The 123050-nt window shown below is 40.9% G+C and overlaps 2 protein-coding genes across 2 annotated transcripts; both read left to right on the top strand.

Annotated features, from left to right (window-relative positions):
* Nucleotides 1-2667: 2667 nt before the first annotated feature.
* On the top strand, nucleotides 2668-32791 carry PAH (phenylalanine hydroxylase). The gene is made up of 13 exons (XM_079303472.1): nucleotides 2668-2927; nucleotides 6476-6583; nucleotides 15206-15389; nucleotides 20394-20482; nucleotides 22623-22690; nucleotides 24922-25118; nucleotides 25513-25648; nucleotides 26499-26568; nucleotides 28109-28165; nucleotides 29172-29267; nucleotides 29579-29712; nucleotides 31952-32067; nucleotides 32542-32791. Exons 1-13 carry the CDS (start codon nucleotides 2886-2888, stop codon nucleotides 32580-32582), a joined length of 1338 nt encoding a protein of 445 aa, XP_079159598.1. The 5' UTR covers nucleotides 2668-2885; the 3' UTR covers nucleotides 32583-32791.
* Nucleotides 32792-36447: 3656 nt separating this feature from the next.
* LOC306801790 (tyrosine 3-monooxygenase-like) lies at nucleotides 36448-65359 on the top strand. Its single transcript, XM_079305166.1, has 12 exons — nucleotides 36448-36651; nucleotides 37522-37696; nucleotides 38627-38715; nucleotides 40676-40743; nucleotides 41893-41943; nucleotides 45447-45592; nucleotides 49999-50134; nucleotides 50764-50833; nucleotides 52489-52545; nucleotides 55455-55550; nucleotides 60858-60991; nucleotides 62555-65359. The coding sequence occupies exons 1-12, from the start codon at nucleotides 36454-36456 to the stop codon at nucleotides 62712-62714; spliced, it is 1380 nt and encodes a 459-aa protein (XP_079161292.1). The 5' UTR covers nucleotides 36448-36453; the 3' UTR covers nucleotides 62715-65359.
* Nucleotides 65360-123050: the final 57691 nt, after the last annotated feature.

The raw sequence follows: 123050 nt of genomic DNA, 5'->3' as shown, positions 1-123050 counted from the left end.
GGCACGGGAAAGAACATCCTCGCCCAGACACCAAGACTCACAAGAAAGACTCCAAGGAAGCCACCACTCTGCAAATGGGCGGAAAGAGCAGTCTGAAAAGCAGCCAGAGCCCGTGGCACCTTGAACTCGCATCGTGCCGGCCAGGGGAGCCTGCCAAATCCAGTGCAAAGAGCCCCGGGAGCTGCAGCAGAGAGCACAGCCAGAAAGGACTACATGTGGTGTGTGCACCAAAGAAAGTGTGTTTTGGAGGGAGAACAAAACCAATGTGCTTTTAGGCAAAGCCAAGGTGGGACATCAGTGCATATCTGCATATAGTTGAAAGAAGAGGGGATGCACAGTGCTGCAGTAAAAGCCCAGAGTGGGACTAACAGACTTAAAGCCCAGGTTCTCACACTGGCTGGGGAATCAGGCACATGAGGAAACTTGAAACCCACATGGGAAAACCTGGTTGGCAGTGTAATTGCAGAGGAATGAACCCGTGCTTGGTATGCTGAAGTAGGACTTCAAAGAGGACAGGGAAGCTCCAGCAGTTTGGACTCTGAAAGGGCCCAAGGTAACAGATGCTGATGACACTGCATATTCCTAGAGTACTGTCACTGGGCACACAAGTACTCACACACCCCCACACACTACTTTGCACCAAAACAAGAGAATTTGGGAATTCCTCCTGGCGAGACAGAGCTTTGTTTCCACTGGCCACTGCCTTTGCTACCAGGCAACCTCTGACAGTGCAGACTGGTTGAACAGTGGAATGGTGGCAATATACTGGTGGTATTACTATGATTGTGTAACAACAAGGGTAAGAGATAATTTTGCAAAATAAATACAAAAAGCAGGGGGTAGGAGGCAAAATAGATAATTGTAAAGATTTGGCATGAGCAACATTGTGGGTATTTGATATTTCACTTGGTCTTGCCATTATCATTGGGTAGAGTGAACATATGAAAGAAAAGAGAGGGAGAAAGGGAAGGAACAAAGACCAGAAGCATGTAAAAGCCACAAAGAAATAAAAGAGAGATAAAGATTAATGAAAAGAGAAGGAATAAGGAAAGAAGGAAGAAAGCACAAACAGAGGAAAGAATAGTTTATCTCACTGAAAAATACACCAGTTGGCAAGGCATGGTGTGTGGGGAAAGTAAACAAGACTTGTTGCTGGAGTCTGTCTTGTCCTGAACAGGGGCTATAATCAGACTTGTCACCATCCTCATTTCACTGTTATTTTGTTCCAAGGTGGCCTTCAGTCTCCCTATCATGGATAGGGCCGTATCTTGTGCTGCACAAACATAGGACACAGAATACTGGCTACTGTAATGAATTTACTGGCTGAGTAGTTAAAAGAACAGTAGGTTTTTAATTCTGGCAATTACTGGGGATACTTTCTCCTACTGCTCTGCGTTTCCTTGCCCCATCCTACTGCCATGTGAGCAGTGTCCAGTGTGTTTAGTGTGCATCACATTTGGCTATCTTGACCTGCCAGCCCTTACCACCAGCTTGCTGATCAATTCAGTAACAATTTTCTATCCCTACAGGCAGTTTCAGCTCAAAGAAGCAGCTCTTCTAAAAGTGGTATGTATTTGCACCCAAAGCACTGAGTTACTTCAGAGGCACATTATATAATTGATCATTTCAGTGGGATGGATTCTGACTCCACAGTCTTGGGGTCCAACATGGATTTGAAGTGAGAACTGTGAAAATGGTTCCACTCAGTTTCCCCACTGTAAGGCTGCTGGGTTTTATACATATGAACAATTTACAGTAAGTCTTTGCTAGTGTTCACCAATCTGAGGTTGCACAGGTGTGTGTACTAGAGCTTCCCTCAAGGACAAAATAATCTTAAAGAGAAAATGAAAATATAGCAAGACTATCTGCCTTGGCACAATTTGTCTCTCTAAGACTTCATCTTCCCAAATAGCAAGATAGATGTCTAGTTGCTTCATTTTTTCACCTGTCCTCTGATATTGGGCTACAGCTTTCCAATTTCCTTTACCCCCTTTGGTGAGTTATTAAGCCAAATCTGGGCTCTTTCATATAATACTTTACTAACCTTTCCTGAAATCATTTATGTGTCCCACCCTGTTCCCCTTGTGCTTTCCATGGCTGACACCCTACACAAGCACCCGTGCATCATCTGCAATTCTTCTTCCTGCCTGGAGCTCTGATCTACTCTTTCCTTCTCTTTCTCTTCCTTTACTTTCTTCCCTTTCCCCATGCTCAGGCCCATTTCCCAGTGTGAGGTTCATGCAGCTAACTCCTAACTCATGCTTCCCTCGTGTTGTGTCTCTCTCCAGTGTCTGCTGAGTGGTGTCTTCTGCCCTCTGACCTCTTTGGAAGCAGCCCCAGAGTCCCTACTAAAGGACAAACGTCTCAGCTGCTATGCCTTGCCAGAGCCTGACGTTTGAAATCCAAAGAACACATCCTGGAGAATGTCTGATGTGTGTCCAAGGGGAGCGATCCCGATGAGAAACCCACCTGAGGCTGGACACGCAGCTGCCGTAGGAAGGAACGGGACGAGGCTGAGCTGAAAACCATGTGTTGACGTGGAAAAATGAAAACAGCTGATGTTGATCAGGAGGAGGAAGGCTGTTAATTCAGAGCATGCTGCTCCTCCACGTTGGGTGCAGCCAGGAGCAGTCTGCTGGATTGCTGCTGCGGGCAGGGGATGGCCAGCGTGGAGCAGCCGCTGGTGTGCCAGGGGTGGGTGGGGGGGGCGTGCAGGAGAACGCCCCCTTGGCATGCTGTCCAGGGGAGGGAGCAGGGGAAGGGATGGCTCTGCCTTGCTTGCTCCACTTTAAATACCTTTGCACACATCTCTGGCCGCTGCAGTCAGGTCAGAAGGTTTCACCTGCTGTAGTGAAGGGGCCTCCCTGTGTGGGCATTGCTGCGACATGGACTCACAGCACTACAAAATGAATGGTGACGCTTTCCAGGTAAGCGATGGGGGCTGTGCCTGCTTTTTGCAGGAGTGGAGGGGTGTCCTGCCTCGCTCCTGCACTCCTATGCTTGTCCTCCACTCCCTGAGAGGCAGTGTGACCCAAGAGGGGAAGAATCAAGGTGGCCTGGTGTGGTGCTTTGCAGCACTTGAACAATTTAGGCAGCCTCCATACTTGTCTGCTGTTAATTGTGCTCACAAAAACGCAGTGAGAATGCAAACATTGCAACAGTATCCTTGCATACATGGCAAAAAGACAAAGAATCAGAAAGGACCAGAAGCTTATGAGAGGTCTTAAACGTGTGTGATGAAAAAAAGCTGTCTTCTTTTGCTAAAGGAAAACAGATGAAGTTATGTGCTCTTCTGGTGGAGACTTTGATAATTTGTGGGGTTCTCTTGTCCTCTTTTTTTTTAACGTTTACTGACTGACTTTGAACTCTTTGTGAAATACAGGAAAGACCTGAAGTTCATGCCTTTTGAATACAAGCACTGATATTACTGCAGGGGCAAGTGATGTAACCTGAGGCCAGCATGGTTAATTATTATGACAAAATTCTGCACTTATGTGTCCTATGCAATGCTGATGAAGCCAGGGGCAAGCTGCACCAGATGTGAAAACAAAAGGGCTTCTATTTTTAATAGAGCAGAGATGCCAAGGAAGCCTCTATTCCTACTGCTTTGTGTGCTGAGGCTGAACTCCCACAAAATTTCTCTAGGGTCTCACCTTGCTGCTTCTCCAAATTGTGTAATTGCTTGGTTCCAATGCTTTAAGAAGTCTGACTTGGAAACTAATTCCATTTTCACAAGTAACTTAGAAATCTTTTAATTTGAAATTTTTTCCCTTCCCCCATCCCCTATTTTGTGTATCTAGTAAAATTGTATTTTACAACAGAGAGGTAAAAATCTTATGAACCTGAAATTGCAAGAAAAACTTTCTGAGGCTTTAACAGTGCTGGAATTCACTCTGAAGGGCTTTAGCTAAATGCCTCAGCAATGGATTAGAAGGATAAGAGGACTGTGTTATTGACCCTAATACTGCCACTTTCCAGGCATCACCACCCGTGTCAGAATGGCAATACCAATCTATGTGCAAAGTGCTAACTAAAAATGCAGATCTGTGCTCAGGTAAACCTATCCTTGCATTTGCATAACACTTTCTTTGAGATTAGGTCCAGGGATGGTTGCTCATGCTCATCAACTTGCTTTTATTTGTTAAAAGACCTTCCAGGGAACTGAGTGCACATGCAGATGTGAGAGAAGTTCAACAAGTATGTTTACAGCATTAATGCCTGCTCCCTACTGCCATGTGTCTTTCTGTTAAGCACCAATATAAATCAATTTGCAAGAGTGGGGAGATGGCTGAGGGCAGATTGGTCACTAGCCTTGATTTGTTGAGATATCTGCTTTCAATGAGTTTGGGAAGGTTTTTTTAAGGCTTTTTTTTGTGTAATCTCATTGTACAGAGATATCAATTATTTTCATCAGAATTACCTTGCAGGATTTCAACTTTGCATTATATCCACTGCAAGTATCCAAACCACATATTCTTCATTTGTCACACACATTCAATCAATCTGTCTTATAAGTTGGTCCTCACAGCATGACTTAGCAAGAATATTTTAAATATATGACTGCAGGTCTTTTAGAGCAGTTTCATTGCAGACAGTGAAAACCAAAATCTTGATCCATTAGACAATGATGGAGTCAGTTCTGTCCTTAAGATCAGTTTTGGCTGTGGTGGGTGAAAACAGAAGGAAAAAGCAATGCATGCATTTGAGATGAGTTTTGGTCACACTGCCATAAAATTTTAGTGCTACAGACATTTGTTTTGACTTTTGCCAGATTCCTGTCATTGTTTTCCCTTGTGGTTGCTTGAGGTGTAAATAGGTTTCATTAGCCAGCTGATACATCACTTCCAGCTGCTTTTCCTCTTGGTCCTCCCCATGTAGGAGCTGGGCTGATGTCCTGGCTGGATGAGGATTCAGGAGGCACAGGAGGTGTCACAACTGAACCAGGTGACAGTCTTCCTTCTGGTGCATGAAGCCAGCACTTCTACTACAGCACCTACCAGAGGTCCCTCATAAAGCTGGAAGACATTTGGAAAACCTTTGTAGCCTGTGGAAACAAAGCCAGATAGAAAAACGTGTTGTCAGTCTGTTAGCAGCAGTTTTGGAAATGGCTTGAAGAATCAGCAATTATTTACTTTACAAAAGAAGGCAGCTCTTCATAGCTCTGCCTCAGGAAATATAGGCCCACCAAGAACTTCATGGCTTCAGGGCAGCTGGATTTGATTGTTAGTTTTCTACAAAGGATATCTTTACTGAGGACAATATTTGGGAACTGGGACACTTTTTACTCTGATTTATATGTTCAATTGAGCAATAGCCATAATGAGGGCAAGCTCTGCCTGAAAATACAGATCTTTATAAGGAATATTTGAATGGGTACCTTGACTCATGCTTTAGCCCAGGACTTGTTACACCAGGACTCATCTGTGTTGCAGATGTCTGGCGTGATCTCTGAAATACCAACCACAGGCAATTTGTCCAAGGCCAGTAGATGGTAAAAAAAAAAAAAAAAGGTAAATAAGTCATTAATGTGGCCCCCAAAAGGTTGTGCATCAAATTTACTTGGATATAAAAAAAATTTAGTGATTGAAATCTCAGCAGGCATTTACCTGCCATGCCAGCTTTTAAGATCTGCCTCCACTCCAGAGCTCAGTTTCCTCTTTCTGAACTGGTGAAAGAGCTATTCCCTGCTTAACAGAACTTTTGTGAAAAGAAACACACATAGAGACACACAAGGACATCCTAATGATGAGAACCATGAAAATAATGAAAATAAACCTTTGAGGGTACTGGAAATTGCCTTTTGAATATTGCAGAGTAGAAAATAAATAAGAGAAAGGGGCAAACATAAATGAAAACACATCTTGTCCTAACTCAGTCTTTACTTATTATGGGATTTAGGGAAGATCTAAATGTTTGCTCCAACATTTTTTTTCCCTTTGATTTTCTTTGCTTGATTTGTTATTTTATTTTAAAATCACCTTCCACATCCTTCCTGTGAGTACCACCTCTCTCCTGGGGATACCTGGAAGGTACAAGCCAAACTGAAGGGAAACACAGACCATGGTCTGCATCTCTGCACAGAGCTCATCTTCATTGCTCTGCTTAACCCTGAGTGTTGATGAAAAGGAAGCCTGAGGAAAAGATTTTGGCTGTATCTGGAACCAAAGTGCAGTAATATTTCCAGTCATCCCTGAGGGGTGAAGTCAGGCAAGGATGGTATTAGGCTTATTCCACATCCTTTTTGACTACCTTGCTCTCATGAGGGCTCTAGTTTGAGAGAAGGGATTTGGGTCTCTACCATCATAAATCAGAGCTCTGCTTCTTGCAGCAACAGTTGCCTTTATTCCCACTTAGAGTTATTTTATATCCTGTTTATTCTGCTGGTGCTGTGCAAAAACGAAATGGAGAAAGGTAAAACTGGCTCCTAGAGTGAATGGTAGTAATTTTTTTTGGTGTATTTTTAATTTCCTTTCAGGAATCCAGGTACATTGAAGACTCCCCCAATAAAAATGGTGTGATTTCTTTGATTTTCTCTCTGAAAGAAGAAGTTGGGGCATTGGCTAAAGTCCTGCGCACTTTTGAGGTAAATATTTTTTTTTTAGGTCTTTACAATTTTATATTGCAGCCAGATTTTCTCAGGGTCTTGGAATTCATGATTCTATTTCATTGCTATTACAGGGGAAAGCAGCCTACATCTCTTTTCTGAGCTTAAAATCCCTTAAAGTCTTGGAGCAGAAGAGCTTTTTTTAAACTAAAACTTCTAGCTTTTACTGATATGGGGGGGAAAAATTTTTTTCTGCTTAAGAGGGAAATATTTTATCATAACTGCTGTAGTGAGAGGTAGAAGTGAGTTGGGTTGTGACCTAAGATTGGCTTGTAACCAAATAATTTGCCTTGTAAGGCAAATATAACCTGCATGTGAGACATGTGACTCACAATGCACATTGCATGAGGTGTTTCTGCTCTGCAGCTCTTAGCTCTTCCCCACCTCAATAAATCTGATATAAAAAATTTGCCACCTCTCACCTGCAGTACAGAGTGGGTAGAGGGTGCCTACAGAACAGCATAAAAATAACAACACTTTTTTTTTTTTGGTTTTTTTTTTTGTTTTTTTTTTTTGTTTTTTTTAACACCAAAGGGACTCAGTAACTTATGCTGATTGATTTGGAAAGCTTTTGGGGAAACAAGAAGACATTCACCTTTCAGGACATTGTGTGCCTATTTATTCTTGCAGAAATATTTCCCAGATGTCATTAATTTTGTTTGAAAAGCACAAAATCCTTGCAATTCAGGATGGTTGTGTTGCAACACACAGAGCTGTGTACTCTGTGCTCCCAAGCAAATATACTTTTATATCTGTTCTGTGGCTTTTTTTTTTCTTTCTTTTTTTTTTTTTTATGTAAGAGTTGTGCCTGAAAACAACAATTTCTTTAAAACATTCTAAGAAGTTGTGGCCTGCATATTTTCCATTCCAAATTGAATTTACTAGGAAATGAAAGATTGTGTGTTATGGGTACAAGGGAAAAATAATTATGAGTTATAGGACATATTTGATTCATTAAGAAACATGGAAATTCACACCAACAACAGAAGAGCAAGTCTAAGTCTGTGAATTGACCAGTAAAGTCCTGAAAAATGTCCGTATGTCAGTGATGTGCATGTCTGTAAGTGAATTAAGGGGACTGATATTGATATTCTCTTATTAAATGCATTGCTGTCCACTAACTAAATTGCTGTCAGCTCTACAGAAAAATTTGTAGAGAAGATGGTATAGGAAAGAGAGAAGAAAGCATTTTTTGGATATTAATTTTCCTGCCCCAAAGCAGATATCTGAACCAGTCCAACAGAATCATGGTTTTTCCCAGTGCCCCTGATGGCAGCTGAGATGTTGGGACTCAGCTGGTTTTCCATCCCAACAAAGCCTGTTCTTTTTGTGCTTACTTGCAGCCTCCTCCAGCACCAAGGCTTGACAAGAGACCAGGCATAGGTGCTCTTATATCAGCTTTAAATTTGCCATTGCAGTGGGGGATGGATGGATGGATGGATGGATGGATGGATTGGATTTAATGGTACAAGAACAGCTCCCCAGGGCTGTTGTCAATGAATTCCTGGTGTAAACCAGAGCTGCCTTTGGGCTGTTGTAACTCTGTCCCAAGAACTGCACAGAGGTGTAAGTCTTACCTACGTGCACAGCTGAGAAAACTTTCCCCCTTTGCCATCTGGGCCATAGCTATGGTGCTCCAGAGAAACTGACTCTGTGCTCAGTGACATCCACAGCACAGACAGGGAAAGTGGTGATAGGCAGGTGAAGAGTGGAAACAAACAGGAAGAACCTGGGGAAATTTTTTTGTCTTGTATTCCTTCACTGTCTAGTAACAAGAGCTGTGTGATGCTACAGGAGTTAGCTCAGGCTCTCTAATCTTGAAAAGATCTTGAGGTGCCAACAGCACACAGGATGTCTTTCTGTAGAGGAGGTTTCTGTATGGACCTGAGAAGGTTCATCTTCTCCTTGGTTTAAGAACTAAAAAAAAAATAAATAAAATTATTACCCTGGTGGTATTGTTCAGCCACTCTTGGGTCCCTTCCTGGGATGCACTCCCAGGTTCACATCCTGCCCATGTCCCGCTCCTATGCTGGGGTGGAATTGTCCAGATTTTGGGCCACAGCTTGTTCTCCATGGGAAGTAAGAGCCCAAAGGAATGCTCTAGCCTGGGTCTGCCCCTGCATATCATGAGGTCCAAGATTTCTGGCTCATCAAGCATCATGACAGGTAAAATCTCTACTCACCCACAAAGCAAACCACCCAGGAAAGGCATTAGTGTCCAAACACAGCCCAGATGAAGGGACAAGCTCCCATTATGGGAGCCAAGGGGCAGGCTCAAGGCTGAGGGTTACAGAGTTTTCATGGCACAGATAACTGAGACACCAAGTCTCAGAGTTTAAGAGAATTTCAATGTGTTTTGTGGAAAAAGTAATATTTGCCCTACTCAAACATCCCTCAGGGTTGCTCATGCAGTTGGCAGAGTACTGCATGCTCTCACATTTGTTTTTTTGCTCAAAGACCCAAACTCTAGTTTTCTGTTCAGGTCCCAGATGCACACAAGTATATGGCTGCAGTGACAACTCTTGTTTTTCCTATGTAGCTTGAAGGGTTTTTTCCTGAGGAACCTCCTCAATGAACTCAGCTCTTTTTGTCCAAAACATACTTGATTATTTCCACTTTTTTCCTATGTTTACTCAGAAAGACTCATCTGAACAGGCAGGCTTCTAAGCTCTCCTGATCCCTGGTTCTTGTCTCTTCTCCCTGGTTTGCAAATCCTTGCCTGACTGCATGGATCTGTTCCTCCTGGCTGCTCTGTGCCACTGCTGGCAGTACAGCCCCTGCAGCCCCTTCTTCACCTGTCCTACGGAGAGATGTGTCTGCAGGGCCAGATTCACACTCTGGTGTGCTGTAAAGTGCTAGCAGCTCAACCATGCTCAGCAATAAGCAGATTGTTAAAACTGACTCTACTTTACTTCCACTAGCTGCTCTGTATATTAGAATGTGGCAGACATCCACTTTTTGCTTATCGAACTGAATTGTTTTGCACTTGAAAAGCCCCTTTGTCACCTCTGTCCTCATTGCAGGCTTGAGGGTGGCACAAAACCACCAGCAGGGTCTTTACACCGACTTCATTTTATTGGGATCTGCTGTACACTGAGGTACAACTTGATGCAGTCCTGTGCTGTTTATTTGGGTTGTAGAAGGTGACATCTAGGCAGTCAAATCTTGAATAGATACCTTTGGCTGAAACAGAGCAGCACACGAGTAAAATATCATGCTTAAAGTCAGGAATACACAACACTCATTGTGAAATTGTGTTTCTTTTTTGATTCACTGGACACATCAAAAATGTTCTGAGTATAAGTTGAGGCAAAAAAAAAAAAAAAGAGAAATCTTCCAAGTTTCTTACCAAAATTGAAAAAGCAAAACTGAGCACTTTGAGTCATCCAAGTGTTGCACTTGATAGATATGTTTAATTCTCTGTAGTGATGAAAGCCTATTGAAATGGAGATAGCTTGTTTAAGCAACAAAGGTCATTCTGATAGGGGAAAAAAAAAGTGAAGAAAACCCCACATTATTCCCCTTCAAAGATTGCCTTTTCTGTAGTTAAATTCATCATTAAAAATATCACAAATAAGAATTTCCATATACAAAAAGGATTGTGTTCAGTTTCAATTGCAGATTTTCCACACGCTTTTGTGAGTGCACTAATCTTCTCTGAAGTTCTTTTTCTGATGGATTTACAAGTTGTAGATCATCAGCTGTTTTAAGTGGCAAACATTGGAATACATTACCCGTTTGCTTAACCCATTGTCAGAGAGGAGCCCTCTGTCTTTTCCTCACTGGTGGGACCTTCTCAGAGCAGGACTTCAGTGCAAGGTGCAGCCATCAGTGGTAAGGCTCTAGCTCAAAAGCAAGAAAGAAATAAAAAGGTGATTTGCATCAAGTATTCCTGCTCCCAGAATAAGTTACTGTCCTGTGAGGGTAGGTTAGTGCTCCATGAAAGGATGAGAGGAGAGTAACAGGCTCTACTAAATGAGGCATGGCACTTTCAGAGTCAGCAGAGGCAACTGTGGTCTGTTTCTGTTTAGGAACTTTATTCCACAGAAGGTCCCACGTGACTGTTATCTCTTTGTCCCCTGGGAAGGTATTGGCTCTGTGGTGGTTGGGGTTGATTCCAAATCAGGGTAAGAAAACAGTCACTGTGGCCAGGGGGTGTGTTGGAAGTGTGCACAGCCATAGGTGAATGGGCCACGCTTGTTTTTTTCATGATACTGTGCATATGCACAGCAATGATCTTTTCATGACGCTGCTCCAAATCCACATCCTTGGTCCTATCCCTCCTCTTCCTATGGCCACAAGAGCAGGACTTCTTATCTAATGAACCAGCATAGGTTTAAAGAGAGGGGTGCTCTCTTCACAGCTGCTTGTGCAATGCCTCACACTGTCATGTTTTTGATTTGTCCTGCTCCACGTGTTTTATAGCCAGATTCTGCTGCAAGCCAGATTTTAGGGTTGGAGCAGAAGTGCTGAGTGATGGACACCAGGGGCTGCTCCAGGGCCAGCTGCCCTCTGCTGCTCTTTGCTGGCAGGTTCCTGCTCTGGGACAGTTTTCCTCCATGAGCTTGGAAGGAAACCTTAGCAGCTGCAAAGGAGATGATGGGTAAGCACAGTCTCCAGCTGAGAAGCAGGCCCTTGGACAGTAAAACTGAATCAGATGGCTGCCTTTGCCTTTGCTTTGGGAATTCATGGCTGAAGGCATCACTGTAATTTCCTAAATCCTCTGATCTATAAAAATTAGGCACTGAGCATACACTTGTGCTTCTGAAAGCGTCTACCTTCAGGAAACCCTGAACTATACCATGGCAAGGGTTAAAAGAACATCTCATCTGGTTTTTTTTTTTGGCACCAAAAAGTGCAAGTAAAATAATCCTTTTGGGAGATTTTATCCGAATTCTCACTTAGTGTTGATTAGTGGCACCATGGTGTTGTTGAGAGTTCTTCATCTGGTAACAGTGTGGGGTCTGCTGATGAAACCAAACCTAATTAATGACAACAGTCACGAAAACAAGCTGCAGCTGGATTTCACAGCTGCACTTGGTTTTAGAACCATATATAGGAGCATTTAGTAATTAATGAACAGAAGGATGTGTGAATGTTATGGGAAGTAGTAACTCATAACTTTCAGACAGTATCCATCCTTACTGAAAGCTTCCCTGTGTAGCTATGCACACACAACTTTCCTTTTCCAGTGACCATTGGACAGAGGGTGGGACTAAATTTTCTTGGCAGTGACCTTGGCAGCAAGGCTGCTGGTGTAGTGCTGCACCAATGTGGTTTTCTCCTGCAGCTGCAGTGTAGGTGTGCTCAGTTAGGATGTAATAACTGGGCAAAGGGCTGGAGCTGATTTTAAAAAATTAAGAGGAAGCCAAGGCTGAGATCCAGCACAGTGAGGTAAGGCAGGGAGGGACCTGGGCAATCTCCTCCCTGCTTCCATCATTGTCTCTGTTTTAAATTGATATTTGTATCACTACTCACTTCTAACTCAAAACTAATTCTAGCTTGATTTTTGTGCTCCAAGAACATATCTTGACACTTCCTTCTCTAATGGGCAGTGATAGAGGTACAGTTGACTTGGATATTAAAATAACAAAAGCTGAGTTTCCCCTCTGCAGGAGTGGAGGTTTTAAGAAAAAAAAAACTACAGCAGACACATGGTTCTATGACAGGATGTGTCCATAGGGAAGAGAATCAACCTCTCTCCTGGTCACAAACCTGAAGAGAGAAGCACCAACCTGCTGTCCAAGTTCCTTGCAGTTGCAATGGGTGGTGGGGTGAATTCAGCAAAGACACATCTAATCTCACTCCATGGGCTCATCTGATTCTTACCAGCTCTAAAATAGGAAGAGCAGAAAAGGGCAATGTTAATAATTCAGGTGGGATTCCAGCCATAAACATGTGACAGTTGACGTCTCCCAAAGGTGTTAGACTAGCAGTTAGGTTCCATAAACAAAAAATAGCTTATACAACTGGAATAATTTTTATTAGTCGACTTTTCAAGTTCAACATTGTAAAGATGTCAATCTCTACCAAAAATCAGAGTTTGAAAACTACTTAAAATGTACAAGACCAAAAAAGTGCCCTCATTCTCCTTTCTCAGGTAACTATTTGTCTCCAGAAGTTGGAGCTTTAAAGAAAACATCAGCTATTGGGAGAAACTCGATGCAATAGCAAGATTTGGCAACATCAAGGATACAAAAAATTTCTGAACAGTGTGAAACTATGAAGATTAAACACTAGGTGGAGTAGTTGGACTGGAATGAAATTGAGATTTGTAAAATAACTCTAGTAACAGAGCCACTGTAAATATTTTGAAATCAAGGGCTTAGTTGCAAGGCACAGCACACAAGAACACATTTCTCCAGGAGTGCCAGTTCAGAGAGTTGGACATATGCTGCTGATTCTTGCTCTGAAAACAGACACCAGAAGGGTTCTCCCTTCAGCTTCTCTGTTGTGAGGTCCTGAAGTCTCAGCACAAAGAGGTAACAGGCTGGATCTGCACGTTGCTGAGTGGCAAAACAGCAAGCAGCTTGACACTGTGGGAAGGTGTTCTGCTTCTCTCAAGTGTAAGAAAGGAGTTAACTCTTTCTATGGGCTCCTTCCTCCATCTTCTTTTTGCCCCCTTTTTTTCTCACTGTCTTAGCTTGTAATAGTTTGAGAGGTATTGATACTCCTGCTGCCTTAAGCACATCTCGTGCCCCCGCCCGCAGCTTATCTCTTCATTCCCAGCCCCGGCATCATTCCTTTCATTTTGGGGACATTGCTGTCTGCACAGCTGCTCACTGAGCCCTGCTGGAGAGTTGGTACAGTAGAAGAGTCACCTGATCAAAAACCAAAGGGATGCAGTTTAAGGAGCCTTAAGCTGCAGAGAAGAGAAGGTGCTGGGGTGATTGTATTGTGGCCCTCCAATACTCAGAGGGGTCCTATAAGAGAAAAGGATGGGAACAGAGTTTTTAACAAGGCCTTTTGTGATGGGGTAATGGTTTTAAACTCAAAGAGTGTAGATGCAGAGTAGTCATAAGGAGGAAAGCTTTTAGGATGAGGATGGTGAGACAGAGTGAAGGCGCAGCAGCTCCCTGCGCCCGCTCTCTGCCGGCAGCTCCCCGTGCCTCACCACGGACAGGACAATGTGCAGTCTGTTTGGGAAACTGGGCTGTGGGGCCCAAAGCAAACTGTCCCCGGGGCCAAGGACAGTGCTGGCCATTCTCTCCTGCAGACAGCCCTATGAGGATGGCATCTCTTGAGAACAGCAGTTGGTGAATGTGCTTTTGACCTTTTCAACTTATTGTATTGGTATCTAGCCAAACAATTTGAGTTCATCTGTAGTGTGCAGTGCTCAGGAAACAGAATAATGACATATATGTTTCCTACCAGGGAATAAACTGCCTTTTGTGGAGGAGTAATCAGGCCTTTGCTGCTGATGGCCAGATGCCCTCCTGTGCTGTGCAAGCACTGAGAGGAGCAAAGAAAACCCTAAAGAGGCTCAGAAAGAGGGATGTACCATTAACAAACCTTCCAATCTTCTTCCTTGTAGGTCAAAAGTAGATGTTCCTGACCTTTTCTTTTGGACTTTCTGTTTTGTTTCAATTCCTCTTTTTCCTGGACTTTCTGTTGGCTTTTTGTTGGAAAAAATAGGATTTTTAGCTACTTGTTGCTTACATGGCAGCATGTCTGCAGTCGAGCTCCCACTGACTGGGTCATCAATGCTACGTTTGCCAATGATCTCTTTCTTCAGAGCTAGGAGACACTGCTGATGGCCAGCAAAGATATTTGGTGAAACAGAACTTGAATTTCTGAGCTAAAGAAAAGAATCCTTCTCTGTGAAGGTGATTAGGCTCATGGACAGCTGCCCAGAGAGACTGAGAAGTCTCAAAACTTGACTGGACATAGCCCTGGGCAATCTGTTCAGGCAACCTGAGCAGATTACTGTACTTACTGATCTCCAGAGGTCCATTCAACCTCATCAACTCCGTGGTTCTGTGATTTAAAACACCCATCTTTTTATTTGCACAAACCTGGGCTGCCTTTTTTGATGCAGATCTATGTTTCCCTCTGGATCTTTGCCCAACAGCTGCTCACAGCCCTGGAAACTGCAGGAGGCTTTGCAGGTGAGTGTGCAGAGGTTTGGCAGAAACTCATCTCACAGGGTGCCCAGCTGCCTGCTCGTCCAATCTTGTCTCAGGATGCTCATCAAGGCAGCATTCAGTTTTCCATGAGAGGATACTCTACAGGTGGAATGCCTTCTTCCTGTGTTGATTCTGGGGAAATGCCTCTGTCAACACAGACAAGCTCTCATTATGTGCTTGAGGTATTGGAGCTGCCATTTACAACACAAAACCTGTTTACAACTTGTATCCTGCTTCCACCTTTCTCTAAGCCTCTAGTAGTGCCAGGTCTTCCTGAGGGTGCTCTGTACAAGGGTGAATCCCACATATTTCTCATTCTTCCTTTCTGTTTCTCTCTCTATTGTGGAAGTCCAGTGGCCAATTTTGAGTTATTTGGATGATACGATATAGTTTGTTGACTGACATGTCAGTCCAGTCTTTATGTCATGTTCCTTCCCCAAAAAACTGTGGCACCAAAAATTTCTCTTTCTCATAGGAAAAAGGTATAAACTTGACCCACATTGAGTCCCGACCTTCCCGTCTCAACAAAGATGAGTATGAATTCTTCATTAACTTGGAAGGCAAGAATGTCCCAGCACTGGACAAGATCATCAAGTCCTTGAGAAGTGATATTGGAGCAACAGTCCATGAGCTTTCACGAACAAAGAAGAAGGACACTGGTAAGGATATGCTGACAAGGCTAACATTGACACAGACTATTTATGTCACACACTGAAATTACTTATTTTTCCCATAGTAAAGGAAATCCTCTTGAATTTTTATGCCTACTCTATTTTTCCTATACTGTCAACTTTTTCATTTGGAGGATTTCTGTCAATGTAAATTTTTTTGCTGTGATTCTGACTAGGTCTCCTGAGAAACTAGAGAGGCTCTGCCACCCACTTGGGTGGGAAAAGGACTAACTGTCCATGACTTTAAGAAATCCCAGAGAGGTCAGTTGCAGTTCTGCCTTCAGGGGGAAATAACATTTTGTGAGTTGTTCATGCTCTTAATTCTCAGAGATTTGCTGGAGTTGAGGCTGCTTGGTGCAGCAGTGGCTGCCCAGCAGATAGTCTGAGACAGACTTATATGCCTCTTCAGATAACAGATGTGATTTTAATAGGATTTCAGACTTTAAATACTTTAGGTCTGGATCTTCCTCTTCCTTCCTAGGAACAACATGAAAGGACATTAATACCTTCTTGACATCAGTGCTGGTAATCCTTTTACCATTTCCTTTGTGTTCTACCCATGACATTACATTTGAAGATGAAAAAGAAGAAGGCAGATTCTCTTTGGAGTCAGTTTTCTCCATTCATAGACAAAGGGACAAAAGGTTGATTAGGTGATTTATGATTGTGTCAGATCGAAGAGGTTCACTTTTGGGGGCTTTTTTATTTCCAGAAGAAAGTTACAGGACCTACCAAGGCTTAACATTAATTTTTCTAGTTACTATGAAAAAATTAATCATAAACTTTACTAAATAATAAAGTTGCCTATAAACATATGCCAGAGTCAGTCAGAGATACAGCTCTAAATATCATCCAGAAAAGTCTTGCATGTGAAATTCTGACCTCACAGAAGGCAAAACTTCTGTGGTCAGCTGTAGGATTAGGATTTCACTGCATGTTACTGTGTTGATCAAAGGAGTTTTTGAGCTAGATTATCCTGTCAGTACTTCAAAAAGGGACTTGATCCTCTTCTGTCTGAGAGAATAACTTGTGTTTGTTTGTTAGTTTCAGCAATTCAGAAATCATATACAATGGGAACAATTTATTGCCGAGGAGAGAGAGGAAGACTGATATTTCTTTTTGCCCTTTCTCTTTTTTTTTTTTTCCCCAATTTCAACTCCTCTCATGAGTAATAAGGGTCCAGTCAAACTGAAATCCCCAAAGGGCCATATTTTGAAAGGTCAAACAAGCCCTGCTTAGGGGATGAACTGTGGGTGGCAAATCCTGGGCAGAGGCAGCTCCAAGGGCAGAGTGAGATGCGAACAGCCCAAGCTGCAGCAAGTGTGGTGAGATGCTGTCCTTTATCAGTGATGGCATTAACAAATAACAGGCCTTGTGGTGCATTTTGGGCCAGCTTGTCTTTCAAATGTATCCTCCTGGCAAATTTGGTCCTAGTCCACTGATATGCTTGTATGAAATCTTATTCCCAAAACACAGAACAAGGGCACCATTCCTCCAGGGAGCATCTCAGACAGATGGTTTATGGGGATGTTGCCACACTTGTCTCAGTGGGCAGGTAAAGGCTGGGAAGGTTTTCTTCCAGGGGCAATCTGGGATCTTGTGGCACTGATTCTTTTACTACAGGCTAAGATGCTCTAATTTTCTCCATGCAAAGGATTCATTTTGCTCCTGCTCATGATGTGAAAAAGAAAAACCTTTTTTTTTTTCCTGTTTCCTGTGGGAAGCACACAGTCCCATTCTTGGGGCACTGCTTTGTGGGTACTCAGAGGACATTTTTGTATTCTGTCCCTTCTGCATAGCTCAGTGTTAAACATGGTATGTGATTTACTGGGCAAGGGATAAATTAATGGCTTTTTCTGTTTTATTTATGTATTTATCTTTTTTAATCACTTTAACTGCTTTTAGTATCTTTTCTTCACTAAATGCAAAATTTAATTGACACATTCAATAGGTACAAAGATCAGATTTGGATCAACAGTGTGATTTTAGGTGAGAGCAGGTCAGCAAAGTGCTCTAAATCCAAGTGTAACTTTGGAGCTCCAGATGAGAAGGGCTGGCAGTTGCTGAGTCAAAAGCTCATTGTGTACATGGAAAGATTTGTTGTAAAAACACAGTGCATCTCTTAGTGGCTCTTTTTGGAAACAAGATTGGTATCTGCACTCCACTTGGAGCCCATGAATAAAAATAATTAAATATTATTCTGTTGCAGCATTAGGGAAATGCAGACAATTTATTGCATTTTTGAAACAAGCTGGGAGCTCAGGATCTGTAGGGGCCTTGTTTGCCAGACCCTGAGGCTGGCCAGAGCATTTAAGAATGTTTTAAAAAGGGCTAAACCTGGGCCTTGAACTGCTATAAATTGCATAGACCTGTCTTTGACCCTCCTCACAATGGTCCAAGTGGAGGATTCTGCAGAAGTCCTTGCTGGCCCTGCTTTGCTGCCTCTCGTGAATGGCTTATTAGCATTCTGCTCAGCATTTGACCCCACGGTAATTTGGTCACCACTTGGGTGTCCAGCACCATCCCATAAATGCTGCTGTTTCACTTAGAGACAAATCAATATTTATTACTGATCAGCCCACGTTTGCTCCTCAGACCTTCACAGAGGCCCAGTGTTGCAAGAGCTCGCCCTGGCAATTCATTAATGGCTGTGCAGACAGACAGCCAGTCTGGCGAGCGCGCCCGACGAGGATGTTGCAAACAGAATATGGGATAGATTCAGCCGGGGGTAATTTGATTTGATCTTTTGAATAGTTTCTGGGAGGGCTGGAGACAGCATCCTGGCACATCACATCTAGGCAGAAGACCCACCAGTAGCCTTTTTTCACCCTGGCCCTCGATGTGAGGGCTGTATGGACTCAATGCAGTGTTTGCCCAGAACTGTGCTCAGAGTCGTGATTCCTGTTTCCACAGGAGCCAAGAAGGCTCAGCACTTTCCAGGACCCAACTTACACTGGTGCAAGCAGCACTAAGACTCCTTGGGATTTCCCTTTCACAGCCTGCCACTTTCACCCAACTCTGCAAGCTCAGAGCTGCTCTCGTTTAGCTCCTGCTGGTGTTTGGGTAGGCAGGATCAGGATTTCATGCCAGGAGGATGAATTGCTGCTCCTGTGTAGGGGTCAAGCAAGTCACCCATCTCCACACCCCAGACTGACACTACATCAGCCTGGAGTCAGCTTTCCTGCACCAAGTATGAAAGCAATCTTGAAAATAAATTATTTAATGAAAGTAAGTCAGTATTCAAAGTAAGTCAGAAATGGTTCAAACCCTGCTCAGTGAGACCTTTCTTATTCAGGCCAGCAAACCCCCACAGACATCACTGAAAAAATCCAGTGCTGACTTCAGCCCCACCAATTTCCCTTCACAGCCTGGACCCTTCAGGTCATGGTGCATCCCTGAGAAGAGTGATTTTCTCTAACACTGACAAATTCTCTGCTGTGGGGCTGCCGGCAGCTCTTTTTTTCCCAGTGCCTAACACAAAACCATTCACCAGTCGCCTCACCCCAGGCTGGTAGTGGGCAGTCTGAAACACAAAACAGTGAAGCTCAGTGATACAGCCAGGAGATAAACCCAGATGGGCAGGGCATGGTGTAAGCAGTGACCCCTCTTTATGGACCAAACACACCTTTGCCTATTTCCCCACCGTGACTGGTTTAAGTGAAGCTGTTGGAGGCGCAGGAAACTTTCTAACAGCGAGGAGAGAGAGTTTCTGGAGCAGCTAAGAGAACCAGCGGCACATCCAGCAGCAAGGAAACCCATCTGGGGGCCTTCCTGGGTCTGCTGCTGCCATCTAGTGACTTGCTCAGGTCTGGTTTTAGGGCCAAGAGAAGCGAGCGCATCCTGCAGAGGGGCGGGCCAAATCCCCCTCCTGCTGGGCGGGAGGAGAGGAGCGGGTCCCTGCATCCCGGGAAGCTCCGACATCCCGGCTGCCTGCTGGGGACAAACGGGGAGGCTCGCAGCGTGGAGCAGGCTGGCAGTCCGGGAATCGGGCACTCTGTCCCTGCGGGGGCTGAGCAGCCCCAAAGCAGCCGTGCCGAGATGCTGCTCCAGCGCCTCTGGCAGTGCCTCGCACAAACCCGGAGCCACAAGCGGGCTCGGCACAAACGCGGCTGAACAGCCCTGCAGACAGAAACCCCCTGACCCTCTAGGTGATCCCTCAGGTCTGGGGTGAGCCCGTCACCAGGACACTGCAGGGAGCTCATTCAGCAGCTGCTGCCCAGGGATTAGGTTCACTTGGCACAACCCCCAAAATAAAACATGAAGGTGTGATGGAGCAGCAGGGCTCCCAGCTGAGCAGAGCCACAGAGGGGAATCAGCTGTCCAAGCACTGGCTGAGCAAGCAGCACCCATTTGTACAAGAAAGTCTCCCAATGAACTGCAAACTTTTTACTGATAGAGGCTGCCCCTGTTCAGTCTTTGTATTGAATTGCCATGAAGATGCTTGACTTAGTCTTTTTTTTTAAATCTCAACACATCACATCTGGAAATCCCTGTGGTTCTTCTGTGACCTTCACCTTCTGTCCTTCTGTAACGGGAGTGTCACATGGGCATTACACTCTGTGTGGTCAGCATGGTTCCTTCTGACAGGAAAGAGTGTTGCAGACAGTCCAGAAATTCTTTATCCTTGCTGTGGGGTTTCTTGTCGTTCCTTTGAAAGGGACGATTCTGGCTTATTGTGAAAATTTTCTTCATTTTGATAAGCCAATGGACCAGAAGGAACATACAGAAAATCATAAACATGACAAGCCAGCTCTGCACCAAGGGTCAGATGCTCTTGATCCTCTGTATTCTTCCACTAGTATAAAATAATCACAAATTCAAGAGAGCTTGCTTGGTTTGTTCTTGTTTCCTACAACAGGAAAGAGGATTGAAAGAATTTAGCTCCTTGTCTGTTTCTTTACATATATGATGAAAAGATGAAAATGTCAGAAGAAGGACCAAAATCATGTAACAAAGAAGAATACCAGTCTCTATTTATTTTCTGTTTTGCAGTGCCATGGTTCCCAAGAAGTATCCAGGAGCTGGACAGATTTGCCAATCAGATCCTAAGCTATGGAGCAGAATTGGATGCTGATCATCCTGTAAGAATTATAATTACCATTTTTTCTAGTTTTTTGCACTGATGTTTTTCTCATTTAAATTTGCTCTCCTTTAGTACATGCCTAGTAGACTAAATCTCACATGGTACAGGACAAAAAGGCTACAGCCTTTCTAGGGTTATATTCAGCCCAATCCGTGGTTTTGGACTAAATCAAACCAAAGGTTGCTATAATTGAGCAAATGCCAGGAGACCTTAAAAGTTATAGTGGTTTTCAGAGCACAGGGCCACCACAAGGACAAATTTAGTCTTCCCAGAAGGCTCTGATGTAATGATTTCAGGCTCACTTTGTGTATCACTAAAAAGAAGCAACATATCATAGCCTAGAGAAAGAAAGACTTTTTTTCATCCTTGATTACATTCACGTGATTAAGCTCAGTGTATTGTTATGTGGGTGCTAAATCTGACATGGTACTTTTATGGTGCGACACAACAAAAGGAAAGGTTTTTGGTTCAAAACGTTTGTGGTTTAAATGGTAGCATCAGAAAGTTTTGTTCATTGACTTAACTGATAAAAAAATTTGTTTTGCGGTTTTTCAGTTTTGTTCAGATACAAGAATATTTTCTGCCTCTGTTCCCTCTCCAAGCAAACAACAACTTACTTTCATTTGTCAAAACACACTGAGTTCCATGCAGTGCACCAGAAATTGCTGCTATTAGTTTAATTGAGATAGGGTGATTATAAATAAATTACATGCAGTGCACCAAAAATTGCTGCTATTAGTTTAATTGAGATGGGGTGATTAGTCATTCACTACCTATTGCTTAATTCGAGATGTGTTATGTACCATGTACAATGATTCATGATGTTCACTGTGGTCATATGAAAGGCAGAATGAAAGGAGGTGCACTGAGCCAATGGCCCCCTTGTGTGTCATGCAGGAATAGACCAAGACTGTGTTTGAAAAAAGAACCAAAAAAAAAAAAAAAAAAAAAAAAAAAAAAAAGAAAAATATATAAAAAGGAATGAAGCTTCTCTCCTCCAGTTCCTAGAATTAGTTAGTGAGCTCTTTTGCCTTAGAAAAGAAAGCCAGCTGCTGGGGTAAATAGGCGTGACAGTCCACAGAGTGCAGAGAAAGAGAAATTAAAGGAGCCCATGTTTTCAGTAGCTAAGTGATGCATGGAATTTAATCACAATGACCTCCATGACAGGTTAATCTTGGACAGTGTGTTTTTTGGGCCATTGGCTCCCTCTTTTTGATTCACGCTCTTGAATTTACACTCTACTTCAGCTGTCTCCAGGACTTGGTTGTATTTTGCCACCCCTCAGTCCAGTTGTGGCATTCACCACTTTTATGGACTGCTGCAGTGCCCAGGGAGCTGGTCCTATTTGCCCTGCAGAAGGATATCCTAGTCTGCACTCCAGGTGGTGAAGGCACTCCTGCTCTTAAGGATCTTTCAGTCTAAACAGTAGGCACACTGGGCTAGGAAAATGGTTATCCCAGATGAAGATTTAGAAGTTTTATTTCTCATCCTTGGTTTTATTGCTAATTAGCTGCAAAGGTCAAGCTCCCAGCCACAAGGTCTATTAGACAATCTCTATAATCATTAATTGCCTTCAAATGGTTGAATTTGTACTACAAATATTTTAGGCTGCCAAATGGCTACTAATCCTCTAGCAGTTTGAAAATGAGCACTTTTAAGTGTGGTTCATGTTGAAAATCTGTCCAAAAGGTCTAATGGAGTTGATGAATGTGTTTCTAATGTGCTTTGATTCTGCTCCTCTGGAGCATCTCAGCTGTGCCAGGGACAGCAACAAACTTCAAGGGAAACCAGAAGGGCATGGTTATCCAAGCACTGGTAATTCTGGGTTGCTCTTGCCAGGAGCACCTCGTTGTTGCTGTAAGGAGCAAGTTTCCCTATCTGATAGGAAGTGGAGATAAGGGAAGGCTTGGGCAGTGGGGGTGGTGAGAGGCTGTGGCTGGGTGGTTGCTCCCATGGCTCCGCAGCCCGGGAAGGAGCGGTGCCCTGGGTGAGTGGAGCCTGGCAGAACAGAGGCAGCTTTCCAACCGACCTTGCTGCACTTCTTGGATGCACCAGCCATGCCTGAGGGTGCTCACTGGCAGGGAGGTTCTTCATCTTGTGCACTTACACGTGGGCTGGCCATTGCTGTTTCTCTTCAGGGGTTCAAAGATCCCGTGTACCGGGCGCGGAGGAAGGAGTTTGCGGATATCGCCTACAACTACAGACAGTGAGTACCCACTGCATGGGCTCAGAGCAAACCCTCATCTCCTGCCCTCTCCTAGAGTGCTCATCCTGCTGGCTATCCCTGCCTTTCCACAAGCATCCTCCTGCTCTTGGCTTTTCTCTGCCATGTGTTTAATTCTTCCTGTTCGTGCATTTATCCCCAAATCGCAGCAGAACAAAAAGTAAATTGTTCCAGGCACATGTTCAGAAGAGACATCATATCCCTTCTTTCCCCACAACACCCTTCTTTCCCAGCTTTGTTGTCTAATTGAGCAGCAGACTGTTGTTACTACAAAGACCTGAGCATTGAATAAATCTGGTATTCCCCATTAAACCAGGGCTGGGGGAGGAGTGCCTATCATTAACATTAAAGCAGGATCTGCATACACTATTAAAATAATGAATAACTTATGGTTCTGATGCTAATCCAGTGTCTGTTACCCTACTTTTATCATGTCTAATCCAGCTGCAATCAGCAATTTGGGCTTTCATTTCCCCCAAAAAAATAAACTAATAGAGATGATAAATTCAGTTAGAATGGGCTTATTTGATTGCTTTCAATGTTCAGATCTGGAGGAGAAAAAATTATGTGCACAGAGACACTCACATGTATAGATCAGTACTACTGGGCCTGATTCTTGCTGGGGCTGGTAAAAACTGTGTTTGAAAAGAAAAAAAAAATAGCATATATTTTAAATTTGGGGGTACACTTCGAACAGGATCTAAAGATAGCCCCTGAGCCAAAGAGCTAATGTAATCACAAATTGAGAGACAAAATTGGGCTGGTTGATGGAAAGTACAAAATGTCAGTTGAAAAAAGTCAGAAACACAGTTTATAGCTAGAAAATTTGGATAAGATTTGTTATCCAGATGTGAACTGATCTATTGTGCATTCTTAGATATCCCACAGAAGATACAGAGAAGTGGGTGGGAGGAGAGGCATAACCAAAGGCACACCCAAAGTTATGGGGCTTCCCTGAAAGGCAAGGGTTCTTAAGGTGTGAAGGTGTATCTGTTGTATCTGTTCTTTCTGTTCTCTACTTTGCCTTTGTTTTTTAACCTCCTCTCGTGGTAGATTGACCTATTGTTTTTGCTGAATGCTCAATTTCCCTGATTTCTCTTTTCTTAGCTTTTAGCTTGCCTCTTCCCTTACTTTGCTTCTGGCCCCACTGACCCCAGAATTATTTTTTTTAATTGAAATTTGAAAGGCTTTTAAACCATATCTTCCCCCTGTAGCCCTGGAAAGTTGTTGAGGATTATCTAAGAGTGCTATAGAAACAAAAATCCCCCAGCAATCCTCATAATTCAGCATGATGTATAAAGCTCCACAGATCAAGGAGAGCTGATACAGAGAGAAAGAAAGTGATAGTTCTCCAGAAGAGCTGCCCTGAGGCTCAAGAAAAAAAATGGGGGAGTGGGAGATGGTGGGGTGTCATCAAGAGTTTAACAGTGGGTCTCTGGGGCTTGGAAAGCAGCATTATTCCAGTAGTGTTGTTAACCCTATTAAGTTACTTAAATCCCTTTGATTTTTTAAAGCCGCTGGATTCACCTATGGCCTTAACATTATTGCTAAGGAATTGGCTGTTCACAGGAGGCCAAACTTCATTGCTTGTGATGTATAACTCCTGTTAGCTTCAACATGAGCTAAGCACGTGGAGGCCTGAGGGTGGGATTTAACTCATAATTACTTCTTATAATTGTGAAAAGTCAAACTGGCTGGAGTCTGCATCTGTTACGGCACAGAGCACAGATCAGAATTTCTCTGCCACTGCAACAGAGTTTTATGGAGCTGATGTTTTTTTTTTACAAAAACAATTAATACAATGCTCACTAGAGTAAGAAGTAAAACAGTTCCTTCATATCTAGAAGGAAAAATAAATTGAAGCCAACAGCCAGCAAATATTTTTAGAAGAACACCTTTAGAAGACAAATAAGCACTGACTTATTTTTAACACAGTAATGCAGGGAGCTGTCTAAAGGCTAGAATCTCAAGGTCAATAGAGTCCTTTCCAGCCAGTGCCTAGGGACAAGTGAGGCTCCTGTTGCACCTGCATGTCAGCCTACAAGCATCTCTCCTCCTGCACCAGCAGCTCCTGGCCAGTCCTAGTAAAGCTGCAACATGAACCACAATAAGAAAACTGCTTTGAAAATGGCAAGTGGGAAAGGACAAAGAGCATATTGATGTCATAGGATGTTTTCTGTGGCTGCTATTGAGGGTATCCATTTTCTTTCTAGTGGTCAACCTATTCCTCGTGTCACCTATACAGAAGAAGAAAAGAAAACGTGGGGCACTGTCTTCAGGGAGCTGAAGAGTCTGTATCCAACTCATGCTTGCTATGAACACAACCACGTGTTCCCACTGCTGGAGAAGTACTGTGGCTACAGGGAGGACAATATCCCCCAGCTTGAAGATGTTTCAAATTTCTTGCAGAGTAAGTTTGAAGTGCCTAAAAGAACCAAATTAAATGAAAGGCCTCAGCTATCAGTGGGGGTGGTGCTTCCAGAGAAGGAGAAACAATCCCTGATTTATCAAAGGCTCACTGTGATGCTAGCCTGTGTCCCAGGTCCTTCTCTAATGCTTCTGGGCACAATGGGACAGATGCTCAGATACTGTGCTGGTGGTATACCTGTGCAGAAAATTGCCTGCAATTAAACTCTGTTTAATATAATGTACTGGTTTGGCTTCAATACAAAACCAGCACACACAGGGAGATTGAAAAAAAATCCCAAAACAACCGTCAACAAACTTTTCAGACTGCGAGGAGTCTGGCTAGGGCTAGATCAGACACAGCGGTGTTTGAAGGCGCTGCCTTTCTGTCCCTGCAGGCTGCACGGGGTTCCGGCTGCGCCCCGTGGCAGGCTTGCTCTCCTCCCGGGATTTCCTGGCGGGGCTGGCGTTCCGCGTGTTCCACTCCACGCAGTACATCCGCCACTCCTCCAAGCCCATGTACACCCCCGAGCCGTGAGTACGAGCACACGGAGGGACACAGCCCCTCCAGTGGGAGCACTGCAGGGACTCTGCAGCACTCCCGGGAGCAGAGCCGAGGGGCTGCTCTCTTCTGAAAACATTTACCGAGCGTTTCTAGCCTGTTTAACAATCTGCATCCCCTTCTGCACGTTCTCCTGGGGCAGATGAGACAGTTTTGCTACTAAAGGCATGCTTGTGGGGTGGTTGGGATGCAACAGAGCAGTGTACATTTAGCTAAGCTATTAGGACTAAGTAGTGCAGCAAGGACTCAACCTGTTGCAAGCAAGCTTCTGGCAGTAAGATAGGAGAAGCCCAGACCATTCATTTTGGAGTGCTTCTCTCTGTCCCTGTCCATTGTCCTTTTCCATCAGCCATTTTAAATACGAATTTCTTATTCTGCTTCATATTGTTGTAATTATTCCTTGTTCCATTTTTTTGCTTCCTTCTTCCACAAACTCTTTTCCCTTTCTTTTTTTTCTATTTTTGATTCTTCTGATTTTTCTTCCTGCTTTTATTTATCCTATTGTCATTGTGCCAGACTGAAATGTCTTCCACAGACTTGGCCTTTTTTGGACATCTTATCCCCTTCCCCTTTCCATCTCACCAAATTACTTCTCTGAATTTGAAGAATCTAAGAGAGTCCCTGCTGCTGAGAAAACTCTGGGGTTTGCAAGCATTTCCATCACACAAATAATTTCAGAGCAAAATGTTTTTGTGTGAACAATATCTGCTGGTAGGAGCAAATGCACTGTGCTCTTGACTGTGTGCTGGCTCTAGGGCTTTCTCCCAGCATTGCTGGACTTTTCCTGAATCACAGTTATTCAGATGTCATGTTTTCCTGCAGTGATATTTGTCATGAGCTGCTAGGACACGTCCCTCTTTTTGCTGATCCCAGTTTTGCTCAGTTTTCCCAGGTAAGTTATTTGGTGGTTATATTATTAAATAATTAAACACACATTCATAATTCACAGGATGGTCCAAGAGCTATGAAGGGCAGTGCAGATTCACATTTAAGCATACTGTGTAAGAGTGGCTGAGATGGTTTATTTATTGCATGAAATCTGGACACAATTCACGTAGGTGAAATCATAAAGCCCAGCTCCAAACATGATCTTGTGTGAGCTGCTTTTTGACAGGCCCTGTGAAGCTGTCATGAAGCCATCATCTTAAAACCTTCCTGCAGATGTTGATCCTTCTGAGTGCAGTCACATAGCTCATGAGTCAGATGGACAATTACCTCACCATGATGTTCAATATTAGGGAAAGTGGAGGTTTTGTTTTGTTTTCTGTTGAAGTGACATTGGAGGCTGAGTAAAGTGAGGAACTGTCTCAGCTGTAATCATGGGAGAAGGCTGGAGAGGAGATTTCTTTTTGTTAGTGTTAATGTCTCTGGAAAAGAAGACAAACCCTGGTGAAGCAGTAAGCTTTTTTCTGCATGCTACCACAAAACATGGAAGTACACAAAGACTGACAGAGAGAAAGAAAGAGAGAAGGGGAAGAGGGAAAACAAAGGAAAGAAGGAAAGAAGGAAAGAAGGAAAGAAGGAAAGAAAGAAAGAAAGAAAGAAAGAAAGAAAGAAAGAAAGAAAGAAAGAAAGAAAGAAAGAAAGAAAGAAAGAAAGAAAGAAAGAAAGAAAGAAAGAAAGAAAGAAAGAAAGAAAGAAAGACTTGACGTAACTTCTCAAAATACAGAAGTCAGTTTGATCTAGTTAATAAGTTCCCAGCATTGCCTTCAGGATTTGCCCTTTTCCAGAACTGTGTTTCCTTCCAGACAAGCCCTGCTGTACCTTGGCTCACTAGGATTTGACATGGTGATAAGCTGCTCTAATGCCTTTACTGTGTCTGGGGAAGCCCTCTGATTTTTTGCACTATGCAGTCCTCACTAGAGCAAATCAAGAAAGGAACCTGTTTATATATAGTCTCGTGTTTCTGTCTTTTGAATCCAATTGTTGCATACCTCCTGGAAAAAAAATCTCCATTAGGTCCCAAGGTATGAATAATCTCTTTCAAAGCATGCCCTGTCATTCAGAAAAAATAGCTCATTCAAGGCTCCAGAAAAGCTCCTTTAATCAGCATTCATCAAAACAAAGAGAAATATATAAGGTGTGTAGGTGTGATTGATTTTCCTCCTTTTGACCCTATCATTCTCTCAGATGTTCATTGTAGACGTGATCAAAAGCCTGTCAAAGCAAGAGGAAAATTTTTTCAACCTCAGTGGGCTTTGTACCAGGCACAAAGGATCATGCCTTGTAAATGACATTTGGACAAGACCCTTTGTTCATTTTTGGAGAGGTTTCTGGTTTAAAATTGATCTTGCATGATAGGAACATGTCCTGTAAACATTTGTGTGTGGTAGTAAGCAATGGTAACATTTAAAATGTGAGCAATTACATAAGATGGGGCAGGAAGAATGTTTGCAATAAACAGCTTGAAGAATAATGGTTTATTGTTACAGGAAATTGGACTGGCATCTCTGGGAGCTCCAGATGATTTCATCGAGAAACTTGCTACGGTAATTTAATAAATGAGGGCTCAATTTTCCAAAGCGCCCTGTGTTGTCTTAATTCTGCTGCCACTGAAATCACTGATAGAACTCCCATAGAGCTGAATGGGATCAGAGTGAAGAGCATGATTGGAAAGCCCCACCCTGAAACAGTTGCACTAAAGGAAAACAGCTTTGGCACCCCTTATTCAAAGTGACAGTTGTGATTAAACACAGAAGCCCAAACTAGATTTCCTCCAGCACAAACATATTGGGCAAGAAAAGATTATATCTTACTACATCCCCACAGGAAATTTCAAGAGGCAGCTTCTGTAGTTTTTTTACCTTCAAGCATCTCTTCCACTTTGCCAGGCAGGCAGCATCCTCTGTATAGTCAGCACAGATCACCTGGATGCTACTCTGAGACCACTGAGACCCAGAGCCACAAACTTTGAATAAAACCGGGGGTATTCCTCTGAGATTAGTGTCTCCAGTGCCAAATGGGGGAAAAGAATTCCACCAGCTTTGACTCTGCTGATAGATGGAGTATTTTTTTCTGAGCCAGAGCAGGTATCCCTTCAAAAGGACAGACCCAGGAGTCAATCTAGGCCACACAGCAACTTCCTTTCCTATGGCACCCACAGCCTGTTTATATCCCTGCTGCAGCCAGATGCCCTGTGTGAAGCAGGACTCAAACTTCTTAAACTAAGGTTCAAACTTCCACTGGTTTGGGCAGCCAAAATTATAGCTTTATTGCTATAATTTTATTGTGCCTGCTAACAAAGATAAGCACAGTAAAACACAACTTTGTTTGGCAAAAACCGAACTGATTCTCAGGCACACAGAATTTAGTGCTGTGCTTCTCCCAGGAGAAGAATTTCAGTCTGTTGGGACATTTATTGCATTTATATACTTGATTTTGACATGTGGCAACATTTTACATAGGAATAAATACTCCAAATGGATTCAAATAAATGGTGTACACATATTACTTTTTATCAAGGAATCATAAGATTCTGTCTCATTTTCATTACAGGTTTATTGGTTTACAGTTGAGTTTGGACTTTGTAAGGAAGGAGATTCTCTCAAGGCATATGGTGCAGGGCTGCTGTCTTCATTTGGGGAGCTGCAGGTGTGTTCTAAAAATATTTCAAATATTTTTATAATTATTCAAATTACTTTTTGGAATGTCTTCAGATCTTTGCTTCATCCTTTGTACATAGAAGTAGCATGAAAATAGTACTTTATCGTAGAGATCTGACAAATGTGTAGGTGTATTGATACACAGGGAACTCACACCTGCTTCTTTCCAGTAAGTGACTTTATCACTGTGTATCACAGGAGCAACTCTTCCCTGTCTGGAGTGGAGCTGCTCTTTATTTGTTTCACAGCATATTCAAGGACTCTTACACTGAAATAAATTTCTTACCTTTTTGTTCATAGTATTGTTTATCAAGTAAGCCTGAGATTCAGCCTCTTGTCCTGGAGAAGACTTCTGTGCAGAAGTACCCTGTTACTGAGTTCCAGCCTATCTACTATGTTGCTGAAAGTTTTAAAGATGCAAAAGAAAAGCTAAGGTACTCCAGTTATTCCAGAGAAGAACACATTCTTGCCTGCTGCAAATACAGTGGATCTCATTGCCATAACGGGTCCCGGGTTCACAGTCATGTTTTGAAAGGCATTAGAAAAATTTGTGCAATGCTTAAAGATAATAAACATCTTATATCCTCAGAATCTTGGGCAAAAATGAGTAGTAACAGGAATATACCTTATGTATGAAGTCAAGAATTTGTGCTTAGTGTAATTAAGAGCTTCATCTGTCTAACCAAAATGCAGTAACAAAAAAATTACCTGTTGAATTGCAGTGATACCAACACTTAAGGTCTAATCTGGCTAACTAATACAAACCAAGTAACTTTACAATTACTGGAATTAACAGTCCTTATGGAAAAAAATCTTGTAGCATCTACTCCTTTTCCTCTGAAGTTATGTCTAGGTTCAGTTCTGGAACAGGAATGGCTCAGCCTGTGTTGGGTTCAGCTTGGTTTTCACCTTGAGAGTGTTTCTATTCCTGTTAAAACACCAACATACCACCATATTTGTGGATGTTAGTCAGGCCACTGGGGGTTCACCTTGGTTCACACTCAACATATTTTTCACTTGGAGATGGCACACAGGGACTTATTCCAGACCTTCAGTCCCTTATCTTTCTAGAGTTCACAGATAAATTGTGCTACATCCCAAGGTATTTTGCTACCTCAGGCTCCCCAGCTCTGGGGTCTTCCTAGCTCTCTCACCTGCTGCTTCCTTTGTTGCCATAACTCTGTGACTTCTGCTTGTGCCCTTTTCTCTGGGGAAATACCTGGGAAAGATTGCCTTCTCTTGTGGGCTATGCTATTAATATCCTGCACACAGCTTCTGTTTTCTCTGTGTATGTCTCTAACTGAACAGCAAGCTCCCTGAGGAAGTGGAAGATGCTGCCTTACTTAGCTGCAACAAAATATCTTGGATCCTATCTATCTATCTATCTATCTATCTATCTATCTATCTATCTATCTATCTATCATCTATCTATCTATCTATCTATCTATCTATCTATCTATCTATCTATCTATCTATCTATCATCTATCCTCAGTAACCAAATTGAAAAAATGGTTAAATTGAAATAGAAGTTCTGGGGGTTGTTCCAGTGCCTGTGTTAGTGGTTGCATCTGGACGTGTGTTTGTGGGTAACAGAATACCTTTCTGAAAAATTATTCTGAGATTGACCTGAAAGATCTCAGCTTAAGGCATTCATCTAACTGGGATCTTACATTCAACTGAGATTTAGGAAAGCCATCTTCTAATGTGATCTCTCCTGTTAGAAAAACTAGACCAGTTAATTCGACATAGTCAACGTAATATTTTTTCACTGTCACACCTTGTGGCCTGTTCATACTGAATTCTGTTTGAGACAATGTCCTTAGCTGATAATAATTAGGTTTAAACTGAAGAAGCATTGTGGGGGTGGCATCCAGCATATTCCACTGCTCTGGGCATATGGGATTTACCCTGCTGAGGCACAGTCTGTGTAGTGGGGCTCCATAATCAACTCCTGCGTGCTTCCCTTCCTCTTTCAGCAATAACTTCAGTAATCCAAAGCAGATATATAAGCCAGTATCCTGCTGGGGTCTACAAGGAGCCTGGAACAATAGCTCTGACCATTTCATCCCATTCAGAGCCCTTCTTTCCACAATTCTGTGGTTATGCAAATTAATATTTTCCCAAGACACCAAAATCTTAATGCTTCTGACATGGAATTAACTACTTTGCAACAGAGAATGCTGCTTCACTCCATTAACTATCATCCAGCTCTTACATTACCTGGAAGCTACAGGTAATTTAAGAGCTAGACCATACTAGAAGTTAGGTCTCTGCTTGCCCCTTGGCATACCAGGATGGCATAGATCCTTGACCTTAATTCACCAGTATCTCAGACTTGGATTAAAATTCCTACATTTTGTACTAATGAAAGGAAAATGAGGTTTTCAAGCTCAGCAGATCCCAGTTGCTTCATGGTTGGCCTATACCAGGAGCAGTGTTGCCATGCCAATTGCTTAGTTACTCCTGTTCAGGAAAAAACAGAGGTGATAAGGACAAATGCAGCTTCAAGTGTGCTGCAGAACATTGTAGGTCTCAGATTAGTCAGTAGAAATTTTAGTTATTTCCACCCATAGATTTTCTTATCCCCACAATTAACACAGGCATACATCAAGAAAAGAGTTAGTGAAAAAAATATTTTCCAACTGTACATTTGTTATGTTTTTTCCCCTCAGGAAATTCGCTCAAACAATCCCTCGTCCTTTCTCTGTTCGGTATAATCCCTACACACAGAGGATTGAAGTCTTGGACAACACAAAGCAGCTGAAGAACTTAGCTGACATGATCAACAGTAAGAAATGGCAGATTTGTTACCTTGAATTCCTCAAAACCTGGGTCAGAAATAGGAACCACAAGGCAGATTCCATCTGGTTGCATTTAATGCTCTGAACCCATCCAAGATAAGGCAGCACATATCTTCTTCCTCATAAAAAAGTTACTTCCCAATTCTAGCCAAGTTTCAACAAGCATTTCCACTCGACTGTAACTTGTTAAATCTGAAAAACCCAGTTTTGGGGGAGATGCTAGGAAATGTCAGATGGCCTTGAGGTGGATCCTGATATGTGGCTCTGGCTGTTTTCAGTAAGGAAGAGAACCATGGCTTTGATCACATTTCCCCCCTCACACTGGATCAAGTAATAAATGTGTCCAGCACTTCCCTGCTCACTTACTCTTTAAGACAATGGATAAAAAAGCTTAAAAACATACAGGAGTGTTACCAATGGACTAGATCTTGAATTAACTGTTCTGATTATTTCCTTTGCAGGTGAGATTGGGATCCTTTGCAATGCCCTCCAGAAGATCTAATGAAGATTTCCTGTAACTTGCTAGTGGCTAGAAACTATCATGTGCAAGTGCCAGTTTTGATCTAGCCTCACTCTATTATCTTCCAGTGTACTGCATCAATACTTATGTTATATATCTTAATTATTAGAGATTAACAGAGAAACAGACATCTATAGGTGACCCTCAACTCTTCTGGCCTTCAGAAACTAATCCATTTTTTCTCACTAATGCATAACAATTACCTTATTCCTGGGAATCTGGGGGAAGTCTGTATACATTTTGTGCCAAAGGTTAGCAGAAGGAGATATTCACCATGCAGAGCTATAATCTGCTGCACCTGTGAGGTGTTTGTTTTTCCACTGCTCATCTGAGCTTTAATCTCCCTTTTTTTGGTGAAAGTAGTTTGACTTTTCCTGGAGTATATCTCAACTGAGTCAGCAAATGGAACCAAAGGTGACTTCAGCTTAACTCAATGGCTGAACATGGAGAGAGGAGTTTTGCTGTTCAGTGAGCTGTTTCTGTATTTATCCAATAAACTTCATTCAAATCAGCTAAATGCTCTCTTGGACTGGTCCACATTGTATAATGACTCCTTGTAGCTCCCAGGTTGAAGGAGGGAACTCAGCATTGGAACATTGGAGCAGAATGGAGCAAAGCAAAGCTGAACAGCATTTCCAGCTTGAAACAATTTTGCATCATGACACTAACATAGCTCAGGGGTCACATTTCTGTTAGAAGATTGAAAGATGAAGAGGGATTTGAAAGCCCATGAGTCTTATACCTGTGATAGTGCTAACTTTGTATTTATAGTTTGAAAATCAATACTGCTTTAATGTAAGAATCATCCGTTAGGAAGACAGAAAATACAGTTCTTTTCATTATATATATGGTGGGTAATAACATTAAGGGTACCAGCTGGAACCCTTTTCAATAGACATACACTTATGCAAAATGGTATCATTTTGGTGCTTTGAAGTAACCTTTTTTATCTCAGTATCTTTTTATACCTTTTTTTTTCCTCATCACAATGTCTCTCTAGATCTTTCAATCCCACTTGACATGTATTTTCAGTGTGAAAGTAGCCCATATTTTTCCCTCTTAATATAATAGGACCCGTGAGGTAAGTGTATGCTACAGAGAGGCAATTTCATCCCAAGGGAAAGTCTTTCAAACTAATCCTCAGACAGCTTTCCAAGCTCCTCTGCTTCTGGCTGTTGCTGTATGCATGACAGCAGCAGTTGCTCTACAGTGATATTGAGAGCCCAGGATTCATGATTTTCTCTTATGTGCAACTGGAATAGTTACAGAATATTGAGGCCACATATCAGATTCTCTGTCCTTTAATTCAGGTTTAAATGAGCAATAACTCCAGCCAAAGCAGCATAGAATGTCTGCTCAGCAAGACAGAAGATGAAAAATTAAATATTCAGCATTTTAAAAGTAGAGGAAATGTATGGAAAGTAGATTTTCTTGTAGAACATATAATCTTGTACATAAGCACTTTAAATGCTACAGATAAATCACATTTTAAATAGCACTCCTTAATAGGTGAATTATTTCCATGCTTAAAGAAAGATCCAGCTGTGTAGGAAAATGTTTTTGCATTATCTAACCAGTGTAAATCCTCCTTGTATGGTAACCACAGAAGTCAACCAGAATTACATACCCAGGTAGGAGGGAATGCCCATCTGGTGTTCCCCAGCACAGAAAAAGGCTCTCTTGGGTTGGTTGACTGTCACTCATCCATCCAAGATCATGAGACTGATATAAACACTTCCTGATGTGTGCCATCACTTAGAAGTGCACAAGGCCCAGCTTGCTCTACATTTGCACACTCATAGTCTTTGAATGCTACTCACACTAACCTATCCTAAGCTAATATTTTAAATAACCTTCCCCTCTTCCATCCCACTATAGTCACATTTCTTGGTGTCCTCATCTCCAGCTCAGTTTCAGGTGATCAAAGAAGTTTTTTGTGATGCTCTTTCCTCTACAGTGACCTTGGCCCAGGTCAATGGCTGTGACAGAGGGAGGGCTTCTGGCACTGGTGGGCTCCTCTGGGGTCTTACAGATGCCCATATCTGACAGCATCCTTGGGCAAGGGACATTTTATTCCCCAAAGAGTGCAGAAATGGTTGAAAAAGGGATCCAGCACAGGAGTGGCCCACGGGAATGCATTCTTTTTAAACCTGCTTCAAACTGTGCTGGCAGCTATCAGAGAAGACATTCTGATGTTCAGATGTAACCATCTAAATTAACCTAAATAAACTAAATACATTAATGCTGCATCCATCTCAAATGAGTGTGTCTCTGCTCATACAGAATAAAGATATATCCAATTGTACCAGATAAAAACAGGGCAGGTTGTTTGTGGTGATCAGACATGGCCTTCTTCTCCTATGCCCAGCCTTGCCACTACTGCTGGGGCAACGTGGGAGTGGGAAGAGCTTTTTTCCTCTTAAAGCCCATTTCTCCACCCAACTACTTGAGTTGCAGCTGCCATTCAACCACTCCTGAGTTGCCCCCTTGCCCTCCTGGGGTCACCTGGACACAGGCCAGGCCTGGAGGGTGCTACAGGGTGGGTTGGGATGGGTTCTGCATTGGGCTGGGTTCTGCATGGCAGACAGGGGACTGCCCCATGGCCCCTGGGCAAGGCTGGGACACCTCTCTTCCCAGGCTGGCACCCACCAGAGACAACATTCCTCAGGATGCTGAGACCTCCCTCCTGGGCACCATGCTGTGGAATTCACCTAGGGTTTGTCTATCAGCTGGGAGGCAAAACTTCCCAGTGCTCTGTCCTGGCCCAAGGGAAAACATGGTGGTGTTGTGATCCCTAGAAAACATTTCCTTACACTGTCTTTATCTGCTCTGGCCAGGGCAGAGGTAGGAGCATGATAACACTTAGAGCCAGGATAAGCTAAGGGGCACATAAAAAAGGGCTCCATCCACAAAGGGAGGCCAGAGGGGTGGTTTTATCTCTGGACCTGCAGGATGACTTTCACTGGGTGTCTGGCACACTGTAACTGAGGTATGGAGATATGGGTGCTCATATCCAGAAACAGTTTTTTATGTGAAGAGTAAGGGAAGGGAAGATGTGCCCACCCTTTCAGGAGCAGAGCTAAATCCCCCTTGAACTCATCCTGCCACCCACAAGAAAGATGTGACCCCGGTCTCTTTGAGAGTCTTCTTCACTGAAGATAAAATCATGGCAGAAACAAGTTCCAATGGAGGAACGTAGCCTGCAGGCAGCACTGCTCCCTTGGAGGGGTAGGGTAGAGCAGGTTCAGATCCTGTGGGTAAGAAAAGCTCAGAAGTAGGCAATGAGCTCTGACTCTGGCTGAGGTCTCTGGCACTCCCAGACTTGTGTCTGTGCAGAGGAGACACTTGGATTGGACCACGATTTGGGAGAAGAACCTGTTGGTTCATGGGGACACAGACAGTACAGAGAGAGTCCCAGTGAGTAAGAGAGAGTGGGGATGAAGGACAGCCTCAGACACTGTGCAGACCAGTCCAGACTGCAGATGTAAGTGGAGCTCAGGCTAATTGATTGCCTCTTCACAAAGGAACCCCTGTCCAGGGCTGAGCAGCTTGCAGACACCTTCAAACCCAGCAGAGCACTGCACTTTGAAGTGACCCAGGGGAGGAGGGTTGTCCTGGGCTCCTGCGCACATCCTACACAGGCACATCCCTTGATGTGTCTGGCACGGCCACCATAAATGTCCCTGTGCCCAGCACACAGCAGCCAGCCTGTGTCCCTGCTCCTGGCAGCTCTGAGCTCTCCACACACAGACACTGCATCCCAGTCCCACCAATTCCCCTGGCCATTGCTCCCACACCCTTGGGCACTTTCCACTCAACATCTGGCTACTGCCATACACTCCCCTATCTCCCAATGAAGACTGATTTGGTGGGGAAGCCAGGCCCAAAAGAAGAGGCCAAGAAGGAGAAGGTGATGTGTGGCATAGAGTCATTGAACAGCCAAGGCAGCCTGGACTCCAACAGGGAGGATGACAGAGCTTCTCTCACCCTGACCTTCATCCTCTACAGTGTGAGGAAGATGGAGCTCTTTAAGGCAGCTGAAGTCTTTGAGGTACAGACCTCAGCATCCCCTTCCTTTGCTGAGCCCTCTCTTCTGTCCCTACTGCCTCCATGTCTCCCGGTCTGCATCTGTCCCCCTCTCACCTTTCTCCTGCTCCCTGCCTGCCTTTCCCCTTTGTCACTGTCCTGGTTTTGCTCCAGCTGCTCACAGAGGTGGTCTGGTCTCATGGTGAAAAGGGAGAGTGCTCTGGAGGGAGGGAGGGAGAGTCTGGACACAAGGTTTTAGAAGAATCACCATTTCATGCAAGGGCTGTTTAGGGCAGACACCAACCAGTTGTTTCATTCTGGCAATTGTGGTGGCTGGGGTTTAAAGCGCTCAGACTCTGGGGATGTTAGAAGCCAGTGAATTTTCTCTGCATATTGGCAGGAGATACAAAGACTATAAGAGCTGTGAACCACACAGCTGGGCACTGTCTGGGCACTGAAGTACTCCTACCAGGTGCTCACTCTTATCTGGGAAAATTAATCACTCTGAAGAAAAGTATTGTACTTGCTACTTATTTTTCACAATTATTTAAAGATTACGGTGCTATTATACATCAATAGATCTGCTTTCATTCTGGCAGGGCTTTAAGTTACCCAGCCACTCATTTGCTGTCTCTGCACACATGAAATTCTACAGTCAACAGTGTCTCATCTTTCATCTCCTTCTTTCTCTACCCAATGCTATAGTGTTTAATCTTTAGCTCTGTCTGTATTTGAGCTCTTTGCAAACCAGACATTATTGGACTGCATTGCTTAACACGCACTTCTAGTTAATTCCTCTTTTAGTCACCTTCTAAAGACGTAGAAATTTATCTAGACTTACCTGGATTTTAATTCTTTGGAGAAGCTTCATCATAGGAACACTTGGCTCTTGCAGATGTTTGAAACTCAGATCCATCACTTTGAAACCCGTCGAGCCAAAAAGCCCAAGAACTCTGTGGATGATCTTGACATTTTTGTTGAATGTGAAGTTCAGAGTGCTGATGTTGGTACCCTTATCACCTCCTTAAAGAGAGTAGCAAAGGATGTGAAAACCAGCAGAGAAGACAAAGGTAAGAAATGTATGCATCTCTTAGAGCAGATCTTTTGGAGAAATGTTTTTAGTTTTAGCTTCATAATAGTAATTTCCCCTACATCTGTGGGTATTTTTAGATTTGTACTTCTCTAAGCTTGATGTACTAGAATATAACATAATACAGCAAAAATTAAATTTACCATTCAATAAAAAGATGTTTGATGTGTTATCCAGTATGAGACTAAGGTGACCCCAAATGGATCTTTCTGAATTGTAACATAGAAAGTCGGATTACAGCATCAGTCTGACCTTGGAAAGCAATATCAAGTGTTTTTCCAGCACATCTTTTTAAATTATTTTCTCATAAATACTGGCATTTAAATCAAAATTATCACAATTTATTTTAATTTTAGGCACTGGAAAAGCTTCCAACTTCGTAAAAAGCTAAATATAGCTAAAGAATAATGTTGCTGGGAAAAAAAAGCCAGAAGGGAAAAACCTTGAAGATTCTTCTTCACCTGTTTGGTTTCTATAAATTCTATAAATTTCATGTTTCCTTTTTAAAATATTGTTTCATTTTTAGAAGTATGAAAATGTAAGACTGTCTTTTAGACAAGATCAAAATATATTCTTAAATCCAGAATGTAGAAATAAATTTGTTGTCCTGTGTCAAACAGAAAACACATTTCATCTAAAATATATTTTTGCCTTTAAAACTTGTTTCTACTAATTAAAACTGAGAGATTATCACAGCAAGCTAATTTCAGATAATTTTTTCATTCAATCTGCCAATTTGGTCAGGAGACAAGTCAACTACTGAGACAATTATGGTAACATGTAGATATTCATATTCTTAGATATTGATGAAAAGAAAGTTTGTAATCTTCCACACAGCTTTTATTTTCTCTGTCTTCTAAAATTTATTTAATTCTCTCTCATTTACATTTTTTTTTTGCTTTCTCTCCAGTACCCTGGTTCCCCAGAAAAATCCAAGATCTTGACAAGTGTCACCATCTGATCACTAAATATGATCCCAGTTTGGACCATGGTCACCCTGTAAGTTTAACATTACTATTATTTCATCGTTAAAAGAGAAACTCTGTAGAGAGATTATTGTAAGGGAAACTTCAGGAGTACAGAAATACTCATGAAAGAAGAGAAAAAACACAGAGGCAGATAAAAGCTCATCTTCAGTGGAAATAGGGAATGCATGAGTCCCTGCAGGAATAGACCACAAAGGAGAGGGAAAGAAAAATGCCCTGTAGAGTCCTGTAGTGGTGATAACAAGGCAAAGGACTGGGAGCAAACAATCAAACACCCCTTTCTCATCAATTTCCCAGCTTTAGGACAGATGAGGTGTGAATTAGGCACAGACACAAAAGGGACTCCAAAGAGCTGTTTGTCACTTGACAAGGCAGGTCACAGAAGCATTTCATTCTGTCAAGCATCACATAGAAGAGATGCATGGAAAGGGAAAAAAAAGAAATATTGCACTGAGAAATGCAGTGAAGATGCAGATGTGTGTCAACAGAATCTACAAGAAAGTTTTTGTCCTTTCCTTTTCTACATGTCTGAATTCTATTTAGTCTTTTTCATTAACCTACACCATTTTTCCAGTTGTGTGTAATATGAAATAGAACTTTCCAAGTCTATAAGTCTGTCTTTTATTTTTGAGAAACACTTATTCAAGTATAATAGTCTAGGAGAGCTTAATATCCTCCTTAACCAGACATCTTTCATTCTTCCTTATTTGTTTCTGATACAAGCAGTCCAATTATTTGTAATTTTCCTGAGCTAACTCTTTGGCTGTTTCTCATTAGATAAATGAACACACATAGGGAATTCTATGAACTGGACACCCCTCATTCTTTGCCAAATAGAAGGTGTGAGCACTGAAGAGGATGAGAGAAAGCAGAAGTGGTGCTGAGTTACTGAAGTATTGAATGGGGATAAATCTAAATTGCAGAATGTAGTGCAATTTGGAAATACCTAACAAGTTGAAAACAAGTTACCTCAGGCACTGAACATTACTTGTCTGTGGCAGGAGAGCACAGTGTGGGCTGATTTATCAGGCTCAAAAATAGAGTCTGAAGGAAAGCACAAGAGAAGCTGATGTACAGGTAGCTCAGCAAAGATGTTGCATATACATTTCCTGCCAAATAGACAGTTTGGGTTGTTTATCTCCACACCTTCAGCTTGTTCTTTACTGGCCTAAACAATCCAGCTGATGTCACTGTGACACCAATTTCTGGGCTACCCTGTCACTGGCTGCAGGTCCCCAGGGAGGCTCCTGCTGCCCAGAGTGTGGTAGCAGAGCCCACAGGGACAAAGATGAGATGTCACAGCATCTACAGGAGTCTGGCCCAACAGCTTTTCATGAGTTTGGCATGGGCTCGTGACACTGACAAGCAAGGGTGGCACCTGAATGAGCATATTATCCACAACACAAAATAAACATGTTCTCAGGATCCAGCCCTTTCCTCAGTTTCATGAACACAACACTCATTAACTGCAGGGTTACTGTTATTATTGCTACACTAAAAATTATGTGAATAAACCTAAGGGACAAATTTGGCTTGTAGTATACAAAGTGGTTCCAGTAAATGCTGAATATTCTAGAATAATATTTGTACAGTGATGCTGATCAACGCTGCTTTATGAGTTATGTTAGCACACAGTTCAAGATTTAAGTTTTAATTCCTATTATGAATTATGTAAAATTAAAAGGAATGTGACTCCATGTCTGTATGCATAGCTGGCAAAGCCTGCTTGATGTTTTAATTTTAGTAAACACAGAAGGTGCAGAAAGAAAACACTGGCAGTCAGTAGGTAAACTTGCCCTTTAAACAGATACCACTGAGTTTGCCTTTATCAAAACACAGGAATGAATGGGCAGTGAGAATTGGGTGGGGAGCCTGTACTTCCCAGAGATACAGTGGTGGTTCTGATGATTTCTGCTTTTGCCCACAGATCTCCCATAATGTAAAACATTTTTCCTAATTGTTTCCTACCCCAGGGATACTCTGACCTGGAGTATAACACACGGAGGGCATTCTTTGCTGACCTGGCCTCCAACTACAGAGCGTAAGTACGAGGCTGCTGGGGGGAGAGTCCCCACTTTCAGACTTGGTGTGCAAGAGATGTCAGAGATGGAATATTTTGTCAATCTGTCAGTGGGGCCACTTTTGAGACAGCAAAATTCAGCCACAAAAGCTTTCACTCCTTACGAAATTTTGTGACAATACAGCAAATACATTTTAAGACAAAAAGCTTAAGATTGCATTCACATATTCCAAACCAGGGCTGGATTTTGTTTTATAAAAATGTGATTGCAATATAACCCTTTATTTCAATTTTCAAGTTTCTTTTATGACTCAGTCCTGAGTTTAGGCTAATCTTCTTAAAGGAAATTTGAGGAATAATATTTCTGAACACATTTTTGACAGTGGGAAGCAATTTACTATTTTTGTTATTTGCTTTTATAAATGTCTCTGTCTATGCACACTGACTACCTAAAAAACATAAAAAACTCTCAGTTCTCATATAAGTGATGGAAAATGTTTCTACTTTTATGTGCAAACCTTCACCAGAACTACACTGCTTTCTGATGGGTAAATCAAAGCTATAGGTACAACTGGTCATGCATTGTCAGCCTCATGGTATCCAAGACCTGGTGAAGTCTCTCAAGTCTTGTGAGACTTTCTGAATAGAGTTTTCTCTCTTCCATCAAATATGAGAGTCAGCACAGCTCAGAGTAGCCCAAAAGCAGAACTGAACTGACTCAGAGCTACAGAAGAAGCAGCAGTGAGGAGAGAAGACCACTCATCAGAGAATCAGTGCTAACCACACAGCTCTCTGCTCGTGGGTTTATGAAAGTTCCCTGTGATGGCACTGTGCTGATCACATCCTCCAGGGAGGGCCTCTCCAGGCACACACTGTGCTCTGCTTGCTAGGCTGCCTTCAGCAGAGGTGACTGCAAGCCTAGAGGTCTCTTACTCCATCTGTGAACCAGAACACAGCTCCCTTTCTTACATATCCCTCTGTTTCCTCTCCACATTGTAACAGAAGGGAGAACACCCACATTAAAGCTGAACAAGAAAATTAGACGGTTCATTATTTAGTATTTTGCTGTTTCTGTTTTCATTATGGCAAAAATTCATGGTGCAGGCAAAAAAAAGTTGGAAACTGAACTTGAAATCTTGAGACATGTCATATTTCTTCTCTTCATTACAGAGGAGACCCTTTGCCTCACATTGAGTACACAGCACAGGAAACAGCAACTTGGTGAGTTTGGTACTTATGCTCCAAGTTCTGGGCCATTCCATAGCAATCCCAGAAATGATTGGCAATGTGAGACAGCTACAATCTCTTTAAAATGTTATTTTCATCCACCCCACATTTTACTCTTCAGTTAAATGTTATCTTTCGGTCATGGGTGGTCTTGACTATTCACTTCCTAGAGCAAAAGACATTTTCCTGACCATTTCCCTGCCTGCAAAGCCCATCCCAAGATACCAGAAGCCAAAAAACACCTGGACCCTATAGAATAACTTCTTCTAACTGATCTCAAATTCACCATGGCTGTGGTGCTGGCAGAAATATCACATTTTCAGACCTATTATCAACAGAAAATGCTCACTCACGGGACAGAAGTTCACTCAGATTTAATATTCAAAGGACAGAGTAGCCTTGCTTGTTCTTCTTCAAATATTCATTGCTTTTAACATGAATATGTATCATTTTTTCAAACTGAATGTAGAGGAAATTTTGAAATGCCCTTCTAACATATATTATTTTATTATTTATACCATAAATGGCTTTATACATCATATGAAATGATGGTAAGTTACTTTTACAAGGGTGCAGCATTTCTTCACCAGGGCTTTGTTTTCTCTGAAGGTCTGCCACTCAAAAAAAAAAAAAAAAGAACCAAAAAAACCCCCCACAAAACACAACCAACCAATTAAACAAAATTAATTAAATTCAAAGAATTTTTAAAACATTATGTGAAGTATTTGGCAGAATTGAAAGAAAGCAGAGTTCTTATTTCAAATCCTTCTGTTTCCACTTTCCCCCACTAACTTTAAAATATATCAGTAGGCAGCAGCAATTCCACATTTGTGTGATAATACAAAGCATTTATATGTCCAAATGTCTCAAGAAAGAGCAGAGTCCTGGGATTATGCAAGGTGCCACATGTGCACATAAGAGTCTTTGTTTAGAAATTTAAATGAAAAGAAGGCCTAAAGTTGAGGAAAAGGAAAAATGAAGACCACATTTTCTAACTATGCAACTGAAAACCCTGGAACTTAAGAAATTTGCCCTAAATCACTTGCAAAGTTTATTCTAATGCTGGGATTTAAATCCATAGAACTAGATGTCTCATGCCAGAACCTCAATCACACTGCCATCCCATCCTTTCAATACTTATTTATTTTAAATAAAATCTACAGTGCCACAGAAATCCATGACCATAAAAATCTTGCATCAAGCTCATCCAGGAGGACACGTGTTTATTAAGCTCAAATAGGTTTTTACAGCATCTTTCAATAGTCAAAGATTGATGGTCAGTATCATGCTCATGATTACTACCACCAGCCAACAGTCTTGGCATGGGATGGCGTGTGGGAATGTCACATTTAAGAAAATTTAATTTTGTGTTCTTTCCTGTTTTTCCCTTTTGTAGCCAACCTTCGTCATTCCAGCTCTTCTCCACCTAGAATTAGACCCATTGTGGCAACAAAATATACTTTTAAAGGAGTATCTGCCTATTTCCTTAAACAGCCAATCCCAGCAACACGGGTTTTCTTGTTATGTAAAGCTGTTTCCAAAATTAGCCTTCCCAGTTGTTATCACAGCCCCCTGAAGCTGTGCCCTGAGGTTGGCTGCATTGCAGTGCAACTCAATTAACTGAGCACTGTGCAATTGCAGGGAAATTTGTAGCCCTGACTAAATTCCCTTGGTGTCACTGAGGAGTTGCTGGATGCCTTCAGTTTGTAGCAACATGGTCATAAAAATGAGAACCAAGCCAGAGAAGAAATACGACTTTCAGAAAGCAGAGGGTGCAGATGATCTGAGCTTTTGTTTTCAAAACTACTCCTTGGAAGGCCTTGAAACTGAGTAGTCAGAGATGCCATCTGGGTAAAAACTGTGTAAGAAAAATGCAGAATTCAGGTACAAAATATGGGGCTGCACCTGTCACATCTTCATAATGAAGTTGAATAGTGCCACTTTTTTTCCCCCTCTAAAATTATAAGGAAATTTACATAAGATGAGATTATTGCCTTTAAAGTCTTTCAAGCATCTGGCTTTTGTTAGGGTGCTCCTTTCTAGAGTGTTTCATGCTGTGTGCTTCCAGCAGTTCTTTCATACCTGCTACTCTCTTGACTTTGGAGAGTAGACTCAGATAATGTCTTAGGGGAACACTTAGCTTTGGATAATTCATCACTGGTCTCTGGGAATGTCTGCATTTCTGTGGTAGCCAGTGTTTGGACACACAGCAGAATGACACTGGGATAAAAGAGACCATATGTGCAGAAGTGTAAACAAGCCTGCTCTCTCTAGACTCCAGTCTGGGCATGAACCCTGCACTGGTTCAAATCCCACACAACCCCACTGAAGTCAGTAGAGTTCTATGAGGAAATAAGCCAGGGCAACATTTGAACTCTAATCCTCCTCATTTTTTCCTAATTCCTCCATGGAAATGGCCCAGTCTCCTGTGGCTTTTGCAATGGTGACAGCAGCCACGGTTTCCCTCTGTTAACTTTTTTCCTCCTAAGGTTTTCCTCCCCTGCTTCATTCTGGTTCATTACTCCCACACTGGGTAAGACTAAATTCATATAAATAAAGAGCCATTACCAGGGACTGGCTGTCACCTCCATAGCAACAATAGCATCATAGAAAAGAGAAAATAATAATACTAGTTAAAAAAACCTACAAAACCAACAAAAGGTCATTTCCTGTACCCAGCATTTCCAAGAATGATCTCAATTTTCATAAAACAATGTTTATAAAGTTGTTGACACTCTAGGGCCACGTCTGAACAAAAATAACCATTTCTATAAGGTTCTTTGCCATCCTATTACTATTTGTTCATTTTGCAACAGCTAAATATATTCCAAACCACAACTCTTAATCCAAGCACCATCAAGTTTGTGAGAAGCTGAAAGCCTGTGCCCAAATCAGGTTACATATATTATTTTCAGCTGGTCTCTTTTTGTATAGTGGGATAAATGTTTTGAGAAGCTGACATATCTTTCAAATACATACATACATGTGCTAGGAATTTTGGACTGCAAAAATACAAACCTCTTCACCTGTCCAGATATTACTCTTCAGTATCAGAAAAGGTTTTTAAGAGCCTAGGCTTCAGGGTGGAAAAGGAGGGAGTAGCATTTCAAGTTTTACTGCAGTATAGGAAGGAGGGGAATACCAGATTTATCCCATTCCTAAACTGAACAACACGGTATCCCAGATTCAGCCCTCTCCCTGGGATTTCCCTGATGCCTCCAACACCCTTAAAAGAAGGGTGCCTAACCAAGAAACTCTTCTGTATCAGAATTAGAGTTCTGTAACAGTAAAGGGGACCTCCTGAAGGAAAGGTGAAATAGAAAGCCCTTATGGTTTGCTACATTCAAGCAGCACCGGCTTTCAAGCAGGTGTCCCGAGCTCAGAATTTTAGACCGTGATGTATGCTGAGGGTTTACATCTCTCTGTGGGTCTGTACATGGTTCAGACAAGTACTGCTTTATTGAGGTGTCTCACACTATCCAGTTTTTGATTTTCAGGAGAGAAGTCTACAGGAAGCTGAGGAGCCTTTACCCTACTCACGCCTGCACACAGTTCCTGGATGCTTTCCAGCAGCTGGAGAAGCACTGTGGCTACCGGGAGGATAACATCCCTCAGCTTCAGGATGTCTCCAGATTTTTGAAAGGTCAGTCATTATAAACCATGTTTTATTCTAGGGTTCCCAGCCATGTCAGTGCACTGCAAACCATTTCCTAGGAACCAGGCTGGTGAGCAGAGCTGATGGTCTGTAGTGTTCCCTCGTGCACAGGGAGATCTTGCATAGGGAATTCACACCAGGCACACCGAGGGACCAAGCTGTGAGTTTGTGTCTACTCTGTGAGTGGCAGTAGCTCTGTGGCACTAACCAGCTAATCCCAGTACTAGCAGCTCTACAGGCACAGCAGGCACTGCTCAGCATGATTTCCACAAAGACTTTTTATGGGTTTGGTTCTGTTTTACGCTTCTACAGCCATGCTGATAGCCAGACCCAAACACAAGTACAGGTACATACCTCTCAAGTACACTTTTTTCCTGATCCACCAGGCAGTATGGGGGTGTGTGCTAGAGAAAATGATTTCCAGGAGATCCTGCTAATCAATCAGCAGCTGGCTTGAAAGGGTTTTGCTTCTTTCTGTCTCTGTAGCAACACTTGTCACACCAAACTTTTTGGTTCCTAAAATGTGGCTGACAGGAGAGCATGAAGTGCTAGTCCATAAAGGCATGAAGATATGGCCTTAGAAAAAGGACACACAAGTTTGCCAGGCTAACTTGTTAGCTGGGGTCTAACTAACAAGGAGCAGGAGACTAAGGGACCCTGCATTATTTTTGTAAGGCCACAGGTTGCATGGATTCCCAAGGCCAGGTGCTTTGTGTAAACCACCTGATTATTAAGGACTACTAAAGAAAGGTGACCTTTAAAGCCTCCTCCTGAGTGAAAAAATGTACCAGAGAGTGGACAGCTTATCACCATGGTTAAATAAATAAACAAAAAAAAAAATATGTCTTTAAATAAATTGTATTTAAATACAATACTCAGGAAATCAAGTGACCTGCTCCCTCTAAGAGCAGGGGATACCTGTTAGCTTGAATAAGTTTTCTGTGTATAGTTTTCTAAGACTTTGGCATTTCTCATGAAGATTAAGCTGTTTGATGACAAGGTTTTTACACGTTTAGTGTAAGGGAAGGCGCGTTTTCCATGTGAAAAGTATCTTCCATGAACACCATTGCACCCTGCTATGGGAATTTTTCTGTGCAGGCATTATGTATTTTCTCATGTATTCTCACTTCTGTTCAACTACCCATCTTACTTCCCTCTCCTAATAACTGGGATGATAATATTTTTTCTCTTGAAGTAGTTGATCTTATTTACTTTACACAGTAGCTGATGGCAGGGAGCTATAGGAATTGTGATTCTGACTTGATTATCACAGATATTAATTAATATCATTTAAGTGCATCAGGTGATTTCAAAGGGGGAGAATTTAGGATAATGTAAGACTATCCTGCCATAATCCTGCTGGTATCCCTCATGTTAGTTGACAGGATTTGATTGCCTGGAGTCTGCTCACTTCCTTCACAGGCTCTGGTTCTAATTTTTCTCTGTGTCATAAACAAAACAAAACAAACTAAACAGCAGCTCTAAAAACCCTGCCAGTAATGTTTGGAAAGATATTCTCAGTGAGTTTCAACTCATCTACTACAAAAACAAGGTATCTACTATAAGCTAATTGTATGAACTAGCTGGGAATGAATATCAAGCATTTCAGAGACATTTTATTCTATTCTGAATTGGACAGCTAAGGAAAATGTTGAATAGTTCTTGGGACCACTAGTCCTACCCTCATTATCCTGTAATTATTACTTAATCTACCCTGTTGATTAAAATTGGATTACTTTAGCCTATAGGTTATGCATGAATGAAACATCATGCTTTCAGAAGAGCTGTGTTAACAGCTAGACACAATTAAGAGGGAGGAAACTATTTTAGTCCCATTATATAAGGCTTTGAATGGATATCTTGGCTTGCTTTCCTCTAGCAAGGTCATTTCACTATGCAGAATACTTTCTAGAATAGCATGAAGATTGACATCATTGCAAGGCCCCAGCTCAGTCTGAGTCAGAGGCATCTGCAAGGTCTAAAATCTGACCAAAAGTTAAAATGTGTTGTTAAGGGCATTGACCAAACTCCTCTTAAATTCTGACAGGGTTGGAGCATTGACCAACTCACTAGGGAGCCTATTCCAGTGTTTGACCACCCTCTCAGTAAAGAAACACTTCTGAATGTCCATTTTGTACCTCTCCTTGTGCAGCTTTGAAAATAATAAACCATAGGAGGCAGAGAGAGAAAGAGAGAGGGATAACCTGGAAAGAAAGTGATCATGTTAAAAGCAGCCCACACAGCCAGATAAACTTCCACCTTCTTTTTAACTTAGCAGTGTCTGTGAACATAAGAAAGCAATTCATTTTGATTAGGTATGAGATCTGTCTGTTATTACCTATTGGTGAGGCTGGTTTGAAGAGAAATGAACTGTACTTCATAAATATTTCACAACTACTTAAAGGGAATTAAGTGGATAACAGTGTCATCGTTTACACATTGCATGTGTTTTTCTAAAGGGTTAACTAGATGAACCTAGGCACATCTTTCTTTCTAGGAAAGATGTTTGGATTTAGGCAGTCATGCTCCACAGCTGGAAGAAATTACAGCCAGTGAACTCAGGCAAGCTCACACTACAATGCACAGGCTGCCTGCACACACCAGTTTTTAGGCCAAGAATTAAGCCTTGCAGATCACTTTAGGTCAACTGCTCCAGACCTTCTCTGCAATGCACTTCGATTTCCCAGATCTTTGGGCAGCAGGTCCAACCAGCCACTCCCCCAGTTCTCCACTGATTGCTGGTTTTGTTGTGCAGTCATGAACTAGGAGTTCAGATTGTGCAGATATTACCTTCAGCAGATAAACTTTTTCCTAAGGCTTTTCAAGGCAACTGGCCAAGTGTGTTCCATCAGCAGACTGATTTGCTGGCCTCTGTTTAAAAGGACCTCTCAGGGAACACGAGCTGTAATTTTAATTTCCACTCCCCTTCTCCTCCAACATGGATGCTAAAATGATATAAATTTCCCTAGACTCTTTCATAGTCCTTCCAAAATTGAGTTACTAAGGTCTTGGTTTTCATAAAATCTATTTTTCAGCTAGTGCAATTTTCACTTCACTCAAAATTCAGACCAAAGACCAGATTCTGAAATTTTCACATTCCTCTGGATTGGACCAGATAGACAAAGGTGGATATATAATCTCCATAGGATTTTTTAAAAAATTGTTCATTTTTGAAGCAGTTCTGTACTAATCACCTTTGACTAGAATGGAGCAATAGAAGATAACTGTATATGCCTACCATTTAGTCCATCACAATGTCAGGAAGAAACACTCCTTGCTGTCCTCTTGTTCCTATATTTCTTCATATATTTTGTCACTTCTTTGAATTTTTTTCCTTTCTTTCTTCCTCTGGGTGTTTAGTTTGGTTTTAATGGGAAAAGTACTAATAGCCTGTCAGAGTAAGACAAGAAATTTTGGAAGAAACATGAAAAAACAAACCAAAACAAATCTTGTAAGTGGCTTAGTTTCTGGGTGGGATTTTTTTTTGTTTGTTTGTTTACATAAATAAAAGAAAAAAAAAAAGGATAAAGACTTCATGGCACAATAGAATATGGATAAAGAATTGAGAAAAAAGCCATTTCTGTTTCTTTAAAAATGCAGTTTATGCTTTAAAGAAGATGAGATGTCATTTATGGGAGCTGAGAATGCAACACATTTTGAATATAGGACTTCAAAAAGATTACCATTGGCTCACTTTGAAAGCGGTGATTTTCAATTTTCTTGCAGACCACCAACATGTTTCCCATGGAAATGTAGAGTGTGAGTTCTATTGACCACCAGACTGGTTATTTTTTTTATTGTCTCTCAGTCCTTCCAGGGTAAGACAGGGTGCACTGGGGTAATACTGGATGTACAAGTTGAAATCACAGTGCAAAAGTGTTGCATTCTTCTGTCCTGTTCTGTGGACCTGTGCAAAGCAAAACACATATGGTGGCATCACTGGGAGGTTGTGTAGTGAGTTCTGGACAAACATAATGGTATAAACAAGAGAAGAAAAAAAAAGAAAAAAAACCAAAACAGATGCAGGTTCTGTTCCCTGCTTGATCATAAGGACCATGTGTGACCTCAGCCATACCACTGTCATGTGGAACATAGATAATTGTGTGCATATGTGCAAAAATATGCTCTGGGGAGGGCAGGTACTCCCTCACCTCATAACATTGCTATGTGAATACACAGAAGATGGATGAATAGGTGATTCCATGTTATAGGAACTGGTCCTGTGCCAGCACAGGGACACATCAATAATGATAAGCCAAGGTGTGCCTGCCATGCTTGGTGGAGGGAACTATTCCAGCAGAGCAGGAGTGATCCCTGAAACTACTTAGCTAAAGTAAATGTGCTGTGTAGTTAACCCTGGAAACAGCTGAATTTGGTGTCCCTTCTCTGTGCAGAGAGAACAGGTTTCCAGCTGAGACCAGCTGCAGGACAGCTGTCTGCTCGGGACTTCCTTGGCAGCCTGGCACTTCGTGTCTTCCAGTGCACACAGTATATAAGGCACTTCTCCTCTCCTATGCATTCCCCAGAACCGTAAGTTTGATGCCCTGACATAATTCCATCCTTCTGAATGTGTTTGGGATCATTCTCTTGGGACTGGCCCTGGAGTTCCATCCAGTAGTCCACAGAATGAAACAATTTGAGAAACTGGTAGCTGGAGAGTTAGAAGGGGAAGTCATGCATGAGAGGGTGGGGTTCTCTGTCTCTCTTGCAAAGCTGTCTGGGGAAGGAAAAGACTGAAGAATATCTGGTTTAATCTTTTCATCCTGCCTTCAGTTACCATCTGCTGGGCTTTGATTTCCTGCTGTGAAACTCTCCCAGTAAGTGCTGGCCAGACAAGAGCAATTATATTTCATGAGAAATTAAAGTTCACACAGACGCTTTTGTTGTATGCTGGGACAAAACAGGGACCTTTCAAAGATGTTGTGACACAGAAGGTTAGTGCCCATGCCATCCCAAGGAGACAATAGACAAGGTGGCAGGGGGCAGCTGGCTGCTGTGGCAGGAGGGAATGCTCTGATCCTTGCAGAGCAGGCCAGGTATGGAGGCAGCAGCTGTGGAGCAGCTCCCTTTGGGGTGTATTGGCTAAAGTCCTTCACAGGGAGTCCATGAAGGTCAGGACAGGAAGCCTTTAATTAACAAGGGGGTCACTTGTTTTCCAGAGACTGCTGCCATGAGTTGTTGGGTCATGTTCCCATGCTGGCTGACAGGGAGTTTGCCCAGTTCTCACAGGTAAGAGCATTTTCTGCTGGCTCTTTAACCAACTGCACTGCATAGCAGCCAAAGGTGCCTTAAATATGTGCAGCTCACCATGAAATGCAATTCTAAGCCTGGGCTGTGCCTGAGTCATGACCTCCAGGCATGGTGGGCTAGCAGCACCCAGGGAGATGTTTCCTCCAAGGGAGGGGCAGCACTGCTCCCTACAGACTTGGTGTGAAAGGAAGGGCAGGCAGAGCTTCTGGGACTTCTCTGTGGGAGGCTGTGTCAGTCTGGAGAAGGATCTCTGTGGGGCTGAGCTCTGCTGACCCAGTGCTCCCCTGGCTTCCTGTCCTACACCACATGAACCTACACAGCACCAGCAGCTGAGCCCCCAAGCTCCATTGGTCTCTGGATGTACATTCCTGTCTCACTAGAGACTTTAATTGTGTCCATCACCATTCATCAGAGTTGTTTTTCCCTTTACCACTCACCAGATTCTCACAGCATTGCTCACACTGGTGAGGAGGCTCCAAAAAGCAAACAGAGCTTCTTTGTACAAGAAGGGGCTATTTAGTAGGAGCAGCCAGTGTCAGACCCAACTGAACTCAATGACCTCTCATAATTAAAGACTTCAGAACTATGAATGTTCCTCAAAACCATAGCAGAGGGAAGCAGATCTCATTGTCCTGGCCAGTGGGGAAACGAGTGATAAGATCAGAGGTGTAACATGATGTAGGTCTCAACGTGATCCCTGGAACCTGAAGAAATATCTTTAAAAGAAAAACAGTTCACCTCATATGTTTTGGTTTCTAGTTGTATCAGTTTGAATACATGCCAGTTACCATTTTGATCATAAATACTGGTTGTTAACAGAATGAGAAGAGTAGTACTTTAAGTATCCTAGTCATCTATAATGTATTCTGGAAGAAACCTCTTCTGTTGAGTTCAATACTGGAACTTAAGACACATTAGAAATAAGATATTACAGAATTTTCAAAGCTTTCAATATTCTTTTTTTCCTATCAATTATACAACATGAGATCACATTCAGTGAATTTTCACATTTCACTTTTTTGTCCCCACAAAGTATTTTCACAGTTGAAATGCACCCCATGAAAATTCTTTTTTGCTCCATTCAATATGAGACGATGAATGGTGAAAATGCCCTAATTTTGTTTGTTGCATGATATGGCTCCTGGGATAGCAAAAAAGAGACATCTACAGATTCCTATTGTGAGAATAACATTTAACAGGGAGCACAGAGGAAAGTAAACAAAATCATCCCAGCACAGATCTGACCAGCTCATAAAGGCTGTCAGAAAGAGTGAGGGACAGAAAGGTAATGGCAAAAATAAAACCCACCTTTGCTGTCCTTCCTTCTCATGCCTCCCTGTACATTTTTGCCTGGTGTAGATAGTCCAGCATTAAGGCAAGAGATGGTTAATGTTACACAGAGAACACTGAGGATTGAACACTCATCTAATGTGGCTCCCAGTGGTATGTAGCTGGGGGCCAGGGAGAGGTAGGCATCCTGGAAGCCATGGAAGGTCATTTTGGGTGACAAAAACAATGAATAGTTTATGCTATTCATGCTAGAAATTATGTGGCCCTCCCCCTTCCCCTCTTTCTCTCCCTTGGGCTGAATAATCACACTAGTGTAACAGTGTCTGCTTGCTTACTTGCTTTAGGATATTGGACTGGCTTCTCTTGGATCATCTGAAGAGGAGATTGAGAAACTGGCCACAGTAAGTACAGATGGCAGTTTAATATTGGAGGCAAACCCCAAACGATTCACTGCATATCCCTTGCTGTGCAGGGAAGCTCTTTTTGTGTCTCAGATTGACTGCAGAAATGGGAGCATCAGCAGGATTGTCTCCTCTCCTCCACAGGTTAGGAAGGTGCTGGAACAGAAACTGGAATTCCTCTGGGGGAGCCCAGAATAGTGTGATTCCACCTGAGGAAATGCTTACACTTCTTGATTTTTTAAGAGTATATTTCTTAAGATGAGTTTTTTGCAATTTCAGACACAGGATGATCCCAACTCACATTCCAGATTCACCTAAAACACAGTGTGACACCTGTATTTTCTCTTACACAAGATGCAGAGAACCATCATAATTTGGCTCACCTCATATTCATTAACCTCATAAAATAGATGACACTTAAAGCAATTTGGGGGCAGGTACTGCCATTCAGTTCTGAGTCACTAGGCTGTCTGCAGCTGTCAAATGATTTGTGCTTACTGCCATCTCAACTTCTTCTGAAAATCATCTGGAGGCCAAGTGACTTTTTTTCCTGATAATCTCAGCCATTTACCAGTCTTGATGACTTTTTCAGAGAAGGAGAGGAGCCTTACTCTCACCAAATGGGATTCATTTAGTGCAGGGAGTGAATGAGTGGACAGTGTCTCTCCTGAAGTTCCTTACCACAGTCCCACTCAGGAAGGAGCTTGTGGCTCACCTAAAATCCACATACACATACCCAGCCTTAGGTTAGGACTAAGTAAGACTACCATCAAGTGCTGAATCCTTTGTAACTTCATCCAGGTCCTGGACTGGTGATGTGAGGAGCTTATGGCAGTGAGAGTTCTCATTTCTTTTTCCACTGTCTGTGTCTAGAGAGGCTAGAGTGAGATTAAAATCCATGCCTTTGCTAGGGTTAAAAAACTCTAATTCCCAGAGGGCCATTCTGCATCCTTCCCCAGGTCTTGGTGAGCCTGGTTAAGGCCTGTGGTTCATAAAGCATTCCTCTGCAAGAACCTCTTCCTGATCCTGAGCTGAATAGGCCTGGACAAGAGATAGGGTTAAGCTCAGAAGTGTAATGGGTTTCATGTCTGAAACTTTCTTTTAGGGTTTGGGGAGGTAGAACAAGGGCACCTTTTTAAAGGGCTCCCTGCAGTTCAGGGTCTGTGAGAATACAATTTTGTAGGTGCCATTCAAGTATTATTAACAACAAATCTATTCTGGTTTAAAATCCCAATATTCAAATATTTAAAATTTATATACCTATTTTGGGCTTACTGTTTGAGTTCCCTTTCTAAAATGTAAAGAGAAGAACCTGAACTGTATTCATTATCCTGACATGAAAATCTAACATGATTTCTGTGTTTATCTCTGGAAGTCCCTATCATTCCCTGTTTTTCATGAAGAGAATTTTGGTAACTAGCTTAGAAGTTTCTTTAAAGAATCTCAAAATTGTTTGTTGCTGTGGTCTAAAACATTTGTAAGATGAATTTTAAAATGCCATTATTTCATTCAGCCCCATGACTTCTCTAAGCAGGTGGATCCATGCACTAGAGATGGGAAACTGCCAATGTCCTTGTCATCCAGAGTGCCACTAATACATTTTTTGTACTCTATTAAAACAGTGAGAGCTTGAAAGAACCTTACTAACCAAAAGCCAAATACAGGATATCTTAAGAAACGCTGAAAAGAATTCCTCCTCCCCCCATGTCTCATTCTGCAATCAAAAGTTAAATGAAAATATGTGTAAAAGACTTTTCACTGTGAAAGAATTAAGATTATTAACAGAATATAAACATGCCATTCTTTCCTGAATTGTAGAGAAAGCAACTCAGGGTCTTGCAAAAAGAAAAAAAAAAAAAAAGATCCTAGCATGTTGTTTCTTTGATAATAAATTTGAAAGCTAAAACAAAGTCATCAAAATTAAAAGGTGTGTGAGGGAGTGCGAGAGAAAGAAAGATAATGTACAAAAAAAGGCAGAATAGACAGAATAATACAGAGCTTCACATAGTTTTACCAACTGTCTGTGGTTCTTTCATCAGGCTCCTGAAAATGCCATACCTATGAAGCCAAGGTCTGTCCCTGTATATGAGGCAGCAAAGTGCTCTGTGTCTCTAAAGGAACCTTGAAGGATTATGAGACAAAGCATGTTCTTAAAATGCCTCATTTACCATATTTTCCCTTTGCACAATGCCCATCCAGCTTCTCAGAGCATCAGGCTGTGGCCAGGACTTGTCCTCCATTGTCCATTTCCTCAGATTTTATAACAAATGAAGCACTCAAAGTTTGGCAGAGCCAAGAGTTGCTTTCATCCACCTGTTGTCCAGTAGCTAAAGGAAATATGGTCCTAAGTATTTTTTTATCACAAGAAAAGCCCAGAGAAATGTACATTTTCTGCTGGAGCATGGCTGAGATATAATTGGCACAATATGTAAAAAGGTGTTTTCCAACTTTTCTGAATGAGATCACATGGACAAAGGAGGGACACTCTCCTTTCAAGCACTTTTCCAAAGGTCTTGAGCCCTCTGGCAGGCTCTGCCTGTCCTCCTGGGGACTGTGGGTGGAAATCTGTCAACTTCCACTGACTACAGTGATCTGGCTAAGAGGTTGAAGGGTAGCTTGTAACATCTCCAAAGAAAGAAAAGGATATGATGTTATTACCCATGTATTGTCATTCAAAGTTGTTGGTTTTTTTTTAATAAGTGGACAACAAGTTTTGAAAAAACACATGCTATGTTTAGTGTGTGTTATATGCTGAGGGAAAAAAATAATTTTGTTAAAATATGCAACTACAGAATTTGAAGATACAAAGATGTTAAGGAACGAGGATAAAATAAAATTAAAGGAAAGATGACAAGCTTAAAAATTCCTGCCTTTTCAGACTGTTTTTCACAAGTTGTTCTTATTCCCAGCTTTACTGGTTCACTGTGGAGTTTGGCCTCTGCAAGCAAAATGGATTGATCAAAGCTTATGGGGCAGGACTGCTTTCATCTTATGGGGAGCTGATGGTATGTGTCAAATGCATAGTATTGGAACATTTCTGTAATTCACTTCCCTGAACTCTGGTAAAAGCAAACTATGTTTTTCTACAAAATTTAGTATGATTCAAAATTCAGATTTTTCTTTTACAAAGAAATAATTCTCCCTTCACAGTGTAGGGGAAAAGCTACTGTGGTACTGTACCCACCATTCATCTAGAGAGACGAAATGCAGTGAAAGCAACCATCCCATAAAATACTAGATTTGTTTCTTCCTGCTTCTGCTTCAGCTTTGTGTCAAAGCTGACTTTGACACAAAACTCATGTTCCTTTCTGAATTACTCACTAGAGGGCAATATTATGCCTATTATGAGCTTGGCTATTTCGTCCATGCCATTGATATTCACACACATATGAACCAGAAAGGCACCGACTGACTGCACCAAATGAAGTGCAAAGAAACTGGAAATAGCATGGACACTGAAAAGAAAGAAATTGCTTTAGTATTTTTTTTATTCCTAAATACATTTCAAAACTAATGTCAGCTCTAGTTTTACATAAATCAAAATCTGTGATCACAGGTTTCATACTGCCCTGCTTAGGGAGATGAACTGTAGAAAGAGGACTTCTGCACTTTTATAGAAAATGGGTTTCCCCTCCTTGGACCAAACAGCTGATATAACAGATATTAATTGATCCTTAATTATGAAGAGCACTGATGCAAGTGATCACTTTTTAAATGCAAAAGCCCTAAACTGGTATCAGTAGGGCTCAAATGCTTCAAGCTCTGCAGATATTGGACGATTTTTTAAAAACTGGTAAGAGCCAAAGGAAAATAACTACCACTCTTTTCAAGCATTTCTATAAACCAGAAACCTTTTTTCCTTCTTCAGGGGAGGTATATTTTAAGCTTAACACATAAACTCAGCAGCCTAACAGCCAGATACATGATACATTCACACAAAATTGTGAATTAGTATAGCTTGGACTCCCAGAACTGGAGATAGATGGGTTGTCATGACAGTAAACATTTTACAAAACTCTCTGAGTTGTGTACAGGTCAGCCCACCTCCCAGAAATGGACAGGAGGGTAAAACAACATTTTGATATATCTCAAAACATTTCAGGTAGGAGTCCCCACAGAAGGGCAGCTGAAATTAACACAGAGAAAGGGGAACCTTCCCAGATATCAACCTTCACTTTTACCACTTGCTGAGTTTAGCACTGTTTTTCCTCATAACACTTGCAATTTGGAGATTTTTGTGAGGTGGAGAGCTTTCTCTCTTGATAAGCTGGAAGATCTGCATGTTCATTAGCCCTCCAGAGGAATAAACATGACTTCCTTTCTACATAGCAGCCTGATCTCAGCCTGATTGCTCATCAGCTTCACACTATGTACTGCTGAAGCTTTTGTTTATCCAGGAATCCTTCAGTACTTCCTATATTCACTGACAACAAACAGGAAACATAGACTTGCCTTTGGTCAGCCAGTAAAATACAAAAATGTCCAATCAAAGCACAATTCAAGGCAACATTTATTACTATTTATTACATTTATTATTATTTATATTTACTCTGCCTGGCTTAGTACCTTATAGTTTTAAATCAAATTCATTTGCATATTGAACAGGGTACTGAAGGGCAGAGGTAATCATGCTGCTTATATTTATGCAGCTTTCATAGCAATATGCACAGCAAAGTCTATCCTCATGTGGTTACCTCCTTTTACTGTTTGACTCAAACAAAGGTAAAAATCTCATCAGAAATGCTCACTTTTGGTGTCTGGAGTTGAGTGCACCAGATCTATGCTCTCTATTTCCACCCTTTTCTTCCCCAGACACCAACAAGCTCTTCTGCTGTTGGTTAAAAGCCATAGATGAGGACTGCTTGTGTATGAAACTGTGCCATATAGAACAAAAAAGTACAACTGCATCTGAAACTCCCTACCTCTGAGGCTGAGAGTGGAAGTCCTAGCTGTCCTTGAGTTGATAAATGGCAGTTTCTTTGTCATTACTTTTATCACTGGTAATTGCTGGGTAAAGCTACTGGTTAAACTTTTGACAAAGCTGGGTCTACCTCTGTGTTCATCCATCATATTGCTGAAAATACCTGCAGGAGCAATAACATTTATATTCAATAGGTAATAAATAGGATTATATCCCTTTCAGCATGTTCATCTTGTATATAACACCTAAATCTGAGCATGGGCAAGCAGTTAACCAGCAGTTTTGCTCTGCACCCTGCAGAATCCCTTTGTGAGCTCTGCAAGTTCCTCACTGTCCTTCTGGGACAATGGCTTAGTGGTTCTGTGTGCTTCACCTTGAGCTCCCAAAACTAGTTGTGCATAAGTTAATTATACCCATGAACATAAGTGTTGAAATTTCCTTCTTTAGCTGGCTGACTTAATCTTATAGATTTTTATTTAGAACCAATAAAAGTAAAACCAAAAAGTAGAAATATTTCCATTTATTCATTCTAGTCTGCCTGAGCATCTGATTCTAACTTCAGTATAGATACTGGCAAAGTGGATACAGTGGTGAGTCCAATGCCTAAGCACATGCTAGCAAATTGCAAACCTGTACCAACTGCTTCTTTTACAGCTGAAGAGTGAAAATATGTGTAGTGCAGTGCCTGTTTCATAGAAGGGATTTTTTTTAGAAATAAAGCAGTGTCTAGACAGATCTGTTAGAGAAGATGAAGATTGGAAGATAGTGAGGCTCACAATAGACTTCAGTTTATTGCTCTAGATAAGTTTTGTTGCTGCTTGGCAGAAAGCCATTTTCCAAACTAATAATTATCTGTCATTCTTCTCAATGGCCCTAGACACAGACTTCTGCATGGAGGTCCCAGGCTTGGTTCCCTGTCATTTAGCTGATCAACTTATTTGGCAAAGGCCGTGAAGTTTTAGCACATTGTTGGCAGTGAATAGAGCAAATACTGTAGGACTGTCACTGCAGGTCGTGTGTTGAAGGAGACTCACTGCAGCAGCCTGGGCAAGGGAGGGGTTTCCTTGTACCTGGAGGCTTCTGGGCAGGAGTAGCAGCATGATTCAGTCACCAAGGAGGGAATGAGGGCATTACTAATGGTGGGCTAAATAACAACTAAGCAGTGAGAGAGGGCAAGCAGCAGTCATCCTGTTCATGTTATATGAGAACTCAGCATCAGCAAGAAGCCTGGGAACATCCCTGAATTGCAGCCTGGACTGACTCTGTGGGTGTGTGACTGTAACCAAGGGAACCACATCCTGACTATGAAATCTTCAAAACATTTCCCTTTTCTCCACAGCGCCCACTCTTACCAGTTTGAACTCATCTTCAGGTAGATATTTTCTGTGGATGAGTTGATCCTGCCCAAACTCAGGGCATAATTTGTGGGAAAGACAGAGGATGAGAGGTAGAGCTAGACACACTCTGCATGAGTCTTGAATCTCTGTTATCTAACAAAGCATTTAGTAACAGCAGCTAGGTATCAGAAGGATAACCAACCTCAGTTCTAAACTGAGCAGTTGTAATGGGTCTGACTGCTGGCCAGACTTGCCTCCTCTGAACTGTAAGAATTCCTCCCCCAACGCTCTCAGTACTGCACTGTTTATTTCACTATACTCTGTCAGCTGTTCTACATTATCCCAAATGCTTCTTCTGTTAACACTCAGCTGGACTCTGTCCTACATACTGTAAAATCTTATGGCTCATACCACACTTCTGGCAACACTCAGTGCTACATATGCTTTTCTTGCAGCACACCCAGTACTTAACTTGTAGAGGCCTTTAAGGCCATCCGGTTTCGAGCTGAACTTCCACTGAAATCAATGGGATTTCAGTTCTGCTTCAACACTGACAGTATAGTGGGACCCCTGTCAGGTTTTGAGTTACTGAAATCTTTTCCCATTCGTTCCCCAGAGCTTCTAAGATTCTAAGAGCAGCCCATGTTTGTGTATACCAACCATCTTAGATTGTATGGGTGCTATCCAAGGTTTACTCTTCAATTACACACTGCAAATGAAGAGCAAGAAAAACACCATCTTTTATGTATTCTTGGGGGTTTGGGGGTTTTGGGTTTTTTGGGTTTTTTTTGGTTTGTTTGTTGTTTTTTGGTTTTTTATTTAAGCCTGGTATTTGTTTCTACACCAGTTCATTGAAATGCCTAAATATGTGCTTAGAAGTACTGTCTGAATTTTTCAAGCTGGCAGATTGAACTGAAAGTCTTGAGCAGCATCACCCACTCTTACCAGTTATTTACAAGAAATACCTTGAGAGTCAACATTTGGATTATAACATGGTGAAGGGAGCCTTCTGAAGACTGGGGAAGAGGAAAGAGGTAGATTTCAGAGAAAGGGTGGATACCAAGAGACTGTCCCTAGGTGAATGGAGCCCTCTCTCCAGTCTGAAGGTGGAAAAAATGGTTTCACCCTTGACAGGATGAGTTCCTTTTTCCTTTTGGTTTTTAACCAGGACACTTCACCAGCCTGGCCAGCTGGAGGCCCAAACAACTTTTAGGCACATTTGTGATGCAGTTCAAATGCCACTGGAGCTGAGCTAGGCTTAAAGTACCTCTCTTGGGTTTCAGGGGCAGACAAAGTGTTTGGGAGCTCCCTTGAAGCCTAAGCAGAGCTGCCTTCCCAGGACTCTGTACAGGTGCCAAACTGGTGGCTGGTTTAAAACACACTTCCAGTATATGTAAACAAACAATGCAGATGTGGACTGCAGTGTGGACAGAAGTGGCTTCTGTAAGCCTCCTGTCTGCCTGGGGGACAATGTAAAAGAAGAGAAAGAGAAGAATATATAGAAGAACCTCTGTGGATTGAAAAATACAAATGTACACTTGCAGTATAGTGTTTATTTATATCTTGGATTTCAGGGAAGATTTTAGGCTGTTACACTGGCCTGAGAGCTGTGCATAAAATACAAGAAGCATTCTGTCTTCTGTTCCTCATTGCAGCAGGAAGCATGAAATTTGTGACATGGATTCTAAAGTAACACTAAACAGGACTGTGAAACTTCTGTGATACTATTTGAAAAAAAACAGCATGATACATTTTTCTTCTGGATATTTGTATTCTGGGGGGTAGCATAGACTTTACCCCTCCCTGTCTGAGAATATGGCTGTGCTATCCAGTTGTACATCACTGTAATACAGGAAATATATATATATATAAATCTTAAACAAATTATTTGTTTATTAGCTGCTAATTATGAAAATCAGCTCTGACCTATTATGAAAGAACAGGACTTTCTATTACCCCTAACTATTCCCCAAAGAGAATTTCACAGCCCAGCAGGGACTAATTCTTTCTCTGTTCATTCACCTGCTCTAACCGGTGTTGTTCCTGCTACAAAGTATGCTTTGTCTAACAAGCCAGAGCACAAGCCTTTTGATCCAGAAGTGACTGCAGTTCACCCCTATCAGGATCAAACCTTCCAGCCTGTCTATTTCATAGCAGAAAATCTGGAAGATGCCAAGGTCAAGCTTCAGTAAGTAAAGTGTTTGTGGGTGTTTTCGTTGAGGGGGGCACACTGGGTTGGTTATTAATCTCAAATACATCTATTACTGTTGCAAAGCCAGGCTATCTCACTGCATCTGCATAGTGGTTGTTGTACAACAAAGTTAAGCATGAGCTTGTTTATTTCAGAAAAGGTTCACAGAAGTTCAGAATTTATTTTTGCTTAACAATGCTTCATTTTAGCACCTTCTGAAGTAAATTCTGTAAGTGAACTGTGAGAGTGCAATCTCACCCTATGTGTTAGTCCATACAAACAGGAGGTCATGAAGAGCTGATTTACCCAAGGCCACGTGGAAATTTTATAGCAGTCGCTGGAATTAACATGGATCAGCAGGGGGTTTAAAAACAAGATTGCCTTTCTCCTCTGATTATATCTGCAGAAGAATCCAGAATCAGCATTCATGGGCAATCTAATTTCTACAAATTGGCTGTCTGCAGCCCAAATAACATCATTTCAAATTAGCTTGAGGTGTTTTTAAACACCTTTCCTTAACAGTGTGATGTGCAATAAGGATGTTTTTAAAATTTTTTTCCCTTTTTAATTTATTTTATTTTTTTTAAGTAAGCAGGGTTTAAATTCTGGCCTTCATCCCCAACAGTTAGAACAATATGACCAATTCTGGCTGGAGGCAGGATGTTGGTTGTGGAGCGAGCTACTGGGGAGCATGTAGGAGCTGAAATGAGGAATTTATTAGAGGAAGAGAACCTGAGCCAGACTCCTTCCCCGCCTCTTCCCCAGAAGCACTGTCTGCTGGGGCTATAGCTGGGGCTAATTAGGCTCCTCATCTTAAATCTGAACGTTCACATTAAATTTTTAATATGTGTAAAAATGTGGGTGAGAACTCACTGGCAGAAGAGAGAGGACTTGCAAAGCATTTGACTCAGGCAAACCTGCAAAGAACGTATGAGGACAAGAAATACACCACTCTCAGGCATGAAGCTTTTTCATACATTTTTTCAAGACAGTTGCACAGCCAAGGCTGCTCAAAATAACTGAAGGCACAAGAATCTGTCAGCACAGAAAACATAAGGCAACATCAGTACAGGGGGATCCTACCAGCGTGCACTTAATGGAAATATTGTCAAAAATGGCAAGAAATCATGATTTTTCTTTTAATAGAGACAGAAAAATAGCCCAGGATGCCTAGTATCAACAGGTTTTTTGAATATTACACAGAAAGAGCTGCTCCAGGTTATTTCTTGGAAGTGAAGGCGGCAGACATGCTGTGCTCCTGCATTCCTCAGCTTGTGGTTGCAATAACTCTGAATTGTGTGAATGCAGAGCTGTGAGAGCACAGACGGGTCTCAGCCAGCCAGGCTGAGATGAGGCACTGCAGATCCTTGGGGCTGCAAGTGGTTCAGCCGTGGGCAGGATGTGCTGCACCACCAAGCTGAGGAGAAGCAGAGAGGAGGTGTCACAGCATCCTCTGCTCCCCAGTAAGACCATAATTATACCCCAAGAAATGAGGTCCAGCAGGTTTTGCCCCTAAGGAAATGCCTTTTGAACTAGAAACTCTGTCCTGTCTCCCCACAGGAACTACACAATGAAGATCAAGAAGCCTTTCACTCTGCACTATGACCCCTTCACCAGCAGCATAGAGGTTTTGAACCCATCACAGAAAGTCAAGAGGGCACTCCACCAGATGAAAGAGGAACTGAAAAACTTCTGCTTGGCCCTTGAAAACCTCTCTTAAAATCACAGCAGTACATCTCACCTGTCACTGAGATACTTTTAGGGTGTGCTAGTGCTTGAAGGCTTAGTGATGAAGTTATAGTCACAGGCAGAAATCCTAAATGCAAAAACGAGCTCAGTTCAGGTAATCTTCTCACTGTAATTTAGGCTGAAGACTTAGATGAAATAATGAGCTTCTGCTTAGAATGTTTCAATGACAAACAAGACTTACTCCAATTTTTGGTAGGTGATATGAGCTACACCTCTTTGTATAATACTTATGTGTTATAAGACTCCTACAGGTTTTTTTACCTTTTCTTGCCACCTTTTCAAGTTATTTGTCACAAAATAGCATGATTACTTTTCATCCACACAGTGTTGTACTTGCTGCCTCGATGGCACCATCACAACCTCTTAGCTGGCTAGCTGCCTACAGTTAGCAATCCTTCCAGCTGACTCCTTGCTGCTAGCAATTAGCATCAGCTAGTGCCCACAAACTGTGAATGGACCCTTAGAAACAGGCAAATGCAACAGTTTGTTAGAGCAGCACTTCTGCTCACTATTTATTTTTAATACTCATTCAGTAGCCTTGAAATATGACAAAATGATTTCTTGTCACATTTAAAATCACAGAATATTTGTACCTTCATTGAAAGATAAGGCAGAAAATAAAAGGTCCAAGGTACTCTAGCTCTGTCACATACAAGGATGCTTAATTTTAATGGGAAATTAAACTTCCAAGAAGGAAATTCTTGTGTAAGGAAAGATTTGTAAAAAGCCCTTTAGCAAATAAGCTTCCATTGCTTTTTTTTTTCATGGAATTCAGATTCCCCTGGATACTATTAGAAATCTTTGCCTCTTATTGATGTCATGATGATTGTAATAGTGATGAAAAATCCAAATCTATGGAACACCAAGTGGAAAACTGAAGATCAACCACCAGCAGCTGTATAGCTTTGCTATGGAAAAAATATCTGGTATGTTCTGCAACTTATCTCCCTCTCCAGCTCCTGAGATGTGCCTGAAATTTATTTATGTTCCACAGGTCATGTTTCCCAGAATCTGTCTTATTATTGCCTATTCCAGACTTTCATGCTGTTTGTGTCCCCTTCCTTCCTCTACAGTGCACAAATAGAGGGTAGTTCAGGAAAAGAGAAAGATGCTCCAGACCAGAAGGGTTCCCTCTCCCCTTAGGAGCAGTGGGATGGGATCAATTCAGTTTCAGGCATGACATAAGAAGGGAAAATGTGGGTCTCATGGCTGAAGCTGGGTGATAGTTATGTACAAATGTAAAGGTAGATTTATCCTGTGCCACTTAGAAGCTCTACTATATTTATTCAAAATTGTGTTTAGCACACGGCTGCCTTGTCCACTGCTACCCACCACCTGCCAGTGTACAGTATCCAAGCTCTGAGGAAAATGTGAGGTGCTTTGGCTCTTGATGGAAAATGAGTTATTGGGAAGTTAATTACCATCTCTGCCTGAACTCCTCACTGTGGGATAGGAACATGTACACAGACAGTCACTACAGAGCAACCCGGAGGCTGTTATTTCATACAGACTTTATCTCACTGTGATTTTTCCACTTGTCAGGCTCTATAGAAACTGTTTTATTAAAGTTAATAGAATGCTGGTTCTTACAGCTTCATGTCTACTGCACTTCTGAAAATTTTCCCATGAGCAGGAATATTCAGGATCTGTGAATCTCTTGCAACTGCTCCATTTTATTAAAAGCGGTGATGCTGAAAAGTTTGGAAGTATCTTGGCAAAAATGGCTATGAGACCCCTTTCCTCCTAACAGCAGAAACATCCCAAGCTCCTTTTTTATTTTAATTTTTTAAAAAATTCTACTCCAGGAAAACACTTGCATATCATAAACCATGTTTTGCTAGAAATTCAGCCAGGGACAGAGCCGAAGTGAATTCCTGTGCTTCCAGTACATTTCTGCTGTGATGGAAGATGATTTCTCAGCATGATTTTATGGGTTTAATTCTACTTATCCTGCTCATAAACACACACACACACACACACACACGCACATGTACACACACAAATACCATTTCTTCTCAAAGCAATTGGTTTTCTTACATATTGTAATAATTTATCTGACTGCTTCCTGCCAATTGGTGCATAGGCAAAAATATTTGATAGCTCACAACATATTGTTTTCAGAAGTATTATTTTCATCAATCAGTTCTTTTTCAGTGAAAATTGAATCATGCTCCAATTCTGTGTGTTTTCCTTTTCTTTCTTTTTAAGTGGAAGATAATGCCAGAGCGGAAGAGCTATCAAAATATTTTCTATAGACAGACTCTCTGGGCCATAGGGTCTTTTTCATGTATTCCCTCTGAAACAGTTCAATGTGGAATTTAGACTTGAGTTTGGCTATTACTCAGAACAGACCTATATTTGGAAGAAATGAGAGACCTGATGGATTTGTTTTGCCCAAGGCCTCACACTTTCTTTGGAGGGACTCCAGGCCCGCCCACACACCCTTGTCTTTTCCAGGTTCTGTAGCAAGGAGAGAAAAAGAAACCATTTTGGAGCCAGATACTCCTACCCTTACACATGCTGAGTAGTACCCAGCCTCTCAAGCAATCCCAGTGACAGCACTGAGCCTGTTTAAGGTGCTGCACACAGGCAATAAGAGCAAGGTTATCAAAACCACTGTGGGTGTACTTGCTTTTTCCTTGCCTTAGTGACAATCAGCTGGCATACAGGGCTAGGGTAGGCTGCAGTGAAACTTGGTCAAGCTGCAAAAGTAGTGGGTTTGGCTACCTGAACTTTTAAGATGCATAAATGTTTTTCCAAAGGAGGTAAATCTTTCCCTGATTGCTCAGGCAGAACCTACACCAGGCTAGCCATGCTTGACACTCCCCTCCAAGAAGGTCCAAATTCTTTTCTTTTGATTCAGTGTAGTGATAAAATAAGGGCTACATCCTTATGAGTTACAGTGGTCATTCTGCTCTTCCAATAGTCATTCCTTCATTTCCTCACAGAAGCCAACAAGTACCTCATCCTCCTGTCAGTCTAAGGCAGCAGTGATGGGAAAGGCAGGGATGGGGCCTCCTGATGAAAATAATGGCACAGAGGGAAAAGCACCAACCAGTAAAAATATGTCTTTTTGTCAGTTTGCGTTTCAGCAGTTTCATATTAATCTTGCACAAAAAAGGTTCCAAAGCCAAGTAAAACACATCTTGTGACTTGAAACTGAACTGATGAACTCCCCATGGGTCCTTTGCTGATCCCGATAAACTTATTTTTCCTAGATGGAGTGCATTTAGAACAAAATAGTGTATGTTATTAAATCTGTATTGTGCTGTTCAGTTATACATGGGAGAGTTAGTAAATTCAGTTTGTGGGTTCGGGTTTGTGTTGTTTTTTGGCTAACCAAGTCTGTCCTCTACCAATTTTGGTCCACCTTCAAGCCTCCAGCTGCTTCACTGCTTCCCTGCAGATTTGCTAGTGATGCCAAGGGTACCACTGTGTAAGGAGAATACACAGTTATGCAATTTGGGGAATTTGGCAGGACAGCAAGAGGAAATTTAGGCTGGCCTCCCACCCACTCCCATGAGAAATAGTATTGTATTACAAGGCAGAGCTGTCATCCTCAGAAAGACCTTCTCAATCACTTCCCTCTGGTTCCCTTAACATTTTGATCTTTGTACTACCTGGTGAATAGAAACCTTTCTTAACCACTCCAAGAAATGCTGGAGTGGGAGGGATGAGTAGAGGAAAAAAAAGAAAAAGAAAAAGACCTTCCAAGAAAAGAAACTTCATTACCCTCAGTCTTTTTTGTCTCTGCTGATCCATGAAGAAGAAAATCAAGCTTCCATGCAAAAGGTAGTGTACTGACAAAGAAACCTACACCATTAAATTCTTCCATGTACACTTCACACATGAGGATCTCCTTACACCCACCACTGAAATGCCATGACTCCCCCAGTGAATCATGATCACCAATTCACTGTGCACAGAAGTGTTACCTGACTTTTTGAGTCAGGAAATGAAGCCACCAGGAAAAACCCTGCAGCAGCTTTGCCTTACGCACCTACTGCAAAAACAGAAGGTTCTCTGGAGCCTGCTTCCATAGATATCCTACAGTATGGAGAAATTCCAGTTGGCACAGAAACAGAGGGGCACATACACACATCCCCAGTCATCTCACCCACCACTAATCAGGAGTTTATATGTGGGCTTTGAGATTCAGTCAGAAGACATTGCTTCGCAGCATTCTTCAGCTGGCACACGATCAGAGGTTGGCAGAAAGGGTTATTGGCTGTATCATATTAAATATACATTAGGTTTGGGTGAAGCTGGTGGCTGAGGCCCAAAGAGAAAGCAAATCTCTGGCACCCTCTCCCACCACACAAATTCCCCAGGGGAAAAGAAAGACAGACTAGAAAGGGAGCAGAAAGGCTGACAACTGGCAGAGCAAAGGCATGAAGAACAGAAAGGACCAGTAGATGTGCCTGAAACATGTTTGCTTTGCATAGACTGTTCCATTTTATTTGAGAAACATTTCTCTCTGAACAGGAACATTTTAGCATAAATGATGAAATTTTGTACCTGTGAGAGTGTGGAGGAGTCAAGGTCACTTAAGACTTTTTAACCCTGCCTGAGGAATGTTAGACTTACCTAAACTTTGAACATGGGATATAAAAGATAAAGAGCAGATAAAGAGATCTTTAGAAAAGAGGTTTTTGTGTGGTGGAAAACAACACGCCGAAAAAGGCACCAAGTCTTGTGTAGGGTCTAGAAAGCACCTTATGAAAAACAGCTAAGGGAGATGGGTTTGTTTAGTAAGAAGAAGAGGAGGCTTGGGTGGACCTCATCCTGAAAAGAGGCTGAAGGGAGGTGGGGATCATTCTCTTCCACTGTGCCTGCAGTGAGAGGACAAGAGGAAATGACCTTCAGCAGAGACAGGGGAGATTCAGACTTGATATCTAAAAGATCTGGTCCCTGCTAGGGTGGGCAGACATTGAAATAGGTTGCCCAGGAAGGTGATGGAGTCCCCATCCCTGGTGTTCAAGAAGTGTCTGGATCTGGTGCTGGGGGATGTGGCTTAGTCCTTCAGGAGTTACAGTGGTAGTGCTGGGTAGACAGAAGGACTGGATGATCTTGATGGTCTCTTCCAACCTTAAAAATTCTATGATTCTACAATTCTGTAAAAATTGAAGCTGACAAGGCTTGCTACCTTGCAAGACACAAGAGTCCTAAATTTTGAGTGAAGGAAAGGTGAAAGCGAGCAGCTGGCCAAGCACTGCCTTCTCAGCAGAAGACTGAAATTACTGTTGCTGTAACTCTATGCTAGATGCTGTCTTTTACCCTGTTTAACAATTTTGTCAAGAGCTTTTTTATGTACTTTAGTTTAAAATGTTTTTTATTGATCCCTTTGATTTGTGATTGCAAATGGGGAAAATTAGCTCATTGAACATGAGAAAGTTCAAGATTATTTTCCCAGGGTTTTGAGTGAAATTTGAGCAACACATGGACCTTCTTAAAGTCAAACCTGGCCCTTGATGAAGGCAATTAAGACCTGGCAAAATGGTTACACTTGGGTAAAGAAGGTGACAGCTACCATCTGATGCATCCAAAACAAGTCTCCACTCCCATCCACAACCAGTGGTGTTAATCTTCAAGTTATGTCTTTCACAACATTGACTGTGATACATTTAAACACAAATATCTAAATACAAAACACAGCACCTAAAAATTGTCAGGTACAGTAACTAGAAGAATCCTGCCTTAAGACAATTTTGGACACCATTTACAATGGTGTGTTCTATTTCAGTTGTTGTTGAAGATGTGGAGTTTGGGCATGGTATGCAATAAAAAGGATGTTCTGCTGACTTTAGTGAAGCCAGTTTGACTGATTTCACTTGCAGACTTAGAATCAACAGCTAAATTTGTGTTGAGCAGGCTAATAGCTAGAATGTGGCAGTAAAAATAGAGGATCCATTTACAGTCATAGCACTGTGCAGATTTAGTACTTGCCTATTATATTTACTAACAGAGGAAAAAAAAAAACCCAACTATCAGTATTATGAAATATTTCTTGAAGTGGTAGACTGGCACACTTTAGATCCTTTGATATAAACAGACAATTCATATTAATTCATAGAAGGAAAATATCTATTAATGTGTTAATTAACAGATGCTGCCTTTAATAACATCTCACAAGATGATAAGATGATCGTGTTTTGTACAAGGCTGTTAGGAGCAATCTCAATAGAACCTGTAAAATTAAATTTTTTTTAAAAAGGGGGAAAAAAAGGAAAAAAAAGCAAAAAGGCCTGTTTTTAAGTATTTCCTGAATGAATCCCAAAACTGATGGGTTAGAAATGGAATGTGTGTTGGATGATGATATGAATTTTGTACAGTGTTTAATTCTTATACTTCAGACATTTCAATTTGGTTCTGACTCTTGAATTAGTTCATGTTTCTTGGTTTAAATTTGAGTAAACAACATGATTTAACTCGATTCCTGTGTCTCTAGTGACCTACAAAGGCAGGCTTTGCAACTGAATCTGAGGTTTAGCCCCTTTGTGAAATACTGTGCGAGCTGCAGGGAAGTTGAGGAGGAAGGAGTGTTGTAAATGAAACTTGCTAGCCACTGTTGCTTAGAAACTTTCCTTCAATTATAATCTTTGTCCTTGGGCAGAAAACAAATTAAAGGTCATCAGAGTGGGTTTTCTGTTACAGATGTATCATCCAATATTGCTATCATGTGCATACACAGTTTGGGAATGATTCCACCCCATCACTAATGTGGTACTGGCTTTCTGACTATATTGGCAGTCTGGGCAATTTCTCTGTACTTTGTAATACATCATTAATTTCTGTACTGCTATATTACTCAGTTAAATGGAGCTAAAGATAAATTCAGAAAAAAATTAATGGAGAAAATTGACTTCCTATTGCCTTGACATCTCCATTTGTCCAAGAACTAGGCTGAAAACATAAGTAAAGAAGCAATGATGTCATTATACAGAAAGCTTGAGAACACATCACCGTTTACTGCTTAAATGGAAAATATGGACTCTACAAAGAATTTCCTGATAAACTCCTGCAAATTCTTCCTCACACTCAAGAAATTTACCAAAGCCTTAGAGTGTTGACTAACAGCTAAAGACACTAAAATTATTACAGAGGACTGTGAGGCCCTGCATGATTCATAATGATGGCTTAGTTCTGTATTAAGCTGATAAAATGGCATTACAACAGAATTTCAGAAGAGCTGTCTTAGGCTATGCTATATGGTAGACTATGTTGCCTGAGAATTCAGGCAAGGAAGTTCATGTATTTTGCTTTGTAATATAACAGATTTGAGATTGTGAAATCCTGTTTATATTTGTGTGAAACACAGAGAAAGATAAATTGTATCATTTAGGAAACATGGAGCAGGAGGAAATATTTTTTTTACATAAGGAGCAATGCTGATATAAGTGAGGAAGAAGGTACTCATGTAGCTGAGGGCACCAACCAAAACCATCAAGAACTGTTTTACTCTGAATTCCTCCTACAGCACCATCACAGTCTTCCGCTAGCAATTTCTCTCCAGAGAAACAGGTTCAGCATTTGTCACATTAACAGACTTCCACCCTCAGCAAAGGAGTTATTTTGAGCATGACATGAAAATCTTTCACTAACAAGATCTTGAGAGATGAAATTAGCACATCTTCAAGATATGTAGTACACAACCTGTTACTCCACAGTAGCTCTGCTATTTCACACTGTTGGTCAGTGGAAGAGAAAAGCAAAAGCACAGCAGGTGGGAAAAAATGGGAAAGAGTCCTGGATGCATGGTGGTTCTGAGCAGCAATTTTGCTGTGCCTGAAGCAGAGTAAGGGGTGTGTGATCTGCTCCTGAATTAAAGGATCACTCTCACACAGAGCTGGAGTGAAGGAGTACCTGCAGTGCACATACTGCTCTTCGTGCCTCAGGCATATCCTGTACTTATGCTTTATGAAAAGACAATAAATACTTCGGTCTTTTCCATGTCTTTGTAAGAGAGAAGCTGGGGACAGAGATGAGCTGTGATGCTTCAGTAAGTTTCCTTGGGCAGCAGGAGAAGTAGGGTACAGAAAACTGCTGGAGAGAGCATGAGAACTCACTCATGTCCCACAATAACTGTGTTATCCTGAAAGCAGAATCAAAAGATAGAAATGTTTTTCATCTACCAAAAAGGGATAAAGAAGTTGTGCATAAAGGCATTGGTCCTGTCAGAACTGTGCCTGGAATAATAAATGGGTTACTGTACAGAATCCCAGGGTTTGGAAGGGACCTATGGAGCTTGTTTACTCCAACACCCTACTCAGAGAGGGTCAGCTGGAGCATGTTGCTCAGTATTGTGTCTAGCCAGACATTGAATATCTATCTGCAAGGATAGAGACTACACAAACTCTCAGGGAAGCCTATTTTAGCATTTGACCATTCACAGTATTAAAAAAAAAAAAAACCAAAACCCCAAACCAAAACCAACCAAAAACAAAAAAAAGAAAAAACTTTTAAAATTTAAAAGAAATTTCATGTACTTAGTTTTGTGCCCTTTATCTTGACTCTTTTCACAGGATACTGCTGAGATAGGTATCTACCCTCTTTACTGTCTCCATCAGGTATTTGTACACATCGTTCAGATCCCACTGGACCTTCTCTTTCCCAGTCTAGAAACAATTTCAGCTTTCTCAGTGTCTTCCTGTAAGTCACATGCTCCAATCCATGGATAATCTTCATGTTCCTTCAAGCCTTCATGTTCCTTCACTAGACTCACCCCTTTATATTTTTGTCCTTGTCCTTGTGGCTGCAGCACTCCAGACATTGTTTCAACCCAGGTGAGCACAAAGGAAAGTTCACCTGACTCCATCTGCTTGCAATGGTCTTCTTCATGCCATCCAGGGTGCTGCTGGCCATCTTTGCTCCAAGGGCAGATTCCTGGCTCATACTCACTTTGTTGTCCACCAGCCCTGGCAGGCCATCAGGCCCTGTCTGCCAAGCTGCTTTGAACCTGGTGGATCTCCCTGGTCTGTGCAGGAGCCTGGGGCTAATCATCATCAGGTGCACTGTTTCACCAAGGTTCTGGTGGTCCCATATTTCCAGCCAAGAAGTCATCTGTATTTTCTGTGGTCTCATTCAGCATCAAGCCTACATTTCACTCCCCTCCCCCTCCCTTTCTTTCATTTTCCTGTAAATACACTTGTAGAAGCCCTTCCTGTTTTCCTTTATATCCCTCACCAGATTCAACCCCAGCTGGGCTTTCATTTTCCTAACCTCATCCTCGCATGATATATCTGTATTCCTTATGGGAGATCTGTATGCTTCTCTTGCATGTTCCTTTTTTTTTGTGTTTGAGGTTTGTCTGGAGCTCCTGTTTCATTGGTGCAGGCCTCATTCCATCTTTCCTTGAGCTTGGAAGAGGCAATACTGGACTAAATGCTCAAACAGTCTTATGAAAATGTAGAGGTGAGAGAGAAGGAAAGCAGAAAGAATTCTACTGCCTTCCACTAAGACAACCTGTAGTAAGAGACCCAAGGTCACCTGCTTACTCCAGCTAATTTACTAATTTACCATGTAAAGAAGACTGCTCTAAAGGAAGAGCAATTGAGAAAGGCTTATTCTTTAATATCAAATTAACTGGGCTTTTTGGACAGATTCTCTGGATGTGGAAACTCTCTGTAAGATTTTGCATCACATTGTGCCCCAGAACTTGGCATCAGTATAAATCTGGAACTCTGGCCCCAAAGGCTTTTACCTTCAGCCAATCACAGAGTCATAGAATCATTAAGGTTGGTAAAGACCTCCAAGATTCAGCCTTTGACCAGCTGTCACCATAACAACTGAAGCAGAGCACTAAGTGCCAGGTCGAATCGTTCCTTGAACAATTCCGGGCAAGTCTTTGGCATGTAACAGATGTCATAGAAACACTCATTTTTCAAATCCCTCTGTAGTTCTGTGTGAGGAGGCACATCAGACAGTACATCTGATTGTACAGAGTTTTGGAGGTTCAGGGAGACTCCTTCAGTTTTAGAGAAAAGGATGATAATGTCTTGAATACATCTCTTGGAATCTGTTAAGTGACATAGAGTACTAAATCCTGAAGGGATGAGGAGGCTACCAATAATATTCTTATTAATAACTTTTAGGTGGCTTTCTTATTTCTATTCTCCCCTGAAGCACGGCACTGAAATTCAAGAGAGCTGGAGCAACCCTGGAATGTGGTGAGAAGACTATGGAGGTGTTGGTACTCCAAGGCAACACACTGCCAAGGGACTTGTCAGTGGAGCTAGCAGGTGGAAGCCAGTCAAGGAATTTGAAAAGTAGCTCTGAGGACTGTGGTTAAGAGCAGGCAGATCGGAAGAGTTACTTTATATAAAAGCATTGGTACTCTAGTATAATAGGAACATGATTTCATCCTACTTGCTTCTCTTTATATCCCACAGGAATACCATACTGTCACATCCCTTTGTAGGGTACCCTTCACCTGCTATCACACTTCAGAGCTCCAGCAGATTTTCACAATCTGCTCAGCTCCTCTTGGCTGCCCAGATCCTGAACTGTCTCAGCCAGGAGGATTCAGGATTTTCAGTGCTGTCCTCAGCCACAGACCACCCACATTCCTCTGCATTTGTCCCGCAGGACCAGCTCCCTGTGTGCCCAGCGCTATTTATTTATTAGTTTATTTATTTACCTTCAGCCCAGCGCTATTTATTTGTTTATTTATTTACCTTCAGCCCAACGCTATTTATTTATTTATTTGTTTATTTATTTACCTTCAGCCCAGCGCTATTTACCTTCTCCCCACAAGGTGGTAGCGCAGCATCAGATTAATGTAAACACGGGGCTTGGCTGGGCTCCTGCCCTCCTACCTGACACACTCCTGCTGCCGCCAAAATGTGGGCAAATTTTCTTCCTTTTCACTAACTTTCTAATTAAAGAACAGCGTGATATATTAGGCCAAAGGCCTGATACATCTGTAAGAATAAATATTTGAGAATAAAGAAGAGATATCTATTCCATGCCCCAAAGGGCTGTGTGGAAAGAATGAGTGATAGGGATAAAATCCAGCTTGGAGATTTTGACTTGTTTCCAGAGCTGGGGAGGCCAGATATTATCAAATGCTGCTCTGGGGGGAATGAACCAGTCTGGGCTGCAGTGGTCCCTATCATCACAGTCGAGTGGTTGCAGAGTGTGACAGATTGTCCTTTCAAGGCCCACCAGAATCCATGTCCAGCAGCTTGTAGGACAATAAGTTGGGCATCTCTCTAATGAAATATTTGAGCTCTTTTCTAAAACTAGTTTAAGTGACAGTTCTGTCCTTGGCACTACTACTGGTTTCAGATAGACCCATCTAAAACCTTCTCTGATTTTCCACCCCTTGTTGCTATACACCACACCTAGCAGCATAACTATGACAGACCAGGAAACTGCTCTGCCATTATTATTGCCTCCATTATACAAACTGCTTTTCCTCAACCAAATTCCAGCAGTCCAAAGCAGGTTTGTGAACTGCTGTGCCATCACAAACAAGCAGACATTCTACTTACAGCAGTGGGCCAGGAGTGGGGAGAAACACATTGAACCAGAGCTAAGCCCATGAATCCATCTTATCATGGACCTATGCTTAGTTTGTGATGGTGAACAAGCTCTCCTGCCAGGATTTGTGTCTTATTTTTCAGTCTGCTGTACTACATGAGGTAAACTTCCCTTTAAAACATCTAAGTCCCCTTAATATTACAGAGGTAACCATTTAAAAAATTACTTAATATCTAAACAGCTATTAATTTTTGTATCATTATTAAAATATAGCCAAGGCAATGAACATCTCCTGAGATTCATACATGCTCAAATCTCTTCATAGAATTAGAGCACAAATAATAGTAAATTTTTAGAGTGATTTTGTGTAGTGAGTCTTCTGTTCAACAAAAAGTCAGAGTAAACCCTTCAAGGTGATATCCTACCCCAGCAAATTGTGCTCAATTCTGGGATATGTAACCTAATCAAGTAGTGATTTTTGCTGGAGAGGAAGAAGTGTCTATCGTCATATCACATAATAGGTGAGGCTGAATAGTAGGGCACTCTCTAGACTGCCTAAATTGCTCTCTCAGATCTCTCAGCAGATCACCAAACAAAGTGTCTCTATTCTCAAAGCCAGGCTGCTGGGCTTCCTACACAGAATTGAGAGGACATGGTATGTTAGTAGCAAAGAGATCAAAAGAAGGTTTTCAACCTGGCTGGTACCAGAACCTAGTACTGGAACAAAATTCCCTTGTATGAGTTTATTTACCAGTAATTCTAGGTGGTCTCCCATCAAAGTGCTGGAAAGTCCTCCCCAGTGTCATAGTGACAGCCCACAATCCTTACAACCAAGACAAAGTGTTGCACAAACTACGCAGGCTCTTTGTTCCCCAGGGCATCACTACATACCATGGCTCTGACTGCAACCCTTCATCTCTTACTGTAACTGTAGCAGGAGGCCTTTATTTATGTCAGAGTACCCTTATAGGGTGCTGATAAAGTATTACAAAGTATTCCAAGGAATGGACATAGCTGTCTCCAAGAAATGGAACTGCTGTTCCAGTCTAGTGAAACTATCCAGTTCAGTGAAAATTCTTGTACTGATAAAAACAGTTTTGCCAGTATGTTCATGCCACTGTTGGGGATCTGACACTCCTGACAGACAGAGCCTGGCAGGAATTTGGAGCATAGATGGGACCTAGATCAAATGAACAATTTGAAGTTAGAACCATATAGCAATGGTCCTTTCAAAATGCTTTTATTTACAGAAACTCTCAACTGAAATAAAGTCTCTTAACAGGAGGTCTTGATTACTTTTCCATTTCCAAACCACACATCATAATGGGGATGGAATGTGGTTACCATAAATTGTTGGTTTACAAATCATCACTGACTTGTTAGCAACAGCTAGGATGTTAGAGTTAGAGCAACAGTTTGGATGTGATAAAATAGCAAGGGCCCATTTTTCATGGCATTGTTGGAATGAATATAAATGAATTCTTCCCAGAGGTTCATTGTGGTGGTTGTGGTAAATAACAAACTGCATATTTCCTGCTGATGTTGAAATCAATGGGAGTTTTATTATTGGATCAGGAGAAGCAGGATTTGACCTTAATAGAAAAGAGAAGAGGAAAAGAGAAAAAGATGAGGAAAAGAGAAGAATGAGATTGAGAGTTCTAAAATGACTGGTGCTTCAGTTGCCTGGGTGGAGGCACTTCAAAAGAGGAGTCTGAAAAGCAGAAAACTGGGGCTCCTTTTCATTTGGATTTTCTTCCAAATTTTCCTTTGAATTCTCTGTTTGTGAACATTGAAACTGAGGAATAACCAGTAATAGTCACTGCTGAAAATGCAGATTTTAAAATTTTCCCTTTTCTTGGAAATGTTTCTGCCTCTCCAACAGCACTGAAGAGTTCTCTTATTGAGTTTTGGATGAATCCTATAAAAATCAGCAAAGGCATTCTTTCAGGGAAGGCAGCACAAACTTCCTTCCATACTTGTATTTGTGTCATGATACAGATCACTCTCAGTCATTTAACCTTGCTCAAGGAAAATACATATTTGTCAAAAGGCAGAATTAGCAACCTTACCTCTGTCATAGAGATAAATCTTTGCAGGAGAAATTCTGAATCATAAATAGAGAAACTAAGATCTAGCCCAAAAGAGGTCACTGCACTCATCTAACTTACAGACTAAACTATACAAATTTATATATTTCTCCTCAAGTACTCTATAAAAATATATTAAACCAAACAAAATAACAACGTATTCATTCTCACCACATGGAACCACACCTTACAAACTTTTGTTATCACATGAATTCAAAGCACTCACCAGCATCACAATTCCTTAATACAGTTTTTTGGACACTTAGAAGAGCAAAACCCTGGTCCTCTAAAGCTGACAGAAGAATTTCCAGTTACTTCACAGAAATCAGAAGACATAATTAGCTGCGTAAATTTAATATCAATGGTGTTATGTTAGTCTCTATTAGTTGAACATTTAGTACTTGGCTACTTAGATTTTAACACAACAAACATATGAACATCGTTCCCAAAGTGTAGATGTCCTTAGAAATAGCTAATGGGTATTGCCAATAAATATACAAAGAAGAAATCCAAAGAATAATTCTTCTGCCCAAAAGAAGTATCTGTCCTTTTGATTGATGTTTTATCCTTCAATACCCACAATCCACATCTTCTGAAATATAAGTCTATGTCCAAGGACTCTGATATTTAAAGTTCACCAAACTACTTCTCATGCAGTAATGCAAGACAGGATTAATTTAGCCTTTGCTAAAACCCCACAGAATTTGCAGTGTAAATTAAATGGACTCTAGAACATGGAGAGGGAGAAACCAAGTCACTTAAAAAAATAAATTTATTGTAAAGAACTAATGGAGTTCATTATTTCCCATCTGACATAATTTTTCAGTTATCTATGCAAAATTCTCTTTAGTTGCAACATAGCCCTTTAAATAGCATATGTTGTCCCAGTCAGATGAGGAAGGTTTGCAAAAGAAAGTTGTGTCTAATAAATGTCATTTTTCCTTAACAGATTCAGTTGTTGAACTCTAGCATGTAGGAGCAGATGATCCAACTGAGATTATCACAGGAAATCCAAGAGGAATTTAATCCAATCCTTTGAACTTTCAGTAGGATTACTTAACTGTGAAGTACACAAGGAACTATGTTGACTATTGTCGTATTTGGCTGAAGACCCCTCATTTTACCAAAGCACTCTCTAAAAAATGATCCTTTATCCCCAAAGTGTTTCTGTTATTGCTTGAAACAGACAGCAAACACAGTTGAGATTGATTTTGAAGGAAGTGCTCTACTTGAAGGAAATATTGTGTTCTACAAAATCCTAGTCAAAATTTCTCTCTCCCAGGGCAAAGGTAGTTCGTGCTTCTCAGAAGATGCACTTAAATTTATTAGCTCAATTTATCTTTTTCTTGGGCAACTTATTCCAAATCTAATCACTGGGGTACACAAGGTCTCTACTGAAGAGGCAGCAATTGCCCATTTCACTAATGTAATAAATTTGTTTCTCATTCCTCCAGAGTGGAACAGAGGTCTTGGATCAAAAATAGCAAAATGCATGCCACAACAGGAGGACTTTTCCTTATCAGTGCACTGTTCAGGATTTCTGAAAGAAGCATTTCAGGTTCACTATTTTCCCTTAACCACTGGGATGTTCAGAAGAGGAGCATTCTTCAAACTGGTATCTTGGAGGTGTGTGGTCTCCTTTTTTGGAAATGGATTTGATTTCACTAGATTGAATTAATTACTGTGACTATTTACACACTGAATAAGTCTGGACTATGGTTTTACTAGGTGATACAATTTCCCAGACTCATAATGAATAAAGGTACTGCTATTAGAGGAATTTCAAAATGTTTCAGCATTTCTCTACGTGGCAGATGGAATGGTTTTGCAATGTAAACTTATCTACCCTAAGCTGCCTTGCTTGCACACCGGTAGCTGACTCACTGTGCCAGCAAGGAGCTTAGTCAGGGCTAATTTGCCCATCTTGGGAGAGTTTTGCAGCCTCTGCTGAATTTCCTGCTCCCATGACCAGAACTGCCCTGCTGGCACTCATCTGCAGCTGCAGGCCAAGTCTGCCACCTCCACGTTTCAGTGGAATCACAGCTCGCTCAAAACTCACTCCTAAGACATCCTAGTATGTACCATAGCAATACCAGTTAATAAAGTACTTGCCTGACCTACATCAGTTTTATTAAGAGCAGAACAACACAAAAAAGCAGGCATGGGACTCCAGGAAATATGGACCAGAATGTTTAGAGGCTGAGCAGACCTTCCACAGCAGAGCAATTTGTCTTTAAATGTACTAAAATTGAGGCATAACAAAGTCACTTTCCCTAACAAGGTGTTTAGGTCCAGTTTGCCCTAATGCTGTACTATTCATATGTTTATTTGCCAGTACCTGAGCAGTTCAGATAACGATGTTATTTCAGGATTATCCTTTTGTCCACAAGCATTTCCACATCCCCTTTCAACTACACTTTTCTCCTTGGACTCAGTTCTTGGTTACAGAATGTTTCAATTTCAGCATTCTGGGGCTTAAGAGAAATGTGTAAGTGCTTTTAAAAGCCACAGTTAATGCAAGGAACTACTCCCAGTCAAGCAGTGGGCTGGTAGGAGGGCTCATTGAGACCTCACGTTTGGGAGGCACTGAGGGAAGCAGCCAGCACAATCCTAAGGATGCCCAAGAAGTTGACAGCCTCTGTAGAAACTCCTGTGGAGATCAGAAGATGCTTCAAACTGAGTGCTTCTCACATCCTGCTCGATGGATATAATAGCAACTGTTCAGGCATCTGGTAGCCTTTGGCTATGTGCTTCCAAAGGAGTGTGTAGTGCTGCACACTGGTCAAACAGCACAAAGGCTCTTGGGTCTGTGGTTTATAAACAATGCACAAGCCAGAATGTGGTATTTGGAAAGCTGATGTGTTTCTAATGTATGTAGATGTTGTTGTAAGTAATATCTAAATTATAAACACTCCCCCTCCTCCACCTTCCAAACCGAGTCGAAAGTACCAATCCTTGCCAGGGACAATAAAGTAACCCAAGTTTGGAGCTTCTCGGTCAAGATACTTTTGAGTCATGACATTTCTTTAAAATAAACATCAGGAAATTATCCAAAAAGTGAGATCACCCCACTTTGTAAAATATCTTTTTATCTCCCAAATATTTTGCCTAGTATCAGTCACGTTTTCCTGGAAAATTGTAGTTTGACATAGAAGTTTCCCTGTGCAATTTCAGGTGGATTAATTTCAGTTTGACAAAGTCAGGGTGGGGTCAAAATCAACAGTAAAATGGAAGATCTTGCATAAAACTAAATTATGGAAGAACTCTCCATCTTGTATTTTCTGTCAGCCAGCTCACAATAACTGTGCCTCTACTAGTGAACATCTGAGCCAAAAAAACAGAAAGACAAAAGCCAAAGCCAAACCAAAAGACAAGAAGCAGAGACAGCAAAAGAAGACAGAGAAAGACAAAAACAAAACTACCTCACATGCAGACCTTAGTCTGAAAGCTCAAAGATAAGAAAAACAGCCTCTGCAAGAGTCAGTCTACACGTTAAGAGATGACAGAAGCATCAGAGGTGACAAAGCAGCTAAGCTGACCTACTGTCAAGAAAAGCTAATAAAAAAAGACAGAAAAAATATGGGAAGTTTGTCACTTTAAAAGGAAAAACTAATTTTTAATACTGAGTATACAAACCAACAACATACTCAGAAGCTGGATCAGATCCATATCAAAGTAACTCAGCCTATAATTACATGAGGATCAAAAAATGTCAAAACACATAGTAAAGATACCATAGAGTGCTTTGCCTTTTGTAGAGCAAACCCATTCATACCACTAAATAAGGAAAAAATAGTTAAAAGGAGTTAGATTAGCAAAAGGGAACCATAATTGATGGCAGAACTGAGGAGAGAAGAAAATGGCCTGAAATTAACAGCTGTTGTGAGAGAAAAAAAAAATGAGGCAGCTGTGTATGAAACTAACACCTGAGAAAATTCTGTAACAGATAAATACATCTTGAAGAAATTCCCATATCTAAGTCTGCAGAGAATGATAGTATCTCACAACAGGTCAACTAATACCATTAGAAAAAGAATAAGCACACCTTCAAAAAACTAGATCAATCTTCAGGTATGAAATTGGAAAAGGATTTGAAATGTCCTGAAGTTTGATTGAATGTCCAACAATATAAGCTGGAATAACAAGCATACCACCACTTGCCACAAAATTAATTTTGCCTCTATACTTAACTCATCATAGTTATAAGTCACTAGGAATCTCCAGAACAAAGGATTAGATATAAATTGATCCATCTGCACCCAGAACAAAGGGTTAGATATAAATTGATCCATCTGCACTGAGTAAAGTGAACACACATCTAATTTCATCAGCTGATAAATCACTTCAGGATCTGCCCAGCAGCAATGATTAGCCCTAATTCCTCGGAAATGCTACAAAATACGCTCATCATGTATCTTTGCTCCTATTGAAGAGAAGGGAAACCTTAACCTATCATTTTAGTGGGAGCAGAATAAGGCCAGCTTTGAAAAATCATACCTATTTCAAAGAAAAAACTCTGTGCCTTGTAGATATATCCCATCACTTAAAAATCAAACACAGAGTTCATGAATTAACTCCTTTTTTGTGTCTACAGCATCAGATATTTTTCACATTTCTTCATCACTTTCAACTGTATATCAAAAGAAAAGAAATGGAGAACAGGAAAGCAAAGTTATTACTTGCTATTCTTCCCAATGGCAAATGGAAGGATCAAACCCTTGACCAGGTAAAGCCTACTATGTCTTCAGATTGCACATTTATGCTAAAGGGACAGCAACCTCCTGTCCCCAGAAGCAAGCTCTTTTTCTTCTTGTTGACACCTCATTTAATTTTGGAACACAAATAGTCATCCTGAACTTTCTGCATTTTATCCTGGATCTACTACTGCCATCAATGGGAGTATTGAAAGAGGAAGGCATAGGCACTGGGCTAAAGCTTTAGGATAAAAGTCCAGGTCCATGCCATTTTGTATGTTTGAAAAATGCCCACAATTTAATGGGAAACCTATAAGAGCAATTTAAGTAATTGTGGTGGTCTTGCATTGTTTGGATTGTTTTCTTTCCTCTCCCCAACCTCATAATGTGGACAGAGCCATGACAATGATCTATTAGAGCTGGGGCCAGACTCACTACAGAAAACTTAATATGACCTGAGAACCAAAATGCAGTCCAAAATGCCCCAAACAGCTCAGGGGTAGGATGAATTCTTTGTCTATACTGTATCCTAAATATATCCAAATTATTCCAGTATCCATATATCTATGTGGACCACTTAACTCCCTCTTGAACTCTCCTTAGTGCTTTAAATTGCTTGTCAGCCACATGTGAAAACATCTAGCTCATCTAAAATTTACATTCCAGGGTTTTCTATAGCTGATTTCTCTCAGCAGTAAGGTTTTTTCTGGTCTCAGTGCCACTGAAATGGTGGGACTGAATTTTGCACAGATACTCAGAACTCTGTGTGGAGCAGAAATGTCATGAGCCCTGGGTCAGAATTTCAGCAGCCTCTTATTTAGGGCATCAGCATGGGGGAGGGCTAGCTGAGATAACAAGGTAATATGATTGCTGCTGCTGGCAAGAGGACAGATGTCAACATTCCCTCTCCTTTTCATGGAAACATACCTGGTTTTATGAAGAATAGGTTAGCAAATATTTTAATACAAATAGCAACCTCAGCAGAGCTGCCAAAGCAGGCTCCAAAGAGACTGACTTGTTTACAGTCTGGACCAGTGCCTTAAAACCTGACGTGCTTATTCAACAGAAAATTAACCCCAAAACGGGTATCATCATTACTGTAGGGAGAAGCTCCAGAAAGATAATATCCTAACTCACTCCAGCTGAACTCAGGACATTGTCCACTTTTTATCACATCCAGTGCCCTTGTAGTCACTCAGAATAAACAAGCAAATAAAGAAGTGAGGTATATCACATGTGATTGCTTGGGTCACTGGGACTGCATAGATGTTTGGATCCAGCCCAACCTCCTGCCTTCACTTGAATTACTACTGAAATCTAACTTCTTGCATTGTTTTAAGAGACTAGATTGTTCTCTCTATGTACTTTGGTCATCCCAACTCAGATGTTATCATTTTCTTTCCCACTCTAGTTTTTGGCCACAAAAAAATATACATGAAGAAGAGTGCTGAAAAGAGCCTTTTTTCCCAGCTGCAGTGTATGTGTGTGTGTGTGTGTATGGCACTGTTCTCCACAAAAATCCTTTTATGAAAAGTGTCATTTATGAGGGCATAGTGGTCCTGACAAAAAAAGAATACTGCTGTAGATTTGACCCTGGAAGCAACATTAGTAATACCAAACTGATGTAGGTAAAAAAGTAGACAATAAATAGTTTCCAATGTTACTGTAGACATGCAGTGACAGAAGAAACTTTCACAGGGAATGGCCACTGCTCTGGAAAAGTCACTCTGCAGAGGTGTCATAATCTTTAGCTATCAAATTTCTTGGAAGATGGAGAGAATGATCAGTCCTGGAATTATTATGCAAAGGCCTGTAATACTGGATTTACCAACAGAAATCTCGGCCAGCTTTTGTTGCATAAGTCAGTTCATTTTGAGCAACCCCATGGGGGAACAAGAGAGACAGCTGAAGAGGGACAGGTATGAGCCAGGGCTTTCCTGTGTGACCCAGTGCCAGACCCCAATGTGTGAGACCACACATTGCCCTGCATCCCAGTTCTTTGTGATAAACTGATCTCCATATAACCTGGAAACAAAAGTAACTGAATTTGGATGTCATGTAAGATTTTGTGAGCCACAAAACTTTTACCAAAACTAGGAAAAAACCCCGTTTGTTTCTCTCCCAGACTACTGGGATAATACCACTAAATATGAAGAGACAGCAGCTGTGATCTAGGAGGAAGGGTGAACACAGGGAGTTATTGCTTGGGGTGGCCAAAGGTGACAACAGTTTGTGATGTCCTTGATGACCAGCATGGAGGGACATGACTCACTTCCTTGTTCAACTACTCTTCCAGTGATTTAGTACCTGGACAGGCTTTCTGGGGCTGCAGCAGCATGCCATTTCTCGTAGGGATGCAAAAACAGTCCCTGTCAAAGTGGTGAACTTTTTAATGATGCAAAACCAAAGCAACCTGCAGGGCACAGGAAGTTTTGTGGATTAAACACATTATCCATCTGGGATTTGGTGAGAACTGAAAGCACACACTTGCTCCCACTGAAAATACCTGCCAGCACCTCCTTCGTACTGAAAGTGGAACAGAATGCAATGAAAACTGAAAAGTCTCTCACAACAACCTATAAAGCTTTTTAAGAAGATTGTATCCTTTGTGTAGAATTCTGTAACTGTCCAAAAACAAAACCAGAAAAACCAAACACTGTTTCCTCTTGTGTCTGTATTTTTAGAGTACTATCCACAGAAAGTTATTAGAGCCAACCCCACTAAATTCCTTACAATTGTCCCACAAGGGTGGTTCTCAAAGTGAAAAAGGAGAAAAATGCTGGCAGTTTATGTAATGTCTTTTTCACTTATACAATCTGAGAAGATACCTAAGAATTTTAATAGTGTACAAGTCTCTGGTGACAAGAATCAGACTGGAGAGTTTCTCTACAAACTCAGCCCTGCTTATCTGTCTGTCCTCTTGTACACCCTTATCCCATCTCTCTCTCTGCTCCTGGGAAGACAAATAAAAAAATACATTCTCTTGAAAACCAACAGACTGAACTAGAATGTAGTATTTGGACGACTGAAAAAAAAACCTTATACACTTTATAGAAGCTGATTCTGGGTCTGTTTTGCTTGAAACAAGTATTGGCCTACCAAAAGTCTGGTTGGATTCAAGTGGCATAATAAAATGTTCCCTAAATATTCCTTACTCCATTCCCTGCCTTTCCTATAAGAAGCCCAGCTTCTTCTACCATTTTCTATCAAAACTCAGGAACATAGTCCCCTCCTCCATCCCTTGTACCGTACGTATTCTGGAATTCTGGACCTTGAAATTCCTAACTTTCACCCTTTTTGCCATTTAGTGCGTGAATGACTCTACCCCTGTGCTATTTTTCTTCCTCAGATGTCTGATACAAAATGCTAAGCATCCTTGTGACCTTTAAACATCCTGCACAGTTCTCCAGCCCCTCTTTACATGATCCAGACTCATCTCCACCTCCTGTTAGAAAATCCTGTGCATGCACCTGGCCTGATTACATCAGCATATCTGCACACAGCTGAGCTAACACATTTCAATGAATCTACTGCAGAAGCAAAAGGAAATGAATACCTCTCCTTCTGTCTGCATTCCAACAGTTGCTCCACCATGGTATCAACTGGAATTAAATGGGAGTTATCTCTAAATATATTTCCCTGCTACCTGAATGCCATGATGTGGAGTTGGAAAAGAACCAGCCTGACAAGATTTTGATAGTGTCCACTAAAAATTAAAACTATTCCATTTCCCCACACTTGAAATATCACCTCCTGTTGGTGTTATTTTTTTTCTTCCTTTTTTACTAGATGAAGTAGCCATCTATTCCAGGAGTAATACGTGAGTAAAGCAAAAGTTGTGTGAAAGACACATGCCACTTCCTGAAAGCTACTACAGAATTCACATTAGATGCAGTTGTATTTCTCAAGAACACTGCTACACATATGGATTTTACTGTACATGAGTATGTGATTCATCTTTCTTTAATCTGGACAATGAGCATGCAGGAAACACCAGAAAGAGTCACAAGGGTCATAGAAATGTACTGCACAACACTGCATTTGACCTGTAATCATGAGTTTAACTGTGCATACACAGACCTTTTTCCTTCAAGGGTAGAGGGCTAATGGACTGCAAGGTTCTGTAAATAACTTCTGACTTCTGCTGAGCAGGATGAACCAGTGAACAGAAACACGTGTTCATCAGAGGCACTGGCTAGCTGAAGGAGAGCAGCACTGTATGAAAACAAGTGATACTAGGAATAAAAAGTCTGCTCCAGATTCTTGTTCTGAACTTGACACCAGAGTACCAGGAAAGTCTCTGTGGGAGAGTTTGGAAGACTTCAGTTCATGTCTGGTGGAGCAAACAGCAGTTGTAAAATCTCAAGAGATGAAGGCCACCCAGAATGTGTCAGTTTATCAACTGGACAGCTGTGGTGTGTCTACAAATGCCAAACCATAAGCACATTGGCAGGGGAAGCAGGAATTGTGGCCAGCACACAGAGAAGTGGCTCCTGAGTTTCTGAATTGCCTGCCTCTCAGAGCACACTTATGGTCCAGGCCAGCCTGCCAGCTCCAGCAAGACTACTGTGCAGCAGCCCAGGGACAAAAACACACCTCACACCTGGCTCCACAGCCTTTGGGAAGGGCTCTGGATTAGAGAGGATGGCAGTTTGGCAGTTTGCAGCACTCAGCTCAAGTCCTGCATTGGGCAGGGCAGCAAGGTAACAGTGTAAATTCAAGGACCTTACAGCCTTATTGCTCTCCAGCTCAAGAAACAGCCCTGTGGGAGCTATGAGCAGCATAAGAAAGGGACTTGCTGGTGGTAGAGAAACCACTGAGATACTTGATCAAATGCTCTGGGATCATGGGACTAGGAGCAGAGTAGAAAAGCCACTTTTAGGGTCCAAAGTGGTCTTACAAAAAAAAAAAAAAAAAAAAAAAAGAGCCACGTGTCTTCTATAAAAAAGAGTCACTTGTTGCTGATGGCCATATTTTCCACCCACTGGAAGGTTTAAAATCAAAACAAATTAGTCAGGAGAATTATGCCTCAAAGAGAAATTTGGGCTACAGTGACAAGATAACCAATGTCAACAACAAACGCCTGAGGAAAGTGAACGTGAAGCAGATTAAAAATTGAATGAAGTGTTATCTAAAATATACATGACATTTTATATCAGTCTTAGGTGTCCTTCAGATACTTTATAAACTGTAATGTTTATGATTATTGGTGTTTATAGTAGTAGCAGTAGCAGCATTAATGTATCAATAGGCTATAAAGACATAAACTCTATTCCTAGTATATTCCTAATGGAGCTCTTGTAAATCCTACAGCATTCCACCTAATCCATTCTGAAGACATTGACTAGGGCTTAGTTTGTCACTATTTTAAGCTCCTAAAACTGGAAGCAGGGGCAGAGGATTATCAAGGCTTCTTAAAATCCTCTAACCAGTTACAAATTAGGCAAATGCAAGGAAAAATGGATGCTGTTGTTGCTGATCCTTCACTATCCTCAAGCCTGGCTTCGTGGGCTGTTAGACATTGTGGCCAGAAGCTTCCTCTTGCTTTTCTCTACTTTCTTTGGAGAATAATACAAACCAGCAGGCTGGGATGCACCCTGGAAATGCCTGCAGCTCTTCTGAGCTAAGGGAGAGGGAAGGGGGTGTTTAGAGACTGACAAAAGATCCATTCTGCCTCTCCATTGACTTTGCTTTCCTTGTGAAGAACCAGTCTTCCAAGAATCCTTGAAATAACATCCCTGCAAATATGGAGAAACAGCCTTGGGGTATTATATCAAGCAGGAATCAAAGACTGGGGGCTGGATTCTATTGATAGAAGTTTTCAGCAACTACTCAAATGTCCCAAACTCCATGTTATGGTGAGTGTCATGACCACAACATAGAGAACAGCATCAACTGGTTTAAATTTGTTTCCCAGAGAGAAGGCAAATCAACACGTGGTCCACATCAGGTGGTTGAACAAAATGACCATTAAAGGACTCTTCCAATCCAAACCATCACATGATTCTATGATCTCTGCAGTTCTTCAGTAGGCATTCTGGAGTTAACAGTTTGAGAGATGGGCATTGGAGCCCATTAGGAAGCAGATGGTGATTTGGGATATCAGGGAATTTGGGATATCAAGGTGTGTGCTGCTGAGAGAACAAGGGAACCCCTGACTGCTGTTCTGCTTTTCTGTTCCTCCACATCTGTGAGGTTTTGTGTGTGTTTCTTAACAACTGACCCCTGGCCCAGGCAGCTCCTCCAGGCTGGAAGGCAGGCAGGGCTAAGCAGGCTCCAGTTCTGGCCACGAGCACAGCTGCCAAATGCCATTGTCAAGGAAAATGTTAATTACCTAAAAAAACCTTGGTCCTGCCACACAGCTATTGAATCCCTTCTCTCTGTGAATCCAAATGACGAGTAACCATCTGGCACAAAATGACTGGTCATCTTAATCACTGAATCTTTCATTACAGCAAAGAATGAAAAAGGGGGAAAAACCACCACAAAACAAATATCACTTGGTAACTCTCTACCTGTAAATGCCACTTATTAAATAATCCTTTGGCTACTGAGATCAAAGTGAACAGACAGTTTTGCCTAAAAAGTGTGAAGAGAATGAACTTGCCATTTGAACCTTTTGTGGGAATATCCAAGCGCTGTCTTGCAAAAATACCTATTTTATAGGTATTGCTACAGCATGTAGGTATATGCTACAGTGCATAGCTACGGATCTTGTTAGGACAGCTCTAACAGGACAGAAGGGGGAAAAGGTTGATGATTAGTCATTAATGAAATGCAGCCACAAGGAAGATGACAGCTATGACTCTAGCATGTCTTGCTAAAGAAAGGGAAGCTGTATTGTCATTCCAGAAAGCTTTGGCAAGCCTCTACTCTGAATACAATACAATTCTGACCACCCATGCGTGGCAAACATGGATTGAAAATGAAGCAGGTACAGAGAATGGCCACACAGATGATCAGACCCTGCATTGTAGAAGAAGACCTAAACCAACTGGTTGTTCAGCCCAGCAAATCAAAGGCTGTGGGATGTTCCAATGATTGTAAGTTCAGCAGACATAAGAAGAAGTATGAAACTAGATAAAGAGAAAGAAATTTGAAAATCTAGACAATAACAATGTCAGTGGTTGCACTAGTGGTTGGCTAGGACTACAGTAAAGCTGGAAATAAAAGGGTTTCAAATTTCTGGAAGAATAAATGTAGCTTTGGTGCTCCCCTGCCTGCAATCCCCACTCTCTGCTGCTCATGCTCTCACTGAGTGGCTATTGGTGTCTCTCTTATGTAAATATGAGCCAAGATTTGCCTATTGGACTAAATGGGGCTTTTAGCTTCCATGGTTCCCAGGAAATCACATTCAGTGAGCAGCAGCTGTCCTTCTGTGCACTAGGAGTGAGCAGTTTTTCCTTTTCTGTTAATCCATAGTAAAGTCAAAGGGCTCACATTCCGTCCTAATCTTTAACGCGGCATTCAGATTTACAGAGCAGAGCAACATCTATTTTTTTTTCCTGGAAAAGAACCCCCACAACTCTTAATGGCAAAACCACAATGTTTTTCCTTATAACAATGAAAAAGAAATAAGGAAAATCAGATTTTTAATAAGGACGTATAATTCAACAGAAGCACTGAAGATGAGGCTGAATACTTTAAGATTATCCACCACCCAGTACAAAATATGTTTCTTACTAACTGCTCCATACCAATTATTGTAATATCATTCATCCATTCCACTCACTGCTTTCATCTCTGCCACACATTACAAAACGTAATACCAAAGATAAGAAACCATCAACAGCAGCTCTACTGCTCTCAATAAATCTGCCTTTTACTCTTCTAAGAAACAACACTAACATCTGGATTAATCTTCAGTCATTTGCAGTAGCAAATCCTTATCTTTAGTCTGAATTCTGGAATAAACTCATATAAACAAAGACTAGTGTAAGAATATTGAAATGCATTTTATTTATCTGCATGGGAACATGCTATTTTGCCCATAAAGAAGGGAACTGTCATATTTAAATATTTCTCCAGTACAGTCATAAATCTCTCATACATGAATGTCTGAGCTCTCTCTTTGAAGTTTATCTTGCCTTTGCAGAAATGTATTGTCTATGGGTTGGTCTTTTGATTTTTATTTTTTTTTAGTTGTTGTTTAGTTTGCAATTTGTCTGCTGTTTGTCTTACAGTTATTTGTGACTTGAGTAATCCTATGTTACAAATGAAGATACTATGTCTACAAGCATAGGAATATATAAGGATTTACACTGGAAATTCTATATACTCATCATCCTTATCCCAAGTCCAGTGAAGTCAGAAGCAGTTTTTACCCACTCCATTTATTTTTAATTAAGCTTTCTATGAGACACTGACTTTTCCCCCCCTCACATCTATAGAGCTGATGTGTAATGTGAAAATCAGTAAAGTTGTTAGAATATGTTCCATAGTCTGATGAAATGCTTGTCTCCATAGCTTAATACTACAGAAAAAAAAAAAAAAAAAAAAAAAAAAAAAAAAAAAAAAGGAATTTCACTAGAGTCTACTGGGTCTTGAAATCCAAGAAATCACTGGAATCCAAGAATTTCACTCATTAGGCTGTGGTACTATTCAAAATACACCAGCAGAAAGTTAAATGGTGATATAGTACCATTTATTCTATACTGCACCAATACCAAAAGCCTGGAAAGCCAGCCACTACTGCATGAAGGTTCTCCTCTAGTCTGTATATTCCATACATCTCCCCTGAAATCTCTAAAATTTCTATAGGGAGGTGACATTTTTGCTTTCTTTTCGGCTGTCCACTATCAAATGTTATAGTGCCAGATGTCATTGTTGGCCATGAAAAATTCTTATGTTCATGAAATAAACGGATAGTATTGCTATGAGATAAAAAGCTGAAGGAAGGAAAAAACAACTCTATTAATAGCACCAGAGAAATTGACTTCTCAATTGCCAGTATCACTGTAAACCCTGTTTCACCACAGCTTTTAAAAGGACTGTATCACAAGACACAAGTCTTTGCCAGAGACAATCCTCCTCGTTATCCAAGGCAAAGCCTGCAGGGAAAGGTTGGATAGACTGCTGGCTTACTGAGGTAAGTGCCTTGTTACCCATTCTGACATAAAGGAAGTGGGAGTGATCCCCCAGAGAAGGGCTCCAGAAGACAGGCGGAAAAATCTGGCGGAAGGAGCCCTACGACCAGACAAGCCTGGGGAATTGGCAGAATATATGCGAAATTATTGCTAATGCATGGATAAGTAACAAAAGCCCAGAACAGATGGGCTCTTGGGATCCAGCTTCAGATCCAATAGGAGTACCATTCTCCATCCTCTAATCCCATGCCACCCATCCCAGGCACTTTGAGGGCCAGTAGGGTTCTCTTCCAATGTACTTGAAGCACATCCAGCCATTGTCGCTTTCAATACCTCTTTGTAATGTCTGCAGCCCTAAAGTCGCCCTGTAGGAAGCAGCTGCTGTATGAAAAGGGAATGAGCTTCCACTGGAAAAAAAACAAACTTCTGTTATTCAAAATAGTCATTACTTCACCACTCAGCATGCTAAAACATTAAATACAGGAAATTGTCTCTCTCAAATCTAGTATTGCTAGACATATCAAAAAATACACAGTGTTTGCAGGGCTTCATCTTTGGTACTCTCCAGCTTTGGCCCCCTGTGGAGGAAGCAAGAAACTCTATGAGTAAATCTAACGACATGGACACTAGCAGCATGGCCAGTAGTCTGGAATGAAGACAATTAGGAAGGGAAGAAAAGTTTCATTAAGGAGCAGGTCATTCCAATGGTGGCAATCACGCCTTCCATACAGGACCAGTGCCCAAGACAACTTTCATGCACCCATCTGTGTGGAAAAAAATGGAGTGATGCAATAGAAAACCTAGCAGACTCCTAGATCATCTCAAAGGAATATTGTTCCTACAGTATTACCAGAGCCTTATCGTGACGTGGAGATCTTTCCAGTCGTTGTCTCTAAGGAGTATTTACCTCAAAATGGTTATTGCAAACTACCACAAAGCACAAGCCAAAAACTGTGAAAAAATGTCAAGAAGAATTTTCCTCAAAAGGCACTAAAGCAGAGTAAGAAATCCTTGCAGTTTTCTTTTCATCCTTTTCTTTTGGCCATATTTTTATGTCTTTTCCCTGGACATATACTGTCCCAGCTCAAAGCCAGTGAATAAATAAATGTATGTGCACATAAGTAGTAGGGTTATTGAATGTTGAGGAGGGGAAGGAAAATTTATCAGATCAAGTTTTCAAATCAGAACTTGATATCTGATAAAAAAAGATACCATAGCAATCATAATGAAAAAATATGTTAAATAAAGCAATTTCTAAGGAATGATTTGTGGCTGTGATAATACAGGAGTGGCTTCAAATGAAAGGGAAAGACTCAATACACATCAGTAAAGGGAGATCCAAAACCATTTGCCTCTCAAACAGGGAAGATTCCGTCCCCATGGGAGTTGGGGCATATGGTAAATTTTGAGTTCAGCTGGATCCAAGAGCCAGTACCACGGAGTCAAGATATGGCCTCTGGCCTGAGGCAGCTGCCTCTGACCCCCAGATTCCTCTGAGGTCTCTGTCCAGCCAGGCTGCTCCATGCCATATTTGACTACATATCCTTTTGGGCTTGTGGTTTTTGAGGTTATTCTGAGGTGATAAAGGAAAGCAGTAACTGGGCCTCAAATTGTTGATAAATACAAGCACAGGCTCAGAGAAGCTCTGCCAAGCCCAGTAGCCTGTCTCTGACTATAAATGCCTGGTTAACTCTTTAAACCAAAGGGAAAGTAGGGCATCAAACTCCCAGAGCTCCTTTCAAGCTCAGTATTTGGCAAAAGATGTTCTGATAGTGTTGCTCTTCAAGAAATACAGAACAGTACATATGGGAGAAGTAGCATCTCTGAGCCAGCATGTGTCATTTCCTATGTATAGAAGGTCTTAATGGGAGCAATCACTGAATCATTGATTTTCTGGAGTACTGCAAAAGAGAGATCTCAAAAGAGAGTACACCACAAACTCCACAAACTTCCATATTCTCTTGAAACCCTTGCTGTAGGAAATCTGATTAAATGAACAGCAGCTGTCTTTCTGCTCTTCTGGAATTAAAGTCTGTGAATTTCTATTATTTATTCACCTTTACACATTTCATGATGAAGAGAGGCTTAAACTTCAGAAACCTCAGGAATATTTTTTATCGAGAGACAAAAAATGGTTTCCGTTTCTTTATGTATAACACAGTAACTCATCTCAGTCTTTCTTGCATCTGATCTCTATCACTTCTAAGTCAAGGGCCAAGTCTGTAGTAGGAAAAATAGAAATCACTTTAATCTATATTGGAAGAAACGAATATTTGTCCTAGTTGACAGGCTGGCAGGAACTCAGTAGAACAATATAAGAGACAAATCTCAGAGAACATTATTTATTCTCGTTCAACCACAGTACAAATTTCCTGATGAAGCTGAAGTTCTGGAATGCTTGACCAGATCCCTGTGAACCTTGTTACCAAGGTTGAAATTATCATGAATTACTGTTGTACTCATTAGTGGAAGTTCTTAGAGACATTAAGTCACCTACTGGCTGACCTTCTGAAGTAGTAGATTTACATTACCCAAGACTCAAAAATTACCAATATCATCATTTAATCACTGAAGATTTTTATATAAAGCTTGCCAAGTTAAATCAAAGGATTGAATACATCAGTCTAAGAGACCAGTATTCACACCTGCTAGAAAACCTTATTATTGATTAAATTTTGCTAGCTGGGTTTACTCTTCATAGATTTGTGCCAGGTTAAAAGTGATAGCAATCCCTGATGGTAAAATACAACTTCAATCACTTTTAAAAAGACAGTTCATTTTTGTATGTAGGCAGATGGCCAAAAAGAGCATTTGAGTTGGGGCTAGAAGCATTTGAAACATCAGTGTTCTTATTTACATCTGATAAAATAACAGTACAGGAGGGTTGAAGAATGCCAAGGGCAAAATCTCGGCTATTAACCTTAGGGTTAAATGACACCAGAACTTCTACCCTTCAGCTCCCTCAAAGTTTTGTAAAAATTGAAGTGGTGTGGTTATGACAGTTAGGTACATCTTAACAGGCAAGAAGTTTGCATAAATGTTTGAGGTTTTGGGCTACACTCATTTGAAAGTAAGTAACAAAATTGAAACGATTAGTCCCTTTTCTTCCAGATCTCAAAAGTTCAGGCAGTAGTTGTAGAAGATCATATCTGACCCTTGCTTCCACCTTCACAGTGTAAGTTCTAAGTGTACCAGAGAAAACAGCACTGCTCTTCATTATGGTGTCCTAACAGATTATTTCAATAACTAATCACATAGATTTACTAGCTATTTTCCTTTCTATTTCTTTTCCTCATGTAACTTTGTCTTTAACTTACCCGTAATAAAATAAACATGACTCCTCTTCCCTACTGTTCATTTTTAAAATTCTGCAGCTTCAATCTCATACAATTCTCTGGCTTTTAAGCTATCAGCAGAATTTCCCTAGATGTGTACAGCTCCAGCTCCAGTATATTTTGTTCTTCATTTGTGTTGGACATGAAATTTTAGTTTGGTGTTATGCATTATGGAGAGTCTGGAAGGAAAGGTTGTTCTCTTTGCACTTGGCCCTGAGGGTTGGCAGCAGCACTGCAAAATGACTTTATCTCCAAACCAGATGTTCAAGTTGTTTTAATAATATCTTATGTTTCCTTCACAAACTAAAACAAAAACTCACTGTATCAGAATGTTCCAGTGTTACAGCAATGGGATTTTTGCTGTCTGCATTTTGCCCACCAGATGGTAGCACTGAAATGAAATCAGAACTTTTCTTATCTAAGCACTTATCACTCTCATAGGTTGGATGAAATTCTTCCTTTGCAGCAGTGCTAGGATTTAATTGCAGGTAATTCGCTAGGGCATCTCTATCCTGCAAGCTTCTGTACTGTCTGACACGATACAAACATAAGTAAAATGGTGTCAGATGGGCCCTCTTCTTTTGCAGAGTAGGTTTCATCTTGTTTACTTGCAGTTTATAACCTTTTTTATACTCCTCCATTTCAATTTTGTTTCTCAACATTATAAAAGAGACTAGCAGAAGGAATGTTATTCCCATAATGTTAGCAAACTTTAAATTCAGTGAAGTTGAAAGCAGCACTAATTTTCCATGAAAACCTTGTTCTTGGTTCAGAGATGGCTAAAGGCAACCAGAGGACTGCTAAAAACACGCACAGTGCAAAGTGTTTTCTTAGAGCAAGCTACTTTCTATCTCTGTGTCATCTGCTTTTGTGTCTTATTCATGGGCTAAAGATGCTATCCTGAGTCACATTTGTGGTAAGAACATTGCTAAGATGCATGAAAAGTAGTTTTTCTCAGCTCATAATAGACAACAGGCAGAGGTAATCAAAGGTAATCAGAGGTAACAAAACTTCTACCAGAGATCCTTCAAATGCATCTGTGCATATAAGCTTTCAGTTAGAAAAGAGCTTTTAAGTACTTGTTGGGAATTCAATTTCTTACCTTTTGTTTTGAATGCTTCATTCAAATGTCATCATCAGCAGATTTTCCCAAGAAGAAAGGCCTTATTGAAATCATAGTGATTTTTTCTCCACCTGACTTAATTCCAAGCTAGCGACTATCTAGTTCAGACTTAAGCACTACTCAAATTCTGAGGAAAGCCAAAAATATTGAAAATATTTTCAATGAGATTTCAATCAAGACCCTTTTCTCTTAGGAGGTTTGTTCTTTTGCAGGCTTTTGCTCTGTGTAAGTGGCCAATATATCATTGTTTGCTTATCCAACACGGTTAAGTTTTTGCATTTTTAGTCCACAGAAAGGATTATTGTCTCACATTTCACCATGAAATCTTCATGAAGTCTAGCTCCACCAAAATTACTGTACTGATTTGCTGCATTTCTACAGTCTTGTCTTTACAGGCACTGTAGGCTGATGGCGTATCATTAGGGAGAACTCTAGTATTGTGTTTTGTTTAGACCTTAGCATTTTGTCTCCTTTGTTGGGGCAGACCTGTCTGAAATTAAAATTCTTGAGAATAAAACTCCAAGGAACATGGGAAGTCATGAGTTTTCTGGTAGGATCAACACAAATCCCTGAGGTTTAAATGTAAATGCCAAGAAAAAAAAATTAAAAAAAGCTAAAAAACCTTAGCAAATGGTTTGGTGGAGAAGACTACAAATGCCTGGTAAGTATCTTGGTACTATACCATTTGAGGTAGCTGCTGGATTCCTGCCAAGCTTTGAAAGTGAAATGAACCTAGAGTACAGCAGGTTTAAAATATTTTGAATCTGTGCCATCAATCTGGAACTTGAGCAGTATTACTCAATTTTCCATACTTTCTTTCTGAACCTGGCTGCACAGTAAGAAAATTTGAAGTGGTTTTCTATAAACCTGGGTGGCTTCATGTTTTTTATATAGAAACCATCTGAAGTGTTGTTTTCCCTAGGTTTTGACCCCAAACCAGGCAAAAGTTGGTCATTTCAGCTGAATTTCCTTTTGAGGTTTGGATTCCTTCCAACCTTAAGCTCTCATTCAGGCTGTAGAAGGTTCATATGTGCGTTCTTTGTGAACCTGCTGAGTTTACTCATCTCACACAGTCAGAACTCAGAGGATCTACCAAGAGGTGAAGAAAAAAGATGTACAAGGAACAAACAGATCAAGCCTGTAGTCCCTCAACATACAAAACTTCCATCAATTTTGTTAAGAGAACCATGCATGGTGAAGATCTAATCACCCCAGCCCTTTGTCAGGAAGGATGATGTCACAGGACAGGGACTCAAAGTTCAATTCCTGTCTCTGATGCAGACTTCCCCTACAATTTTGGACAAGTCAGTCGGGCTAGAAATCCAGGTCACATCCCATAGAAATTCATTAACATGTGGACTTTACCTAATGCTAGCAGGAACTGAAGAAAGACCTGAAAGCTGTGTACTTACTTCCAGGTCTAGTTGTACCTAACATCCAAGCACCTCCATCAGATAGATCATCTGCCAATTTGCAGGTTCAGCAATTGCACATTTCCCACTAGATTCATGTTGCTTCTAGACTGCACATTCTGCCTGCAGCAGTGTGACTCGTCCTGGGGTGACTTTGGGATGCTGAATTGTATCCCCATTCATCTGTTCAGCCAAGAAATAAGTTTTGTACCTTTGAGGTTGGATTTGAGCGTTGTTTTCAGAACAGAGATAGGAGTTCCATCACTTCATCTCCCGGACTGTGTCACCGTGGTAGGCAGCAGGAGGGAGCTCTCCTTTGCTCCTAGTGACTAACTGAAGCAGAGAAGTTCTGTGGACACTATATTCCTTCTTTTCCTGGGAATTATTTGACCCTGCTCTGGACTGGGGACATGGGGCAGCACCAGGAGCTGGCACCTGCAGCCACTGGAACCTGGCCTGGGCATTTTCCAGCACCAGAGGGACTGAGGACAGTCTGAGCCGAGCTACCACCGCAGGAGAGAGACCTTCTGAGTTTGTCATCTCAGAGCAGCAAGAAGTTTTGTTGTTCAGTATTTTATTGTTCAGTATTTTTTTGTGCTGGGCAGTGCTTTGCCTGTTGAACACACAGGTTTTTTCCACTTCTCTGTGAGGAAATTTCTTCCCAAATTGGTTGGGGGAGGGGCCACTTGGGTTTGCTTCCAGCGGGGGAGCCCTTTGGAGGTTTTCTCCCAAATTTGCCCTAAACCAGGACACTCAACACACGTGCTTTGCTGAGCACAGCCATTACAGAGGATGATAAACAAGTAACACAGTCCACTCCTGTGTCTGGTATTCTGTCCCAGTGCTTGGAAGCGCAGAAAAGGTGGCACATGTTAGCACCTGTACAAATACAGCACTGATATTTTCATCGGGGTAGGCAATGGCTCCAGCATATCCAGATACAGCTCTAGCTTCAGTTTAGTTCCCCTCCCCACCCCAAATTATACATTATATATTTGTAGTTTCCCATTCTTCCATTGCCTGGAGGTGCTTCTACTGCTTTGTGTGTATCTTGTCTCTTCCCTTTCACATGTGTCTTCCAGAAACTTTCTAACTCTTCTTTTTCTCTCTAAAGGAAGGTGACCTTGTTCTAAGCTAAGGAGCAACTGCATCCTCTCTTTTAAAGAGAAGAAACAATGCACTCTTTGGCTGCATCCATGCTAGTAAACTAAATATGCTAAGGAATGTTCCCTGGCTCACAGCAACATCTGGCACAGAACAGGCTGCCTCAATCCCATTCACTTCCTTACCCACCAAACTGGGGCGAGTGCATCCAAACTGTCTACTGGGAGCTGCCCTTGGCACACACTAACCCCTGAGCCTTATCTGGGAATCATCTAGGACAGTGCTACCTGACCTGGGTCAGAGTGTTGCCAGCATCCATGCTAAAAGCTTCACAGCAAAAAGTGGTCTTCATCTCTCAGGAATATTCCCTGGCATGGCTTCATTTGCTAGAGTTCCTGTGCTGTTAGCTAAGCACACACACTGTGCACAGCCACATCCTTCTAGTTCCTGCACATCAAATCCTATAGTGATAGGGATGGCTATCAAACCAGCAAACCCAGAGGTAAAACAGCATGGACAGGGAGAGAAAGATCAGATTGTCTGCAGTGGGATAAACGAACAGAGGGAAAAAAAAGAAAAAAAATTGTTTCATGGCATGCCTTTCAACCCCAAAATACTCCTCTTCATAATTCACTGTCACATTTCTCTGAGTTCCTGATTCTTTTCCAATCTCCATGTGTTTTCTGCAGCCCCTGCCACTTCCTCTATGATCTTTTTTCTCCCCTTCACACCTACTCAAAGCTATTATTTCTGAATCAAATTTGACACACATTTCTCAAATCATTACTTTTCTTTCCTATGTTATGTTTCTCCTCTTTAAATTCTCCTCTCCTACATATTTTCTTCCTTTCTTAAAAGTACCAAAAGCTCTTCTGTTTAATTCACTTACTCCATTGAATTTTTTTTTTCATATCCTTGAATATATATTTTTCAAGATCTCGAATAATTATTGGACTTCTTCCTAATCTCACGGTTACTTGTTGCCTTCTCTTGACACACTTTTCCTGCACCCATCCTCTAAAATTCAGGAATACCACAAAAAAATCTTTCCTTGTTTCTTTCGTAATCATAACTAAGTTCCATTGCCTCTTGTCTTGGTGCCCCTTGACTCTTCTCCTAGGCTTTCCACTATCCATTCTCAAATAAAAAACAGGAAGGGTGAACACTTATTTGCAGCCAAGGGGAGCAGAATACAGTTTCTTACACCAATGCCAGTGGGTTCCATCACTGTGCCCATAGTGGGACCACTGGTTCTTGCCAACTGGAAGGTCAGAAAATTTGGTAAACCTTGAGATTTTGCAGTGAGACCTCAGGGAAACCCTGACCCTTCCATAGCCTGACACATATTTTCACCAAAGACCAGCAGTTATTTGTTGTCCCTTGGGTTCTGCTTCAGATGTTCAGTCAGCATTCATGTTTCATTTGCATTCAGCTCCTGGATTTTGCCAGTTGATTGTGCTCCCAGAGGCACTGACTCCTCTGACTGATTTTTCACATTAACTGAGGTCTGGAGTCAGAAAAATATTTAAGCTTATATCTAAAGATATCTCTGTTCAACAGTGAGAACACCTGTACAGAGGGACCTAAGGTGCCTCTGGCAGTTCATCTGCAGCACAGACAAAATGTCTAAGCATCTACCCAGGTCCTTGTGTTGCAGCCTTGAATCCTGGTGTCAAACTCAGGTGTTTCTGAAGGAGCCCAGGCACATCTACATGGAAATTCAACATTCCTATGAGCACCTTGTGAGGTTTGAAGGAAATACAGAGCACACCTATAGCTCTCCAGTCTTTGCTGCACAGTGGCAAGATTATCAGTCAAGTTTCAAGTGGTAATTGACAGCATCTGCCAACCTTGGAAAGCTCACAAACAGAAGGGAGGACCACAAGCAGTCCCAGAAGTCCCATATTTGTTGGGCACAGTAACTAAGCTCAAGCAGGAACAACTGGTAATATGCTATGGTCTGTAACCTACAAAAAACCAAAATCTGATGATTAGGGAAAAAACATTTTGACCTTGTTCTTTCATATGTGGCTTGAACTACAAAGCTTTTGTCAAATTTTAAATTAAATTTAAATTTTTGAGCCCATTCTCTTTCTTTGGACAACATTCATTTTATTCAGCAGAAAATCTAATCTGCGAATTTTCAAGATTTCTCTATTTGTAACATTGAAGCCTTTTCAAAGCTGAGAAATAAAGAAAGAAAATCATAAAGAAAATGTCAGGAGGGAACAACCCCTAGATATTAGTCTTTACACTGCATTCTGAGGCAAAAGAAAGTAGGGTGCAGGGAGGGAGGAAAAAATATTAATAGAAGAACAAAATATTTGTTTCCAATTTAAAAAAAAAAAGTAAATTTAGAAGAAACTGAAAGCTTTTCCTGAAAGTTCTGGTTTTGGAAAAAAGCCATTTTATATTGAAATGTTTTACTCCAAGTATTTTTCCGTCAGCTCTAGATTAAACTGTTTGAGTTGAACTTTTGCTTCATTAGCTGTTTAGCAGTTTCAGGGCAAATCAACAAGACACAGACAAGTTTTAGAAATCACCCCAAGTATTTTTTTGTGGTCCAAACAACTTAACATTTTTTTTCTTTGTAGGATTTTACCCCTCCTCTCAATTTTAAAAGAACTTCATAGATTTCATTTGATCTCTCTTGGTCTTTAGGCTCTCAGAAAAAATTTTGTTGAAACTATGTGATAGAAAATTGGGGATTTGGCAAAGAAAACAAACAAAACCAACAACTTTTCACAAGGAAGCTTGCTTTCTGTAGGGGATTTTTCTTTCTAAAAAAAAAAAAAAATTAGAAATGCATCCAATTTTCTGGCCTGAAATCTTTAAAGGAAAAGGATTTCCAACAGAGCTACTTAATTTCAGTGGTGAATTTTTCATAATCTGTATAAGTTAAAGAATGTGTTTCGGCAATGACAATTTCTGTCACAAGTCATGCGTTGTTAGTTTTATAAGCAGCAGAGTCCCACAGAGATCTACTGAACACTCTACTCTCTATTTCAGCTTAGCTGGGGGAGAGTTCTCAGTCATGCTACCATCCAGGCATATGCAGCAGTACCTACTGGCTTAGCACAGACCATGGTTTCTCTGCAAAAGAAATGACTTCAGTTGCAGGTAGTGATACCTGCACACAGGTGCAGAGATTGCAACAGACTTGGAGTAAACCCCCTCAAGATAAAATGAAACATGACTTTCAGAATCATACAGGTTATACAAACTGCAAACTCTGCCTGTCTTCTGTTGCATTCACTTTGTCTTGCACTTGTTCTCAGCTGTCATTAAAAATTATGCCAAAGAAAACTTCCAAGGAACCAGGGGACTGCATGCAATCTGAGGAATTTCAGGGTGGAGTTAAATTATTTCCTTATCAGGGCCCAAGGTCTTATCCTTGGCTGGTTGTTCTTACAGAAGTGGTCCTCTGCAAGGATGGAGGGGTCTGGGGAGGTCAACTATATCCCAGTTCTCTCCCTTTCTTCCCCCTCAGCCCCAACACACTGTTACTTCGTGTTTATTTACTCATCTCATGCCAGGACATTTTTGCCCAGAGGTGGAGACAGCTGTAATATCACTGTAAACACAGTGCCTCAGTCCTTCTTCATAACCTTCAGACCAGTCACAGCCAGGATGGTACAAGTGAACAGAGCAAAGCATCAGTCTTCTCTCCCAGAAAAAGTGACATACCTCAGCACCCAACACCCAAAAGTCTTTTCTTTTTGCCTGTGAGAGAGATCTTCTCTCAAACCTTCATATTCTTTTCTTTATCAAGGGCATAGAATTGCTGAGTCCCATCTTGCTGATTTCTTTGCTTGTAGCTAGAAACCTTTTCTGGCTCCCTACCCAGCCAGCCAGCACTTATTCTCTCAACAGCAATAATCACATCCAAATTAGATTTGCTGTTAAACAACATCCCATTTCTTTCAGAAACAGGAAAAATGAAAACATGTATAGGAAAGCCTTTATTCTCATTCACAGCAACAGGATGTGGGGTTACCATGGGTCATGCAAGCATATGGTGCAAAAGGTGAATATTTGTTGAGAACCTTTGCTGTTGAGATCAGATTGTTGAAACTGCATTTTCTCCGTAAGAGTTTGAGCATTCCTACTGGCAATGACTATTTGTTTCAATTCACACAAAACCTTGATTTTGGGCTGACCACAAGTACTTATTTATTTTGGGTTCAACCACTGAACCTTCTCCCATCAGCCCCAAGTAATATTTGGAAAAAAAAAATAAAAAAAGGTAACAACTTCTATAATTCTAATCCAGAATATACTTCCTAGGTCAAAGTTTCACACTGCTTCATCCCTCTAAATTAAAGAATCCCTGATCTTTTCTTCCTTTTTATATCCATCCACTTTTGTTCTGAAAAATGTAGGCCTACACAGTGACTTGGATAAGAGAATTTGGGTTAGTCTTTGCTGTAGACATTTCTGACAAAACAGCTTCTCTTGCTAAGGTAAGCTCTAGGCACTGGAGAATAGAGAGAGTCTACAATTACTTTCTCTAATGTACTTCTCTAAGCATCTGCTCTCAAAATCAAAGCAAAGGACATTACAAAGCTACCACGAGCTTCCAGTGACTTCTCAAAAATACCCAACGAAAACTAACCAAACCAAGAACTAGAAACAGTATTGAAAAAAGGACAAAAAGAATGAAAAGTATGGTGCAGCCTATGTTTGAGGAGAGATCTAGAGCTCTTTCAGCCTTGACAGAGACAAATGGGAGTCAAAGACATACAAGAGCTTCTATAAAGTCACTTCTCACACTGCTCATAATGAAAAAATGAGAAGTAATCAGAAGAGTCTTAGAGAACTAATTGAAGTAAATGAAAAGTATTTTAATTAAGAAGGTGCAATTTAACTGTGAAACTGCTTCATCACTTCATTTACAAGTAGAAAATACCACCTAAACTTTTTTATTTTCTAGAACTATAATTACTACAGTCCTTGACTAAAATGTTTGTCTTAAACTTTATTTAAAAATTAAAGGTTTTCTTTAAGGGTGAATGTATATACATACAGAAATAATGAGATTTCAAGGTTCTGCAGTAGACTGTGAAGGCTCACTTTAAAAAGCAAGTTTATTGGAAAATACTGCAGCTGTCTTATTACATTAAAAATACTGATCAATAACCCAGGAATGATTGATATTCAACAACTACATCCTAATATATCTTGAATATTTTTAAATATTTCTAGACAAAGTTATTTGGGTCTGAGAACTATCACAGACAAAAGGCCACTGAAGAGTTAAACCTGATTTTTTTTTTTTTTTTCAGATGGGTACATTGATTTGTCGAAAAAGGATGTGATGTGCCAGAGGAATTACTAAGAGTTCATTCACACAAATATTTATGGTAACATGACACCAGTAGTATTCTGTGAGTGGGCACCATTAATACTGGGGCAGCAATAGATTACCCAATAAAAGAGTTCCATTAGAGTTTGGAAGGTGGGCAAAGATTCCGAGCTGCAAAGTGAGCATCTCAGCCTCTAATGCTGTACATAAAATTACTGCTTATATGACTTATCTGAGGAGCTGCTGAAGGATTTTTTCATTTAATGAAAGACAATATTCTTTCATCATTTTAGACCTTGCAATGTAACACAAAGGAGTGCTGGTATTTTCTGGCACTAGCCATCATAGGATATGGGCTGGGACATAAAAGACTCAGCCACTGGATTTAGTAGCTAAATTATATCCCCTTACACTCCAGATATTTTTTAATTTTGGGAAATTAGATAAGAAAAGCAAATGTTTCAACCCAAGCTAACAACTACCATAGAAGAATCCAAGCAATTAGTAAAGAACATATCAATAACTATAGGAGAGAGGACAGGATAAACTCTCAGAATTCCCCACAGTCACAAGCAGGTTTAGGGATGACTTGGACACCTCTGTTTGCAGTAACCACCTCTGTTCCTCACAGTTTCCCATCACAGTGTCACCCCTGAAACTCATGAGGGTGCCCAACCAACTCTTTATGTGGGAGCACTTCTGGAGGTTTCTACCCTCAGCTCCTGGCTTTCCATTTCTAAGGGCTGCATTGCCTTCACATTTGTTCTCAAGAAACAGAACAGTGATTTTTACACAGTTATATTTGTTCTCAAGAAACAGAAAACCAGTGACTCCTGAAATTTTCTTCTGAGACCATTACCATCATGAGTGCTTATAAGAAAGGGCATTGTTAAGATCATCAACTTATTCCCTCAGCAGAAGTCTCATTGATTTGCCTGAAATATGCTCCGAGACATTAATGGCAACTATTGTACATTCTTAGAGTTTGTTTTCTGCCCTATTCGTCATTCTTGATGTATAGTACTTTTGGTTAACCACAGTTAACCACCTTCAGTTCAAGAAACCCATTACATTCTGGCACTGAAACCTCTGTTCTTCTGCCCTGAAGTCTCCAACATCATCTCTGTGTAGTGAGATGTATGATGTTTTGCAATAGTGCTCAATGTGAATAAATTTGTTAAACGCTCCAGAATATATTCTCATAACCAAACTATTTCTGCTAACCCATGCAAATATTCATAAAAGGTTGGCTGAAAAGAGTAGAAATTTATGGACTGCTGAACACAATTGGTTATTAATTCATCTGGAATTCTGTATGTGGGGGAAGGGAAAATATACTACAAATTTATAAGTGGTTGTTTTCTGAGATGTAACATACAGCAATTCAAATTTAAACAAAACCTTTCTCATTAAAAACAATGTAATCCAAAATGATGAATCAAATTCAGACAAAAGCAAGCAAGATCTTCCTATTGTTTCAACTTCTTTGTTTATCAGCATTCTGTTTCTTAGAGACCTGCTAGTACTTAAACTCTGATAATGCACTCAGGTCCTCAGAGCAAAGAAAGTTGCACATTACCAGATCTAAGGAGTAGAAAAGATTATTTAAAATTCCATTAGCACTTCTCCAACAGTCAGCACAGGGACATTTTGACACTACCTAGTGACACCCTCCCGATCTCAGCATGTTCCATTTCATTTCCAACACCTTTGCAAAAATCTATGCTTAGGCAAGGATCTCCCTGAAAAGAGCCCTCATAGACCACTTCATGCTTCCTCTCATAATCACACATATTCTAATCATGCCCTTTTCAAATTGAAGGCTTTTATTTTATCAATTTCATGATAAATGGACACTTTCTGAGGCTAAAAGGGTGATCTGTGAAGTAGTTTCTATCACACAGATTCCTGTGGTAATATGGTCTGTTTTTACCTCAAGTGATTTATAAACATACACATGAAACTAAGTCAATCCAATAACCAGCAGTTGCATTTCCTAGTCTGAGCACACTTCTATCACAGTCAAATCTGTGTGTTGAAAGGATATGCCCCTATACCATCTTGTTTCAGAAGTACAGTCTCTAATCCACATAAACTTGTCTCATTTTGGACTCTTTCTTAAGCATAGTAAAATTAGTTTGTGCTCCTCCATGGCTGTCCCCTGAATCTTTCCCCTTATAATCACAGGAGCATTCACAATTGACCAATAGCAATATGCTCAGTACAGTATTTATAATAAATCAGGGAATAGGTTTGCTTAGAAATAGTAATGAGGCTGTGAATGTCTGGGTGGCCTCTCTCTTTTGAAGCTGTTCCACTGGTCCAGTTACCTTCCTGATGTTCAGTCAAATTCCTTTGTCACGACGCACAAATCAGGGTAGGATTCCTAAATAACCAGTCTTACTCATCCCAATTGGATATTAGTTCTCACTCAATTTAAGGCTTCTCTTTCTGCTTGGCATGCATTGCACAGATTTTTAAAACACATAATAATTTCTGTCTCAAATAAGCACATCATCAATCATTTTTTCCAGTGAAAGAGATTTTGGTACATCTTACGTGTCAGTGGAATCCTGCAGTGGAAGCACTTCAACTTATCTGCCCAAGGAGAAGATTCTAACTCAATGCCCCACAAACATAGGCAAGAGGGAAAAAAAAAGTAGGGAAATAAAATAATTTAAAAAAATAATGTAGATTTAGCCTTTCCAGCTTTTCTCACAGGCTAAGGGATTACTTGATAGCTTTGCCTCCCTTCTAAACATATACAGTAACCATAACATCGCTCAAGTTCACTGACTTCTGACTTCATTTAGCACTTTCTAAGTCTGCTAAGCCTTTTTACTTTCTTCCACAGGGCTCTGAAAGGATTATTTGCAGTGTATATATGTTTTGGCAGAAAACTAGGATCAAAGTTTTTGTGTTACATCCTTGATACATTTGTCACCATTAAACAATAATTATAATTTATACAGGTATAAGACCAATGATACCCCATCCAGTAGACCTGCTAAACATGGTTATCAGAATGGCATTTAACTGTTTTAAAAGCTTAGTGCTGGTCATTTAGCTTTACTATGTTAGTGTGATTTTTGTCACTCAGGTGCCTATTGTCTTTGCTGCATGAAAATAATTTTACTGATTTTCAAATACTAAGTAACCACTATCCTTTCTGCTAACTATTGGATTTTCTATTACATTGTTTTGGAATTGACTATACAAACACTGTTAGTATCACAAAACTTTGAAGGAAGCAGATATACCACAAAAGAGAACAATCACATCCCACAGCTGCTCCACACCCAACTTCCCACCACTCTTAGAAACAGAATGAACATTAATAGATTGCAACTCACCCCTCTTTCCCTCTCAGGGACCTTCTCATCCTGGTTCTTGAAAGCTTCATCTGGGAAAGCAATTTTCTCCTGTTCCCAGCTTGCCCCAAGGAAGTGCATATAAAGCAGCTCAGCAGCTCCTGCTGCCTCACACAAGTGCTCTTTAGTAGGGAAGTTGAGTAGTGGAGACCTGGGAAAACAGGAGGTTTTCAAGACCTGACTAAATAAAGCTCTAAACAACCTGGTCTGATCTCAGAGCTGGCCTTGCTCAAGAAGAAGCAGAAGAAGAGGCAGAAGAGGAAGCAGCAGAAAAAAAGTCTCCTCCACCCTGAGTTAGTCAATTATTCTACACTTCAACCTGTGATAAAGTTATATCTCCTTCATTACTGACTTCAGAGAAAAATTATAAATTTAATCATGACAATCCTCCTAAAAACACTCCTAGAACTGCCATCTTCCTTGAGGTAGTCAGCCTTAATTTTCCTCCAGCCCTGGAATTGCAATCAGCTGTGGATATCAGCAGTCTGGTGTCTGTTAAGGGCGTGCCAACTGAGATGTTATTCACAGATGTATCTCCTTTGCACAAGAGTCATGGTCCCCTTCCTCTGATTACTGACCCATTGTTATGATCATTCGGACAGCAGATGAGATGTTTTTTACGCCCCTTAAACTTTTTTGCATCTTGGTTTTAGAGTAGAAGTATGCCAGAAAACAAGGTCTGAAACAGAACACAAGATTACAGGAAAGTGGTCTGAAAGTCCCTGAAGGATGTTTGAAAACATATATGTACTCCTTATGGTTTATATCAAGGATATAAACTCATATATCATGGATACCAATTCAAATCCTGACTCTGCTGATCCCAATTGGAACTCAATGAGAAAGTCAGGTTTTCTTTGCTCAGAGAGCCTTAGCCTGATAATACTAGCATGCCTTAAAACTTTTTCAGATATGGTAAGATTAAACCTGCATTACATATTTGCAAGATTAATCCCTAAGATCTAAAACATGCATTTATTTCTGGCCAGACAAAGTAATAAACCGCACCAGAATCTAAAATAAGATCTAGACCTAATAAATCCCTCCTGCAAATTCATAAATTTCTGTCCATATCTGAGCAGTTACACTGAACCTATTATATATGACAGTAAATTTTCTACCCCTTTTGGGGAATTTGACTATGTATATAATAATTTCTATGTATAAAAATTTCTATATATGTGTATAATTTTCTATATATATTCCCTATGTATATGTACATTCACTATGTGTATATAGTTCTATGTCATCTAAGTATGTTTGCTTTTTTTTTTTGTTTTGTTTACAGAATTTAAATACCCCAAGGGTAGGCAGATCATTCAAAAGGGAAACTAAGATAGAAGCGTAGCAAAATATTGTCCCAGAAAAATCTCTTTAGCAAAAAACTTCCAGACATTAGCTTCAGAAAAAAGCTAAGAATAATTCCCTCTAACACAGAATCTTTATGTTAGAATAGATAAGTCTAAACAGTGATTTTCTACATAAAGCTCAAGTCCAGCCTACCTTATCAGACTTAGTATTTCTATGTTCTTGAAGTGTGAAATATTTCCTGAGCATAAGTTTTGTAATAGGTTTTCTCTATAATCTGTATGTTTTAATTCTGATCATTCAGCTCTATCTTCTCCTCTAATTCTTAATTTTACATTCTTAAGGCCCTGGTCTGGCTCAGCTCATAATTTTAAACTACTATTGGAGCCTCTTAATTCTTGGATGAATTTTATAACCCCTATACCAGTACAGGCACTGGTGAATGCAGTGATTTACTGTGACTACTCTGCAAAGCAATAGCCTGTGATTCTTAAAAGCATCCTGCCTTGATTGCCTGTATCTTCTTTTCCTGAGACTTCTTCCAGAATTGATTTCCCTCCACTCCATGTAAGCCCCTCTCTTGCGCAATTACTCTTCATATTTATTTGGCTTTTACCTGACTACCTCAGATATGAGAAATAGTAACTGGCCTTGCAAATTGCAACCTGTCATATCAACAACCAGTTCCACTGATTGACTCAATTTTAATTTTTCTACTTTCAGAGTAAATCAGAAATTCCACAAGGATGAGCTACTGTAAGACAGATCTTACATGAAGGATTTATTCTGTGTGAATGGAAATTATAATTCCCCACTATTGATTTAGGACAAACTTTTTAGAAGCACCCATATCATCCACTCTGACCCTGACATCCAAACCCAACTTTCAGAGGACTTCAATATTTGGAAGAGTATTTGTTAAATACCTAATTCTAGTTTCTGAAAAAAAAGTCATCAAGAGTTCCACATTTCCAGGAAAAAGTTTTCATGTTCAAGAAGCAATGCATTGTACCATCTTAGCAGATATTATTTTCAAATAGATGTACTTGTCTTTTAATGGATATTTCTTCATATCTTTACACAATTAAAGAGGGCTATGGTTTCTTTTTCTGGATATCCATTTACTAGTGGCAGCACTAGTGTCTTTTCCTTAGACAAGCAGGGGGCAAGGATAAGTGGGTGCAGAGAGCAGAGACCAATTGGTACTGAAGCAGCACTAGGAGGATAGAAGGCTGCTAAAGCCTTAATGGGACACAATATAAATTTAGTCTTACTCCATCAGTTCTGGCAGCAGGGGGAGGAACTTTAAGCTCTCCCTTTTCCTGTCCCTAATGAGATTCAAGAGGGATTTTTTGGTCCTTTTGCTGCCCAGGACCAAGACACAGCCATGACAATCTGACTGTCTATTTGTCTGCAGGCATGGTGGTTATGGGCACAGTCCAGCTCCCACTAATCACCAGGGCTTGGTGACATTTATCCAGTCTTCAGTGCTCCTCTTTAATTCACAGCCATGGATCTTAAATTTTTCCAGTACACTGTCCATCATTAACAGCTCACTGAACATACCAAGCTACCAAAGTCACCCTTTTTCCACCATGTAGTTCCATAATCAGATAAAGTTGTATCTCAATTTTATTTCTTGTGCTCATTACGATATTTTTTTTTGTCGTATGCTAGACACTTTACGTTATTTCTTACTTCTCCTATTTTTGTCTCTTATGCATGAGCTAAGACAGCTGGATAAAGCAGCACAAGTATTTTGTCACAGTAATATGCTGTTCCACTCTTGCAATCACTCCTTTGGAAAGCCCTGGGATCTGGCAGACACCGTAAATTACCGTTTGGTCAGATCCACACCTCAGAAACACTGCTTGTTATGGTGTTTGGCTGAAATGCCCCATCTGTCCTCACAGTCCAGGCTTTTAGCATACCTTAAATTGAGCCAAATCTAGTCTGTTTTTGCTGACAGGTAGTCTTACTCCCAAATTTTCTCTACTCAATAGACAGTGCCTTTTTTTTTTTTTCCTGATATATTTGCACCTCACAATTCTAAAACCTCTCACTCTGCCCTATATCAAAAGTTTGACTCAACCTAGAAGTACCAGGTTTCTTTAATCAAAGAAGAACTGTCTCTGGTCCATAAGGCAGGCTGGCTTCCAAGGCTCATTCCACACTCTGAGGAAGAGAGATATATCTGTAAGCTCTGAGGGCGACACATAAAACTTTGACAGGCTCCAAATGAAGGCATTTCTTGACCCATTTCTTCATAATTTCTGACAACCAGCAGCCTCCCTTCAAACAGCAGAGGACTTGGGTCAGCAGTGTCCTCAGTCTGGTCTTTACCAGTGAGTACACACTGCTGGTGTCACCTCACCCTAAGGGGTGACACTAAAATTAGTGACTTTCCTTGCTTACCCCTGTTCATGGCAGGAAAGCTTGCCCCTGCATCTCTTTATTCTGCCTTCCCTCTTCCCTGTGGCTTAAATACACCTTGTTAGCTGATGAACATCAGTCAAAATGAACTGTTTCTCCATAATTATGTGTACTAAATACCCCAGCTATATGCTACCTTTGAGACCTGGGAGTCTTGCTGTCTGCCAACCCCCTACCGTATGTCTGGGTCTCAACCAGCCTTTCCAGAAAGGCAACCAAGACATCTGAAGCAGCAGAATATACCAACATGAGGAGTAAAGAGCTCAGGCAGAAAAAGGGAAAAATGACACCCACTTAATATATGAAGATTATTTGTCTTCACGTGCCTGACAATTCTCTGGAACTACTCAGGAGCTTAAAAATCAGGATTTATGGGTCGTCAGACAATTGTTCTTGGGGGAAAACCCCACAGAAAATAAAGAAAAGCTTCTCCAACTCTAACCCTTACTTTTGCTCTAACATGCAAAGTAATTTAAAAAATCAAACAATAATTATGTCCAAAGAGTCTTTCTGTCCTTTGGGCAGGCCTCTTCTGTCTGCTCAGCAGGTTCTTCTACCCTCAACATTTGTAGCTCTCAGGGACACTGGACAGTGCCAGAGATAGTCTTGAAAATGGTTCACAAAAGTCTGGGGACTGTAAGGAATTATCTATAGATATGCTAAGAGCAAGGGAATAGGATATCTCCCAGCCATTTTTGCCCTTACTCCTACAGAAACCTGGCAGAAATAACATGGCATCAATTTCTGCTCTGATCAATGGCATCTCACACAATTTTTTGAACTCACCTGCTTCAAGTATTAATTTAATATTTAATCAACCACCCTTTATATTTCTCCCATGGCTAAATGGGATTTTGGCTGTTGAGTAAAAAAAAAAATCTCATTCCTCTCTTTCACTTTTTCTCCTCTCTATGATTAACTTGTCTTCCTGGCTTGCAAAGTGATGCTGTTACCTGTCCCACATGCTTCTCTAAATTTCTGTGATCTTTGTTTTTCTACAATTCTCTGACCTCCAAATCTGTTATTGCTGCATAGTTCTGTTACCAAAATCTCCCTAATTTCTCCTTATTTGCACACAAACATACTTACTTTCATCATGTCCTGCAATGCTTCACCACTACCTCTCTGCCCCAAAGGTGACTGGTGGTCCATAAAAATTTGGAAATTTTTGTATTATTGACCAGAACACAGAATCTTAGTCTTCATCAAAGTATTGTCACTTATGAAAACATTACAAGGGTTCTCAAAATACCATTGATGACCATTTCCCCCCAAATGACAAGATTTTTATTTAGAAGTGTTTTTTCCAGAGACTTCTTCCAGAGATGAATCATAGGAGATCAATAGACTCATACTCCAGGAATAGAATAACTGAACTCCTTTGCATTTCAAAAGGATACAGAAAGCCATCTTTTCCTCTCAGCTGAAAAACAATATGAAATAATTTTTTAATCCCACAGAATTACTGCCTTAATCTTTTTCATTTCATCTTCATTATGATCTTGATGACATGTAAAAGAAAGTTTTTGTGATCCAAATTTCAAAGTAAGGCTTTATAATGAGGGCCTTGATCAACCTATGAGACAGACTTTGAAACCACAGAATTAAAGTGAACAAAATTGATTAAAACAGATCATTAATGCAAGAGCAGTCAATCAAATTGATGAATCATGGGCTATAAATTATTTTTTGTTATTATTTTTTTAATCATGCAGGTCCCTGGGACTTGACCTTTTTACACTTTTATTTTCAGAGATGAGGCAACATAAACATGAACTTAAATAACTTGTGACTTGTGAAATGGTAAACTTTCCTAGACTGTAGCCTCAGACTTTATTTGCTTGTGAGTTCCTCATCCATGTTCTTCCAAGAAAACAAATCCCAAACAAATCAGGTAAACCACACATCTTCAGGTACAAAAGCTTTAAAGGAAAAAGAGGAATTGCATGGTAGCACAAGTGAAATGCACTTTTAAACAATCAAGGTGTCCCTCACACTGGCTTACAGTTGCCTTGGGTAATAAACACTTAATTTGCCCTCTCTTGCAATGGAAACATTTCATAAAATGGTCCTGCCCTTTCATTACCCCTTGAACACTAAAAAGTATGAGGCAGAAAGCATCATGCATCATTCCTTCCTCTTGGAACAAGAACGGAGGCGTGTGCATGAGTAACTTCCTAGGGATCAGCAGAGCAGCTGATCAGGATACACAGCAACATCAACAGGGACCATCCCAGAGCAGAGCAGGGAAGGCAGTGTTGGTGCTTCCTTTCTCTCTATGAAAACATGACTTTGTGCTTTCATGGGGAAAAGCCCCTACTTTCATCTGTGTACACAGGTGCTGATCCAAAGCCACTGAAATCAACACAAATATTTGCATGGACTTCAGAGGACCCTGAATCAAAGCTACACTTTCTCCAGCTGGCGGGTGGAGGGGGAGGCAGAAGCAGGTTCCTTGCATTCCTCATGGTTCTTTGCCCTCCTGTTCACCCTCAGAGGTGAGGAATCCCTGCACCACCAGCACCCAGGCTGGGGCCACTACCCCAGCAGTAAAAGAGAACCACAAGGGTGTCAGATAGAGAAAGGGGGGGAGGCATGATGGGCAGCTTGTTCTCCAGTTGTGCTGAGTAAGGATTGTGCTTACTTTTCCCATCCAATCACTGCAAAATTATTTATAACTGTCCTTGTGGGAAAATACACAAGGTAATAATGAATGCTATACAGCAAACAGCTGAATCACAGTGTCCCAGCCACACATTCTCCAGCCCTTGAGCTCAGCCATCTAGGAAGTGCCAGAAACTGGAATGCATTTTTATAAAAAAAAGTGCTCATATCTTTTAGGCAGCCAATGTTTGCCTGCCATTGGCTGCTGGAGTCATAGCCTTCATCTAAATTAAGAGTGGTCACAAATATTCTCATAAACTCAGTAGTCATCCAACTGTGTGGTGTGAGCCGACAGCTGTGTGACACACAAGAGTCAGAATAGAACTGGCAGGTGAGCCAAGGAAGTTTTGGCTGTCCTTTGGAAGGGGAGACTTCTGCACTGTTATTCAAGCCTTCTCTGAAATCAACTGCACTGCAGTGACAAAAAAAAAAAAAAAAAAAAAAATTAAAAATCTATTTCATAGGTCTTATGAGCCAGGAGGAAAACATCCTGTGAAATGGACTTTGCAACTTCAAATGCTAGGTCTATTTGTTAGCTAAGAGTTAAATTCAATTGTGCAATCAGAAAATATGGCTTAAAACATGATTCCCAAGTCAGAGAGCCCTGTTGTCCTGTTTGTAAGTTCTCACAGCCCTTCCTAGCTGAGTTACCACCTCAGCTTTAATGCTGTGTTGCCACTTGAGTTTCCTCCTATTTTGCTACATTATCATCTCTAGAACAATTTCCAAACAGAGCTAACCACAGTTAACCAATAACATGGTTCCCATTTATCATTTAAATAAGCAAATTTTTGTTTAATATTGATAGATTGCCACACGTTTGTCCAGGGAGAAGGGACACAGAGGCTTTGGAAGTGAAGTTTGCCATTACAAACATTTCCCAGGTGATGATTACTGAACTATTTATAATTAGTCCCATAGGACAATTGTAAGGTAGCAAGACCATCCTGTAGTTGATCTGTGTTTTATCCTTGCCCATAAAATACTTCCCTGTGAACCCCATGATGCTGTTTAACCCTCTCCTTCTAGAAGGTAATGACAAAGGGGCTCCAGGTCAGTTTGGATGGGGTTTGGAGCAAGCAGGTCTGGGTTGCTCCATGGCAGAGGGGGCTGGACCCAGATGATCTTTCAGCTCTCTTCCAATGCAAAATACTCTATGATTAAAGTCATGACAACTCACTCAAATCCAGACAACTGACAATCACTACAGGTCAGATTTTAATTTTGTTTAAATTATAATTAAAATTTGTAGTAAATCTCCAAGAAGCTCTGCAAGGGCTGTGCAGCTTTTGATCCCTGCCGTTCATGGCTGTTTACTTCTGCAAATGTCCACTGCAAGAGGAGTTGTGGGTCTTCACATTTTTCTGTCCAGCACAGATCTAGAATGTTTTAAGATCAACTCTTCGTTGGACCATGAAGTAAGGAAGATATTAAATGTGGAAGCACATCTTCATCAGAGACATCTGTGATACCATCTTCTGGAAATTACAGTTTAAGCACTCTTTCACACTTCACACTCTTTTGAAGAAGAATATACAGAAAGGCAACTAAAATACCATCCTCACACAAAACATTATCAACTAGAGATTAGTTTAGGTGACACTGACTTTTCCCACATTTTTAAAATAGTAATTCCTTCTGTTTTACTTTTTAGGTCTGCTAAAAGGCGAAAAAACAATGAAAATAAAAAACCCAACAAATTCCCCAATTTGTAACTTTGACATAACCAATAATATACTTAGTTATATAATAAAGAAAGCAGGTATGTGTCAAGATTTAATTTTCATCATTTAATCCAAGATGAACAAAATCAAACTAAAGCAACCCCTGGCTGCTGCTTAGGGCTTATGATAACAGATTATACCTAAATCAGAGGCTTGGAGGAGCCCAGCTGAAACAGCCTGGATATTTCTACTGTGAGTTTTTTGAGAAATCCTGCTGCAGCTGCCTGTACAATGGCAACCAAAAAAATGTCATTTAGACTTGGAAAACTTTGTGGGCAGCAGGAATAGTTGAACACTGGAATAGTCTGGGAATCCCATAGCATTTCTGTCAACAGAGAATCATAACCAGAAGGCAAAACAATATTTGTTATGAATGACATGTGCTCATTTGGGTCAGAAAAAATTACCTGGATGGCCAACATAAGGCTGCTTTTTCAGCCTATTTTCAATGATTTATTTTGTTTGAAAAGATAGATTATTGGGGTTTTGATTTTTGCTTTTCTTTTTTTGCAAACTTCAGGTTAGTGGTGGATGTGACTATGTTTGCAATGTCACCTCCAGCACCAATCACACAGAAAGGTCAGGAAATAGAACTGGGTTTCCTGTAGCATGAGAATCCAGCTTCCTGAGATCACATGCTTTCTGTCACATGAGCTTTCTTTTACAAGCCTGTTGAAAATCATCACTAAACCACTCAATATTCTTCTTCTTCCCTTCCACTACCCTTTTAGGTGCTAACAATGCAGAGGTGGCTCAGGCAGCTTTCTAATACTTCAGTGCAGAGCACAAGAGGAAGGAGTAACCTTCCAGCAGTAGCTCTCAAAGGCCATTTTCCTGAGTTTCCAGAGAATGATGTGTGGTAGTCTGGCCCCAAATGTGGCTGGAAATAGAATCATTTCTCTGAAATGGATTATATCTATTATAGGTGAATTCATACCCATACACCAGTTTTACAGGTATTCTTACTTTGAGAGCAGTACATGAAAACCACAGCTGCTCTTACAGGCTTATCTCACAGGTAAGAATAGTTCAATGGATGGCAAATGCTGCCAAAGCATACATTATAAATATATATATATATATTTGGGTTTTTATTCATTTATTGCTAACACACAATGAAGTATAATACCATAGAACAGTTCTATGAGGGAAGCTAGAGAAGGGAAAGGTCCCTAGGTTATAATTGTGGTTTGAAAATATAACCTGGGAAGGTGTGTTACTTCTTAATTACCAGCTAGATTCTAGAGAAATTTCTCTGCAAGTCTATAAATGAACAAGAAGTATTAACATTTCTGGAGGAATCTAGGGCAGACTGGGAATGTAAAAGAAAGTATGTTCCTGTTAGAGAATCCTTTACATTCCTAGGTGAGGTTATCATTCCCCATTGAATTCTGCAAAACTTTTCCATAAGACAATATAAAATAGGTACATACACTGTTGGCTATACTAAAACAAGAATAAAAATGGGCAGGTTTTTTTAAGATATATCCAAATCAAATTCTCAGCTGATGTAAATCATCCTGAATCAATTGAACCTGATTAATGGCAAGTTAGGAATCCACTCAAAATTCTCTCTCATTGGCTCAGAAATTTGTTTTTCTCCCTATAGACTGAATTCGTGTAAGTTGAAATTTTAAGGGCAACAGACAGAGTAGAAGCTGACATACTGTCTATTAAAATAACAGGATATGAGCAAATAAAAATTTTCTAATTAATTTTTTTAATCACAAAAGATGAGATTCAGTGGGTTAAGTCTAGTTACAGGGTCCTAAAACACAGCATATATTTCACAACCTCCACATGTCATGCCTTTGTTACATCTCTAAATTAAGTGTCAGTTGGAAAAGATGCTCCTTTCACATAAGAACATTTGATTATTGAAAATGTCCCTGATCCTATAGGAAAAATAAAATGAAAAAGCAGCAGCAACAATATCCAGGTGAATTCACTGTGACAACTAGGAAACTAAGTAATGAATATAAATTCAAAACAAAAAGACAAAAGGGGAACAGGTCCTGTACCCAAACTCATGGGACTAATCCATCCTAACAGTCCAGGAGTTGCCAAGGGAAGGAAAAAATGAAGATGAAGTGCTGGCAATGGGTAGAGAATGATTTTGGAAGCACGAAGAGCAGAGTGTTAGATGAAAGAAAATTTAAAGGCAGTGGGAGTAAAGTACTGGATCACAAAGGAAAAAAAAATGGGCTGAGGAAGAAAGGCACAGAAAAAAACCATCTGCAAGCAGCACTAGTGATGGGGAGAAAAGAAGCAGGAGACACACACCCAGGTGCACCATTGCCAAGCAGCCTGAAACAAAACCCAGCATCATTTGTGTGGGGATTTTTTCTCGCGTTCACTCCTTAGATCAAAAGGAGAGCAGCAATGCAATCTGCTCTTTGCAAAGAGCACTTTCAGCCAAGAGAAGGAGAGTGCATACACTGGAACATCTGTTCCAAGAAGCCACTTGAAAAATAATCTTATAATAGCATGGGGAAAACATCTGTGCAGCATGCACCAGACCACCAGTAGTGCAGCAGTAGAGGAGTAGGAGGGGGAAGGAAGACAGGAGGGAGTGAGGGAGACAAAGTAGAACAGGATTAGGTCAGGGGCAAGTACCCCAGTGAGGGGCATGACCCACATGTGAAGAAACTGCTCATTTGGTGTCTTTTCTCTTCTAATCCTCAGCAAGAGGCAGACAGATTTCTCACCCACTGAGCTGTGTTTATTGGCAGATATTACTCAACATGTGCAGCTTTGAAAAATCCCAAACTACAATCAAAGTGTTTGAGAGGCTGCACGAAAAGCTCCCTGCCCTTGGCCTCTTGTGTAATCCCCACCCCTTCTTCCTCAACTTGCTTTATCTCTGCTGATAGTAAAAGAAATGTGCTTGATAAACAGCCACTGGTAGCTCAGGTGAGGAGAGCCAGGAAGCCAAACCCCTCTTACACTGTCAGTGTGTGTGACCTACTGTGACCTCAGTGAAAGAGAGGCCCACTTGTTTTCACTTCAGCCTGAAAGCAAACAAATTCAGCAAAAAAACACCTTAGCCATGGCACAAACATGTGCACACATGTGCAGTGTGCCCTGTGTTCTTGGCTTCCCCCTTCTGCTGCTTTATTTCAAGAGAACTGAACCCTCAGAGCTGCCCTGAACAACCTTCTGTAGCATGGCAGCAGTCAGAGTATTTCCCCCGAGTACTGACACGTTTTGCAGGAGATTTATAAGGAAAATCATGACAAATTGACTGGGCCAGTGTTTAACTCTAGGTTCTCTAAACAAGAAGAGCCTTCCCAAACATGTATCTTCGTGACAACAAGAAAAAGAAAGAATCAACAAGTCTTAGGCATGAAACCTCCATACAAACATTCAGGTAATTGACCAGGTGCATAAAATTGAACTGGGAGCTACTAGAAGTTGAAGCATTCCTTGTGTACATCTAGCTACCTGTAGCCTTCTCTTTCAGGACAGAGAGGATAAAAAGGCCACCTCCCTATCCCCCACATTATCAGACTTCATTGTGGGAAAGGAACAGGGAAATGAGGAAGTTTGAGTTATTTTAGAAGCTAGTTATTAAGCTGAATTAACTAAATGAAACTACTAACTAGATAACTTTTGCCCACATCAAAAGTGGGCAGTAAAAGACATAGCAAAGGATATATTAGGACATAACCAAGGGTCAAATATACATGGATATCCACAGAGGTATACACAGATGGGACATTGGGTAATTAGATTGCTGCATTGGAGCATACCCATGGTCAAAATTGTATAGAGTTACAGCTGGTGAAGTCCACCATGCAAACCTCTTCTTTATATCAGTCTTTTCTTAGTGCTGCTCTAGATGCCCATCACCTCTATACCATGGCTACAAAAGACAATAAGCAAAGATACAAAAAAAAAAAAAAATAGAAAAGACATGCTGGGAAATTAGGAAGAGGAGCTATTAGCATGATGGAAAGGAAGGCACAGCTTCCCTGCAGATTGCAGACCAATAAAGGTCTTAGTAAGTTGGCAAAGTATGAGAAAACAGGAAACACCAAGGATCAACTTTTTTCTGTTTCATTCACAGGGAATCAATCTTCTTTTCATGCCCTGCTGTTATGTTACTGGTGCAGGTCTTTCTTATTACTAGCAATGCTCTGAGAGCTTTGTTTCAGTTGGAAGATAAGATATTTATTTATTCTTTTCAAACCTCAGAAGTGTAAAATGGAAGAAAATTGTTTTCTTGTCAACACTCATATTGGCTCTCAAAACAGTTTCATCAGTTTAGCTTCTGCATGCCAATGCAAACTAATGCATGTATCATAGGCTTATACAATAATAAGAGGAATATCCCCAAAGAAAGCTGCCCTGGTTTGATTATATTGACTAAAAATATGTTAGGTCAATATAATTCTATTGGCAGTGTATTACTTGGTACAGAAATCAGTTGATTAAAATCACGATTATTTTAAACACCCAATGTTGATTAAAAACAGTTTCACTTCAGTCTTTTCTTTCGTGAACCACAAATCCTGTGAACTGAGGTCATTTCCAGATCAGAGGTGTGGGAGGGGGAGTGAGAGGAAATGAAACTGGATATATGGGCAGGAGCACACAATAAGGGTGTTGTAGGTAAGGATGAGCAGCTTGAATTTGACATGGCAAACGACAGGAAATCAATGGAGTGCTAATGTGTGGGAGGATACGAATATGACTTTAGCAGAAACATTTAGGACAGATGTGAGGGAGAGAGCAGAGGAACCATGGGGCCAGACAGGAGAAGATTGCAGTAACCAAAGCAAAAAACATACGAGACACTGACAGCAACCTATTTTGGGAGTTTCCTCTTTTCTCACTCAGAGACAAGTCAAAAGTTAGATGAACTGTTAGGTGTTATGTGAGCTCTAAACCTCTAACAGCTCCAGAACTTTTTTCTTACAAAGTATTGTAATTGTGCCATGAGTGTCAAGCAGAGAACGTCATGCAAGGCTGTATCTCCCCTGTTCCCTAATCTCATTCATCTGCATGGTTATCAACTAGAATATCATCCAAGACATCAGTATTTTGAACATCCTACCCTTCATTTAATTAGTAGAAGTAAGAAATCCCATTCTTCAATCCCTTGGCTGAGAAGCATTTGCTCAGGGCAAGCCACACAATATATTCCACCAGCATTAGTGTTATGAGTGTTTTTCTCTCACCCTGAAAAAGCCTTCCATTAATATAACAACCAATATTCCATGAAGTGGCATTTGGCAAGCTCCCTGACAATACCTCTAATGCAGTCTGGGCTCTGGCATGATTACCACCTGCAGGACGATACAAACATTTCTCCACTTTTTTTTGTATGCTAAAAGAACTCTTAGAAAAACAGGGATCCAGAACAAGATCCTTCAAATCTTGATAGAGATGTCTTATTTTCAGAATAGTCGTGGGTGAGATGCCTCATTCACTGAAAATCTACAGAACGTTCTTTAAATTGGTATTTCTTATGTTAAAGGTGAACCTCCTCCCCTTCTGAGGCAGCATCTTATTCCACAGCCCCCTCAGACTGATGTGCCACAACACCACATCCTAAGGGTGTTACCAGTTACTTGTAGCACATCCAACACAAAATAGAGCCCAGGGGCACAAGACTTTGTTCCACAAGCAGCAGCATATCTCCTTGACAACATGGCCAATTCTGCTTTTTCAGGGCTGCCTCCCTAAATACTCATCAATACTTTGTCCCCACAAGCAGGGTAAGTGATTTGACTTCTGGCATATATGTAGAATCGTCTCACCTAAACATGAAATGTATTGTTACGTTCAACAACCAATGTCTTCTTTGCATAACTTAAGAACTCCTTTACTGCTTTTTTTCTCCAACCAGGCAAAACATGGGGTTTAGCCCTAAAGATACAGGGCATAGCAACTAAAGGAATGTGTTATTGGGTTTTTTTTCCTCTTGAAATTGTCAGAGAAGTTGAACAGAATATTTTTACCATTAGCTTACTGTAACATACATAAAATTGCCACTGAAAATAAAACTTGGTTGATTAACAGAGATAAAAAATACGCTTTAACTCCAATAAATCTATCAAAACTTTCATTCCATACATACCTTTTTATTTTTTGAGAAGTTAAGGCAGAGGGGACTGAAAAGTATGCAGTTCTGAAATATGCAGTAACGTACTAAAGAAAATTTTGAATCAATTCACTCAGCCAATCACTCCATTTTTTGAACCTTTTCAGCCCACTAAGGTTTTATTCGTGGATTAAAGAGGTGTACATTTTCACAGACATCCAACATTTGACTGTAAAAAATAGACTGAGTATAAAAGAGAATACAACCTTTCACTCCCCCAGTATGATCACAAAAGCCTGGACCACCATATGATTTTTTGGAACCACTTTAAATAATCTTCTAAGTATCAGGAGAGACTACAGACTCATCTAGAGGAGGTGAAGATAGTAGATTCAGGGTATTCATTAGGCAGCACTTACCTTTAAATAAACTTAAACTCCATGTTCATTTGGACTGAGGGAGATGGGGAACAGGTTACAAGGCTGTGTTCACAACCCAGAGCCCTGGCAGGTACCACTGAGTTTGCCTGATTATGGAAAAGATTAGGCTAATAAAATCTGTAGGCATATGTAAGAGTAGACTCTGACCCCAGGGAACTGATAATGGGTTTCTTTTTTCTGAGACTCTCAAATGAAAAAAGCACCTTTTATCAGTTGTGAGGGGCTGAGGAGCCAGATTTAACTAAGTGAATACTGCAAGACTTGTTTCTCACTTAAGGAGTGTTTTCAAGAAGTCATAAACCAGGAGGCTCAATGGTAGTAAGGGAAGTCCCAGTGCTAATGACACATGCAGTGTGTAGGGACAACAGCCTAAAAGTCCTTTGATTGTGGTGAAAACAGTGAAGAGAGGAATAAAATTAGTTTCTATCACAAGCTTTTCTGATTTGGTAAAAGGGGTTTATGTTATAGAAGAATAATTTCCAGTGGGCAAAACTCTTAATAGACCTTTCTGAATGGCAATAGGTCTCTGTGCTGTCATGGAGCAACCAAAATGGTCTGCACAGTTGGATCAACAATCCTCACAAGATACAAATTTTACTCCAGTAGGTGAATACCAAAGACTTCCTGTTGTTCCTGATGATTTTGTGTCATCACAGGAGCTCAACACTGAGTTATTCTTACAAACATACATCTGAACCTCTTCAGGACCAATACAGCTGCAGCTGCACAAGCAAATCAAACATCCCAGGGTCCATTTTCTGTCCTTAAGTAGGAGAGAGCAAACTTGTGCCCTTACAGCCATGCACTGTAGCTACCCCAAATCAGGTGATTTCATACATACAATTTTCTAGAAACACCCCCTGGCCCTTACCATAACCTCAGCCATGACTGAGTGCTACTTTGGAGGATATAGGTTGTCATGCTAAGGTGTGTGCTATCAGCTAGACACCATGGTATGGTAGCCAAATTCTAAATCACAACTCTTTGCAGCATACTTCTACAGATGGAGCCTGTGGGACCACTAAGTCATGAAAGTTAAAAAGCAAGGAAGAAACAAGAGACATTTATTTGAAGACTTTGGATTAAATTATCTTCCTTGAACTCCCCATGCACTCTATTGCACCAAAGGAAAACTACTCAGATGTTAATGAGAAAAAAAGGCCTTCCAAACATGCAGTCTTTGCCCTCTGAATTGCCCTGCTGGTGTCTGAAGAAATCCTCAGAGATTCCCAATTAAGTTCAAGAGACGATACTGAAGATCTTTCTTTTATCTGAGCAAGTGAAAGACCCAGAGTTAGCAGAATCTCCAGAATGAAGTGTTCTTTCTGAAAGCAATTATCTTCCTGACAATAAGGATTCTTCCTGACACATGCCCTCAACACATGTGATGGGAAGTGCAAGCAAGGAGACTTTGTCACAAAAAACCCATGTGGGACAGGGGACTAAACTGTTCTGAGGCAAGGGACTAAAAGGCTATTGGAAGCCACATGGCTTAACTCAAACTGAAAATCTCCTCTTTTCCCTGTTTGCCAAGAGGAAAGTTCTTGGCAACAAAAAAAGTCTAGGAAAACAAAGAAAATTGCTAAGTAACCAATGAACAAACTAACAAGCAAAATGACAGAAAAATGATCACAAGGCCAAAAACATTGCAGCTTGTGATGAGAGCAGAGCTGCATCTGAAGCCAAAGGCAGTTGAAGGAAACCAAGGAGGAAGAAGCTCACACCACTCTTCACAATCATTGCAGAGCACAAACAGAAATAGGGCATTTATGTGCTGTTAAGGAAATCCAAGGGCAGATAGTAATCTGATGAGCAGAAGGCACTTTATCATCCCCCAGTAGATACACACATGGACCAATGCTGAATGGAGCAAGATGGTGTTTTAATATAATATAAAAAGGCTGAGTTCTCCCTGTCAACACAAAACAGAATGCAACCTTAAACATGGCCTCACAGTGGCTCCACCATAATTGCTTGTTCCCTGCTGTGTTCCCCATACAGCAGACCTAGTACTGACATCTGGTACTAATTTAGGGTTCATCTGTTCTACAAAAACAAACATATTGTGGGGCCTCCTTGCAGCATGCTTGCCCCTCAACTTGGTTAAACCACGTTCCATCTTGTAAAGTAGATGTGACATAACTGTTTGCATTTTGGCCCTGTACCACACTACAGATGTTGCAATGATCAAGAAGCCTGAAGTGGCTTAAACTGCAACGCTTGGGATCTTCTAGGAAGCAGCAGCAATTCCAGCTCCTTAGAGTGGCATTAACTCTTTCTCTCCATTCCTTAAGAATACTGCCATGTTGTTAAATATACTGATCTGCACAAACCTAACACGAGGCAGATTAATTTTGACTATGTTTTAAGATGTTCTTATTTGATATCAAGTCAGAAAATATTGTGAAAAAATTCGTTTGACCTTGCAAATAAACACATTTGCCATTTATGTGTGAAAGGCTGTACACTGAACTCTCTCGGGGAGACTAACAAATTCATTTGGACTTAAACAAAAAAGAAATTAGTTTTGGGGCCAAATGAGGGGTTGTGTGAGATACAAAAAACTCCATGGAAAGTAGCTGAGGGGTACTCACCTGCCTTAGCAAAGGATTTATCCCAAATACCTTTCTGAGTACCTGAATATTAATTAAGATTTCTTTCTTGAACATTCTGTTGTGTACATCCTCACTT

Source organism: Erithacus rubecula, assembly GCF_903797595.1.
Source record: "Erithacus rubecula genome assembly, chromosome: 4".
NCBI classification, from domain to species: Eukaryota; Metazoa; Chordata; class Aves; order Passeriformes; family Muscicapidae; genus Erithacus; species Erithacus rubecula.
The sequence above is the reverse complement of the archived record's forward strand: the minus strand, read 5'-3'. Positions and strand labels throughout refer to the sequence as shown.

Excerpts from the sequence above, each read along its gene's own strand:
- PAH (XM_079303472.1), top strand. The coding sequence starts at position 2,886 with ATGGACTCACAGCACTACAAAATGAATGGTGACGCTTTCCAG. Across the intron at positions 29,713-31,951 it reads GATGCAAAAGAAAAGCTAAG|GAAATTCGCTCAAACAATCC; the intron begins GTACTCCAGTTA and ends TTTTCCCCTCAG. Across the intron at positions 32,068-32,541 it reads CTTAGCTGACATGATCAACA|GTGAGATTGGGATCCTTTGC; the intron begins GTAAGAAATGGC and ends TTTCCTTTGCAG.
- LOC306801790 (XM_079305166.1), top strand. The coding sequence starts at position 36,454 with ATGAAGACTGATTTGGTGGGGAAGCCAGGCCCAAAAGAAGAGGCCAAG. Across the intron at positions 37,697-38,626 it reads AACCAGCAGAGAAGACAAAG|TACCCTGGTTCCCCAGAAAA; the intron begins GTAAGAAATGTA and ends CTTTCTCTCCAG. Across the intron at positions 50,135-50,763 it reads CCTATGCATTCCCCAGAACC|AGACTGCTGCCATGAGTTGT; the intron begins GTAAGTTTGATG and ends CTTGTTTTCCAG.